Source organism: Balearica regulorum, chromosome 2 (genome assembly GCF_011004875.1).
Source record: "Balearica regulorum gibbericeps isolate bBalReg1 chromosome 2, bBalReg1.pri, whole genome shotgun sequence".
Taxonomy (NCBI): domain Eukaryota; kingdom Metazoa; phylum Chordata; class Aves; order Gruiformes; family Gruidae; genus Balearica; species Balearica regulorum.
In genome coordinates this window covers 115101835-115219945 of record NC_046185.1, presented here as the reverse complement: position 1 = coordinate 115219945, position 118111 = coordinate 115101835, and the positions used below count along the sequence as shown (strand labels likewise).

General features: G+C 41.7%; 1 protein-coding gene across 1 annotated transcript; it reads right to left on the bottom strand.

Annotated features, from left to right (window-relative positions):
- Window positions 1–26506: 26506 nt before the first annotated feature.
- Window positions 26507–86414, bottom strand: NPSR1 (neuropeptide S receptor 1). The gene is made up of 9 exons (XM_075747040.1): window positions 86268–86414; window positions 73436–73568; window positions 45932–46035; window positions 45507–45600; window positions 40230–40431; window positions 31046–31122; window positions 29010–29099; window positions 26724–26904; window positions 26507–26600 (listed from the first exon to the last, which is right to left on the bottom strand). Exons 1-9 carry the CDS (start codon window positions 86412–86414, stop codon window positions 26507–26509), a joined length of 1122 nt encoding a protein of 373 aa, XP_075603155.1.
- Window positions 86415–118111: the final 31697 nt, after the last annotated feature.

Here is a 118111-nt window from a genome sequence, read left to right as displayed (position 1 = left end):
CTGCATGAGTTCTGAAAAAAAAAAAAAAATAAATCTTAGCCTCTTCTTAAATATTGGCTTTTATAGTTTAACTATTTCTAAAAATCCAGCATTTTCTTTTTCTTAACTAAAGAAAGGTAACAAAGGCTGAAAATACCCCAGAGTAGGATGTCTCCTATTTTTTTTCCTGAATTAGCTTTATGATGGTGCTTGAATTACTGCCTTGCTTTTCTTTGATTTTGATTATGACAATATAATGCATCTGTATTTGGAGAAGTTTATCTTTCACTGCTCATAAAAATGAGCTAAAGTTAGAATCAAGCTTAGTAGCTGGGCAGAGTAGAAATTTTCATATTCCTGAAGTATTTCAAAGGCCATTCAACTCAAAACACAAGTTGCATAAAAGTGCTAGGAGTAGATGTTTTCCTTAACCTTAGTTTTCTTTGGTTTAGATCCTTGCTGGATTTAGCTGCAGTTATGCTACAGGCTGCTGCATACAGGATCTTTGATTTTATACAGTTTGGCTATTTTTGTATTATTACATAATTTAAAAGGAATAAATATTTTGAGAAGGGAGAACTAGTAACAAGATGATCAAAAGTAAGTTGTGTGCCATGATTTCTTTATTCAGTGCTTAAAATCAATCAAATGTTACTCAGCAAGTGGTGCTGCAGAATCTAATTTTTAAACTAATGAGGTCTTGGCTATTTACTTGAATAGTTGCAGGTTTGTTTCATCCAGTAGGTTTTTGCCCAAATTAAAAAGAGATTGTAAAAATGCCTTTGAATTGGAAGTCTGTGACATGTATTGCCTTCCTTTGAACCCTCCATGTGCAACTGAATTGATAATTCAATTTAGAAAGAAACCTGTCAGCACTGATGGTTTGTTTTGTAAGATTGTCCTTACACATGAGGAAGTAGTGAAACAATAAAGTCTGAATTGAAATAAATTGAAAAGTGTAAATATTTGCAATGTCAAGGTGCAGCAGAATTGCCGAAAGGAGACATGGTTTCAATAAAGTCAGAGTGTATTTGGAATGTGGTTTTCTGGGTTTTTTTCTGTGTTCTATTTCATCTTATTCTGTTTCACTTCAATGTTGAGAAAGGGGATAAAACTGAACAGAATAGAATTGAGCAAAATTGAATAGCTGTCAAACCGAGAAGGTGGTTGTGTCTTCCAAACGTGACCTGTTTTTTTCTAAACCTTGTCAAAATGCTTGGCTTATGCCAATGAACTAGGTGATGGCAGCTGTCCATGTTTCCTGGTATTCCTGTACCAGGCTAGTCTGTCGTCATTCTCCATTGCTCTGCAATTCATTTATTCATGAGTTAAAAAGTGCCTGGTCCTTTTACAAGGCTAAACCTGGAGTACGCATCATCATCGGGACCTCACAGAAAGGATAACAAGCACAGCTGGAGAACCCCCCCCCCACACACATCATTTGTGTTTGTTGATATGGTCTGAAAATAACTTTCTTGGCTGCAAGTTCCATATGTAGCAGATCTCTCAACTCATTTCTGTGACACAGGTGCTCACCACAGTAAACCACCAAGAGCAGGCTCTGCTGCGCTGTAACGATAGGAACTGACGTGGATGTGTCATGGCTATGATCAGACCATGTTGTCTTGAACTAGTTAGTGACCTAGTAGAGGCCGGGTTTAATTTTAGTGAAGACTAAGCTTGTCACTACTGAACTAATCAGTAAATCCAGAAGTGTGTTTTAGTGAAGAATTAATTCAAGCTACTATGAATCAGAATGACATCCGTGGTAATCAAGTTTCCCATACTTTGCCTGCAACTTGAGCCCTTTGGACAAATGTCATATACTGTATCATGGTGTAATCCTTCAAAAGGAGTGTAATTTGTCTAATGTATTTAGCCAAGTAGAAGAGCACAGAGGAGGCACACTAGAGATCAAGGAACTTCCTGTCATAATACTCAAAATACTCTTATTTATTACCAATTTTGTAGAAGACTATTTAGAATTGGGATGCTTCTCGAGGTTACAGGAGAAAAATGAGGGATTATCGGGATTGTTAATCACTGGGAACAAACTTAAGCACAAAAGAGATGAAGGACTGGCTTTTCAAAAGTAGTGAATGAGTTTATGTGCCTTCATTCTAGGGTGTGCAGTCCTGGCACAACTTCCAGAAAGAAATGTTGGTTGGGTCAGTCACTCCGAATTGGCTACTTAAAGCAAAACTTTAACCCCCAGATCTTGTTTAAAAGAAAGGGAGAGAAACTGATAGCCTGGAGTAAGCTACTGGTAGAATATTTGTATAACTGTAGTTCCAGTAAATTTTGGAAGTGTTTCAAGAAATAAATTCTTAGTTTTAAAAAAGATCGTCTGATCCTCAACGAGCACTTTTTCAAGCTGCTCTTCTTTGAATGTAGGACTAGAGCTTGTTAATTGTTTTTTGCTGCCACATGAAGAATGTTACACAGTCCTGCTCTGAGGCCTTTTTTTTTTTTTTTTTTTTCTTTGAAAGACTGATGTTAAAGCACATTGAGACAAGTCACTGAAGAAGAAACAGGAGGATGTTGTTCTGCTATGCTAAGTAGTTCAGTTAGAAAGCTTTCATGAAGAGCTGTGCTTAACGAACATGTTACCTATGCAGTCACCCCTTCTGGTCTCAGAGTTTTTGAAGCAGAAGATTACATGTCTGGAGTGTTTAAACCCACAAAATTTGAGTTATTTGTGGTTGGTGATGTTATTTAATGGCACTGTTATTTGCCAGTTTAACAGTTTCATTTATCTTTGTACCGGTGTGCTTTCTGAATTGTTTCAAATCATTTGGACCTTCCTAGGCAGCACATGGGTGCCATCATCTTTGTTGTCAGTGTGGTGAGGCATAGGACCTTGGTGTTCCCTATTACCTCACACTGTGTTCCCCCCCTTTTTTCATTACCTTATTACCATCGTGCTTCATCGAATGCCTTTGTGTTGTAGATATATCACTCCACTCTGTGCAACTGAAGGGATTTAAACACCATCTGTGCAGAGCGATTAACTACGACGGAAAGTTATCTGCTCTGTGCTCCCCTATTTACGTTCCACAAATAGATAACAACAGTGATGTACTTCTTGATGCTGATGCTGCTGCCACTCTGTAAATGTCTACATTTCCTTCTGGAACTTGCTCCTGCAAATACAGAAAATATACATGCAAGTTGTACTGAAAGTTTCACAAATAAAGGCAATTTCCTCTGATAAAGTGTCCAAACAGCCAAACAATGTTGTCTGACAATGCTACAGAATCACACTGATCTGGTTTTGGTGGGTCATATTGCACTTGGTAAGAACCAAGGATGAGGGAAGCACACAATTTGGAACTGCAGCTGAGGGTGAACAGTACAGACTGCCTTCATCAGTTTCTGGTCTCTTGGTACCATTTCGTATTTTTTTCCTTATGGCACAGGGTGACGGCAGGCTGCCCTCTGCTATTGCCAACTGAGCTGATAGCAGAGGATAAGTGAGCAGCGAGACCATTTTAAGATAAAAAGTGAAGGAGCCAAGCTCTCTTACTGGCTCGCACTTATTGAACTTGCTGTATCTGTTATTTCTGTGCAGTCAGTGGCAGATGTCCATTGCAGCAAATCCTTCTGAATGTTACTTGTATTCTTGGAAGTAGATGCTGTAAATGAACTTCATTGATTCCCATGTGACTACCTGACTCACAGCTGTGAGAAAAAGATGGGTGTCAAGGAACAACTAGTAAGGCCCATCCAAAAGACACACTCAAAGCTGGGAAGGTCACCTACTATGCTGTGGGCCATCACCATGGAGCACGCTGACCTGCATATCAATCAGATTTCATCTACAGCAGGTATCACTGCTGGGTAAGATGCCATACACGTGCCACTCCAGTGACTTTGGGGAGCTTACCCTTGGTTTTAGTCCACTTTTCCAGCAGGCAGGAGCCCATTTTCCTCAGGCTTTGTTTCATGGGTGGTTAGATTCAGTCTCATCACTGGATGGCACTTTGTTGTCCATATACTAGCACGTGTTTGATTTTGGAAGAATTTAGAGGAACATAAATTAAACTTTCCCTGAGGTAGAGATTTTCTACTTCCCCGGGATTACTGAAGCCTAAACCCCATAATTTGTACAAACTGAGAAAGATTGAAAGACTGAGGGGAAACACAGTGATCACATTCATTTAGAGAAAACATTCATAAATTATTCTTTTTTATAAGCTCAATGAAAAAGAAAATAAAAATAAAATTAATGGCAAACATTTGAAGGAAAAAAAATTAATTTAACTCCAAAGGAATGGCTAATGCAAAATACAGGTATGAGAATGTTAAATACAATCTTCTTCTAAAGGCTTTTCCTGCTCAATGATTTTAAAATGGTGGAAGGATTTAGTCTGGCTAAAGCTGTAATTCCACGTATGTGGCAGACCAGCATAAACTAGAGTGCCTCTGAAGAAGTCATTCTCCTCCAGACAGCTCACATGCTAGCATGAACTTTTATGCAGTCAATGCAGTAAACCAGATCAGGAATTGGTCCAGATGAAACTCGTGGCAAAATAAATTGGTTTTTATGTCACCTGAGTACATAATCTCATTCATCACACAGCTACAGGAAACCTTGGAATGACCAAGGAGAAAAAGCATCGTGCAGAAAGACACAGACAGTCAACATCAACTTTTTTCAGGGGCTGGGTCACCCTATACTGGTTGAAGGTGCCTGTGATGCTGGACCTTCAGGAGGGCCCCTCTCTGTCAGTCCCTACCAAAAAACTTTTGAGCTCCTGCTGAAGTTCAATGAAATTTGATGGGGAGGTAGAGCTCCCAGAGATAATTTTTTACAGGCTTTGGTGAAACTGGTAGACAGGAGGAGGAAGGCAAGAGAGATCAGCATTACCTCCCCACTGCAAAACCAGCAGAACCTGGCTGCCCGAGTACCCCTGCCCCAACCGCAATGCTACTACTGTCTCTTGCCTGTGCGAGTGTAGTGAGGCTATATGGAAAAGGGGGTTATCGCCATAAAGAAAAGGGGAAGGGAAGCTAAGGAGAACAGGCTTCACTGTTCATAGGGATACCAGGCTTTTCCTTTAGCAAGTGCTTGTATTTCAGAGCTTTTACCCACAGCTCTACACATAGGAAGAAGAGATAGACCTTTCATCAGAAGGTATCAAGATGCCTACAAGGTATCCATACAGCGTAATTGTTGCACTAGCCTAAATTGGAGATGATACTATACCCCTCCAGAAAAAAAGGCCTTCTCCTGCCTTATATCCACAGGCCATGCTGGAGAAATGGATGCATCCCCCTGCCCCTTCCATGGCATCCACCATGCCTCAGGGGCTCAGAGGTGATTGCTGCAGCTGCAGCCCTTGTAGAGCACACCCATCCCTTGCTGAGCAGTGCTGAGCCAGCGCAGGTGGGGTGAGCAGGAAGGTCCAGGACAGTGACAAACTTACTTGAAGAGCTGTGGAAAATTCTGGCAAATCATCATCTGGCTTGTGGGGACTGCAGTTCTCCTTTCATGGGCACAGCAGAAAACCAGAACTGACTGCAGGTAGGTCTAGCCCCAGGTCCTGCAATCGGTGGCTTTCCTCTGGGCTGGCTGAGGGTGGGGGGCAAGACTGGTCAATGGGGCAGGAGGCACTGGGAGGGAGCTGTGGGTTTTGCAGCCACGTGTCAAGCCATAAGCCTCATTCCAGGATTGAAAGGCAAGCTGTGGAGCTGAGGGATTTCTGTGGGTCTCGTGTGGTGCACAGGTTCAAGAGGACTGGGCTGGGGACAGTGAGGATGTGAGGTGTGGGGCTGTGTCTGCATTTGTGTCCCCATTTGACCTGAGGAGTTCCACAGTTCTGGGGGAGACAGCAATGTGTCCTTCTGTAACGTAGCGGGTTATCTTCTAAGATGCGGTAGAGCTGCTGATAGTTTAACTAAGTCAACCACACAAAGGGGTTAACAAGTTTTCTCCAGCCTTGACCCCCTTCGCCGATGCAAGTGGAATCTGCTTTAAAGAGTGCGAGCACTCACAGCTGCCCATCAAGCCATTAGGAGGTTTGATTTGAAAATATAAATTTAGACCAGATGATGCAAAACTCCTCTTCTGTGTCCATAGGGCTGGAAGGATTGGCTTCCCCACAAGGGTGTCACAGAGATAATTTCATGGATGCCTCTGGTGCAAGCTCATGGTGCAATGGTGGGTGTGAAATAAAAACCTAAGGCAGCACATCTGAAAAGCATGGAGTAAAGAAGGTGTGTGTGGCCACACACTGAACACTTGGGATAAGGAAAACTAATGAAATAGAATTAATCAGAATAGTCTATTCTGTGTACTATATAAAACAAATATACTTTGTGGTAGTAATTCTGTTCTATATTGTGTTATATACACATGCAGGAAGAAAAAGTAAATTAACTGTTACACACAACCTTAATTTTGACTTGTGCTAGTTTTGGAGGGATTAACTTTGACACGTTAGTGGGTTTTCTGGTGTCTAGACATGCATCCAACTGCATTCACGTGCTGTGCAGTCAGAGTCCGTGTGTGTATTTAAATAGTGGGTGACTGCCAGACGTTACACTGGCTCAGACTTTTCATCCATAGTACCCTCGTGTGCTTTGTTCTCGGAGTACGTTCTACCAGACAATTATTTTGTAAGGCTTTGACAATTTGTGCCTGCTTTCTGGGTACAAAGCCAACATCAGAAGTCCACAAGCAGCTCCACGAGCTGCTGTTGCTGCCAGAAAGCACGGTCCGCCGGCTCTCCCCTTCCACCACCTTCTCCTTTGGTTAGCTGAGATGTTCGTGCAGCCACACTGGGAAGTGGACACAGGAACTGACCGGGATTATACTTACTGTGTTGCTGAAAGTAAAGCGAACTTAAAGTGCTTGTGCAACACAAGCACAGGAGTGGACACATGCAGCCCACAGCTGAGAGCTGAGGGAAGTGTGGGTGCTGGAAACCTTTAGCAAACCCTCTGATAAGATTGCTGTACATTACAAAGTCATACCGTAAAGCCTGAAGTGTTAGACTTGTTTGTTGTGAAAAGTGAGGTCTGGTTTTGATGTCGAAGTTGAGCATCCGTGAGACTAAGCAGTGCGAGGTTCTGAAGGTCTCCTGGGTGGAGAACTGACCATGGCTGAATACCTCCCCCACCAGAACCTGAGAGGTCTCCTGTTGCAGAGAGAGAAATTCCACATTAAAGCTGCCGAATTTTTTTTCCATCATTTAAAAAATGATGAATGTTTCACGACAACTGTTCAAGCTTATATTCAGATTTTCTTGATTAAGAGGGGAAGGGGAAGTGCATGCTAAACATGATAAATATGGGTACACATGATGAATAAGGTACATGATAAGTCATCACCTGAGCTGTCACTAGCTTTGTGTGTGGATGTATGGGGGGGGAGTGTATGACATGACCTTGTTTTGTAGGGTGAAGCTGTAACTGTGTCTGAGATACCATGTGTGCTATAAAAGTTTTGTTAGTTTTATTTAATCTCCTCCCACACTCTTCCTCAGATATGAAGACAATATAACAATTGTATGATATGTTAAGGAAAACCTCAGAGTGCAGAAATGGCTCAGAAGAGTGAGAACAAAGGTATCCCATCTCGTGTGTTGCCAACAGTTAACAGTGATGCAGCTCTGAAAATCCAGGAGGAAAAAAAAAAAAGCTAAGTGGTTGAGTGGTGCCAAATACAAGAGCAGCTGAGTTAGCTCATCTTCAGCTTGAACAGCCCGAGATTTGGAGAGAGTTCAGGATAAAATTGCTAGGAACTGTAAGTCTTGATTCTAGTATCTAGTTGCATCTGACAATCAAAGCAAGCAGGCTTTGCACTGCTGTAGGTAGGTGCCACCTATATCACCCAGGAGGACAGATACTGGATCCAGACTGTCCTCCCTGGCACTGCTCAGCAATGTCTATCCTGGGACAAAACGTTTTTACCCAACAGCAGCCCATATTGAGCGGGCCAGATCCAGCACCCTCCTGTTTCGTTGGAGGGACACACAGGGACCCGAAGGAACCTTGCGCATCCGGGACGCTTGGCACCTAGATATCCTGAATTGCAGTGGTCTGGCTGAACGATCGTGTAGATGCTAACTGAGATCAATTTGCTGCCTGGCAGCACAGCGTAGTGTCTGCTAATCGATTGGGAGGGAAGCTCAGCCCAACGAGGAATTCGGAAATACTGGATTGACTGAACGCACGTTGTCAGCTTCAATCAAAAGATAGTCAGTCATGGTCCAAAATGTCTGGGGTTGGCTTTCAGTTCAATGTTTGATATGCTGTTATCTCTATAAATTGTGCATGCTGGAGCTCTAGAAAATTATGCTCAGCTTTTCTTGCCTTTTTGTATTCTCTATATGTTTTTTCCTGAGGTAGACTTCAGAAACGTAGCTCATTTAAGTGTAAAAGTTCCTGTGTCAAAATACTGTACTTTTAATGCTGTATAACTAAATGAGATGCTAATACATAACCCAGAAAAGAATTCTTACTTTAAATGGAAATGCAAAAATAATAGAATTCTATCATTCTAGAAATAGTCTGCTTTGGGTTTAGGCTTATTTTAAATCTTTTCTCTCTCTGATTTTTAAATGCTTACTATAAGGAACTACGTAACTTAAGAGCTAGCTATAAGGAATTTTTTTGTCTATAGTTCTGAGTAAGCAACTCTTCCTGTATCCATTCTATTGCACATACCATTTAACTTGGGTACCAACAGTGAGTCACAGCCTCAGCTGATGATAGACAAGCAAATAGCAAAACAGGAGTTTTCTTTAGAGAAAAAAAATTAAAACAAACACACACACACATCCCCCAATTATTTCCACAGGGTTTCAAACAGAAATTTGGTACACCTACGGGTTTTGTCCATAGTCCAGAAAGCCTCCTCTTTTCTCGAGCACTGGCTTACAGGTGGGAACAAGGGGGTGTTTCAGGGGTAAGCCTGAAACCTGCAGCACTACAGTGGCCCTTGGCACAATGTTACTGCCTATGTACGAAGGAGGATGGGGTGGTTAAAAGGTTGAGAGCATATCGACTCTGCAGTCAGGGATTTAAAGATTGTAGCTAGTGTAAAAGCAGAGGTGCAAAGGTTTTGTCTCAATATCGCAGATGACAAAAGCAAAGTAGCCGCATCAGCTCTGGCCCTGAATGTTTAGGCAGATATGCCTCCGAGTAGGGGTGGTCTTGGGATCCTGCCTGGTGAGATGAAAAGCCACCTTGCGTGCATCTGCACAGCCGTATTTGTATCCGTGATATTGCGCCGTCAGTGCGCTGGAGAGCAGACAGACGCCCAGGCACGGCTAAGCTGTGCCGTGACAACCTGCAGCCCAGAGAATGGCTGGGGACATTGTGGGATCGTGGGGCTCTCGTCTGAATTGCGAGAGGGCTGGGAAGCACAGCCCTGACTCCTACCTCCGGACAACTATATTTCAAAGAAGGTAAAGAAACAGTCTCAGAGACCTGCAGCAAACTTGGTGCAATGTGAAGTCTTGCAGCAATGCAATTAAAGAGGAATTCAAAGTGTAGTCAAAGGTTACACACTTTGCTTTCAGTAATACAGTAAAATAGAATTAACAAGAGGCATATAAATAAAAAATGTGTGCCTCGATGAATATAACGGCATTTTGAAAAGGGCAAAGGATTCTTCTGAATAATATTTAAAATTTAGTATTGCAAATTGCTTGAATGAATAAAAATGACATTTTTAAAAGGTCAGAAATTGCTGCAGAAAGGTATCTAATATTTAAAGAAGTTGAGTAAAGGAATCTGCTTCTTACAGCCACGCTTCTGCTGGTGTTGCCTGGGACTCGCTTCCAGCTGAGGTCGAGGCGGTGGGACCGACCCTCTTGCTCTGTGGGTTCAGGTGCACCAACCTGGATGATGACCCTTTTTGTATGCTTCTCATTAACGCGTATGACTGTGTGAGCTACTTTGCGAGCTAAACGAACCTCTGGGAAAATCCATCACTGCCCCAAGGAAAAGCAAGGGGGAAAATCTGAGCATCGCATGTGAATCTCAGTCTATATTTTCTGTAGACATCTGGTTGGCATCCTTTTTTCTTCAGACCTACATGGAGCCTCTTAATGAGGTGCCTGGCATTTGCCTCCCTTGCTTTTATGCTCATGGTCTCGGATTAGGGTTTTCCCTTGCTTTCTGGGGGCTGTTTTGCATGGGTGCAGGGCCATGCTGCAGCTGTGGGGCTGGCAGGGCGCAGGAGGAACAGAGGCTGCCCCAGCGGAGGCGGCTCAGCGTCCTGTGCCTGGAACTGATGGGCTGAACTGGCACCTCGGCGCTCAGCCTGTCGCCATTCAAATGCTCGCAGGTTTAAACGTGGTTTTGGTATCGATGGTGTTATAGACAGCTCGGTTAATCGCATGCCACTGCGTTAAGGTAGCTTCCCTGCATTTCTGCTCTTAAAGCTTTTCCTCCTGAAGTAAATGTCCCAGGGAATGCAGGAGGACAGGGTCTGAGAGATGGTAGCACAACCTTTTGTAGAAAGGGTAATTGGTGGGATAAAGTTGTATTTTGAAGCACCCCTCTGAATTAGAGCTCTGCTGGTGGTGGGGATTGACCTGATGTTCAGAGGGGCAGTGTCTGGCTCACTTTGAAGAATGCAACCAGCGAGAAGCAATGTTGTCCTCTTGGAAACATGCTCATGCTCTTTCCTCCTCTCCCTCCTTGCCTGGCAGCTGAGGAGAGCAGGCGAGCGGGGGATAAACCACATTGCCATCATTTGTACCAGGTCAAACAAGGTCCATGGGAGTTTTGAGCTGCCAAACTCGAACTCAGAGTTTCCTACCCGGGAGAGGAGTGGCCAGGTAGTTGTGGCACAGACCCACGTCCTCTGGGGTGCAATCTCCCCATGGCAAATTCTCCATCTTTCTTGGACCGTCTTATTAGTCTTGCACGGTAAGGGACTATGTCTTCTGGAAACTGCGTATGTTGCAATGACCCTTTACTTGGTGTTTTCTTTTTATCAATTTTCTGAAATTCCAAGGCACTGTTACAGTGAGGGCTGAATAATTATGTTGCTGCTTTAAGTGCCTATTGAGTAATTATAGTTACAGAGACAATATCAGCCTCTTTTCCTCTAAAGCTGTTACCCTGGTAAGGCTGTTTTATCGCTATCGTATTTTTGTTAATAGACTTGGTCTTCTTAGGTCAGTGCTGACACTTAAAAAAAAAAAAAGTTTTTTTCTATGCTATCACAAGAGAGGAGCAGGCATCATCTACATGCTTGTCCTTTGGTAGAGAGTCCCTGGGGAACATATATGGATGGAACAAGCTACGGTGATATGTGTGGTTAGCACTAGACCAGGGAGCTGAGCGAACAGGAAGGCTTTGCCTGAGCTCATCAGCAAATTAGATAAAATAGCCTTTGCAGGCTGGTTGAAACACTAGTTGTCACGGTGTCAATGAACCCTCGTTCGTGAGCTGATTGGAAAATTGCAGTTTTCCTTCTGGTAACTTTGAATGCCTTCCCCCCTCCTCCTGCCTCCTGCTATTGTTTCATTCCAGCATTTCAGAGCTCACTTATTGTGTCTGGTATTTCCAAATAAAACAAAGTCACGTTCTGCAACAAAAGAAATATTGTTTGGAAATTTGCTATGGGAAGAGTTGTCAGAATCGAGTTTTTCTGGCAAATATGTAAATAATTGAAACTTGGAGCTTGACTGACTCTCCTCATCTGTTTCAGGCGGGCTGACTTGGGTACGCCCTTGGATGGATCCTGACAATGTGTTGTGGAGGTGACTCCATTTTGCTCTTCTCCCCACGCCGTGCTGACTGAGTAAGAAGTCAGCCTGAGGTCACTATATAACCTGGTGTCCCATCCCACTCAGGGGGTGAGGTTAATTTTTTTAATTCTCTGTGCGGTAATCGGAAGTAATGACAATTACTTTAGAGGTTCAAACCAATCATAAATTTACTTAAAACTCAGTGGAACTACAAAAGATAGAGGCTTGGCAAAAGTCATAACAGTGCTCAAAGCTTAGCAGAGCTATGAAAGGTAAAGGTTTAGCGAAACATGTGACGATGTTAACCTAATGTGCCGAAAATTAAGTTAGAGACAAAGACAGCGACAGGGAGGAAAAGAAAGAGAGAAAGAAAAGAGAGAGAGAGAGAAAAGAGAGAGAGGAAAAAGATATCACCACCCTTGGATCCAGCGATGTTCTCTGCTCGTAGTTGTAGTCTTCAGGTGGTGGGCACGCCCCGAAAACTTATGTTTCCACTTTTTATAAACTTATGTGCCTGCCCCATAGGCGGGGGTCTGTCATCACTGAGCAGGCACAGTATGTGCTCAGGAATGTTCAGAAATGTTCTAGAAATGAGTCGGTGGGTTGTGGGGGTCCTGGGGGGTCTCACTGCACCCCCCCCCCCTTTCAGGGCTGACCAAGTGAGTGGTGATCTGTCACAGGCACATGGTGCACAGGGCACAGATGGTCTTTGTTTACGTGTTTCAGGAATAGAGGAGTGGTCTCACAAGACGTTATCCTGCCTCCGCAGGCTCCGTTCTTGTTCAACACTCCCTGGTCATCAGCAGCCCATCCCTGCCCATGTCAAGACGGGTGTTTGCGACATTCACTTGTTATCAGGGCCTTACAACTGTTTGGTTTTTTTTTTTCTCTTGTAATGGTGATAACCTGCCGTTGTTTGACTACTGAAAGGTGTAAAATGGCAAACATGGTAACAGTTGAATTGTGGGGCACAGAGGTTTCACAAACCTCTGGACCAAACCATCCTCAGTGGTGGTTCATCAGCAGTGAATTCGTTCTTCAGGATTCGCAGTGGGAAGTTCTGGTTAGGTCAAAGCAGTAAAGCCACCAGCTGATTTGATGTCTCATGCACTGGTCCGGTAACAGATGCTCTCTGTGCAAAGTGAGATGGCTCATTCTGGGGAAGTGTGAAGTGGCTTTGGGGCCCGACTCTGCCTCCGTTTTGCAAGTTAGCCAGAGGCAGATCTTACCTGGAGCACCCATGTCTCGCTTCATTTTGCATCTCTAATGGGTTGAGGCCTTGGCAGGATACCCCTGATGCGTGAGGGGGGCAGGAATTTGGGTAGCGTGAAGAGTTTGCTCCTGGTGCCTCCAGTTTTGTGTTAGGTGGAGGTGTCATCGGGCTTGCCAGGGTGCAGGCAATTTCACACATGGATTTGTGCACTTTTGTAGTGATCCTGGTGCAGATTTGATCTGTCAGGGCTGCTGCAGTTTGGACTCCCACCGTCCTCCACAGCATGTCCACGCCACATCCCCGCATGCTAACGCTAGTGGTTCTCAGAAATGATCTGGCTAGGAACAACCCTAACAAAAATAAAGTTATTTTTCTGCCAGCCTGGTGGCCGTGGCACCTCAGATTCAAATCGGCTTCAGTAGCTGTGAGAAAATCTATTGGATTTAAACCCCATGGAGTGTTGCTACCCAAAGGACCTAACAAGCCATCAGCCTAAAAGCTATGTTACAGGGTGCCCAATCCTCCTTTATCAGCATCCTTGCCTGGTAAGTGCATGGAAGTGTAGGTGGAATTGGCTGCCCTGTTGCTATCTTCTGTGGAAATAATGAAGCTGAAGAAACCAAAGAAACCCGAGGAAGTGGGATTTATTCTAGCACGACCAAGAGCTCAGCTCGTGTTTTGGGATGCTTTCCATTTGTAGAGATTATGGCCCAGAGAATTGTGAGTGAGTACATTGCTAACAGTTTGTTGTGACAGAGGATGAAAAAGAAATTAGATAAACTTTATCATTCAGAGTTTGGGTGACATTTGAGAAATGCTAAATTAACCTTCAAAATGTCTCCAAATGTCTTCTTTAGGGGGAAAAAAAAAAGAAGGAAAGTCAAAGACATTCAGTCTGGTTAACACTGACAATGAATGAGTGCATGTAAACAAATTCCCTCAAGCATTCGTGAATGCATTTCCTTAGCCGCCAGTATTTCATCAGGTAATGAATAATTTTCACATATGTCTTATTGAACAAAAAAATACCATTGTCTGAGCTTGAAGGTGAAGAGGGAGTGATATGTTTAAACTAAGCCTGGATGCAGTTGGACACAGAGAGGTTATTAAAAAAAAAACCCCAAACCAAAACCCCAGGGCACTCACAATATTACCTTCCTGTTCAAATTAGAAGAAATGAAAACAGCCTTCATTCTGTTTTTTTGTTGATAGTACAACTTTGCCATTAGTTTGTGGCATTCCAATTTCAGGCCTTAAAAAAGTCAAATGAAAATTGAATGAAAAAATGGCATAGGTTACCTGCTGTGAAGACCCTTACCAGCCTGTCTTGTGCTTGTAGGTCCTGTGCTTGCATTCCCATGGGTGAGATGCTGATGCACATATTTGTTCTTTCAAAGGCAGACTGTCTCTTGAGGATGGCTCAAGTACGTCGAAGTCCCAGCATCGCTGGTGGAGCCATGGAAGGAATGGAGTTTTCTTTGCTGCCCAGGGTCCTGCGTCCTGAGGGTCTCCCAAGGGGCAGCCTGGCCCATTGCTGCTTGGCTACGGGCATCCTGGCATTTAGACAAGGGCAGTTGTCAAGTTTCTCTGAAGCAGAACATCTCAATAGTCACAGTGGACCATGCGCCCCATGGGAATCTGCTGAATATACTGCCTTCAGGAAGGATTAGTGCCCATTAATCCTCCATGCCAAGCACCAACAAGCCAGTTTAGTCTTTTTTTTTTTTTTCCTCCCTTGCTGCTTTTTTTTTTTAATAAATCCTTCTCAAAATTAGAAAAGCAGATCCAAGCCATCACAGTGACTCAGCTGTAGAGCTATAAGCAGTCCACATTGCAGATTAAATTTGCAATTGGTAATATCATTGTGCTGCACTGTGAAAATGAAAAATTACTCTCTTCCTACTTGCTACATGCAAAGTACCACATGCAAAGATTTACATCGAGCCAGAACAGTTGCTAGAAGAGGAAAGGGGGGAACTGACATTCTCAAACAGGTTAGAGACCATCCCCCCAGTGTTCTGTTTTACCAGTAGGGTGATTTTTGGCTGTGTTGGTTTATCAGCAGAGGAAAAGGAGACGACCCAAAAGCAATATCTGAAAGGGCATTCATTCACAGCTATATGTTACAGGGAATGGAAGTTTATTTCTGTTCCAGTGATATTTTTTTATCTACAAATATAGCAATCATGATATTTTTAAGCTGAAACCCACCACAGTAACTGCAGGTGCTGCCCTTTTCAGTCAAGCATTGAAGAGTTTACAAAGATTTAAACTGATTAAGTGTTAGCATGGAGTAATGAATTCCAAATACCGATATGCTAATTATAATATTGCATTTACAGTGATTGCTTACAAGTGTGATTGCCTTCCTAATTGAATCTAGTGCTCACTCTTTTTCTTTTTGTTATGGGGCAAAATAGATAAGCATCCAGTCTGTTCTATATCTCTGTTTTGGGTACCGTATTCCTGTCCTTTTAAGGCAACTGTCCCAGCAGTCCATAAATGACATCACATTGTCCAGATTCTGACTCTTTCCCAGATAAACTAAGCAATGCTTGCATGCAATCCTGGTTTATTTTTTGAACTCAAAGGTGGAATTTCCATTGACTGCAGTAGGGCCAGGAGATCTTGTTCATAGTCCTACAAGTTCCTTCCTGCTACCCAGCTGTGGTCTTGTTCACCCCTTGCTCTGTTTCTCCTGTGTCCTGCTGGGATGAGGTTAGGAGTCTGCCAGGCTGAAAGTACATTCTGCTGGTTTCCCTGTGATGCTTCAACGTGTTCTAAAAGATACCTGGGCATTTTATTCCTTTTGATTAGATATAAACAATTCAATGTTTTGAGTTCGTTTCTATCCAAAACCAAGGACGCAAAAATCAGGTTGGAATCTGGCCAACCAATTTAACTTGGGTTATTACATTGCCCAATACGGCTAACTATTGCTAGAAGAGACGATGCAAAGCCATGCAGAAGACTTCAAAGATTTTTAAACTGTTGAATTGTGTTTATAAAATATAAACTTCTCAACTTTGATTAGAAGACAACAAAGATAAAGAATCCAGTATTACTCATGGTAATACCCTCCACTAGTTAAGCATTTTCACTGTTAAAATGTGATCCTAATGTCTGACTTGATTTGTAGTCCAGCTTTATACCTCTGATGTGTAATGTCTTGCTCCACTAAACTTAATTTTTTGGCACTGTTCTTTTTCTCCGCATGAGAGTTCTTAGGTGCTCTTATTGGTAATTTCATTCTAAGCAAAAGAGATTGATCTTTACTTTCTTACTGTAGGAGATTTTCTTCCATCCTCAGATTCGTTTATGGTTCTTTTCTGGCAGAGTACCCAAGTTTTGTGAATGCTTTTTGAAAAAGGTTTGATCTCCACGTCTGACATTCCCATTGGGTGTGGAAGGGTATCGAACAACCCCGTGTTTCTTTTCCTGGATGTCCTTTGATCCCCTGATCACACTGGGAGCTCATGCTGTGTTGTTTATTCATTATTATTCTCCAGTTTCTTTCTAGTCTTGGGCTTTCCAGCCACAGCACCGCTCTCTGTAGATAGAGGGGACATTTTTTTTTTCCCTCCTGATGGACAGCTTGGTGTTTGACTGTTCTAATACTCCTTTTGTGTAGGACTAATTACTGAATGTCCTTGTCCTGCTTTTGTGAACACTCAACCCTCATCCATGTTTATCTGTTTGCCATCTGCACAGTTTAGCAGAAGTTATTTCCTTTATGTTTCCAAATCGGTGATAAGCGTACTGACTCAGACCGATATGATATTACTCCACACTCTTTTTGGTCTGCCTAGAGGCTTCGGACTGTATAACGCTTGGTAGCAAAGTGATTGCAAGAGCCCTGGTGAAAGGACCTTCAGTGGAAGGCGATTACTCAAAGCCGTCTTTGCCTGCACCATCCTGGCAGAGGGCACCTGCTGCCAGCCCTGCCTGTCCCCCGCTAATCCCCGCATTTCCTCCCGTCCCTTGTCCGCATAGCGAGTGGAGCTGAAGGATTAGATGGAAAGGGGATCCTGCCATCAGCAGGATATTGTGCGCTCCGGGTTTCCAATACACTGCAACATGGTGATGGGAGGGTTTCTGATGCACCATAAGGGATTTAAGGGGCTGCAACAAGGTGGCAGGAGAAAGCCCTAAATGAGGGGGTTTGCTATGCCAAAATGCCATGCTGCTGTTCTGATGGTAGCTGTGGGTTGCAGTAAACAAACTTTCCTGAGAGTGACTCTCTACTAGAAAAAACTTCTTCCCTCCCACCCCCTTCAGCAATGCTTTAAAGTACTTAAAAGCAGCTTTAGAGCAGAAAGTGCCACTTCTGTCTCTGCAGGTATGCCACCTGAAATAGTATGAACCATAAATCACTTTAATAGATAGCAGCAGAAGCTTCACAACTCCTTGTGATTCAAACTTCAGAGGAGGCTGATGTAGTCATTCAGAAGAGGAGAGCTGGGGAAACTGCAGTCACGCGTGTTGTGCTGGTGACTGATTGAAAAGATCATGAACTGAATTCTGCTGATCACATAAAGATTGTCAGTCAATAGAGCAATGGTTATATGTTTAAAGGGTTTAATGATTCTATTGGTGAATGTCCTGTAGCTTGATAATCATTTGTCCTTGAGTTAATTATCTGAGTCCTATTAGCTTTGTGAAGCAGAGATGGAGTGGTGGGTGGCTTTTATACACCATAAAAATATTAAAATCAGATTGCTATATCATGAATCTTAAAAAAAGAATGTCTTTGCAGGGCAAACGCTTTTACTCTGAAGCTCACCTTTTGCTTGTGTCTCTTGGACAAACAGCAAAGCAATCAGGCATGCTGAGTCTTTTATCCAAAAGCCTTTACTTCTTTATTAAAAAGACAGCTGTCAGATTTGCTGTGACTGTGACCTAGACATAAGGGTGGCACCTATGCAGAGGCAGTGTCCAAGGATGCAGCTGGCTGCGGCAGCATACAGAGGTGTCCAGCCCTGCTCTGAATACGAAGCAGAGTGGTCTGGGTGCTGTGGCCCCTGACTTCTTGCCCGTAACCCCACACGGGCACAGGAGTGCCACGCGGAGGGCTACTCAAATGATGGGCTTGGACGTGGCTTTTGACTGCAAGGAAATTTTTCCAGGACTTTTTCCAGCCTGATGCCTTCACCCTCCAGAATGGGGTTCAGGCTGCAGCCACCAGCACGTGTTACCAGTTACCCTGCAGACACCAGGGTTTCCCCAGGGTGCAAAGAGAAGATGACAGTGACTCCCCAAACTCTTCATGAAGATGCCTGCACCTGTGAAATACTCCAGATCCGATTTTGAAAGTCTGTGAATTTTGGTCACACTCTGAGGGCAGGGTAGCAAATTTTATTGAGTATAAGATTTTTTTTTTTTTTGGTCTATCAGGACTTCTGAAATAGGTCCCATGGACTTTTGTGCTGCTTAATCCCAGTTTGGGGTGGGAAGGACTGAAATTCAGCAGAGTTCTGATCTCAAGTAGGGAGAGGCTTACATTATCCCTTAGATTACCTTTAGTTCCTGTAGATGTTACTCTAAACGTACCCAGTGATCCAGAAAATATAGTATACCGCTGCTGAGTCCATAAAAATAACAAGAACATGTTTGAGGTTCATGCAATGTTCTTGCAGAGATTTGTGCCCCAATATGTCATCAAATGCACTCTGTTTTGAGACTGTCGGTATTCTATGATTTTCCTGTCTGTGGTGTAATTTGAATCCACTAAACTTCAGCTAGGTATCAGGGCAATCTTTCAAGAAATAGGAATGACCTGTGATTCTAGGAAGCATGTGTTTGGGTGGGGTTTTTTTTATTTCCCCCACTCTATCACCATTTAAGTGATTCTTCCCATCCTATTTTTTAGGTAATTCTGTGTCAATGTGCACTGTTTTCTCTTAGCATTTTTCTTGGCTGACCTGAAAAAGTCTCTGTGACCTGTTTTTTAAATGTCAGTTTGATTTGGTGTGGCAATGAAATCAGTTCAGTCCTGCCTGAAATAGTAAATGTAAATATGTTAAAAGAGTCTTGTGTTCTTGAACAGAACCTGATCAACTTCTGAAACCAGCAAGAAAAATCTTCCTGACTTGTGATAGGGCTGAGTTGATCTACCAGTAACATTTATTTATCACCCAACAGACCTCCTCTGACAATGCAAACTGAAGTTCATGCTACTTTATCTAAGAAAAGAAATAAATTGACTAGATACTTTCAAAATATAGCAGCTTAATTGCCTTCAGGCTTTTGTAAAGTATCCAGCTGGGTAGACTGCTAATCTTTTGCAATTATTCTCATAATTATAAAATTATAATTATACCTGTTTTCTGATGATTGATCATGGTTCAGAATGGCTCACACGTATATTCCTTGATACATGGATGTAGGCCCAATCTAAAAACCACCATATCTGCTGAGATACATGAATGGATAATCTTGCTCAGAATATTAAACAGGTTCAACCATGTAATGCTGGGTTCCCAACAGGCCCCTTCTGGTATCTTACTAAGCCCCTGTATGAGCCATATCAGCAGCATGCCTCCGTACATTGTTAATTAGGTATGTCATCCACACCTTCAGGATAGCACGAAGTGTTGCAATGATTCTTGCCTACCAAGTAATGCTCTTTAAGAAAACTGAGACAGAGTAACGTTACCCTCTTGACTCTTAAACTCACTTGTGTGAAATTCCATTTTTTTTTTCCCCTTAAGAATGCAAGCAATTTTCCAGACTCAATAACAAGTCCCAAACCACATGAAAATCTTGGTGCGGGAGGGAAGATGGACTGAGAAAGAGGGGAACAACTGCAGAGGGGTGCAAAAGCAAAGGCACCCCCAGTGTACTTCTCTGTGGGGGGTCTTCCCTCTTGAATAGGGAGTCGTAAGATGAGTCTGAGGGGTTCACCACTGCAGGGTTGATGCTGGGCACCATGTGGGAGAAGTCTCCGGGAAGCCTGTCCTTACGTCTCTTGTTGGAGCTGTTCTCATCCAAATGAGTGAATATTTATTTAGTACCTGGCTGTATAGCCCTGGGATTTTCAGGGAAGCTACCTCAAGACCTTGCTTAAATGCGTTCCTTAAGCCCATGGCCATACGGAGGTGCTTCTCTCTTCTGTTTGGTCCAGAAGATGTTCTTTGCATACAAAACCCTTAAAAATCAAAGTTTTCTCAAAAATAATAATTTCCTGCAGGTGTTTGTTTGACAGTAAATATTCCCAAATGATGCTACATCCTGTCCCATGGGAGTAACCACATTAACAGCCTGTTCTCTGAGGGACGTTCAGGGAATTGCCAAATATTCCTGAATGAGTGACTGCATTTGACTTTCCTATATGAATTATCTTACATCCATGGCATCTTTTAAACAGAGTAAAGCAGGGTCACCTTTAGCTTGTTATTTTGGTGCCATATCAAAATTGAGCATGCTTCTTCCACCTACCCGATGTCTTTGCAAATCACTAATTCCCCTGTCTAGGTTTTTAAAAACTCTCTTGGAGTAATCCTTCTCTCCCAAATGAGAAGATTAAGCCATGGGTTCCAAATGGGAGTTGGTGATATTTTCCTACTTGATCGCTTTAAAGTCTTTTCTCGCTCTATGGTAGCTTCATAAAGCACCTTTTAGCTTTTAGCATGATCAAGGGAGTCTGACTTCTCTTTAATTTTCTGAGTAATGCATTTAAGGGACCCAAATACTTTAAGTCAAGGACACTTTATTAATTTATGGCTACAAGAATTTTTCCCTTTGGCATTAGTCTGTACTGCCCAGGAGGTGCAGTTTTCCGGTCACGCCATGCATAAATGTATGCCCGATTACAGGCTCTTAATCACCTCTTTGTAAAACCAGGGGCACATTTGAAAGTAGTTGAGTGGCAACCCAGCTACCAGGTGAGTAGACCCAGGTTGTCTGCAAGCTGCCAGCGTGGCTGTAGGCTGCTGCTCCAACACGAGGTTGTCGTGTGAGACCAAACAGTGCAAGCCACGGTGCCTTGGGCAAAGAGGGGACAGGATTATACTTCAAAGAGTAATGCTTGTCCTCACCAGTATTGGTCTCAACCTGAAAGCCTGAACACAGGCAAAAAGGCCAACTGTTACCTTGTACTTTTCTGAAATCTGTGATGTGAGTTGGTAGGGCAGGGATGGGGAGGGCATGCTCGTGTCTGAAAGTTCATTTGCTTTTCCAGATCAATCACCTTGGCTAAAGAAAATATTATCTCTTCAAATAAATGTCACCCACTGATATTCTTCATATCAGATCTCCTTGCTGCACCATTCCAAAGGCATGGCCATTAGTGTGATTCGAAATGAGAGGAACCGTCCCCTTGAAAAGTTTGCACAGAAAGTCTTGCCTTGCCTTGCATTTAGATCTCAATAAACAGCCATAGCACGAACTAGGTGCACACACTCTTATTCCCAAAAAGCTTGTTCCTGACCCATGCAATAAAGTCTGGGCAAGCTGATTGTTGTGTCTGCTGAATTTATTCAAATTTATTCATGGTGAGTTTATTCCAGGGGGCAGGGTTTGTTGCAGATTTATCATGTATTTTAAGTACTTCTCTCCCTCCTTTTCCCATTGGCATCCTTGTATTAACAGGCAGCAGAAATACCCCTTTTTCAGCTTTCCGTTTTACCAGCCCCAACAAGCCAAAATCTCAGGTTGTTCCTTTCCATGTGTTTTCTTCCTCTAGTTTTGCACAGCGTTCTCAACAGGGGTAACAGCGACACTATCACAGCCTTCTCTAGCATAGCTCTTCTGACAAATGCTTCACCAGATACGTGTTGGGATCACGTTAGCCCCCTGACCCCACTGGCCACGTTGTTGTCAGTAACTGGGCATCATCTGGCTGATGAACACATTCAAGGCTGTCTTCTCTTCAGATGTTTTTAGCTGATGAGCTCCCAATTTATAACAGAATTTCTCGTAATTGATGTAATTGATTATTAGCACACAGCGTGGTACATTTCACCACATCTCTGCTATTCAGGTTCTGAAGCTCATCCAGGTCTTTCTACGTGATGCCTCAGACTCTGTTCATTTTTATTGAATTTATTAAAGCTGCTGAATTTTAGCCCATGTTCATTTTTTTCGCTTGAGTCTAAATTAACAGTTAAGCTTCTAAATATGTACCACTATAACCAACTCCTCAGTCTGAGGAATCAGCAATGTCTATTTGTAAATTCATGCCTGTGTTTCTATGCCTAACCCTCTACCCCCATATTTTATGCGTACGCAGAATAAGATGCCATCAAACATGACAAAAGATTATCTGATGAACCATTCAGCTATAATGCTTATCTAAATTGAACGCTGTGTAAAATAAATTACAGTTTGCTAAAGAAAATGAAATATATTTTACCTTGCACTAGAAATTGCATTTACTCCCCAAATCAATCATGTTTCCCAAGGCTGATGAATAAACTAAAATCTCTGCTCCAGTAAGCACCAGGCTTGGTGGGTTGGAAGGTAGAGACAGATAGCTCCTGCACTAGTTTATTTTTATCTGTGGAATGATTCCTCTGTTGAAAGAAGGCGCTTGTGCCCACGGCGTTTATATACTGGTTTTGCCACGCTTTCCGCAATTTCTTTCTTTTGTAGTTGTTCAAGTATTTCTGAAGACTACGTGCAGTCCTTGTGAGGGGTGAGGTGAAGTGGCAGGTAGTGTGATGCCTTCTGGGTTCTTGTCTGAAACAAATCTGCATAAGCAGCAAGGTAGGGTTTAGTGAAGGGACGTGTAACTTGAAGCATCTTGCCAGCATGTTCCTTGTATGGAGAGTGCCAAGAGACTGTTCTTAGTTATCTCAGGTCAGTGTTACCCCAAAACGCTCGGCTCTTGAGAAATTCTCTGCCAAAGTCACTTTGCAAATGTTCTCTTTTTTTGTCGAGTCATTTATTCCTATGGTTTGAATAGGGGCCTGTGGTTTAAGAGAGGATTTTCCTGATTTCCTGCATCTAGTAGTGTCAAGAAAATATGAAATCTTAATAGACACAAAGCTTTCTGGTATTCAAATGCCAGGGCTTGAACTAAAATAAGAACTGGACTTGCTTTTACTTCTCCTGTTTATGTGTCCTTAGAGACTGCTATCAGTGGGACTCCGATGCTTGTAATAGCCAGTACTCTAAAAACACATAGTGTAAGTCCACTTCTGTAATGACATTTATGTGCCTGATTCCCACTAAAACAATTCATATTTAAATGTCTAGGTAACTTGTAGAATATGGATCTCAATTCATTCTTGCCTTGCAAGTCTTAGAGATGTGTAATAATGATTATCTTTTTGTTATGCAGAAGACAAATCATCCTGTATCATATCAAAATGTCTAATTATTTTTCCGTGAAAGACATCTTTCAAAAAACCCACCAAACCTACAAACAACCAGGCAGTGGCTAGTTTGTTTCTGTGGTTTTTTGGTTTGGGTTTTTTTTTTTTTTTTTTGACTGATAATGTCTGCACCTCTAAGTGCTTGGTCAGCAACACGCAGGAGGATGCAAAATGCTTCTAGGTAGCCTTTTACTTTGCTGTTCTTCCATAGTTGCAATGTGGAATCTTGCAGTCTGTTATTAGACTATACCTACCCAGTGATTTGGATGTTAAATTTTTCTGTCTTGCATTAATTTTTTCAAAATAAAAATAAAAAAGGAGACAGAAATTTCAAAGCCAAAACCAAGATGAAAGACAAAATACTGCTTTACACTTTTAGCAACAGATGGAAATCTGGACTAAGAGAACTGCACTTTAAATTACATCAAATATGTCCAAAAGCAAGTTAAATAGCTTTCTCATTCAGATTTTATTTGAACCTGTCACATAAAGCACACATTTTCTGTTCTCTTGAATTAATGTATTAGTTTGGAAAGTATTCCAGCCCTATGCTGTTTGATGTGACTTCTCTGAGGGACGAGTATCTGATTTATCATGCTTCCTGGGAATCTATAATCACACAGGGCTTTATCATCACACAGGATTTTATGTCCTAATAGTCATGCATACAAATATTTCTGGTTGCTGTGGGAATGTCGAAAGGATCTCACAGATGCATCTTGAAGTGTTACAGCTGATGAAAAAACACAGCTCCTCATGGGCCGCCACGGACAAACCAACTGGGTCCCCTCTTCTTCCTGTGTTCAGGCTCTCTTGCTGGGCATTTGGACCTTGACACCGACTTTTGCTACCTCCCCTCATAGCTGTGAGGTCTTTCGTAAGAGCTCTGTCACCATTAAGCAACTAAACAGTCAACAGATGTAGAGCAAGTTGCAGACATGGAGTAAGAAACCTACTGGAGTCAGATGAAATTCCCTAAATTGCTCTACCAAGAGACAAAGGAAGGCCATGCAAGGGTTTTCCAGACTAATGGAAAACAACTCAGCTTTTTCTGTTTCTTTACAACAAATGGTTTTGGAGAATATAAAAAGGTAGTAAAATGCCATCTCCTGCACAGTAAGAAAGCAGGAGAGAAAATGAGATAAATTATTTATTTCTGTGTTTAAGCACTTGGAAGGGATGCAGACAAACGTGGTATGAGGCCATTTAAACTGAAAGATCCTCATATGAGGAAGGGCATCACAATCATGTCCTAAGGAAAAAGGATATGAACAACATGTAAATGGTACATAATACAATAATAAATGGAATATAAAGAGGTAATGACTTCATTTAAGGCCAGAGTCCTATATTTACTCGTGCATATGCTTAATTTAGATGGGATAATTCCTGTGGTGAACCTAGTGAATAATATGTAAATTTTAGTGAGATCGAGTCATGTTAAATTTGCTAATCAAAGCACTGCTCAGAAATGCTATCTGATTTCCAGGTATTAAGTCTACAAACTCCATTAATTGTTCAAAAGTAGGTAGCTAGTGTATATGTATCAGATGAAAAAGTTAAAAACCAGAATCTATATCACTACGAGACTTAAACCAAGCAGTCCATTTTTGGGAAAGTTATAACAAGAAAAAAAGTTGTCTAGTTCTTATATACAGTCTATCCAAGGTAGCTGCTGTAACGGCTGGTGTAGATTCATGGTTTTAATTAAGCTGTTACCAAAATTTAGACATAACAGAACTTCATAATAATAAAAAGAGAAACCTTGTTCATTTTTTCTGAGAACATAAAGCCCCACGATTTTATGTATGATGTCCTACTTAGGAAAAAAGAATTTTGTAATATAGGTAATTATAAATAAATTTTATTAAGTTCTTGTTTTGCAGGGAACAAACTCATTGCAAAGGATCATAATAATAAAAAAACCCCTCCCTGTTTAAACTGACTCCACTTAAGTAAGAATGCAATATTTTACTGAGAGGAAAGAAACACACTTGCCATGCAGCTGGTTAGAGTGTATTATCATACAAACACTTTAAGCTTCCTTGTGGTAAAATGAACGTTGAAGTCAATATCATCCACCCACCTGCGGAACCTGCATGACAATATTTCTCCTTAAATTTGAGAGCAGTGTGGCAGGAGGATGCCCCGAAGGCTGGGGGAAGAGGACGCCCCACTGCACGGGTGCTGCGCAGCGAAGCTCTGCCTGACGGCCAGTGCTCTGTGAACCCTACAATGAGTTTACAAGACTGGACCAACAACAGATAACTTTTTCTAAATGTAATTTGAGTTTTATGGTTTCACTCAAGTCTTTTTCCAGCTCTGAGGTTGTCTAAAGATGTGTATGGTTCCCTGCATGATTTAAGTGACGTGGATGATTTACACAGGGCACAAGTCGGGGAAATGCTGCTGTGTGGGTGGCGAGATTGATCTGCGCTGATGAAGTGCCCCATACGGCAGATCCCCGTAGGGTCCCCGAAAGACTGCTCAGGGCCTTTGCCACAGAAACGCGTGAAGATCCGTGCACGTGATGCACCATGGGGTCTGGGAGGGGGTGGCAAACACTTCACTGATACAGTAGCCCAAAATAAATGACTGTCCAGATGTGTGGCGTGGGAACCCTGCAGGGACCCTGGGGTGCCACCGACATGCCAAGGTAGGACAGTGGGGAAATACCGCACGGGAAGGGGAGGACAAGGTGCAGGGCCAGTGTGGCTGGGAGGACTGGCATGAACTGAGCAGAGGGGCCAGGAGAGATGGGCAGTAACCCGGCCCTTCAGCCCCCTTCTCTCTCGGTATCACTTTGTAAGTGTTTGTGTATGAAACTCAGATATAATTATAAAGAGTGATGGTGGTGTGTTCTTGTTGGAAAAGTGCCATTGTTTTCATTTTAAGTAGGGTCCCTGCTCTGTAATTACTTGTAAATACTCTTTATCAGTTATGTGAGCCATACGGTAGACTAGATAGCTGTTAGCAACTCCTGAAAAATAGAGAGAAGACTCTGACTAGACACTATTTACATTGATTTTTGCCATTCAGAATACATATATATTACAGCTTGCTTGAAAACAGAGGGCCAAGGTGAGCCCTTACAACAGTGGCATGCAAACCCCTTGGACTGCGTTTGGCACCGGCAGCGTGTGATCAGAGCCGATCCAAAATACATGTGCTGCTCAACAGAAGCGAGGAGTGGGCTATTTCCAGTTGGCATCCATCAGCTCACGGTGCTTGGGGCTTGTGGGGGACCTCTGCTTTCCTCGGTTCAGGTCCATCCATCGCCCGCACTAGATGTATTCTGGTTTGGACAGGACCTGCATCTCCTGCCCTCCATCACTCCTGTCTCGGAAAGTTCCCCCCAGCCTTCGTGTTCTTCTTTCCCTAAAGAAAATAAGGAATGGTCAGAATTAAAACAGGTGAAAACAGGTAGTTGTTTTAGAGTCTGTGTTTATGTGTTCCCTCCCTTCTTAGGGGGTAGTCAGAGTGAGAGTAAAGGAGCGATACTCGAAAGGGGGGCAGAGGCGGTTGCTGAAGAGGCAGTAGATGAGGGGGTTGATGGCACTGTTCAAGGCTGGCAGGTTCTGAATGATCACGGATGCGTAGAAGCGCTCTTTGGTCTCAGGGAGTATGTTGAAGTTGTCCAGGATATCGAAAAGAAAGTAAGGGCTCCAACAGAGAACAAATGCTGAAAGAGAGATAGAGAGAGGAAGAGCTTGACATTAGATAGTTTGCTATTTAGGGAGGTAATCATACACGCATAGAGAGACTGTCATAACACATAAATATTTGTTCATGAAAAAAATAATGTCTCCCATTCAGGGTCTTATTTAAGAGAATAGTTATTAGTTTGTGCTTTTATTTATCTTTATTTTTATTTTAATGCCCATGAAATATATTATGTGTGCTCCTCTAAGTGTTTAGAGTGCTCCTTCTAGACATATTGAGGCACTTCTGAACACTACACAACACATAAAGGGTGAATAGGTAGCCAGTTAAAGCATCATAAGTTACAGTGAAGTGCTTTTTTAATGGCCCCCTGAGTGAGCAGCCAATCTAAATGTACACACCACTGAAGTGCTGCTCCGTGAGAGCGCTGCCTGTCACAGCCACCTGTTAAAAAAAGGGCTCTTAGACACCCAGGAGCAAGGAATGACACCCTTTTGTACCACATTATGTCAGACCAACATGTCATTTGGCATGCTGGTCGGAGATGCTGTGTATATGGAGCATGCAGGAAGACACTCTAATTTCTATACTGCAGTTTGAGAGTTGAATTTGGGGAAGGGAAGGGGAGGACTGCATTGTTGATGGCCCCTGCTTTTGTTCAGAGGTGGTAGAAATAAAAAGGCCATAGGTTTACCTTTATTTGCAGACACAGGGAATTAATCTGTCCCTCACAAGTTTCTTTCATCTCCTTTCACAAAGGCTATTGATTAAAGATTTATGTAGACACACTGGTACAGGCAGTTCACTCAACTAAGCCATAAATACCTGAGTCACAAATACATGGGTATCTGAAATCAGACCCATGATCTCTCCCTGACCCAAATGAGACACCAAAGTGACCCCATGCTTGCTTTCTTGTTGCCGAAATCAGTGCTTCTTAGTTGGCAGTTAGCTGAGGGCTCACCGAATGTGCGAGGAAGAGGTAAACTCCTTTCCTGTTTTCTGGAGTAACTGAACCGGCAGTGCCTATGCACAGATACCAGCAAAATAGCGATATGCATTGTCAGCATATAGATCATAGCGCTGACTATGTAGAACTTTAAGTGGCTTTAAAGAAGTCCATGAATGTTAGGTGCCTTAATCTACGTGTCAAGAAACGCTGGGTGCCTAATATTATCAAGGTCCTTTGAAATACTGAGCATCCAGGTGAATTCTTGACATCTGATGGCATTGTGATAGTAGTTGTTTCTGACAAAAGCTTTCTTCACACAGAGAAGTTCAGACACAGAGAAGCTGTTCTTGGACTTCTGAAAAGCATGAATCACACCAGCCTCTCTCATGTCTGCAGACACTACCGCTAAGCAGTGAGCTAAGCACCTCAGTAGTAGCTATTATCACAATATCATCCAATCTGAATTTTGTGTAGCATTGGAAAGAGGAGTGATCTCTTTTTCAGTGGTAGGGGATGGCTGTCAGCCCTTGGGAGTAAATAGCTTCGGTCGCCTTCCTGCCCGTCTCTGGCAGCTAATCACAAGCCCTGTGTGACGCTGCCTTTATTTATTGAGATAGAATGTCAGCCTCCTAATTCCATCAGAATAATGTCATCTCCCTGGGAGACGGAAGACACCTGCACTGAGTCATATGCTGCCCAGTCAGGAAAGGAGAGCTCGTTCTTCCCACCTCGCCAGGCAACATGCTTCTGACATCAAATTCAATTGCTATGCATCCCTTACCTCTCCTTCCTCTCCCCTGCACCACCCCAGCACCTAACATGCCATACATAGTCTCTAAGACTAAAAGACATCTCAGTTGCAAGTCTTTTGGCAGCCTGGATGGGAAGGAGATCACCCCTTCCTTTGTTCCTTTTAGGCAATGTTCTTCCTTTACTTTATGCACACAAGGGGCATTTCATTTGAAGTTTATGTCAGATGCCTAAAATAGGAGCTTATCAGCCAGAGGAGAGGGGAAGGACAAGGTCAGAAGGCAAGTCAGGTGGTCTAAGCACAGCTCCTTCTCTGAGCCATCTACTGCATTTTATCTGCTGATGACCAAGGGAGCTGTGGAAGACCAGCTTCCAAATGTCAGCATCCTCCCTAGCTACCAGCTGTGGGGCTTTTCACTTACCAAGGATAATTACGATGCTGTACTTAATCGCTTTCACTTTTGCCCTGGATATGAACCCACGACTGGTGTAGCCAGCAGAGGTTTTGCCACCTGGGGAAAGAACAGTTCAGCTAGTAAAAAAGAGCAGGGCTGGTGCATGGATGTGCCAGCGTGTACCTCCGCAGGCAGGACAGCGATACGTAGCTCACCCTTCCCTGGTGTCAGGCAGGGGCTCAGTAGTTCCTGAAATATGGACACTTGCAAGCCTGCTCAGGTTGGACACTCAAGACCTGAGGCACCCAAAATCAAAAGGGGAAATATAAGCAGAAGAGCTGTTCCTGAAGCATCATGGCAGCTGGGTATTCCTGATCCTCAACACTTAGTCAGGAGAACTACTGTCTGTGTGCCCAACTGCATCAGTCTAATGAAAACCATGCACCATCACAGCTACAAAAGCGCAACCAGACTGGTGTTATAGGAGACATTTTCTGAAAGGAACTGGCTGCTGTAATTAAGAAAAGAGAAGAAACAACCTGGCAAAACAGACTGCCTCTTCACTTTTAACTGCATTTCGGTCAGAGGGATTTTAAAAGTTACATACTCCGTTCTGTTAACCTCTTACTCTTTTTGATGCTTTGGATAATCAGTCATGCATTTTACTCTCCATGTTGTCTCAGTAATGAAATACGAAATGTTCTTACACTAGCTTTTCAGAAATGAAGTTTGGCTTGAATTGAGAAGCAAATTCTATTCAGTCTCACACCAAGGCTGGTTGATCTCATTTCCTCTGAAGTCACACTAATGTCTCTGGGAATCAAGTTCTGTATTTGAATAACAGTACCAGCATGATTGCAATAATATGCCCAATTTCATTATTAATGTCAATTTGCTGTTCATGTTGTTGGGTCAGAATAATTAGGTTCACCATAGTGAATACACAAGAAAGTAATTTTTATCAAAACATCTGTAAACTCTTGTAGTCCAAACTTAGGACTGGAATTTTCACTAATGTAATAGGAAATAACTCTGTGCATACAACTTCTTGCACCCCTTATAAAAACAGCATATCAAGGCTGTGTAATTTGTAAAGAAAAATAAATAGATAATGTGGGCTTGTTATCAGTGAAGCATCCCAGGTAGAAGCTTGAAATTAGTCCAGATGTAACATTACTGGAAATCACTTGGTGACTTATAGAGAAGAATATTGATGAGGAGAATGACATTTTTTTCAAGACTAGTTAATACTGATTGTGTCATGAAGGCAGGATCATTAGAAATCAGTCCTGCTCAGGCTTTTCAAAGGATGAGTAACTCTTAGATTATAGTTGACATCAGGTTATAACATAAGGATATCTGAGTATGTACAACATCACATTAGGACAGTTCCTCCTGTACCAGACATGATCCATGATCCTGCTTCAGGCAAGTACCAGCAACTTGGTCCCTGCGGTTTGATGTGTGTCCATTCACCACTGGGCTGCACTAGCTGGCTGTGTACTCTTACAGTTGTGTGGGAAAACACATTCGCGCAAATTAACATACTTGTCTTCATAACTAATAGGAAAGGCAGCTGACAAGTAAAGATCTTGAAATGATTCGTGCTTTTTGCCAAAATAGCTCAGAACAGTAAAAAAATGTTTATGGTATTGGGGTGGAAAGCTCAGCTCATTTTATGGCTTTCTGTAGCCAGGAATTTCTGAGCTTGATCAAAATCCAGACTTGCAAGGGCATGTGAAAACACAGCAAAAATGTTACCTAAGTATATGCTAGAAAAAATTATTCTCAAAATGGGCAGAGGTCTAGGAATAGGGATTTTAAGTTCTGCAATAAGGATTTTTTACTTTTTAATTCTTTTCTCGCAGATGTTTTCTATAATTTCTCTAAAGAGGATTTAGTGTCAATTGATGGAAGGTAAATAATCTAGAAGAGAGTTATTAATGAACAATTACAGATGCCCCATTCCCACCGCAGTAATGGGGGCCCAATGTGACACCGCATGTCCAAGCATTCCCAGATTTGGGAATCGAGGCTGGAGACACGTGTGTGCTGGGACTCACCAGGGCAGCTGGAAAGGATGACAGCCTGAGCTTTGCTCTTCATCCAGATGGTTCGAATCACGATTGAGTATATGACGCTACAGAAGGGAAAGAGTCATTGATATTATGAGGCACAGTAAATTTAACTGACATCCTAGTCATTTGTGCTCTGTGTGTAAGGAGCTCATAGAGATGACAGGACTGCATAGGAATAATATTAATGATGATGACAACAACAACAATAAATAAAACATGAATCTCCTGTAGTACTTTCCAGAAGCAGATCTGAAAAGTTTTCACCATGGAAATCATTATCATTATCTTGGTTTTGCAGATGTCAGATCTGAGGCTCAGAGGAATGCAATGATGTGGCAAGAACTCACTGGGGATTTTGAGTTAGTCGAGGCCAAATCTGCCTAGGTACCAGCCCCAGGTCACTAGCCCTGAAATGGGGGAGGCAAGGGGAGGACCTGGTTTTGCAGCATGTGCACTTCTGGTTTGGTGTTACTTTGTGAGTATGAAGCTGAGGAATAAAATGGTATCCTGGGGAATTCGACAGGGGCAAGATCCATGAGAAATGCAGTTAAGTACCGTGGTGCTCACTTTCAGATCTCAAGGTCCTGGGACAGAAATTGAGGAGGACAGAAGTATCAGGTAGATGGGAAGAGTTAGATGATCCAAACCCAAATCCATCGCAATTTGCATATTTAGAGGGGGATATGCATATACTTTTAATGGGAAAGATGAAAAGTGCCATGGTTCGCAATGACCTCAGATAATTATGACCCTTTCCTATGTGATAACAAATCTGGAATTTTATTTATTTCATACAGAATATGTAAAATAATTCCTTCAAGCTGAATAGCTGTTTGAACCCACATCCTGGATGAGCAGCTTACATTAAAAAAAAATGAGGCCAATGCTCTGTCTGCCTTTTCTCCTGCAAGCGTGCATAACATGCAGTTAAAATCACTAAGCAACAGCTTAGTTTTGACTGGTGTTTTCCTTTTTAGTCTGCTAAGGAAGACAAAAATAATTTAAAAATATTTTAGCTAATGCACTCAAGTTGCCATGTTTTCCTGATGTGAAAACCTAGCAGAAGTCATCATGTGCTGTTTGCAATACGCTGCAGTGCTTGGAGAGGCCTGGGGCAGCCTGACTGTTAATTGCTATAAACCTTTGTGGTGACTCTGTGAAAAAGGTGCAACTAGGGAGATTATTTCAGGGTGTTTTATAGAAAGAAAAATGTGTCTTACTATCATGTGGTTTATTTTTATTATCAGAAGAGACATTATTCTTATTAGAGCTTTCAGACTGATATACGAGCCTTTCCTACAGCACCCTCAATTCCTAGACACGCTTGCAAAGGCAGTATTTGTGTGCCTTGGAGGTTTCTTTTCTGTGGAAGTTTGAGCCATCTGGTTTGCAGACTCAATAGGTGAGAGCTGGAAATTCAACATGCAGTCCAGGCTTGCAGCAGAGCGGTGGTGTACTTGCCCATTGAGGGTTTTGCATGCATCTGCTGCAGACGCCAGCTTGCCCTCCTTAATCCCTTCAAAGGTCCAGCATGGCTCCCAGCTGACTTGAACATTTTCCTTTTATCTCCTGGCTTTTCAAGAACCTATTTATTTATCAGCTGGTACACTTGAGAGTTCCTTTGTAATTTGTACTGACAATGGTGGAAAAATTCATGTATCATTTCTCCTTTGATTGTTCCAATGAATAAGAATGTATTATAATGATAATTATTGTCATCTCCAGAAAATTTGCAGGCAGCACCTAAAAGTCCTGTTTCTATTTTCTCCCTAGCCTGCTGTCTCTAGCCTGACCTTTATATTTGCCTTTTTATTGCCGTTATTTGCCATTTATATTTGCCATTTATATTGTTTCCCCTTCGGCAATCTCCCCTTTGATGCCGACCTGTGTGCATCCCACAGGACACATTCAGAGTTGCCTAAGCATCAGGCTGAAGGACCCTAACTCCGTAGCCAAAATACTCAGACTCCCTGCTTCCAGCCAAGTGCCACAAGGTTTGAATTACGAAGTCAGGCTCCTCACTTGCTTTCCCTCCGACCACAGAAAACCTGCCCTCTTGGCTGCAGAGGCTGGTGGGAGCATCCCTTTCACCAGATGCAGTTATGGCAGCTGTCTTCTTCACTTGGCGTTTTATGTATGAGGTTATGTGCTGTTTCATTTGAATCCTTAATTTTTAGAAGTCCAGGGAAAAGTTTAATTCCCAGTTTAATCCAGTGGCTTCTAAAGTGCTGCCAACATAGTGGATTTGTGCTGGTGTTTTTGCCTCTGTTCATCTTTCTTTTCTCTATAGCTGGATCTACTGGAGCCTTCCTTATCGGGAGGGGACCAGAGGTGGTGTAAAGCTGCTCAGGGTGGGTGTCAGAGAGACGAGTCACTTGTCACGCTAGGTACACTTCCCAGCGACTGTTTTGCCAGCCACATTTATGGCTTTACGCTTTGATCTCTCTGTGACTACAGATCTTACTAGTGCTTAATCTTTTTTTTTTTTTTTTTTCCACCAGCTATGCTGGCATAGAGCTAAGAAACTAGAGTTTCCAGAAATGTGTCACCCAAAGCTTAAGATCATAAAAAGCATCTGTGTGTGTGTTTCAAAGCCACAACAATAAAAAGAGAGCACTTATGGAACAGAAGTTGTATTTTTGTTACAAGGGAAAAGTAGGGTTTTTTCAGAATGCATTTGTAGCTTCTTTCTTTCTGTAAAAGGAGGCTGGAGGAGGACATGGACATTGGTGACATCTCAAAGGGTGGGAAGAAATTCCCACTCGATGGAAAATGAAGTGGCAGATGAGCAAAGACTAGCGTGGGATGGATGACAACTGGCATTCAGATGGGCAGGAGGGTGTTTGGCAATGGTCCGTACCATTCTGACCATATTGCAATCTCCGGTTCCTTCCTCTTGACATTAAGCTACTCAGCCTTCACTGCCGAGATGTAAAAGCACACCGTACACGTTGCCACAAATCTCATTTTCCAACACACGTAACATGCCTGCATGCTGCTTGCTCCTGTCTCCACTGAGAGCACCAGGAGATGTGATGTATAGTTCTATAGGTCTAGATGTTGTCAGGTGTCTTTGTGTCTGTGAGTGCATAGTGCGCTGGTCTTCCCACCCTCACTGGGCATTCTTGGGGGCTATATAAACATGTGCTGTAGTCAGTTTAATGTACACTATGATATTAAAATACTATATGAGTCGTTGTGGCCCGTTATTTGTAAGTGAGAGACTAAAGAAAGGGAAGAAAGAGCTCAGGTGGAGTAGTCAAACCCGGATGGAAAAATAATCCAAGGCTTTTTGAGAAGAAGCTGCTCAGGCCGCTCAGACCACAGGATAGGAAGGACATGTTGTTGATCTGAAAATGCAGTGATTTTTCTAGCCCTGATAACATACATATCTGTAGAGGTGGCAGGAAAATACAAGAATATGGTTCAGACAATGGATGTAACTCAGCAAATTAAATTCATTGCATCCCCAGAAGCAATTTAGCTTGATCCAGATTCTGAAGGACTAAGATGCATGTTCATTGTAGCGTGTTATTAGTTAACGGTGGTGTTTAATTTGACCCCATTGGTAATTACAGCACTCTTTGTCCATGTAAATAACTAACTTATGGTTAGTCATACAAATACTACCGTGAATAGTCCCATTCCATCTTTATTTTTAATTCCTAGATCACTTTTGTTTTGGAAAATAAAGTGTCTTCTGGTAAAGCTATGTATTGATATTAACAATCATAAGAGTTATTAATGTGCCCACTCTTTAAACACAGATTTTTTTTTTTTTTTAATAAATGATTGAAATATGATAGCATCCCACCTGGCCTCAGTATTTACTGGTAAAATGAGCCTTTACCATGGCAAAAAGTACACCTAAGCTCTCTGCTAATTGCTTGTGTTTATCATCCAGCATTGCCTATTGTTCCTTGTACTTTATTTGTGCAAAGTGATGCAGCTGTGTTATGTTTTATGGTAGCTAATTTATCCAAAGCACTGTTTATCCATAGACAAAAGGCATATGTAAATTCATCTGAACAAACCATTGTAGGCATGTGTAATGGGTAAGTGAATAGACGGGCAGATATTAGAACACATGTGTAAGATCTAGGCTTTTTTATTTAGAAATGGAAATTGCAGGCAAAAATGATTGTGCTTGTTGAATCAAGCTCAAAAAATGACCTTTGGTATTTTTATTAATGGTATTTTTATTACCTTTATTTGATTTAATTCAGACAAATACCTTTATTTAATCTATTTTTTATTTCATTGTAATGCCTTGTTTTTAGTTCCATATTTTCCCTTTTAGCTGATTCTGGTTTTTTCCTTCTAATTATTTTTCTGCTGCTCCATAGCAAATGTTCTCTTTGGAGTTTTGATTTTAAACAGCAGATGGATATTTTTTCCTCTGTGCTTCAAGAGGAACTTTTGCAATTTTTTTTCAACCTGAATTTGAAAGTATATTAGACAAATGTCTACGTATTACATTTATCAGTTAAAATACAGAAAATATATTTGGCAATCATGAATAACAGCTGAAAAGACTCTGAATTGCTGGATACTCAAGTGCCAGAATATAATTATAGTTTGGCACAGAGTAGTGATACAGAATAGAAATCCAGTAGCTCTCCTGTCTCCCTGTCACAGGACCCAAGGGGGCCAGGTGCAAATATTTGCAGGAGAGCAGTCTGTAATCTTGACTTGACCCATATTTCACCTCTATTCAGCAATGCCCTGGAGGTATTCAGCTATCACAGATACTGTTTGAGCTTTGCTTGGCATATCTTGGCATAGGAGAAATGGCTTTCGTTATAGCTGATGACACTTGTCCCAGAATAGGAGAGAACTAATTACTGCAGGTTGCCTAATTAATTTTTCTGAATTTTCTGGGTTTTGGTAGGATGACAATATCAACTGCAGAAAAAGTGGAAATTAGTCTAAATAAGAGGGAAGAACTGGCCAAATTTTTAATCACTGTAAAGAAGAACCTGATGCGGGATCTGTGGCTCTCCCTGACCAACACTGAGACAGTGGCGAGAAGGCGAGCTTTTACATGAAAAGAACAAATAATCTTCCTTTTTTCTCAGCTCTCAAAGATAACCACGCACTTGTGTTAAAAATCTAATCACAGCTTTTCGTTCTCTTTCCATTATTCAGGTCTTGTTCGTTTGTATTATAATCAGATAAAAAACTTGCCACAAAACCACAAGCTGTTTGATAACTGATTGCTGATTCTCCAGTTGTAAACAAGTGGTGGGAACAGACCTCCCAAGTATTTAAATCTTACAGGGGTGTTGCAGTTTTGTTCATAGATTGCCTTTTTATATATACTTTTTTTTTTTTTTAAAAAAAAAAGTTGTTTTCTTCTGGTTTGTGTTTTGACCTGGAATCTATAGGGTTTGCTCACACGACGTCTGGGGGATTATCTCATCGGTGGAAGAGTTTTCCAGACTGAGCATAAGGTTACCAGCTAAATAATTCATTCCATGGGCTGTGGCGTTATGAATAACACAGCTCCTGTGAGTTAGTTGAAGGCTGTGTCAGGAACATGGGAAATCAGCTCTGCTGAGAGAGCTGAGGGATGGATGAGAGAATCTTAAAAGATGATGGTACCTGGACTGTAGCAAGTGAAAAACCGCTCAGCCAAAGTGGCATATCTAGTATGGAATTAAGTCCTGCACCTGAAAAGTAAAATTTTATCTTTTGTATGCACTTCAGATGAACTGCACCAGAAAAAGTGCTGTCATCAGTGAACTGCTTTGCTCCAGAGGTTAGGTTTTCAGCAGATTCAGGCAGCAGAACTAATTAAGAATTAACTCTGCCAGCCAGTGTCCCACATTGCGTCAGGCACCTGCCATGCAGCTAGATCAGAGTACTTTAGCAGAAAAAAATAAAGTAGCTGTGCAAACAAAATGAATTATTGCAGAAAAAGTCTTATTCTTTCCTCAGTAAGTGTGGTGTGTGCCTTGGCTTCTAGTTTATTCATTTTCCCAGCTTCTGAGATACTGATCCTTGACTTTTCAGTTGCACATTTATGGATTGTCTCTCCATCATTATGTTATGGACTTTCTTTAATAACATCTTCAGTGAAAAGCTATAAAATTAAAAACCCACAAAATGCCTTCCTTCATTTACTAAACAACACCTCTCATTTTTATAATTAATCTTTCGACAGAGTAATAAACAACTGCATGATCTCTCTCACTCACCCTTCTGAAACAGTCTCATTTGTCATCAAACCTGCTGTGCATCTGAAAGTATTCAGTGGAACAAAACTTTTGCAGAGAAATTGAGTCCCTGAAAATGTTAACAGCCATTCCTGCTATTCTTTAGCAAACTGCTTACCAGAGTATTTATATGCTGCAGCCACGTTAGGTGGATTAGCTTTAAATTCCTGGACTGCCAAGAAATTTTAAAGGAAGAGATATCATGCCTCGAGGCTATGTTGGCAGATGTCTTACAGATGCATCAGCTGGGAAGTTGCAACCTTCAGTTGTACGCCTGAAACTTGAAAAAGTATTCTAAAAAAATAACCAGTTCTTTCCAAACTGCACAGCATTTGTTCATAATGTCTCTGCTGACCTTGCCCTGATGGTAATCCACTCTTTATGTGGTTTCAGATAATCTTTTCTATTCTGAAGAAGATAGTATGACTTACAACGAGAAACAAATGGGCACAAAAAAAAATTCCTTCCCTCGCTTACCCCACTTCCTTCCACCCAGTGCCCAGTACCACTTAGGATCTGTGAAGAATTTGACTTCTGCTGGCAAGGATGTGGGAGCATTTGTGTTAGTGCACACTGAAACCAGGAACGTGTTTGGGCAGGCAATGGGCACCGCTCTGCTCTGTGGCACCAAGGCTGGTGTTTTAAGTTCCTCTCCTGCCACAAACTTCTCGTGTGAAAGTCACTTAAGGTTAAAGCCGCAAAAATTTTAGGATGCTTTATTCATGTCTCATCTGTCAGGGCAATCTCATGAAATGCCAGTTTCACTGACTTTCCCTTTTCCTCATGTCTTCATTGCCTTCTTGCTTCTGGGGATTTACTATAAAGCAAGTCACAGACCTGATCTGGTTGGAATATCTTCCCTTGGCAGGGAGGAGGGGAGCATAATGTCAGCAGCTCTGAAAAATTTGTTGCTATGTAGCTTGCTTTTTCTTGCCGAACAAGTATATATGCCATGTAAAAAGGAGTGGCTGATCTGTAACAGAAAGCGTGGAAATCTGTAAGTTTGAGTGTGAAAGAGATGTTTCACACACCTGTGGAATGACTGATAACTGGACAGGCCACGGGCCTTTTTCCTGTAACACTTAAGATGCTTACTAGAATTTCCTGATTGCTAGCCACTTGAGAAAATTCATAACAGAACTCCTCTCAGAGTAACAGCCAGCCTCAAAGCTTTCTAGTGCCATTTCTTTTGCACAGTTAAAGTACTTTTTGTCTCTTCTCTGTGTGTTTATTCTTTTTGCTGCTAGTGCTGGGCTGCAGATCCACGTTTTTATTTACATATCGCCAAGAATATTTTTTGGTTTCTTTAAAGCTTGGCTGATTTTAAGATACAGGAAAACGTACAAGGAGAAATTATCTTGTTTAGGAAGGAAGAGCAATTGGATAATCTGGGAGTAGTTTTTCTCTATCACTGTCATGTCCTTTCTCCAAGGAGAATTTCTTATGGTTTTGTTTGTATATCTGTGCAATCTGGCACAAAAATGGAAGGATTAGCAAACTGATATATTACGAGCAAAATATAAAAATTGTCCCTTCTCTCTAGGGACCAACACTGGTCAATGTCGAATTTGTATCAAAAAGTCAGCTAGACAAGTTCAAGCACCACAGTTTCCATGCTCCTGTGGTTTTGGTTCCACCAGAGATAAACTTATTTCCATCAGAAGCTGCAGAACCTTATCTCTGTGATTAAACAGTAAGAAACTTCAAGGCACAACTCAACTGGAAGGGAACAAAACCCACCACATGGTCTTTATTATTAAGCTTATGTAGCCAGTCCTATCATCATCTAGAAAAGATCAGCACCACCCCCAGCTCTCACCTGGGATGCTAATGAGGTTGAAGCTAACTAAGACTCATGGCTCATCACCATCTGATGAGCCATGATCATCTCATCATCATGAGATGATCCCATGGACATCTCCCATGGTCCATCTGCTTTTTTCATTCACTGGAAAAGCAGATGGACCATGGGAGATGTCCAAGGGATGTGCAAACATAGCTCCTTTCTCACAGCCCAGACAGCATGTTGCCAAATTATGGGGAACAGAAGGGTTCCCAGCAAGTCTTCTTTGCCACTAAGATGGGCACCAAGAAATCTGACTGTAACCGTGCTATTGAAAGAGAATAAAAGGGAAAGAAAAGAAAGGAATACAACTGGGCTCGGAGAACAAGTTACTGCCACCGGCAGCCTTTCAAAGTAGTTAAGAAGCCTCGCTCCTTTTCCACATCGGTTTTTGACTGCTCCTTTGCATTATCAGCTCCTCATGGCTAGATAATTTTTGTTTAATAGTGGCTAATGGCAGCACCCCTGAGGCAGGCAATAAAATTCACTGATCACCAAGCACAGTCTGGCATATTGATTGACCTCAGTTTAAAAGCAGATTCTCTTGCTGATCGTCTTTATGAATTTGGGCAAATCAGTCTCAAATGTTTGCAGCTCAGGTTTCCCATTACAAAATGGGAAGAATTTTATTTGTTTATATTTTAGGAGTGGTTGGCAGCTTCAAACGCTTGGAGATTTCTTTCCCATCCTGGTGAAGCAACAGTCTTCTAGTACTATGAAGCTTGAGAGCACTTTAAGTTAATTTTACCTTAATTAGCATTAAGTGTGGTTTCCTGTTCTTTTATTAAAACTATGTTTCGTCATAGTAGCTAGACATTCTTACTGGATTTATAAAGATATGTTTCAAGCCTGAAGCTGCAGAGATAAGTGGACACACTTAGAGATTCAGTCCTTTTTTTTTTCAGATAAAATGTTTCTGGCTGTGAATACCGCATGGAGAACACCCAGGGCAAGTACAGCGACCTATGCATTATGTGATAAAAACCAAAGCAGCTATAAGGCAGGTGTGGAAATGAAATCATAATGAATGAGTAGAAATTAAAGCATTAAGCTGACTGCACACTTGACAGCTTTCGCCACACACTTGCTGACTGCATTTCAGGCTTACCTGATAATGATGAGAGGAATGAAGTATACCAGGAAAGCCACCACCGTCATGTAGGGTATCCAGTAAGAATCATCAGGCCAGAGAGCCCAGCATTGCACTTCCCCATTGGACAGCTGCCGTTTCCCAAAAATAATCAGAGTCGGTATGGAAAACAGGAAAGAGAGGCTCCAGGCCACTCCAATAAGAACTTTCGCCTGTCTTTCTGTGCAACAGAGTCAAACAGACGGTGTTAATGGGGGTGCTGGTGCCATTGGCCCCTTGTAGCAGTACTGATAGAAACTGGGTGAAGAAAGGGAATTTTGGGCTGCAGCTGGCTGGTGCTGAAACGACTGCAAAGGAGAATGGGGATTTAATTTCTTTCTCGTGATAAAAAGTCATGTCTTTATGGGCTTGTAATTTACAAATGGTCTCAAGTTGTGTCAGGGGAGGTTTAGATTAGATATTAGGAAAAATTTCTTCACCAAAAGGGTGGTCAGGCATTGGAACAGGCTGCCCGGAGAGGTGGTGGAGTCACCATCCCTGGAGGTGTTCAAAAAACACGTGGCGCTTTGCGACATGGTTTAGTAGACATGGTGGTGTTGGGTTGATCGTTGGACTTGATGATCTTAGAGGTCTTTTCCAGCCTTAAGATTCTATGATTCTATGATTCTACGTTTTATTTAAAGAAGCTAACGGCTCATTGAGTCTGAAATGCTATGAGAAAGGCACCACTCAGGGTCAGCCAGTCGGAAACATGAGATTTAAATGGTTCCTCTATGCCACCAAGACGGCATCATGAATGAATGCAAAGGACCGCAGGCCTGCCCTACTGCATGCTCTTACCCTGGCACAGCAAAGTGGTGGTCGGTCGGAGGACACAGACACAGAAAAGTAGAAGGAGCCCTTGTGCTATAGATAACAGAGGAAGGCTCAGACTGGGAAGGGTTACTTAAAATGTAAACCAGGTTGGAGCATACTGGATGTACTGACAGGGGAAATGTCCTCCTTAGAAAGGAAAATAAACATTTCAATGGACCTTGAAGTGAGAAAGCTCGCAAAACATTTCCTGTCAGGAAAGAGAAAATGCCTCATTCCAGGATCAGAACAAGACTACACAACCAGCTGCCTTTAACTCCAGCTGCAACTTTACTGCCCCAAAGAACCACGGTACTGGAGAGCCCGGGCATCTCCTGCAGTTCTCTGCATTATGGTGAGGACCAAACCCAGCTCCTGTTGATGGGCATATTCCCAAGCCATGCCAAGAGTGGGCTGCTAACCATGAGACAGGGCAGATGATGGTGGGCTGGTGCTCAAGTGCTCAGCCCTGTTTCTTCTGCCACAACAGACTTCAACTGGGAAATCCTGCTGGACCTCATGGTGAAGATTAGGAGCTGAAGGACCTCAAAACACTTGGCAGGTTTGGGCTACTGCTTCCCTTTGATTTCTGGCCTCCTCCGCTGCCAAATGGGGAAAACTGGTGGGAAACCAAATGATGCCTGGTGGCACCCATGGGATTTCATAAAAATCAAATGGATTGGAGCAAACCTGAAAGCTTTTGTTTTCACAAATCTGCATCTTCTGGCTAAAATCCAGGTAGCCCCAGCTGAAAGGTGTGGGGAAAAAGGGCTGATCTGTGGAGTACCAGTGATTCTCAGCAGCAGTTATTCCTCCTGAGTCAAATTGTGAGAGGAACAGATGGGGACAGATTTTTTGATCTGGGAAGCTTTGGTGTCAAAATACTTTATTGTCCTACAAAATACCCGAGGTTGTGTGTGAAATAGAAAAATCACTTTAAATTATGCATATCAAGAAGAATGTCTTCCCTCCTTGAAGCTCAAAAAGCAATACGAAAGCGTGTGGGAGAAACATTCAAAAAGTAATTTTATGTTTTATAAAACATCAGTTGCAAATATTCACTTATCCTGCTCATTTTTAAATGCTACCCACGTTCAGCAAAATATGGTTTTGCTAATCTAGGGCTTAAGGGAACTGTGATGACATCTACATAAACGAGAGGGTTAGATTAACTCCATAAATATTGCACAGGCAAAGGAGACCTGTAAAGTTTCCCAAAGCATAACAGAATAAACTTAGCAAAAGTAATATTAAGAGTAAGTTTCACAAAATATTTCCTGACAGAAAGAGCTTTTCACTTGTGAGCTAGCTACTTAAACTGCATACATAGAAGCCCCAGTGGGGCCCATGTGTCTATTTCTAAGGGGAAAAGATCATACTTGGATAATATACTTTATTTTTCATACTGTGTAGCAACACCCTTAATTTGAAGAGAAGTGAGGAATTTGAGTTGGGCAAGAGTGGTATTTTATCTTTGTGTTTTATAAAACATTACATGCAATGTTCATTTAATCTTGTTTTTAAATGTCCCTTGTACCCAAAGGTAAAATATGGCCTTGCTAGTCTAAAGGGCTTTACAGGGCACTGATAACATCTAGGTAAGTAGATTTTTATTTCATCAGACTAATGTTAATTGGCTGCCTCACAAGCAGGGGGGGTTTATGTTGGGTTTTGGGGTTTTTTTTTGGTACATGCTCTAATATGCTCTAAATGCCAGCAAATCATATAACTAGAACTCTATAAATTATAAATGGAATCAAATAAGTATCAGCTTTTGAAATGCGATATTCTATTCAGCCAGTCTCAGTATTTTCCTTCAAAAACAATACTACTCTTTAAATGGAGAGTTTTTCATATTGGGTTGGTCAAGACTAACACCTAGGGTTGGAGCGGGAATCCCAGTCGTGAGCTCTGGCACTGACTCTCCTAAAGGATGTTTTCACGTCACCGTCCCCTTTGCTCCGCTTCCGCCGTCCGTGCGCTGCAGCAGTGGTTTTGCGCACATCTGCTTGCTCCCAGCAACATGTGGCAGGGAGGCACCTCTCGAGAGGAGTTTTCATCCGTTCTACCATGAACAGCACTGCTATGCAATCCTTCTATAAAGTGAGCGCCATTTCAAAATTAGGTTTTAAATCCAGAGAGAGAGCTTTTCCAGCATCTCATTGATCTGATCGATCTTAGCGTCGTTTGCAGCCCAACCCCATGCAAGGGACAATTTACACCTACTTGGGTTTTGTCTTTTACTTAAGCAGTTGTATTATTGCCTGCTGTTTAGTTTGTACACTGCTTGCATATATCTTTTCAATATGGTGAAATATTTATGAAATGTCTTCTGCTATAACTTCCTAGTTTTTTTTTCTTTTAGATCTTTATTTTATGATTTTTTTAATGACCCCTTTAGTTATTGAATTAGGTGCCTCATGCAGTAAAAACATTGGGATTAGAATGCATAATTCTTCCACATACTGCATTTTCTGTGGTCATTTATGTATTCACATAGTGAGTATAAGATATTTAAGTGTTGAAGTTTGTTTTCTCAGAAGCCATGCAAATGTTTTTTAACATGACTTGAGGTTAGTAACTAAACCACAATTTTTTAAAAAATAAATTGTTTGACATTTTCAAAGCAAAATGTTTGATTTTTTTTTCCAAAATAATATTTGAAAGCTACATGGAAACATAATTTTGAAAAGTGGTAAGGAGAAACAACTCTTGTCTCATGACTGAAGGATTTTGGGAGGATGAGTGTTTCATTTTGGAAAGAAAAAAACAATACTATTTGCCACAGATTGACTCAGAACTGGCTTTAAGATTTCTCTGTGTCATCACCAATGACAAAGTTTCATAAATCTCTTTGTTCCCTGCCTGCAAAATAGCTAAGAGGGCATTTCAAAAGCCCCACACGTGATACCCCTGCTAGGAATAGCTGGGTGCAAAAGTTGAGTATTTTTGTATATTCCAGGAAATTGTTACGGTAAATATACCTCTCTAGATCCTTCTTTTGGATTTACAGCTGCCTCCTTTTTCCCTCCGAACATGGTCTTTGCTTGCCCATCAGCGCATAGCCAGACCTTGCCAGAGGCAGGTGGGCTTTGCCAGCATTATCTCTGTTCGTGGCTTGTTCCCCCCCTGCCCCCCCCAGAGCTGCATCCAGCTGATGGCTCTGCTGCCCCTCCGCTGGGTGCAATGTCCACGCTTCTCCATCTTAACGAGGAGAGAAATATCTTTATGGTATAGGTATAGGAAATGGGACCGAGCTATAAAAAAGGCTTTTATAAAGATTTGAGGTGGTTTGGTGGAGGTTTTTTTTTCAACTTCAAAGTGGTTTGCAAAGATTAACCGCCAAAATCTTTACTAAGCCCAGGCAGTAATTTAACAAGTGCTGCTTCTCCTGCACCATATATATATGAAGAAGAGAAGTCAGTGGGTCTGTCTCACAGCTCGCCCTGCTCAGCTGGCAGTCGAGGCTTCAGGTGGTTTATGAGCCCTCCCCAGCCTGGCTGAACGTCGGCAGGAGCTGCAGAGCGCGCTGTGCCTCCTAAAGCCCACTGAGAAAACCTTGATATCAATTCCCCTGGTCTGAAAAAAAAGTTGGTCTGCAAGCTGGGGAATATGAGGCTAAATTTCACACAAGTATTTGAAGTTTTCAGACCTTAACATCTGCCAAAGCTGCACCGTTACCTGAGCTGTGATTGATTCATAGGTTTTTAAGGCCAGAAAGGACCATTAATCTGGTCCCCTGAATAGAGCAGGCTGTCAAAAGACATCATTAGGCCAAAACAAGAATGATATTTGCGTCTTCACAATTCTCGTAATCGTTCCCCTTCCTCCCCACCTGCTATTTCTGTTTATTCACTCAGCACAACATACTTAATGTCCCACTTTAGGCTCTGTAGGAAAGAAATCATGTTCTTTAAATTGTACTGCTAAGCAGCCAGGATATATTTGCGTGCTGTAAAAATAACAAATAGAAGAAATTATAAGAAACAATAGATATCCAAACATATGCTATAGCTTTTGAAGTTCTCTTATCAAACTATTGTATGAATTCTCAGTACTGCACTCTTTATCCAAGACAATTTTTAGTGTGAATAAATAGATAATATAGCTCTTGCTGCTCCTAGAGTCAGTATAGTTGTACATGGGATAGCTTTTGTCCACAATAACCTTCTCAAAATGCTGGAAGATAATGAAAACCTCTATACTTTTTAAAATGTCATTTCATTCTTTGCTAACACAATACTTATAAAAACTGCTGAGGGCTAAGTGCAGCTTAATAAATCTCAAAACCACAGCTCCTTTGCCATTTGGAAAACTATAATGGAGTCCAAATGTTGCTCCAGCAGGAATGAATAATTCATGGCAAAAAAGGTTAAGAATTTTGAAGCTAGAAAACTATCCAATAATATCCATAGCAATAACAAGGTACAGGAATTCTCCTACCTCCTTGCAAGAACTTCATTGGGTAAACTATGGCATGATACCGGTCTATGCTTAGTGACACAAGGACGTAAGTCGAGGCGTATAGAAGGACCACCTGGGGCAGAAGGTATATGAGGCAGCAATTGAGACACATTTATCGCAGAAAATAATGTCAGTGAGAACACTGAACTAAGAATACTTAAAAACTTTTACTGAAAAAAAAAAAACAACAAAAAAACCCCAACCTTGTATTTTTCACCCGGATCCTTTTTCTTTATCTTGTCCACAGAATTTAAGATTTAATATGCTTTAGTTAAAAGTGTTTCAACTTTAAATGAACACTTTCAGCATTTAGCACTTCTGATGCTAGAAAAATGTCTATACAGCATTTTTATTGGAGTTTATCGCTGTGGGGACACATACAGGGGAGTACAAGGTTTCTATACCTGAAAGTAGCGAACGACTCTGCAAACGATATCAGGAGCCATGAAATCTCCAGTGTAGCGCCAAATGATGTCAGTCATTATGTTTATGAGTCCCGTGAACGAATCTGCAAAGAAAATTAACTGAAGCAGCATTAAAAGAAGCAAACACAGGACTGCAGGTGAGCCACAGAGGCAGGTACAACCCTCGGGATGTACCAGTTCCCCCAGTCTTGAGGGCAGCCACGCTATCATGGTCAGCCCAGGATGCTAGAGGAGCTGAGAAAGCCTCAGAACACAAAGTTTTGTGCATTTATTTTCTCATTCTATTAATTTAACACCAATCCATTCAGACAGACAAGGCAAGATTCGTCTGGGCGTTGGAGCTGGTTTCTCATGAGCAGGACTTGCCACTGCCCTCTGGGCTGCGGTTCAGCCTGGCTGTCCTTGCACACGGAGCGGATGAGCTGCACACTCAAAGTGCCTTTTTCTCTCCTTTGCTTGCAAAGGGATGTGAGGTGACCAGCTGAGATGGCCACGTCAGCCCCAGGCTGGATGCAGGTCCTGGTCTATACCTGCACCTATACCAAAGATGCCTGAAATTAACTGAGATCAATTCCTCTTCAAATAACAACTTGCTCTTTTGTGGGTAGAGCTGCATAAAAGAAGTCACGGGTGGGTGTTAAACCCACCTACACCTAAACGTTTCAGGCTTGTCCATGAGAGAAGCGGAGAGGACTGCCTGGTGGGCCTGATCCTGCAGCGTGCCGGGCTCACTGCCACCTGCTAAGGGCCCCCAGGTTTTCCATGAGCTGTGGATGAAATATAGCATTGGAGAAGCTGTATGTTGGTGTTTGAGTGCATCAGCTTGATCCCAGCTGTGCCAAATATTGAACTATTTAATGTCCTTTTTTCTTTGTCTTTTATTTCACTGTAAAAAGAAATATGTCTCCTGCAAAAGCACCTGGGGTGATATCCAAGAGCTACTGAAGTTAGTGGAAATTTTGTCAGCTTTTTATTCGCAAACTTAATTATTTAACGACTAACCCTGCCCTGTCAGCTTAAAGTTAACCTACTTATGCCTGTACTTTTGCATTCACCAAAATAAATACATGTCAGGCCAGCTTTTTTTTTTTTTTTTTTTTTTGTGAGAACATCTAAGAAGATATTCCAGCCCTTGTTCTGCTTCTTATTGATCAAATGAGCGCTCACAGCGATGCAAGTTTTACAAAGCAGTTGCAAAAGCTGGTACTGCTGTTGTACATATGGGTGATACTAAGTTTTGTCTTTAAAACCAAGATAATAAAAAAGTTCTCTCCTGTAGGGCAGGATAAATGTTTTAAGAGCTCTCTGTGGAAGAAAATGTGCATCAAGCCAGTGTTCTGCCACTTCAAGTAACACAGCATGTTGCTTTTCTTGCACAGATTACCACAAAAGGAGAGAGCAGGTGGGGAAAACATTTTGTGCGATTTGTCAGGAGAAAAACAAGTAATACAAAGAAATAGCTTCAATGCATATTTAAGAAATTTGGAGTGGTGAGGTAAAATGTTTTATTTTGATACCATCATTTTACACCACGAAAACCATCTCTATAGTTTACTATGATAAAGGCATCCTAATCCCCGTCTCAGATGATTTTGGTTTGAAATGGAAACTTTGGAAACAACATATTTCAAGAATTTCAAAGCATAATTTTTTGAGCAGCAAATGGTTTGAACCACTATTTCCAAGCAAACAGGTATGGGTTTGGAAAATTAGTTTCTTCTAAGCCCTTTGAAATTACAGAACTTCCAGATACTTCTAGCTGGAAACTGAGATCTCAGCTTAATTCTTTAGAAGCAGCATCCTGTTTTGCTTCACTGGAAAACTAGGATTATTTTTTCTGTATCAGTAATCCTTTATCTCCTCTTTTTCTTCAATCCTTTATCTCTTCTTTTTCTTCAAGGTTCAGTTCAAAATGAAATTAGAGCAGAAATATCATTGCTGGTGTGCATAACTACATTGCCTCCCTCCTTATGACTTTATCATTCAATTAATTCTGGTTTGCTCTTTCCTCTCCTGGTGTTTCCCAAACCCATTTTCTCTCTTCTCTCTTCCCCTGCCTCTGGAGGGAGGCTGGATCAGAGATGACCTCCAGAAGGCCACTCCAACCAGCACTGCTGTGGTCTCTGCTCTCACACCCGCCCAAGGCAGCAGAAAATCATGGTCTGAAACCTGATGTTAAATGTTGCTCGTTGATTAGAGTGATGGGGCAAGGGATGATTGTTCCTCTGATGAGTATAGTGGCTTTAAGACTTTATTGAAAAGATTGTAGGTGCATATAATTAAGCTGGTCTTTGAAGAAACCACAGTGTTTCAAAAAGTGAAACAGATCCTCCAGCAGTGGTTCAAACCCATCCCTTCCCCTTTCCTTACTCCTGAATTATTGATTCATATTCTCTCTCTTTCCAGTAATGAAATATTCATTGGTTCAAAGTAATACACATCAATAGAGCTTCACCTCGGGGTATCCTCCAGCTTTTGATGGTCTGAGCATCTGCCAAGCAGCTGGTAAATGGGGGGTTCAGCTTCTCTCCGGAGGAGGAGGGTGCAGGGGCTGCCCTCCTACCCGTCTCAGTGCTCTCTAGAGAAAAGGGAGGGAGAGGGAAGGCACCTCAGCTGTCCCCTCATTTACCTCTTCTCACCACCATTTTGCCATCCCTTTCCAATGCATTAGGAGAGTGCTTTGGAGGTGCATCCTGCAGGTGAGGTGAGAGATGGGCCAGTGTCCCGGTGGTCTCCAGGACACCAGGTGCAGAGCTGCCTGCATTGCGAAAGCAATTCGGGCAGGTCCAGAAGCACACTTCCAGCACATGCCCACATCAGGTTTTTAGTTTGCACTGGGGGTGTGGTTTTTTAACCCATGGATGGTCCCGATTTCACTGGCTCATGTGATGGAGAAGCTGCCAGGGAATGAGCCTTCACTTCAGCTGATGCTTGACCCAAAGGTGCTCTCCAGGGGTGCCCCTCATGCACCCCACACCATGTGGCTGCCAGCCAGTGCTCAGGCTGAGGGACCATGGGGGTGTTTACTCGGCTGAAGCAGACCATTCCCCCCAAACACACACTGTGGATATGAGCTCCATCTCCGTCATGCTACAGGTCTGTTCCCGCTGCAGGGCATCACCTACCAATATAGCTATAGCCTTAAGTACTTCAGGAGCTTTAAAGATAGCTTGAAAGCCTTTGAGTAAAGCTTTTCAGGTGACTGTGGAGGCTTTTAAGCAAGGTTTAAACTTCACAGCTTCTTTGTGCTGGCAGCCTCAGCTCCTCTCCCCCAGAGGTACATTTTAAGACCTCTTTGTGCTGAGTTTCTGAATTGCTGTGAAGGGCTCAGCATGTGCTCCTCCGAGCGTGTGCCCCTGAGCACAACACACATGTGTGTGCCAAAGCAGATGCAGCCAGCTGTGCACGCGCGCCAAATTAGCCAGATTTCTCAATACTTTTTAATTATAGAATCATTCTCCCACACAATGTCCTCATGCCCTCTGCAGGTTTCAGAAATCTCTCGTCTTTTCAATCCTACCAGGTACCAGACCAACTTTTTTCACTCCTTTTCTCTTCTGCTGCCTGCTCCAGAGGATGTTTCTTATCCCATCTCTTCAAAGGACCAGACCCTCTCGGTCTGACCCAACTGCACACCTTTAGAGGATGTGTCATGCAGATACAGGTTACTGAGCATAGGGCCACCAAGCAAATAATGTGCCTCGTGAAGGTGATCAGATGGCATGCAGGAAAAATTCAGCAACCCTACGAATTACGATCAAGAATTTTTGCTACTGGTCCCCGCTGTATACACTCTATAATAATTACACTACATGTTTTTCACACCTTCACAACATTGCTCTAGCCCCCTTTCACATGAAACCCAAATGTGCCAGTGCTATAAATCAGATACACAGATCATGAATTACCAGCAGAGCTTTAGTCACTGGTAGATGAATCCTCCTCACCCACATATCATCTCAGATATGCCACAATCACAGTGTCTTGAAATCCTCATTTGTCATGTAATTTGTATTGCTGTGATAGAGGTTAGTGTTTAGAAGTCAGCTGATTTCAGCGATGTGATCTCAGCAGATCACACGTTCCCTGGTTGCTTTTGGCAAGCCTACACCTCGATGTGTGTCACTGGATTGCATCATTGACATCTTATGTGGTAAATGTCAGGTACAGGAAACAAACATAGCCAATACATCACTCAACCTCGGTGTCCTCATTACTGCTGGTATCCTCACTACTCCTTACTAAGCTGGTGACTTGCATATTAGATACTTGTGTTCTTTCACTGATGGATGTTCCTGGGCCAAATGGCACCAAGCTTGTTCCTGAAAACAGTGCTAATCAACCTTTACTCATAACTGTTTATTGCCACCACTTTCTTAGTAATCTTCTTTTTTTTTTTTTTTTTTTTTTTTTACCAAGAAGTGGTGTGTGTACTGTGGTTCTGTGTCTGCATTGCTAGGCAACTGTGTGGTTATAGGCTCATTTAATTCCTCAGAAAAATAGGCAGAAAATCAATTAATGACATATATTCTCTTTTGATAGAAAATAAAAATACTAGCAAGTGATAGTGACTTTTAACATAAGCCAAATGTATATTCATGAAATGATGCAGAAAAAACAATTTCTTGTTGAAGAGAAGACATGGCAGTAGTGTGATGGGGATGGTAGCAGTTTGCTCTTGAGGGGAGATGGAGTTTCTGTAAACTTAACAGAAAAATTCCATGAGACTTCAATAATAAGGAAAAGTAGGGGGAGGTAGGGAGGAATGATGACTTTGCCTGGGCTGCAGAGGGAGGGAAAACAGCCTGTTGGGATTTTCGCAACTTGGAGTTGCATGAACTGGGCAAGTCTGCAACCCTTCAGCTGCCTCCTCCCTGTTGCCACCACGGCCGCAGCCGTGCAAAGGCAGAGCTAGTATCTGCCCTTTACAACCCTGGCAGTGTTTCAAAATGCAGAATTTTTAAACAGCATTTATCAAAACCACCAAGAAAACGACTGAGAAGGAGAAGCAGCCTGTTGTTCCTAGAGGAGACTGAAACATGCTAAATATAGTGCTACAGCATCTGTGGCTAGGAAATACGGCAGGTACTGAAACAACCTGTGAAAATCCTGGGCCCTAAAGACCAATTTTACCCAAGTCTCCTTCATGCTCAACAAAATCCCTTTGGATATTTTATGGGCATGACTGAGTGCAGGCATTGCCTCTGTGTGTTGGAGCACAGGAACCACTCGGTTCAGGAGGTGATTGCAGCAACTTGGGTGGCACTGCCTTGTGTGACCGACAAGCACAAAAATGTGAAAAAGTCAACACTGCCCTTGGAGGGACAAACCTGAATGCGGGCTTGCTGTTGCTGTGAGTGAGACAAATTTTTGTGGCAAAAAACCCTCCACAGAGATGGAAGTTCATTGTAGAAAACAAATGGAGGTAATTAGCAATCTAGCATGGGAATAGAGACAGGTTACAACTGTCTCAGTTAATCTGTTCACAGAAATTCATTGACTTGATGGCATTGCCAAAGGGATGTACCTTGTGCAGGCTTCAGGATATTTCTTTCGTTACAACTAAGGAGGTTAAGACAGAAATCTGTGCTAGCAAGTCTGCAAGAAAATATCTCTATCATTTGATTATTAGTACTGACACCGCTCTTCCCTTAAGACACTTACCCTAAAGATGCTGAAAGTCTTTTCTGTCAGAAGTGGAAAGCAGATTGCTGGTAAACTGCAGTAGGTTAAAAAGCTCCACACATCATCCCAGCTGCAGTTTGATCATTTTTTCCCCTGATGAGAACAGTCCTGTTAAGCGGGATGTGGTGAGCCATGACTTTTTGGTGAAGCTGTGCTTCTTACTGAAATTTCATCCCTCTTTTCATGTTGCTTACAGAGCGATTCCATTTTAACAAGGGATGTTTTGTTCTGCTTTGTTGATGACAACAAGCTGCACAAGGCACCACAGCAGCAGCAACATTTGTAAGGCAAGACGGGGTGCGAGTTCCTCATCAGGGCTGAGCATTTCACATGACTCCTTTTTTTTTTGGACCTCACCATTCCCATCACCCACTGCTCCCCAAAGAGCACACCCTCTGGAACCATCAGAAGCAGCAGTTTACTGAGACCTGCATGCAACAGAGTGATAGACTCTTAAAAACAAAAGTGACATCACTGCCCTACTACAGCAGTAAGGTCCCGTCCATGATTTTTGAAGTGATGAGGCAGCCATCGTTGCTCTGCCATTGCTTGATGTGCTGTCAGCTAATAAGTGTCAGTGCCGTGAACTTGCCTTGCAAGTTAGTAAAACCCCTAGCTGATTTTGTTACAGAACTGAGCGTGCAATCAATTTAAAGTGTACTTAGGGCTCCTGAAATGGCAGGCTGGCTCAGAGACAGGCACAAGGGAGAGACAGCAGGAGAAGCTGCCCTGCCTCCCGCAGACACCCCTGCAGCTCATTTTGTTATGTACTTATCCCCATTCTTCCCTTTGTGCTTTCCACTGAAAACACCACACATCATGGCTTTGCAAGTATTTGCCGCACTAGAAATAATTTTGTGATTATGTTAGCTAGAAAATGTAACCAGCCCTCGGCTCTCATTCAGCAGCTGAAGGTGAAATAGGTTATGTACCAGCTCTGGGCACCTGTAGGACAAGGTACTTGCAAGATGCCTAGAAGATGCCTTTTAAAATGATTGCATTTTAGCTCTTAAAACACTGGGCCCCCAGAAGCCTGGCGCAGTGCCTCTCCATGCAGCGACGGTGGAGTGAGGGGCTGCCCGTGGGGCACGGGTGGGTGGTGAGAACTGCCCTCATGCTTTCACCCTTCGGTAGCCTGTTCATCTGCTTCGCAAGCCCTCCGGGTGTGTTCATCTGAGTTTGTGGTTGTTTGCAGCCCCTCGCTCCAGCGTTACAGTGCATCTGGACACGATGTTGGAGATGGGACCAATGGGGGGGGGGATGGCTGGCACCCCTAAGGGCTGCCGTGAACCCTCCCACCCTGAATTTAATTCTTTTAGAAGTGTTGATGTGGAGCAGATGTCGTTGTGCTTAGGCGGTGCAAGGATCCCAGCTCTCTGCCAGAGAATCCCTGGCAAACGGCGGGGAGAAGTGTCGGCCAAAATTCGGGGTGTGCTAAGCTTTCGTGGGGAATCAGCAAGCACACCCACATACATGCTGTCCTGCTGCGGTGCCTGCGCTGGAGCGCGCGTGAGGCAGCAGGTTTGCCACACGTACCAACGGTGTGTGCTACGCCGCTCTTGCGTGTTTTCTCCTTCAGGCCTGGCAGCCTGGAGCAGAACACAAAATGTAATGGATGAAACAAAACCCACTTGAAAATTTTCAAGAGGAAACCTCTTCAGTTCCCCTGCTAAAGCTGTATGGATTTTTTTCAGTGGCAGAAGTGATGCTTTTTTTTTTCTCTTTCTGGCTCATAGGAAGTAACAGGGAATTTTGTTGCACTGGGTGAGCATGTTATTTATTTATTGCATTTCTTACATTTCTGCTCTGAGGTCGCCCTCCTCCTGAGATGAGGCAGGCCTTGTTAGGCTAGATGTTTGTAAAGGGTGGATGCAGTGAGGCTCCAGACTCACTCCAGAGCTCATCCAGGTTAAAAGATGAAGGGCTGAGAAAAGTATGTACTACACAATGTTAACCTCTTAAGAAGTGCTTCCAAGAAAGCTGGAGAGCAGGTCCCTAGGAATTAAAATTCAACATGCCCTGCCACTGTGAAGGGCATTAAGGTTTTGCTTAATTTGTCTTTATTAATAAATCTCTTCCTACATTTCATTCCAACCCCACCCTTCCTGGAGGGGCACAGTGGGCTCAACTGAGCCAGCAGTGCTGCAGGAGGGAGCACAGCACCCGCCAAAACAGAGCAGGACAACTGGAACAGCAGTGGGAAGGCAAATGCAGTGGAGGGCGAGAAAGGAGGAGGACTTGTCTTATAATACCAGGCCATCCGTAACAGTGGTGGTTTCCTTCATTCAGAAAAAAACTGGTCTCTCCTGCAAAGGTGAAGAACTGATTGGAGAATTGTTTTCTTGTAAAGCCAGGATGTATCATGAACCAGTCAGGAAAGTAAAGGCAAATGTTTTCCATTCAAATGCCCCCTTCTTCAGACCTCTGCCAATACCATGGTTTGGGATTGGCAGTTCCCCTTAGGGGGAAAGTGCCGGGGCAGATGAAGTTGGTGATAGTTCTGAATGTTAGGACAAAGTTCCCATTTCCCATCTTCTGTTACTTACACGTAGGCGAGACCATGGTCTACTAGATCAAATATTATTTTGTTGCATGCCGTTGCTCAGTGGGAAGTTCTGTGTAAAGAGAGAAAATTTTTTTGAACAGACCGTATAGAATCAGCTGAATAGAGTTTCACACTGGGATTTGAAGAGTAGACAAAGAGTTTCAGCAGCTGTTTACACAACAGGTAACAGCAAATCTGTGAAAGCCATAGTCAAGGTTCCTGTTTTATTGAGTCCTGTGGCTGTAGGTTTTGAAATAGGAATCAAGCTTCTCTAGGTATACCAACATATGACTTATGCACGCCTGAATATTTAAGTCAAAGTTAAGCAAGAACAAGTGTTCGATCACTATTAGGTAACTATTGGGAAAGTATATTTCAAATGCAGCTCATTAGTTTAATCCCCCTTCTCTCCTTTGGGCAAAGCAGAACAGGTAGAATGAATAAAGGCAGTTGGGGGGGGAAAAGAACCTGCGTAGGGGAGGTTGGCCTCAGTTAGTGTAAATGCAGAAGATAAGCTCCTATGGATCAGCTTGTCTTACCTATGCACTGGAAAACAAGGACATGCCTCCTCAAAGGACATAGAAATCTCACCATTTGTAGTTCATTGCCTCTTAATTTACTTCAAGTGGTGTCTGTACTTCTAGCATTTTCCAGAAGAAATATAGCTTTAAGACACCAAGTACTAAACAAGCCTATTTAAATTCTGTCCTTCCCCAACATCTTGTACATAGTTTCTTTCCTTATTTCCTCTGAATCCTTTACTGATCCTTTCTAACTACTCTTTACCTCAAGTATTTTAAGGACTGTATGTTCATATCTTGGTCACAACAGCAGCTGTATGATTATTTTCACCTAAAAAATGTGAATCCTAGGAATAATTTCTGTTGGTGTAGTTCAGACATCGTGGTCATTATAGTCACCTGCACTTCTTACAGTCTTGGTAGACTCAGATATTGTTGATGTAGATACTTTAGTTTAAGTAGGAATAGTAAGAATAAAGCCCGCTTTCCTCCCTCACGGCAAACTGTAAATCAGATTCCCATGATGACCAAGCAGTGCTATTGCATGCTGCAGCTCAATTTTTGTCCAACCTTAGGCTTGCAATTACAGAACAGTAGAACAATGTTCATTCCCATTTTTGTACCTGCTTTGTCTACCCTGGTGTTTGCTGATAGCATGAACAAAAGCATACTGGTAGGATTCGTTGGAGAGTTGCTTTGTAAAATCATCACGTGGAAAAGGTTGCACATGCAAATGTATACTGAGCTGCTTTCCATTAAATATATTGCAATGACAGAACAGGCTGAAGATTTCATTATATATGGTCTGGATCTCAGTCCTATAATTGGGCTGAACTTGGCCAAAATGGACTTCTAAGCATTTGGTCTTATTAGAACAACTAGTCTCTGTAGCGCCATATGTGATATCATTGACCTGAATTCCATAAATCCTGTTAAACCTTTGTAGGCATTTGGTAACCAGCAATGGAGTTAAAGGAAGTGACTCTCCACAGAAAACCTGTAAAGCATGTGAATGTGAGTCATACAGATTGGCAGGTAAGGAAGTACCGCATGAAAACGCTGGCTGTTTTGTCCTGCAGCCCTTTGGAAAGATGGAAAAAAGAAAAAGTGGTTTATTGTTGGTGGCACAAAGAAAATGTAACTCAGAATAAATAGCACTGCTTTAATATGCAAGAAGGGAATAGGAAAAAATCCCCTGTCTTCTTAACGCAGTTTTTTGTTTCAGTGCTTTTTAGTGCATGCAAAGGCTATTTCCAGCATAATTTCCATTCGATTGCAATTAGAAATGCTGCAGTATGGATGATGGACTAAAAGGTGTCAACGATGTATTTGTACATCTACTGTCAAAAATATAATGTAATATCTTTTAAAGGGAGCTAATGAGATCCTAAACGATGATTCCGAGTAAATCGTAGCCAGGGCCATGCTGCTGGCAGCACCGTGCTCCTGCAGTCCCGTCTCTCAGTGTTTACCGCCAGCGTACGAAGAGGTCAGGTAGAAAACTCCGCGCACCTACCTTCATTTATCCATAGAAGACAAACTCTCATGTAGAGCAACCGTAAAATAAGAGTCCTCTCTGTCAGATGACAATCCTGCCTGTGCTTTCAGCAGGGAATCAAAACGAAATTCGTATAATTTAGAGGCAACATGTTTTCCAAGCAATTCAGGAGGAAATCTACTTCCCCCCCTTAATGCTGAAATGTTGGACCCAAAGGATTATACAGCTTGGCTGCCAAGCACCTTTTATTAAAAACAAAAACAAACGTAGCACAACTGTCATTAGGATTTGAACGTCTGAAACAGGCTGAAGGTAAGAAAACCATAATCAGTCCTTCAGGACCACAGAACAATTCTGTAGCTGTCAAAACAAGAATTAAGCCTTACTATAAACCGGCATAAATTGACACAGCAAAAGCCAGCTGCTGCCGATGTAAAAAATACGTAGTTCAGTCTGTTGGCTGCTGAGTGTATCTACAAAGCATATTCAGGGCAACCACCAGAACATGGGAAAGGTTATCAACGTATCAGCCATCCTAATGTCTGCTTTTGCTTTGGGGCCCCAAAGAAAACCCCAAGTTCACCTCTTGCCCTTCACGCTTCCGTGTGCACACTCTGTGTGCGCCGAGTGTGATAGGAATATAAAACCAACTGTCGTTCTTGCACTCTGCTGTGTCCAAAAAATGGGTTGCTTTGAAGAAAATAATTTATGGACAGATACATTAAACAGGACCAATGTTTTCCAGCCAGACTTAGAGATTCTGCTGCTCTGTTTCCCCAAAGGACGTTACTAATATGAATAAAGGGTGTGCTTATGCCACCCACAACACCTTGTCCATGGCCTGTGGCCGAGTATGGACCTGGTGCATCAAATGTTTGTTGGCGTGGCCAAGTCAGACCTCTCTGATGGCACTGGATGTGCGCACTCCTTCCCTGAGGTCTCAAAGAGACTGATATGAGGGCACACAGAGCCCCTGAGACCTGCACAGAGCTTTGCTAAAATGGAATCAAAGTTTCCCACCAGCGTCAAGAGTCTTTGGATGAAATGTGGTTTTTTGGTTCCAGGGCTAAGCCAGCCAGCAGCTGCTTCGAGGTTGCAATCCCAGCCCAAAACTGAAATCATGGCATGCTAAAATTATAAAGGAAATCAGTTTTTAAAAATGTCTGGCTTCTCTTATGGACCAAAAAGGTCTGGATGTCTTTGAGATGAATAACCAGAAATTTCTATTTTCCCTGCAGGTAATTCAGTAAGATTGATGAGTGTAAATAGTGTAAACTACAACTCTTGTTTAAAAGCTAAAATCAGTTTACGTGTGCCTTTTCCACATCCCCTCAATTAGCATCCTAGCAAAGTTCTTCTGAAATTGGAATGTCTTCCGAAATAGTGAATGAGTATAAACTTTTGTATTTATTTACAACTCACACCAAAAATGTAACTCTGTGGGAAAAGCTTCATGTAGATCAAAGTGTCTTTCTCCACTTCTGGAGCAATGAATGGTCAACCAAGAAGGGATGTGAATATTTTTAGCAATCTCTTAGGAGAAATAGATAACATAAGCCACAGACTGTATAAATCCAGGAATCTGATGAATTTATAACATCACTATCTTTTCAAGAACATAAAGCATAAAAAATGCATTGTGGAAACATTGTTTGCTGAAAACAATTCTAACCTGCCAAAGCACTTATTTGAAAATGTATTTGATATACTAATGAGTGGGTGTTTAAGGATTTGGAAATACAATTGAAAATGCATAATGCTATCTTGCAAGAGTAGGTAGTCCATTTGCTTGTGACGTTCCAGGATGATCAGTCCTGAGCAAGAGCAAAAAAATTTTTTTTGTGTGTGTGACATTATCTGCACACAAAGAGGTCCAATAAAAGAACTCGAAAACATTTCCTTTTCCAGATCCTTTCAGATTTACATTGACATTATAAACCATATAAGTGAAGCACAGAGTTATTTAAAAACATACCTGTAAGGGGTATGGTTTTGGAAGCACTGCTTTGTTTTTCTGATGGATCTTATTGAATCAATTTTTTGCAGTCTATTTGTATTAGCTGGGTAGAGCGTTCACAGAAATGCAATTGTGTATTGTAATTTCACTTTGATCACAGTCATTTTCTTTCTTGTGTTTCCCAAGCAGTTTTCTAGAAAATACAGCAGTAATGGTATGCAGCAGTAGATATTGAACTCCTTGAGAACCACTCAGGCAGCTCATAAAAACATTATTAAAAGGCAAATGCCCTTTGTGCTCATAACTTCTAAACTACACAAGCTGAAGTGTTTTAATACTTCTAATGCATTGTAATATATTGAGATGTGCTCTGTTGGAGTTAGTACCGTGGCTTTCCAGCTGACAGCTTGTGCTCTCCTGTCAATCACCGGTTTGATTTGACTCTGACTCTCCCTCCGGTTCAAGACGACGGTGTCTGAGCATTGTTTGCTGGGGAGTGCCGTGACAGGCAGGTGGCAGATATATTCTTCCTGAATACAAAAGGATCCTTTTCAGAGTGTGATGAAGCATCTCCTTGGTACCCATGAGTGGCTTCCTCCCAAACCTTGGGTGCTCTGGAGATGCCCGGTCCTGTGAAGGTTCTCTGGTTCACCTGCTAATGTGAGTCTGTCCCCAAAATTGGGGCTCTAGGAGAGCTGTGAAGGCCATGGAGGAAAAGAGGGCTTTCTGTGCACATGTGCTGTGAGCACTTCACTCAGTAAAATAATAATGGAGCTATTTTAAAGACATCATTGGTGTTCACTGAGGTAGTGGCATATAGCTTTGGTTTCTGGATGTATTAAACAGCTGTCTTCCCCTCTCCTAAAGTCATCCCTTGCTCAGGGATGAATGTAATGTTCAGACCTGTGAGCTTACTCCTCTACCTAAAGAACTGGGAGTTCATCTAAGGATGTGCTTTCTCTCAAAATCAGACCCTGTGCAGGTGGCCTGCAGCTTTCCCCAATTAGAGGAGAGTACCGATACTTGCTGTAGCATTTAGGAGCTGAATGAGTATTGCCAATCCTCATAGCACGCTGGGGACACTTTGCATCATGGCAGCTGCCCTGGGTTTGGTGTATTCTTTTCTCATTGTAGATTTTGTTTGCTGTAAAATTTGCTGTAATTCTCTTCGCCTTTTGTCTATCTTGTCTATTTCTGCTGTAAACTAGGCATTAACTATGTACTGTCTACAGACTCCAGGTTTTGTAGCCTAAGAAGTCTTTCTGTAAATCACAGTTATAAAAGATGCAGAATATGCTGGAATATCTCAGACCTTCACACAGACAACAGGCACCAATCTAGCCAGTATCAAATTGTCAACATATTATTTATTTTTTCAGTTGGCCTTCAGATCTTTATCCCAAATAACAATTTCTCTATTGGCATATGATTTCACCCAAAAGGGAAATTATTTTTCCCTTTCATGATAAGTAAACTGTACTGCCTTATTTTCCTCCTCTCCACTGCTCTCTTCCCCATCCTCCACTCCCAACTCTAATTGTTGATATTTGATAATTTGATAGCTTTGGTCTAGATAGGAGAGTGAGTGTTCCTCCCAGAAACAGCCCTTAAAAGTTATAGTCAATGGTAGAGTTTATGTTTCCAAGAAGAAGGTAGTAGGCAATGAGCTGAAGTCTAATTTTAAGCACACTAGCTGCTCCGTGCTATATGACTTTGGAGGTGGTAGGCACTTACAGTAAGCTAGCTTCAGAGTGCAATATGTGTTTTTAATGCCATCACTGACAGAAAATCCATACTTGAGGTAGCATACGCTTATATTCCCCTGCCCCAGACACAGTGCAAAACACTTTCATGCTGATTTCCATCAACCACCTGTTTTCTCCAAGGCCTCAGAAGATGGCCAACATTGAACCTCTGTCTTGTCCACTCTACAACCAGATCCCTGTTATCCGAGGTGCTACATGCCCACACAACTCAAAACTTCTGTTTGAACAAGTTTTTGCTGTAGAAGAGACAACAACTGCTTTCAAGAAACACCTGAGGGGTGCAAAGGGTGCCATATTTTGAACAAAATCAATTGGTTTACTGCCTGCATGGAAGGCAACCTGGGCATTTGGGAGGTACTTGATGAAAACCATGTTTGTGGTGTTAACTTGCCAAGATATAAGTGCTAACATACCCATGCAGGGAGACTTACAGACAGTCTTCACTCACAGCCAGGTTGCAAAAGTACAGGACTCGTTACAGATTTGTTTGTTGAGGAAGCTTCAGTGTTTAAGAGAGGTAAGATTTTGCAGCATAATATTATGAGAGGACCCTTCAGAGAAACTGGGTTGATGTACAATTGATGTGGTTGACATGTATTAATATTAGATTAGATACCTTTGCAAAGCAAAGATTTCAGGTGGGTAGTTTTATCGCAGTGTTGTCTTTTGTGCATTAAAATTTCATGAGATTTTCTGACATAGAGCAATGAGATTTGCCACTAATAACTCTTTGACACAAAGAAACTTATTTGATGCTTCATAGGGAGTTTGAGTGTCATGTTGCTGTAAAAACTCATCAGAGAAGATGATCAGAGGTTGGAAATGCATACACTGCATGAGTGGATCAGTATTGTAGTACAGTTTTCACAGGTCCCGTGCAGCCAGTACTGTGAGGCTTACTCCAAATTTTCTGTGCCATCTAACAAGCCCAGTATTTAAAACACATCAGTCTTGCTGTGTGTCTGCATCTGCTTCTGTCAGGGAAATCCAGGAACTTATATTTAAATTGATTCTGTAAATGAAAGGTGGAAGGAGTAACATGGCATCCTCCTTTCAGAGAGGCACTGAAAGACCCTCACTTTTCCTGGGTTATGTACAAAGATGGTCTCAGAAGTGGTGATACTGGATTCTGTGTTAGGGCTGACAGAAAAAGCCACTTTTGCTCTTCAGCCCTTTTAGAGGGGATCTGCTACTGACTTCCATGAGCAAAGGTCCATGGTCTTGCAGTTCTTGAGTAAAGACCTTAAATAAGAGAGAACGTCTCCTTGACTTTTAAATATTTTGCGTGTTTTGTTAAAACAAAGAAGAATGAGTAACAAATGACATTTCTTGTATTTCAGTTGACTAATCAGATATCACTGTAGAGACAATTTCCTAAGGAGCAGTATGAAATTACCACATTTAGTATACCCTAAATTGTTTTTCTGGACTTGGTAGTAACACAGCAGTAAATCCAGCAATCCCAGAACACATTAGAAAACCAATGTTTATACAATCCCTATCTCTGTAGCATGGGAAAGCCCCCATTTTCTAAGAAGGCTCATGCCCACATGTGGCATCAGTTCCTGGTTTTCTTCCTGCCTATGTGAGCTGGAAAGTGAAAATGGATAGAAATCAGTCCTTCCATTCAAGACTAGAAAATACCCATCCGTAGAACACCACCATCTATAAATGTAGAAATGTGCTACGCATCGCCACAGTTAAGATTATACTAAAAACCAGCAGACAGAAAGCTGTCCTGGCACATCCAGTGGATGGGATCTGATTTTTGCTGTTAACATTATTTCTTCAGTTGATAAATGACTTTGTAAAAATACTTACACACACACAGACACACACATAAAATACTGGGGTTTTGGGGTCTTTTTAGGAAATAGTTAAACTTCTCTTTTTGTCGTGTTTCTTCAGGTTCCTACGGCTTCAAAGCAAACCGTTTCCAAGTGCTGAAAACTCCATATTGCCCACTTCTAGTCTGCAGGCTTCTGTCATGTTTGGGTTAATATTTTGTCTATGGTTCCCTTTAGCTAGTTTACAATGAAAGTACAAATATCTTGCAAGAAAAAAATGCTTCTGTTCATTATCAGTAACCTCTCAGTCTAAGAAATTGGCATGGTCAATCAACTGCTGCCGCTTTTCAGTGCTGTTATCCCTGTTTCTTAAGAAAGTACCAAAAAGTCTGACTTGGAAGTGAAATGTTTGGGGGTTTGTCCAGGTGTAATTTCCATCCTATTTTGACTGTTCCTGTTCTTGTTAAGCAGGTCTTTGCCCTTCTCTCTTTCTTGCTACTGCCTGCCTAACTTAATAGGAGTGGAGAAATATATGACTTACCTGCAAGTTTCTTTTGGGTTTCAAAGTTTGGGCTATGGAGTTTAGCCACCTCAGTTTAACACTGACAAAGGGTTTTTTGGTTTTAGTTTTGGGGGTTTTTTTGTGTCTGTATATTAAATGCATGCAGAAACAGAATGAGCTGCTAAAATGCATCCATATCCACATTGAATCCTTCAGTAATTTCAGATTGTTCTTTCCATTAATGCAGCGGGGCACAGCAGTTATCTGCGGTGTGAAGGTTCTCCTTTAAGGTTCATCATGCAGCTGTAGTGTTATTGCACAGGTTTGATATAACATTTGTCATTTAAGCTACACTTTTTTTTCCAGATGCCACTCGAATAAATTGTCTTTTGGGCAGAACCCAGAAAAGTTTGGACAAATTCCCGATAGCCGTTTAGAAACAGAGCTGAACACAAAAGAAATAATAATGCATTTTTGATCAGGTAACATGTTGCTACACTTTGCTGTGCTTAGAAATAAATAAATAAAAAAGTACTGAGAAATACCTTCTCTGTACAACTTTGTATTTGCGGGTGGGTTTTGAGTCAGAGCCTTCTGAGGTCTGACTGAAACGGTGGAAGATTAGGCTCCTAGTTGTCAAAGACCAGTAGTAATCCTGAGATATTTGGTGACGTACGAACACCGGAGGGATTTATATAGCCAACTTTAGGGATCTAAATTAGGAATTGAATTCTTCTGTACAAGTCAGTGAAACTTAAAGGCAACTCAGAGTGTTTTCCTCTATCGGCTATAAATGGAGCACAGGGAGAGTGACATCCTATCTTACATACCTACAGTGAGGTGCCTAAAATAGATGGCACGAATAATCCCTAAAACGAATACCAGTGTGCAAGAAGGCAGTCATGAAACTTAATCCAATTATCCCTGTGACAGTTATGTCCCATTCTGCTTCCCAGGACTGATGTCGAGCCGTATGCTTTCTTTAGACTTACTTCTATACACATAGCAGGAAGCTAACAGAGCATTTTCCCCTCTACCCTCCCTGCTAATAATGATGCTGTATAAAGCAAAAGGTGTAATGCCTCAAATAACAGTAACTTCCTCAGGTGAAGAAGGTCACAGATTAAAATCCCTTTGGCTCAAAGACCTGCAAATGTAGGTTGTCTCCAAAGTACTCAAACACCCAGCTAGAAGACAAAGAAGGTGTCTGAAGATATTTGCCTAAATTGCATTTCACAGGGCTAACCAGAAAAGTTACTAAGATTAGAATTTAGTTGTCTTTTTGCTGTTTCTTTCAAATACTGCATGGTCACTCTAGTGTACAGATTCAGACCACATTGCAGTTTTGTCTTACAGCCCTCAAAAGTGCTGTAGTCAGCCAGGCAAACCTTTATAATCTCTACGCAGCCGTACTGGTATCAGCAGAGCTGTAATGGCGCAGTAATTTAGCTGCACAGTGCAGGTCTCAGCACAGGGTTAGAGAAATTACATTGAAGGTGAAAGGGGGAAAAAAGGTACTAGCAAAAACCAGCTGAAAGGAAATGCTTTCATTTTAGTCACACAGATGTCTGGTCAGGAAAAGCATTTGTATGCAAAGATCTGAAATAATGACAGCTCATTTTAAAATAATAGAAAAGGTAAATGTAGATCTCCTATGTGGAAATCTGTAGGTGGGGAAGTGGAGTTTAGGCTGTGTGTGTGCGTCTGTTGAAATGAGAAGACGGTGCATTTGTATAAAGATAGGACATCTAAGGTCCATTCATCATTTTTTAATCCTTTCAGAAATAACTTATTACCCAGGAAAAGCAAACAGAGCAACTGATTCCATTTTAGTTTAAAAATGTATGGTCCGGGGTGAATTTTGGGTGATAAGATTGTCACAACATGTTCCACTAATATTATTTCCATTGTGGGAGTGTCCAGGGGCCAAAGCCTTAGGGATGGCTTTCAAAGGCACTCCTGGGTGACTTAGGAACAGAAGTTTGATGCCTGCTTGTGATTTTAAATATACATGTACACTGCAAAGGAATAATCATTGCATACTGTATTGAATATTTATAGGCACGCTGAAGCTAGTTTTTCTCTGCTTTAGAAGCAGGGGGATTTGTGAACTAAAGCCTACTAAGTCCCTAAAGGTTATATAAGGAAAGACTCAAATTCTTTGTACAGAAATCCACACCCCTACTGAAACTATTTTATGGCTCCACAAAATTAAAGTTAAAAAAGATTTCTCTGGCTTAAGAGTGTTATAGTGACTGAGATGCAGATGAAATGAGGGCATCTTGTCTTTGTTGCTAAATTTTCAGGGTCCCAGGTAGTCCTGTGCAATGTGAAAAAACCCACATCACCATATCCTACACCAAAATTCATACTGGAGCTATTGGCAAGCTGGGAGAGTGTGTCTGCTGTTTTGCAGTTGCAGAGGGGGTACAGTTTATATCACTCGGATCTTTGAAAATCCCACTCTGAGCACCTATGAATGATGAACACACAAGCTGTCCCTTTCCAGAACAATTTAGTACAGTATTTAGATGCCATACATTGAGGAAAGAAGGTTTTTTCATGAGTTCTCCTTGCCTGCTGGGACCTCAGCTCTATACTTGAAGCTATGCTGCAGAGAGTTTTTTTGCTACCTGTAAGAGATCTGAAGACCAATGCTCAGAGACAACAGGCTGAAAAATCCTGGTTTAAGAATGTCTGCCTAGTGGGTTGTGATTGCATTAATTACAAACCATGAATCACGGACATCTTGTTCCTGCATTTGTAAGATTAAAGTAGGCTATATAAATAACAGTCATTACAGGGTTTTTAAGTAGATGACCATTCTTGCTTCCAGTAGCAAATTTGGAGAGCTCATTATCTTTATGTTTCCACTAATGGCAGGGACATTGCATTCTACTGTTACAGATACAGCACTTCAGCTTTTTTTGCCTTTGTGCCAGTGCTACTGTTTCCTACTGCAGTGAGCTACAATGGATAGAATCACAGCAAACACGAATATTGTGTCCAGCCCTGGACTTTCTAGTGAGCCCTTAAGAAGGTATCTAAAAATACAGGAGTATTAGGCAAAATACAGAGTACAGAAACTTGGGTGCAGGCTGGTTAAAAACACTTTGAATTCAGTTTGGAATTGGAAACTAAAGCATAAGAGGTAGTTGTCAGCAAACCTACAGCTCATTTCTGCACTCTTGGAACGTCCCACCTCTACAAGAGCTCCCTGGTGGGGCACTAACCAGCCTGCTTTTTGGGGTGCCATATTCTAGACTAAAATTCTCTGGCTACTGCATCAAGATCAGCTCCATCTCTGTTTCTTTGCCTTTCCTAGCATACATCCTTGACTCCAATTCTCTTACCCATGTACATAGGAGGCAAAGGCAATCCAACTGCCTTAGACCATGGGATTACTGCCAGCCCTCCAAGGTCACCTTTTTTCTTACAGCCCATCTTGTGGGAGCATAACTTTACCCTTTCAAGGAGAGTTCATTTTGCACCAGAAGTAGTTTCTTTTACATTAAACCTCACAAGGAAGTTGTGTAACTAGACCAAATGTTTGTGTGCTAGTCCCAGTTTCACTGTTGCTACACTACTAGACTGGATTGGAGCAAAGTATTTTCAGGATGCCAAGTTCTCTGTGTCAGACCTCTAGCTTTGTGATTTCACCTCTGAAACATGAAATCTACTTTGTTTTCCTTTACAATTTTCTTTTGGCTGGGCTGCATGACCAAAGACTGTCCTGATAGCCCCAAAAGAGGCTATTTCTCCTCCTTTGCATAAAACTTCCTTCTGTCGCTCAGTTTTGAGGCTGACGCTCACTCTTGGTTTTCTTGCCTAACTTCTGAGGCTATTCCACTTTCTACCCCATCTACTTCAGGCTTGGTTTTGGAGAAAATGCATTTTAAGAAGGATGTATGTGTTGGGTATTTTCCTCGGGAAAGATTGAGTCTTGTGTTGACTAACCATCTATACAGACAAGAATGATTATATATAGACATACAAAAATATTCCTGGCTGTTCGCATAAGAAACCTAAGAGTATAGTAAAACATGATTCACAATATCAAACTGGAATCATATAGTGTCAGTGTCTAAGTTACTTATTACGATCTAAGGTACTACGATTCATCTTCAGATCTGAGTTAAAGTTCAACAGAGAATTTGAGTTTCTGCTAGGTGGTATTAAATTGCCAGAAATGGCAATGGATATCAAATCTGTTTTGCCACATGCTACCGCGGGGTATTGCAGGCAGTGAGTGAACACATTTATCTTATCCTACATTATGTCTCAGTTTTGGGGGGGGGGGGGTGTACACTAATATGTACCTAACTTAAAGTAAGTCCCATGTTGTTCTCCAGTTAGTTACTGAATTAGTCTTTGTGGCAGAATCAGGATGGAAAATTATTGCTTCTTTTCCAGGCAACTAATGCAGCCATGCAATGAATTTTCTTATTCACTCCCAGTCCAGAAAATTCAACATGGTTTCATGGGATGTACTGAATAATTTATGTTAATATTGCTGTGTTTACTCCTGGATACCATTTTTGTTCTTGGTAAATTGATTCTCATTTATTCTGTGAATGCAAAATGAAAAGTTGTACTAAATGCTATAGTTTCTCTAGTCTGCAGAGGAAAGATGGATATAATCTATTTCTTTTCAAGAAATTCTCTTTCTTTCAAGCCATGTGTACACTCAGGTGATTTGCAGAGTTGTTGGACTTTCAGCTAGGTGTTTGGGAATCAGGCTGCTTCCAAAATTGGGGGATTTAGATGTCATTGGTTACTACGGCAAATTTCAGTGTCTGTGTCTGAGATAATATTAACAAATTACACTATTCCTTCCCAATTTTGACATATCATTTTCAGTAGTGACAGCAACATGTAGTGTAGATGATCCATTAGCAGACACTCTTTCCTTACTTTACTTTAATTACACTTTCAAGAGGTTTTAGGACATTATGAACATAAGAAATGCAGATACGCTTCTTTCAATTTTGTCAATGAACTATGCAGTACAATTGTAATTTCATCCAAGTCTTCTTTTCTGCAGGTAGGATAATGATGCCTCTCACCTTTCCTCAGCCTTCATTTTTTCCCCACAAATTAGCAGAAAATAGAGGTGTGGAAAGGGCAGAAAGCCACAGATTTCTGGGAACTGTTGAAATAAACTCTGTTTCAGTTCTGCATTAGGTTTCTGTGGCTTGGGTGGGCAATCATGTAAATCAGATGGCAAGTTCCAGCCAAGACCCAGCTAACAAGGTTTTCCATTACAACTGGGAACTCTATGGGCTCTTTGGCTGCCAACAGTCCACCTCCATTAAGGTGACTTGCTGAGTTAGCTGCTAATTGGCTCTACACAATTAACTTCCAATGCTCATAATCGCTGTGATGTCTAAGGTACTTGTAAAACTGATTAATTCATATTTCTCTGAAGTGCGGAAATATTACAAGTACCATTTTCCAGATGAAAAACTGGAACAGAGACAATTATCTGTTAATATTGTTCTACATGTTAATTTTGGTAATGGTGTTGTTATATGAAGCTTTTGTACAGATCAGGGAGCAACAAGTCATCTTCATTCCTTCAAGTCACGTAGACAAGGAAGAATTTTATTGAAGGACAGGCAGAGTCCATTAAAGGAGTCAATACCATAATGGTTTTGGTGTAGGGAAAAAAAAAAGAAGAAGAAAGGAAGGACAACTTCTAATGTCTTTGTACATGTTTAGCTGTTGTAGTGGTACAGTTAGACGCACCTATTTAATGCATTTAACTGGCAGATTAGTTGACAGACTATCCCCTCAGTCATCTTAACCAAAGCCATCCCAGAAATCAGTGGCCGAGCCCAGCTGGTTTTAGCCCCACAATCATACTTTCTCTGGGCAGAAGCAGCACAGAAAAGAAACACTCCTTGTTTTAGCAGGGCTTGTTTCCACCTATTCGCTCACATACCCCTCTCATAGCAAGTTTTCTGTGTATTAGCTTTTTACTAAACATTGAACAAAATGAGGGCAGTTGCTTAAGGACCAAGGCCTCCTGTGGTCCAGCTTTGTGGGAGCAACTGAGGAAGATGGCAACAATATAAACAGACATTTTTAAAAATACCTTCTTGTCTTTTTAATGTCATTCTCAAGTCATCCCTTAGGATTTGGTATTTATATTACAATATTGACTGTAGCTAAATACTTTTACAGGTTATCTTTTGGTTTTTTGTTTATATGTAAGCTACCATAGAAGTTAGCTGACGTTTTCATTTTCTCGCTTCAATTGCAACCACAGCAATGCCTAAGTGAGCATGTATTTCCAACCAAGTCTGTCAGCCTATGGCTTAAAATTGGGCGTGCAGTAAAATGCCTACATGTGTTTCTACTCCTAACAATGAAGTTCTTAAAGTTCTGATTTCTGCTAAATGTTGGAATAGAAAGAGAAACTCACAGAGCTAATGGTCATGATATTTCTAACTCCAACTTTTCGGATGTTAAGTCGGAGAAAAATACCTCAATAAACTATGCACTTTTTGATCATTAAAAGGAACTTAAATATGTTCCTCTATTGGTAGTAGTTGAAGTAAAATACTTTTCAGCAGAGTTTTTTAATGTATTGCTTGATTGGTTTTAAAATTGGTCAAATAATAACAGTCTTTATTGAATGGAGTGTTTAGCCTTGTCCAATGCTACTCAAATAATTTTGTTTTAGATATGCTCATGTCTGCTGCTTTTACATTTTGAGAGTTGAGTTAAGAAGGCCTTCCTTTGGTAGGGCTGGGTAAAGTGATCTAAATGTATATAAATATGTGGACAAACCATCTTTTCTGAAAACAACCATATTTCACTTGAAAATTTCCAGCGTGATACAGCGCCTGTGAACTCGCTGGTCTGTCAGACCCCACTCTTTGATCTTGAACCACTCGGTGAATTCAGTCAGAGACAAAGATCTTAAAGACACTAAGGCTCTGAAGTTCTGTGAAATGGCATCAGGCAGGGGGAGATGTGAGAGTTTTCCTGCCAGGAGAGGTAGCTACACCATAAGCATAACTTGTGCTAAACTCAGAAGAAATCTATTTGGGAAAAAGTATTTAGAAATACCCTCCTCACAGACTAATCTTCAGAGCTTACACTTTCTGAGAAACTAAATTGCCTTGGAGATAGAAATCTGTAGGAAACCTAGCTTTAGTTTCAGTCTTTGCAGACGAGCTTGTTTCTAAGAAAAACATTTTTAAAAAAAAAAATGCCTGAAAGCAAACTGAACACAAGGCAAACATGGCAATATTCCTCTTTGTTACATTAGCTGATGCTGAGTGATTAGTACCATTGTTCAACTCAGCTGTTAACTCTTAGCTGATTTCCTAGTGCTTAATTCCCAGATAATTTCAGAGAGATTTATGCATGAACTGAGTACGACTTAAATGCCGTACTGACATAGGCATTGTATAGTGTCCTGGTTTCAGCTGAGCTAAAGTTAATTTTCTTCATAGTAGCTGGTATGGGGCTATGTTTTGGATTTGTGCTGCAAACAGTGTTGGTAACGTAGAGATGTTTTTGTTACGGCTGAGCAGTGCTTATACAGAGCCAAGGCCTCTTCCACCAGGACACACCACCCCACCAGCAGGATGGCTGGGGGTGCACAAGAAGTTGGGAGGGGCACAGCTGGGATAGATGAACCCAACAGACCAAAGGAATATTCCATACCATATGACATCATGCTCAGCATATAAGGGGCAAGGGGAAGAGGAAGGAAGAGGGTAACACATTTGGAATGATGGTGTTTATCTTCCCAAGTCACCTTTATGAGTAATGGAGCCCTGCTGTCCTGGGGATGGCTGAACACCTGCCTGCCCATGGGAAGTGGGGAACGAATTCCTTGTTTTGTTTTGCTTGCATGCACGGCTTTTGCTTTACCTATTAAACTGTCTTTATCTCAACCCACGAGTTTTCTCACTTTTACTCTTCCGACTCTCTCCCCCATCCTGACATGAGAGAGTGAGCGTGTAGCTGTGTGGTGCTTGGCTGCCAGCTGGGGCAAACCCGCAACATATAGGCATGTATTTAATATGAAATATTCTGAATCCACCCTTCAGCAACATCTTTAAGCACACTGAAGCCAAATGGATTACTCACATTCCTACAGATCCCTGCAGCCTCGAGCACCAAGTTGAATTCTGATGTAGTAAGGGATCAGTACGAGTCATATCTCTGAATTTGCCGAGTGGGTTGAATGCGTGAATTCTGGCGGTGTTGAAAGAAGCCTCAATCAGTTAGTTACTTCTCTTCTGCATCTGGCTTGGCAACCAGTCAAGGAGAACAGTGCTCATTTCCTATTCATGTATTATGCACAATTTGCTTTGAATACCTTGTTTATTCTAACACGAAAGCTATATTTTCATTTCATTTTGGTACTACATTAGTGGGAAGACGTGAGAATTGAGGACAGTACTCAACTATCGAGCTACAGATCAATAGACAGAAAGTTTTTAAATGGCTTTGAAATGCCTGCATTGATAAAGCTATATCCATTATTCTTCTCTCTGCTACTGGGGTAGAAATAATAAATATTTTAAGAATCCCAGAATAGATGGAAGGAGTAATATTGACTAAGCAGAAACTGTTTGCCAGGAGATTAGGCTTTAGTTGGTAGGATTTAAATATGCCTGGCATGTCAAAGCAATGTGACAAGCCAGTGTTTTCATAATGTTCTGCATCTACCTCATAACTTGTTGTGAAAGGATGCTGACTGTTGCCAGCTTGCTTTGTTCTTATTAATATTTTTGAAGATAAGAAAGTGAAATGGCTCCATTTCAGGAATTAAGTCATTTCTTTGTGCCAAAATACTGACAGGAACTCTTGGTGCGGGAAGATAAATTAGAGTTCTGACTCCTGCATCACAAAAAAGAAGTCAACTTTGCTTGAAAGGAGCCTTGCTGTTCAAGCTGGTGTTACTTCTTTTAACATTGCAGATGTGAATGTCAAGTGAGTTTTGAATGTGAATTTCTGTGATGTGAAATGGAACAGACTGTTGAATTCAGGCACTTTGAAGATCTGATTTTAAAAGTCAGGGACAATTTTAAGGAAGGGGAGGTCAGAAGAATCAGCAAGTGGATCACGTGGACCTCAGTCAATACTGTAATGTCAGCTGTACAGCACTATTTGCAGCCCACGTCTAATGGGATATTTGCCTTTTTGTCTTTGATACTGATTATTCCAATTCACTCAAAACTGCGCTTGCAATGCCTTCCCTTCATGTAGATGGTATTTGAACCTCTAGTGAATAACTCTCTATCCACCTCCATTCTAATCCAAAAAGTTAGCCTTTTCTATGGATCCAAAACAGCAAAACTCCCACCCAGGTCCTTACCCAGCACAGCAACAGCAGTAGCCTCCTCCTAGTACACCTCATGTGGACCAGCCTTCTCCTGAGCTATCCTGGTCCAGACACTTCTGTCTGCTTCTTGCTTTATTCCTTTGACCCGGACACCCACATCCTTATGCTGTTTTTTTTCTCTGCTGCAGTAAATACATTTGTTTTCTTACTAGGCCAAGATCGTTCGCTGTTTAGCTGAGATCTTCTTATTAGGGCTCATCTTCTATTACCATGCTGGTGTATGTATTACCTGTACATTTGCTCTGGCAGCAAGCCCAGCCCTTGTGCCCTCTGTGCCAGATGGACACACAACATCATCTTCCACCCTCCTCTCTTCCAAAGCCCTTCTCATGATGGTTGCCCCAGTACTCTGCTCCCTGATGATGATAGGTAGAAAATGGACAGTGTCCCTCTGGGGCTTCAGTTGCTCTTCTGCTCTTTGTCCATACTACTGCTTGGTTGCCTACCTTTTACCATCTTCCATATATTCATCTGGAACTGGGAGCTCTTTGAGCACAGACTGGCTATTTTGAAACCCCTGAGAGCACTGTAATGCTTGATGTGTGATTGATGCTTCCAAACTGTGCAGTGAGGCTGTATCAACATGTCTTACTTGATGGAAAAAGCCCTGGCACACAAAGGAAGCGACATGAAAGTCATGATGGAGATAAGAAGTGAAACCGTTTATTACAGATGACTCACAGGCGAAAAGGAAAACCAGCTGTCAGCACTTCAGAAGAGGAGTCACTGCAAACCTTCACCTCCTCACTTTGCAATAATTTTTACATCACCTGTAGTTACAGGCCAATCCCTTTGCATCACTGCACACCTTGGTCTAACTGTTTCAACTGAAAGTAGTTCTTCAAATGGGACAAGCTCCTGGGCAGACATGGCTGACACCATGAGCAGGAGTTCATTTACTAGCAGAGAATGCATATTGACAATTGGAGATTCCAGTTTAAGCAGATACAACAGACATCAAAGAAGGATGCAATATTACTGGGAAACCACATATTAAATACCTCTTCAGTGGAAAAGTGCTGTAATTCCTACCATATCTTACAAAAAAAAAAAAAAAAAAAAAAGCAACAGAAAGCATGTAAATATATCCTTATATACACTAACAATACAACATAGCTGTCTTCTGAGCAGGGATTAGTGGCAGGACATTGTTATAGTAACAGTACATATTTTCCCTTGGGAAACTTAAACCCCCACAAATTCAGTCCATTCAAGGCCACAGAGAAACAATATGCTGCTTATACTCTTGTTTCCATTCCTAGTTGCTGAGATATCAACATTTTTACAAATGAGCTTTCTGTACATTTTCCATTTTGTTTAAAAATTACAAAGTTCTTGGATCAACATCCTTTTTTTCCATTCAAAAAAATTAACCAAAATCATTCCTCCCCACATTTACATTTTTAAATCTCCCTTACTTGGTTAAAGCAGACAACATGAAGTTATTTTCACTCTTCAGTGTAAGAGCATAATTGATGGAGCAATACCATTATGAAGTACTTTTAGAAAGGGTTTTAGTAGAAAAACACAAAAGAATAATCTTAAAATAGTTTAATTTACAATTCCACGGCAACAGCTGGGGACATAACTTCTGGGGAATGTGGATGCAAATTCAGAGTGGAAGATAAGATTCAGTGAAATCAATGAGTTGCAGCTGCTGCATCTGACACAGACACTACTACATCTAGCAACATCTTTTTAGATCGGAGGCAGACTGAGCCCTAAGATAAGCAGCCATCCATCTGTCTTACGGCAACTGAATTCTTCACCACTCAACTTGCATTTTTCTTATTTGTCATTTTGATACTGACTCCTGTGCAGTTCAGATGCCCTTTCCCCTCCCATACACTACCTGTGATTGCCAACTGTGTAACGAAGAAGGTCATTCGAGATTTCCGCTTCCTCCTCCAAGTAGAGAAGAGCACAATGGCATTTCCAGCAATTGTGACAACAAAGAGAATCCAAAGAGTCACCAGCTGCTCTGTCTGCATTAGAGAGAAGGAAAGAATGTGTGTTGGTAGGTGGGTGGGTAGTGACTTGGGCTAAACCAGTCACTTATCCTAGAACAAATGAGGTGAGGATGGAAAAAAAGGGGTGAAATATGAGTTTTGCCAATTGATTTCTAATTATTTAGTCTAAAAGATGATCTTTCAGAAATTACTTAACATGCATCACTGCTGGTGATGTTCATTCCAGTTTGATTTGCAGTGGCTGTGTATTACTTCTATCTTCACAAAACAACTAGCGGTGTATGTGTTCGGCACTTAACACTAAAATGAGAGGCAGCCCTCAGTTTTCTCGTGTTGCTCCAGCAAGCTGTGAAATAACCAGCTGCCTCACTTTGCAAGGAATATTGATAGATGGGCTCCTTTGGTGAAATGGGGGAAATAAATACTTCTCTCCTTCCCAGCTCCAGTGAGTCTGGGTCATCCACAAGCCCTACAAAATTCAGACATCCACTCCATGATCTAGATGTGCACCAAGATTGAAAAGAAAGCATGACCCACTGTAAGGAAAAGTAAAATTGTGTGGCGAGCAATACGTGATGACAAAACGTCCCCTAGTGGTAGTGTGTACAAAGAAAGTAAGAAAAAAATTATTCGGCTCTCAAAGCGTCAGGATCCTCTGGCTGCAAGAACAAGGGCGTCCATATCCACATTTGCTTGTTTTGTGAGTGCACACCCAATCTTCTCCCTCCTTTTGGCCTACCAAAACCCACTTGGTCCTCTCTAGATTCAGGATAGTTGTTTTTCAGTGGCCACTCTGCAGGTTTCCCCTTGCCATGTGAGAGCGTGAAGAGGGATCCCAGCTGCTGGCCCTACAGAAGTGACCCCAAGGCACTGCCCTGAGCAGGTGGGGGGAAGGAGGCTCTCAGTGAGACCCATGCCTACCTGGCTGGGCTGATGATGGAGCAGAAGGAAGGGGCAGCACTCATTAAAATCATTTGGCAGCCACTAACCCATGACTTTGTCATGGATGAGCAGAAAGCAGGGCTCCTGCTGCCCGCAAAGAGAAAATGGCTCAGCTGTGAGCGTGGGGAGGGAAGGTGAAATGGCAGGTAAGGAGCAGGGGCAAGGAGCTTCTTCCTCTGCCACGGGCTTTTGTGCCTCCTCAGCTCTTAGCCCCCTCCTCGCCAGCAGCCACGGTCCCTCCTCCACTGGGGAGCCACTTGTGGCAACCAGCCTCAGCTTTGCTCCCGGTAGGTAGCCACGCTACCCTGTGGGTTATGACGGCATGCAGGAAAGGCAAGACCTGGGGTACGAGCAATTTGAGGCTGCGCTCTCTGCCTGAACCCTGAGATTAGCTTAGGCATACAGTGAAGGCTGTGTTTAGATGGTTTCACTTTTCCCAGCATGATAACTTTTGCCAGTGTAATCTACCATCTGGGTCATCTCACCTAACTTTAAAGCTCTAAAAAGAGACAACTACTCCAAATTGTTCTAGTGTAGTCTAGATAATAGCAGTATCTCAGAGATGAGTCACCATTCATCTCACCTACCTTGGGAGGGATGACCTGTCTCCACTGATTACAGAGTGACCTAGATAAGACAACTTGTGTGGGCTGGATGCTTAGCTTTTAGACAAAAAACCCCCCACCTTCCTTGGGTATCTGCAAATCTCTTGAATTTCTTGGAAGAAAATTCCCTTCACAATGTGTGGCAGAGACATGATGGAACTACTTGTATGGGGATGGTTTGCTTTGTACAGGAATTGGAAGGAAGTGTCCTTTTGGAAGGTAGTTAAAATTAAAAAGGCAAGATTTCACATCACTTTTATCCTTGAAATCAGTGGGTTCTCCTCAGCATTTGGTTTGTCTTTTCCATTTCAGAAAAGATCTTTCACACATAAAGAAAACCGAGGGGCAAGACTTGTTCCCATTTTTTCTGGTATAAAATCAGGAGAGGATTTTCTTGAAAGAAATTCTGCATTCCTATATTATACTGATATGGGTACAAAGAGAACAAGGATCTGACACTCAAACCTTCTTATGATTCCTGCAGAAGAAATAGCTATGGAGCAACAGAGACTGTGTTAGAGGGGTGTTTCCCCACCGTAGGGGTGTAGCACGTACGGTCAGTTTAAATTCCTCCCTGCCAAGTTAAAAAGCAGTGCTCAACAGTTAAGCAATTTTAGGCTAAGCCTCTACGGAAATATACAATTAAACCAGACTACAAAGATAACCTGAAAAGTGCAAAAGCTGAGTACAGGAGAGGTAAGTTTGAAAGGCCATAGACAAAGGAATAAAGCCAAAATTTCTATTAATCTATTTGTGGTAGCTGCCATTCAGAGAGAAGAGAAAAAGATCTCTTTCTTGGGGATTAAGGAGCTGTAATAACAGGCAACTTAAATCACTGCAGCCTCTCTGTCTATTAGCTTGCAGAATGAAAACTTCTGTGGTTATTAATGGGATGCCCACCGTGATAAAGGCCTTCATGGAGGCTAGGATTAGAATTCAAAATGATCTTGATGAATTGGAAACATGCACTGGAAAAAAAACCCCAACAAGATGCTGTTCAACAAAGGAGAAGTGCAAGACTCCACAGTGCAGTGGGTGTAATCACATCGGGTTGGGTGAGCCTTCAAAACACCCACCCCCCCCAGCACGCAACACATAAAATGCCCCACAAGTAGAACATGATTTAGTAATGTCACTCTACCATGAGAGCGACAACCACTATCATGAGATCGACACTGGTCTCGTGTGCCTCTGCTCTAATCCTTCCGCTGTACTATGCCCACTCCTGGGCACCACACGTCCAAAGAGACACGGAGCAATGAGTGGACAGCAGTGTAGAGGATATTGCCAGGTGGAAAGAATGTATAAATTAAGTTAATCTAGCAAAAAGCAGACTGCACGAAAATATGAACATAGCCTTGAAGATACAAAAAGACTGATGTAAAAAAGGAAAGGAATAATCTCTTCTTCAGATCCACTGCAGACTGGCCAAAAATCTGTGAACCAAAATTACAGCACAGAATTCAGGTTGATCATTTTAAAAAATTGACTTAAAAATATACCATATATACAGAGATTGATTGAGTCAATGAAACCTCCATCTGTGAAGGTCTTAAAAATAGCTATTTAGATTAGAGAGATAGTTGATTGATCCTTGAACTTCCCTCCAGCTACATTTTCTATAATTTTGTTTTATTCATCCCTTAAGATTGCTTAGACATAGAGGTGTTTCGTTTCATTTCATGTCTTGTTTGTTCAAGCAAAAATCCATTTTTTGTAACAAACCTCAGCAAGGTGATTTACCAAAAAACGTTTAATAACATGTTGCACAGACATCAGAGGCATTCTGGATAAAAAGAAAGATAATAACAACTCCCAAACCCCTGTGTAGAAGCTTTTAGTGGTTGCTTTTGCAAGGGACGTTGCTAACTATGTTACATGAGAATGCCATGAGACTAGTGTCATACACCAGTTCTTTTAGATTAGAAAAACTAAAGATGCTGGTGACTTAATTAAGGTTACAGAACAAATCAAAGTCAAGAGGATTTCCTCAGCTTGACTACAACCATTGCATGTGCTGCTGTTCCACAAGACTGCTGTGTTTGGAGCATGGAAGTGCTTGACATCTGGAGTGCATATTCATGTTTTGCTAATTTGCTTTAAGATTAAAACCAGCTTTAGTCAATTAAGCAAGCCTCTTGATGGGTGAAATGTAAGCCAGAAAACCCCTGTGAAGATTGTGTGCACTTTCATTGCTTGTAGAAGACGCTTGTTATTTTGTGTCTCTGACTAAATTTCTGAATCCATAGGCTGTGATAAGTCTAGCAAGAGGTGTATTCTGCTTTATATTTGAGACAGAGATCATCCCTGTGAGCAACTTTAATCAAGACTGTTGTTAAATCCTTTCTGAGCCATTGGGAGACATTTTGGTGCCATGATGCCATCCCTCCTTCCAGTTCTCCCCAAACAACTTCCTTGCTCACTCATTTCTCAGGATTTGTATCCCCTCTGTTGGTGGGCACCAGCTGTGGCTGTGGAACATGAATATACCTGATATCCCATCCCCATGGAGGTGCTGTTGCTCATGCCTTGATGTGCAGAAGCCTTTGCCTCATTTCAGAGCCGTCGCCTAATAGAAGGAGAGGTTCAGCTATCAATGGACAAAGCACATTTGTACTTGAATGGGAACCCAACATGAAACAGTTCTGTTCTAGCCGCTGAAGCTGGTTGGGAAACAGCCTGGAAAAAATAGGTTGCCAGGTAAGAAATAAACAAATAAACAGCAAAGAGAGAGAGGTACTCCATTCCTGGTGTGACTGGCTGGCCTCTTAATGTGAAGAGAGGAGGCCTATAGTGGATTCATGTCCTCACTGACCTGGTGTCTTCCTGCTCCGTGTCCTTGGTCACCTGGGTGAAGAAGAGGCACTGATCCCTCATATCACAGGTCAGTAGTAGCTTAAGTCTCTGAACAACTTCTTCTTGCCAGCTGATTAAATTCTGAGAATATGCAAACGGTCTTACTGCTTGCCTTTTGTAAATTTTAAAAATTATGTTTCTAGTGTAGCCTATTGCAGCAATTGAGATTGTAAGAGAGATATGTCATCAGGGAACAAGCCAAACAATTTTGTAAGGATGTTCTTCTTAACACATAAGAAGAACACATAAATCTTCTTGCTAAATTGGGGAACTGTCATGCTCATGGACAGGTTCACCACTAGTAGATTGCATTGCACTTTCTTAAGGGAGGAGAAAAAAAGAGGAAAATCTTTTCTCACTCTCTGAAATAATCACTTTAATTGCAGGCCATACAAGAAAATTGAGAAGTCTAGATTTTGCATTTTTTTGACCCTGTTGTTTAAGATCTGGAGTCTTGAACTTTCAATAATGAAAATGTTCAGGATAGATTTGCTATTTTAACAGCCCCCATTTGGGATGGAACAAAAAAACCCACAATAAACCCAACAAAAACACAACAATCCGGGAAGATTAGTTTTCCTGAGGCAGACAGGTGCCATGCAGTTTGACTGATTCCAGTCGGGGATTTATAGTCAGTTTACCTCTAAGGCAAATTGCACTTTGGACTGCAACAATGAAAGAAATCAGAGGAAGACACTCATTGGCACAATTTAAACTGTCTTAAAGGTACTGGCACAACCTCTGACATAATTCATAATGTTTTTTAAAATAAATAAGCAAAGCAAAAATAAATAAAACCCCCTCTGCCTCATACTGCCTGATTCCTCCACAGCAGAAGCCCTAGAGGAGCCTTGTGGGGTCTAATTGCTGCCTAAAATTATCTAACAGGAAGGTACAGAGAAGATGAAGCCAGGTTCTTAGAAGTGCACAAGGAAAGGGCAAGAGTCCACAAATAAGAGTTGTAACATGGGACATTTGGATTAGATATTAGGAAAAAATGTTCATGATGGTGGTCAAACACTGGGATAAGAGCCCAGAGAGACTGCGGGATCTCCATCCCTGGAGATAGTAAAAACTTGAGTGGACACTGCCCTGAGCAATCTGGCATAGTTTGAATTTGCTTTCAAGTGGTTGGCGCAGGTAACTTCACAATACCTGAATTATTATGTACACACAAGTATGCATAAGACCTATTTTCTTAAGGAACATCCTTAAAAGTAAAAGGTACTTATATAGATGTAATCAGATGAGCACTTTGCACAAGGTGTATATTATTTATTGTATCACAGAAACATCAACAACTCAGATCTTTATGGGAATCTTTACATAAATTAAAATTCACCCTGCAAGTCAAGAGTATGGGTGTAAACGCTACTGGCATGGGAATGACACAAACATATTAGTCTTAGGAAAAAGTGCTTAAAAAGAATAAGGTGGCATTTGTCTTATGCTTACGCGGAAGCCTGAGATGAAGAATTTCTGCCAGGATGTGACCAGCTTAAACAATGAGCAGTCAGAAGTAAAGTGTGGTGCCACTGAAGGGATCATTACTATTGTTTAGTTTATCAGCTATAAAATAAAGGTTCTTTAATACATAAAAAAAGAACAAATTTGGTTCAAGTGCCGACTGGAAGCATCCATACTCCTTGTGTTGAAACTTTCAACACAAGTTGGGTTGCAAAAAACCCAACAGAAATCTGTTTGTAGATAAGCTGTAGGTGCATTTCTGACTGTCGAGAGAGAACAAAGTAAAAGGCACCACATATCTTACAAAAAGAGGGACAGCAGTGGGAGTACTTAGGCTAGAAATAAGTTTCATACAGTAAATGTTAGGCTCCTGAATGTGAAAGTTCAGGTGATTAATTCAAAGCACCTCCTAATGCTGAAGAAATATATTAAAAAAAAAAAAAAAGAAAAAAAAAGGGGATGAACATTTGGGGAGGAAGAAAAACTGCAAAAATGGCTGGATCACTCTTCATTCATTTGCAGATAGTCCTTGTCTCAGTAAGAAAGAAACACGCTAACAACTGGGAAGATCACTTGAAATCTTATGCCCTACTTGTGACAAGGAGCAGAAATTGTACTGGCCATCCCTGTAACACAAGTGTGTTTTGAAAGAATGTTTTCCATCTAGCAAGGTAAAGCCAAGAAGACATTACTATATAATGCTCACACAAGATGTGCCTGAAAATTTTGGGAAAGGAATTTGATTGACACCGAAAAGCTCTGGGAAAACTCCTGTGAAGATAAGAAAGACTGAGGAAAGAGAAAGTTCAAAGCTAAGATTTTTATTTCATCTTTGAAAGTGCTTCCATTATGACTGAATTTGAGAGAAACTCATTTGGGCAGGCAACAAACCTTCTCGGAGCTGGGGTTTTTTGGTAGCTTGGCCTGGAATGGAGCCTGATTCAAACTGTGTAAATAATTGCGCAGCCCCAGGTCATGCCTGATAGTTTTATATCTCTGTTTCATATTTCTGCACAGCAGCTGCTTTACTGTGATGATTTCTCACAGGCTGGCCATGTTATTCTCCCAGCACAGGGCTACAGGCCATTCTGGTGATCCCGGGATGTGTTGTCTTCATAACACGTCAGAGATGCTGGCAATGGTCACTTTCCCGAGCGTCCTTATGGGTGGAAGAAGGGCACAGCCAAAAGGGACCCAAGCTGATGTTTTCTATTCTGCCGAACTTGAGAAGCAGTTTTGCATGAGTTTGTGTCTATATGGTATTGCACTCATAGTCTGTGAATGTTAATGTGTTATATAGAGGAAAACACTATAATGTTTTCCCACTTTTAGACTTGGGGAAACAGACAAGATGAGGAAGCCCATTCACTAAATCAGGACATTTTCTCATGGAAAAGGTCAATTATGTTATTAAGATTCCTTTCACTTCTTTCTGAAATCTAGCAAAACTGTATCTGTCTTTTTTGTGAACCCCCATTTTTTAAAAAAATTGTTTCTTAGCTCTGACTTCACCATTACAGGTGTGGCAGGGTCCTTTCAGTGCACAACATTCAATGCATATGAACTGCTGTGATTTTCCAAGCTCAAATAACTGCTAAACAAATCACCCCCAAGCCTGCCCCTAAATCCTCCATGGGTGTGACTGGGATACAGGGGAAAATTTTCTGGTCAATAACAAATGGTAACAATTCAATTTTACTAGTAGATAGTTCACATTTGCCATTTTGCTGTGTTTTGGTACAAGATGGATAATAAATGGGGACAGTACTGTTCAGTTGTTGCAGGATTTTTTTTACTCATTGCACCCTAGGAAACTTCCACAGAAGTAGACAAACATATAGCCCTGATTTGAATGTCATCAGGAAAGTTATATTTTGCATGGTGCACCTATCTATTTTTTTCCCAGAACATTTTCAACATGAAGAGTTAATATTAGGTCACTCAATGGTCCATCCATAATTGTATGATTTTGATAGCTCTATTAAGAACTGTGAAATGCTGTTTTTTCTTAATCACGCAAAGGGGTAAAAAGATTAAGTATGCCTAATCTGTACAATTAAAACATCTCAAAAAAACTGGATAAATTAATACTTTCTAGGCATATTTATATAGGAGAGGCAGACAGATGCAGACCCTGTGGCTGTGTGGACCACGGAGTCAGAGGTATGAGGGTTGCTAGTATAAAACCACTCAAATCAGTTGGCTCAGAGCTATCCCCAGTCATGCTGTCATACAGCCAAATCACTTCTGTGTTGCATTTAAGCTACTAGATGAAGCCAGTCTGGCCAACAGCACTGCAGATTTGTTTCACAAGGAGATCAGCTATTACATTCTCAGTGCAGCATCTCAGGAATAGCAACAGTCATTACAGCATATTGCAGAGGCTGTGTTCAGGAGTTCCTGACACTGTATTTGTGTAGACTTAATTGTCCTCCTCTCCCCCCGCCAAAAGATTGCAAAGTTACTTATGAATTATTTGATATGCCTATTTTTCTAAACTGCATGATTGCACTTGCAGAGATTACTCCAGAAATTTGACAGCATCCATTATTATTTTTCTATTATGTATTCAATGATGGCATGCTCTGTGAGGTTTGCTTGAAAATCAGAATGAGCAGTAACATAGGCAAATGCTTTCCAGAAGGTAAAGAGACGCCCGAATTTGGATGAATTGATAGGGACAACAGATTCTGATGTAAACAGGCTCTGAGAACACCTGTATCCAAACCCTTGTTGCCTGATAGTCCCACAAAACAAGTCTATGCAAATCTTTTCTCCACATTGGTCTCCTCAGCTCTTTGCTGGAGATGGTAAGCCCTGACCTTTGTAAAGAGCATTAGGCTCTGTGGATAAGGAGCACATGCTCTTAGATTTGTGCTGACTCCGGCATGGCTATGCAGTCCTGTTTAATATCTGAGCTACTTGGGCTAAAATATGCAGGTACAAGCAATGCTGCAGAGGGGATGGAGGACAATCACAGGCACAGGGTCAAACAGTCCTTCCTGAAACAAATTGGGAATTTAGATTATGTGTGTGAAAGCATTTGTGGTGGAGTGGATGTACACCTTATTTCTCCTGAGAGATCTAACACTTCAGCGTCACTGCTGTGGCTATGCTGAATGGCACAGGGACCAGGGCTCATTGGGCCAGAGGGAGAGGGACATGAACGTGTGGACCAGTGGCTGGGGTTCACACCTGGCAGGGAAGAGACTGGAGTTCCCAAACAATCTTGGGTGTAAACAACAAAACCTTTGCATCCTGCTGCACAGGTGAGGGCTCAACTCTCACATCAGAAAACAAAGTAAGAAAATGTACTAGATGGTGGCAGTCAGCCCACTCTCCTGGGAGGCAGGAGATGATGGTGGGAACACAGTCCCATCAAAAAAGGAACAGCGGATGGGACTTTTCTCCTTTTGAGCACTCCAACCTTTATTGCATAAAAGTAGGGCATCCCGTTTCTCAGCAGACCTCTTATAAAAGAGATGAGTCCTACTGGATCCTCTCTGAGAACAAGCACACGCTCCTACCCTCGGGGAAGTTTTGGTGCTGTCGGGGGCCTGGCAAGGGGAGGTGCTTCCTCCAGCCTTGATGAAGACTCCCAGCCCTGTGGACAACTGGGGCAACCCTGTTCTGAGATTTCAGCTTTTCCCCAGGCTCTCCAGGCAGGTTTCTGGTTGGCACCTAGTCATGTACGCAGAATTAAGGAGATCCTAAAGCGGAGCAAGGCCACAGGTGTTCAGATAATCTCCCTTCTTTTCAGATTACTGTATTTGGCAGAGGGCAGTTGACACTCGCTTAGAGCCCTTTTACACATAGATTAAATGCATATGGGGGAGGTTGTAAAGGGATGTAATGAACTCTCCTTTGGCCTGGGAAGTTAGAACTGTAATTAATACCAATTTGCACATCTGTTTTGAATCTGGTGCTGGCACAGCCGACAGGACTTCTGATGCTTGTGGATTAAGACAGTAAACTATCTGGATGCCTCATGTAAAGGCACCCAGGAAGAAATATGGTCCAGGGATCATTTGCCATAACACAGAAGCAAGACCTGAACATAGATGGGGATGAGCCAGTGCCTTTGCTGTGGGAAGCACTAGCTCACCTTGCATGATGTGTGGTGGGTGGGTGCACCCAATCCTGCCCCAAAGGCTGCGACTCTGTGACCCAAGAGCCAGCCTAATTAGTACACATGGCCGTGGGCCCAAAGGAGACTTCACGGGCAAAGCCTTGGTGAGCAGCCAGCCAAGGAGCTACAGTAATGACTACCAGAAGGGAAATGTGCATTCCTCCAAGTGGATGAAATGCTCCATTTCCCAGCCAAAAAAAAAAAAAAAAAAAGGAAACCTAATTGAACTGGCAAACTACTTTCTAATCTGAAGCGGTGCAGGATTTAGTTGTTAAGCTCTGAAGAGGAGTAGGCATAAAATCCAATGCTTCTGAAAGGGGGAGCAGGGAAACACTCACAGCTCAGCCTGTAACAGGACTTTTTGGCACTGAAATGCTCTATTTTAATTTTGTCACATTGCCACCACAGTATAGCTTAGGCACTACCTCAGGTGGGTACAGGCTGTCCTTTTGAAGCATGGGAGGAAAAGAAGAAACCAACATATGCTCCTGTAGTTCGAGCAGCATGTGAGATACCCTATGTAGCTGTCATTGGGTAAAGTCATTAAAAAGTCGTTAACATAGGAACTGCTCCAGGTACTGGGTGAGTGTCACTCCCTTGTCTCCATTTATTGGCTTAGATCATGTTTTCCTATGACTGCTCTGGTAAGACAGGCTACACCTGCATTTCCCAAGCAGAAATTACTTGTGTGCCCTGTGCTGGACTTCTGCATCCTGGCACGCAGGCTCTGGAGTCAACTTGTGCCATGGCCGTTCATCCAGCCTGCCTTTACCATCAGCCATGGGCTACAACATGTTTGAAAACCTCAATAAAATGCCAAAACCCCATTTGTAGCTACATTTTGAGCACTGAGCTCTGGTTTTTAATCCATTCAGCCAATTCCAAGGTAAAACTTTTATTGCTTTAGCTGCTTAACCATACCCTGGTGAAGAGGAAGGAGATGCTGCCTAGCTTGCTGGAAGGGGTAAGGACACGGCCACAACATGGGCAGTGCTGGTGGAGGACAGCCAACTGAGTCAGAAGGCATCAACAGCACCTTCCACATGTGAGCTTTTACAGAGAGCTGAAATTGCTGGCAGGGAGCCCTGTCTTCCCTGCACCGTAGACATCAGAGCAGGTGCTTTATCCCTCCTTTCCTGCAGCAGCACCAGCTGTCACTTGTCTCCAGAGTCAAAATATTTCCATGCCTATCAACAGCTAGTAATTGATGTGAAATCAGTGAACCTACTTGCAAACTTCATGCTACATATGCCAGAGCTAGACACCCGACAGAGGAGTGCAAGTCTAATGAAAAGCTCTCAGCTAACAGAATCAAGTTTCCTTTAGCAGTGGACGAGCAGGCATGACTATCCATGGTTTCCTAATTATTGTAATTTACTCAATCTATCTGCCCTATTAAGGAGCATTTTTCTTCCTGGGGACTTTCTAATCATGGAATTAATTGTCACTTTTACCACTATAAAACACTGCTCCCATGACATTGTTAAGATATGCAGCCCTAACTGTGGAAAGAACAAAGGAGATAAAGAGAAAGTTGTTAAAAATATTTTGCTTATCACTTCTGATTTTTTTCAAGAGCATTTTAGGAGTCTAATATGGATGGGAAAAAAAAGAGGGAAAAAAATTTCATCTTTGAAATCCTAGATAAGAAAGTACTGTCTTATCAAGAAAAAAAAAATATCAGCAGCATGTTAAAAAAGACTCTCATTAATTAATTGTAGAACTACAGATCAACTTTTTCCTTAACAGTGGAAACCTGTTGTAATTCCACTGATTCCACTGGCATTGTGTCAGAGTGCTAACAATCTCACAGAAATCAAAATTGCCTCTAAGCATATACCCTTTTACCTAACATATTGTCAAATGATGTACCTGCCTATATTTTTCCAGTTGAAAGTGATCTCTTTGGTCCTGAGCTCCAGAAGGAATGGCAGGGTACTCCTTGTCAGACTTCTTAATAACTTGGACTTGTACAATGTGCCACAACAGTAACGTGACACAACACATGCAGCATTAAATTAAGCAATGGCAACAGGCACAGAAATCTGAAGGAAAGATGAATTTCAGTATCTCTTTCATCTTTTTCCTACATTCACATATTGCAAGGGCGATGTTTGTTTGGGGAGATGGATGAATACGCTTCCCATGTCATTTGACAGCATTCACTACTGAATGATTCATCTGATGCATTCTTAACAGCAGCCTTCAAGAGACACTGCATCCCCCACTCAAGTTAAAAACAAACAAACCAACTAATTAGAACCTGTCCCTCGTGATTAAAAAACCCCACAAAAACCAACAAAACAACAAAAAATCCTTTCATTTGTGTACAATGTTGCAGCTGGAAAATTGAAAAGAAATCCCCTTGTGTCAAGATGATGTCTATTAGAAATTACATAAAAGATGTGTTAAACTAATACAAGCTTTTGATTAAAGATGCATGCATAATTACAATACCTCTATAGAAAGCAGTACCGTCCCCTCTTGGAAGGGGATGCAATTGGCTGAGACCTGAAAGTATGAACTCCAATTCCTACAACTATTTTGGTTTTCAGTAAATACCTCACATGCTGTCTGCTATCTTTGCAGGGGAAAAAACCCACAAATAGCTGAGTAAAAAAGTTCAACAACCTTAGTTGCCTCCCCGCAAAGGTGCTGAATACGCACCAAAGACACAAGCATGTGAGAAAAGTAACACACGCCTTAAAAGAATACCTTAAAAGAATAGTAAAAGGATCCCCACTCCTCTTCTGCCACCACTTCAGTGAAAGTCACTGTTTCAGTGCAGGTGACAAGGGTAAGATCCAGCCAGCTGGTGCCTCCCTGGGAGCTGCTGCTGGCCTCTGTGGAGACGACCTCCATCGCTGGATTTTGTTCAATTTGTCTAGGTGCTTGTTTTTGCAAGGGTTAACGCTGCCAAGCTTCTCCCGTAAAAACGCAGCAACAAAACCAGCTTCTCACTGCTCCACCGCTGGCTACCGGAGGCATTGGGCTTCAGTGCAGCTGAGTGATAAAAAAAAAAAAAGGCAAAAAAAAAAAAAAAAAGCACCAAGCTGGTGTCATCCCTTTGAGCTTTCCTTCCGTACAACTCTGATGACAGCCATCCACGTGCTCTTTCCAGCCGCAGGAGCAGCAGCCAGTAAGAAAGTCAGCACACGTGGACCCAGCCATGTGCCTTGTGGATTCTGGATTGTCTTGCACCCCAAGTTGCCAGGTCTGGAGACAGGCACACCTGTAAAAGCATGGACCTCCTCCCTGCATTAAGCTCAGGAGCCTGGCTATTCCACTCAGTAGCTTTACTTACCTACCCTAGCTCAGCCCACTTGGATTTTGCTTACCTGCAGAATTACAGTATATCCGTATACAAGCACCAACACACTCTCTTGTATTAGCAAAACCCTATTAGTTTTTTAGGCTTAAGCTATCACAATTTCCCTGTCAATATCTAGCTGACTTCTGAAGTTGTCTTTACCAAGATAAAATTGCCATAAATAGGCCTTCACACTTACCTTTGCAAAGAGCTCAAACCTGCTGCACACCCAGTACAGGCAATGCTTTCTTCGCCATACGAGGAGCCGGTCTGCAAAGGTATGGCTCCTAGGGACTGCTGGTGTCACTTAGACAGAGGCTCGAGGACTCTTCAGAACAAGGCAATAAATTATCTTTCTACTCACTGATTTTCTGGGCACTGAGCTCACTTACCCTCCATTGATTTGGATGTTTTTCCCCATCTCTGGCGGCATTACCCCAGGTTTACACCAAGCTGAGAGTGTGCACACCTTCTCTGACCGTAGCACAAAATCACATGTAAATCCAGATCTTGTTCAGCTTTGTGGATATGCTCTGCCTCGATACCAATGCAATCCTAAGCAGAACATGATGTATTTTCACAGCTGTATACCCCCACACACACTCAATTTCCCACAACCTGCTCACAGTAGAACCTAGTCCTGTGCTTATGCATGTGCAAGCATGGATGGCCATGTGGGAGCTCAGGAGGCATTCAGAGGCATTCAACTCCTCGCTCAGGCCAGCACAGCAAGCCTTCTCCCCAGCTGCTGGAGCAGGGGTCTCCACTGCATGCCCACAGCATCCTCACCTGTGATCCAGGTGGGGCTGTGCCCATCCCCGCCTATGTGAGCGGGGTGGCTGCGGGGCCCTCCGGCTCCCAGGGCCAGTAATAGCAGGGGATGGGGGCACAAGCAGTGAAATTCAGGACCAGGTTTTGTCTCTGAACCCTCCCAAGTTGGGACATGTTTGGATGTGGGGCTTTGGACCAGGCTGTTCTAGGGACCAGAGAAACCTCTGAGTGCCTGAGCAATATTCAGACCTGTCCAGGAGATGGTGGAGTCATTCAGAGGAGGGAATCAGCCCAGGCCCATACAAATTATTAGTAGCAGTCACGATGAGAAAGGATCAGCACTGATCCATATGCACCAGTGATCAATATTCAACAGCAACGAATGATGTATAGTTTGGAATGTGATCAGATAAAAAGTAATGTCCCAGAATCACAATGTTTTGCTGAAAACCATTGCAAAAATGTTCATTAATATATTATCCAAAAGATAGGAGGAAATATTTTTGAAGTTTTTTCTGACTGATACTATACTCTGTTATGAAGTATTTAGGTAGCATCCAGGCTTCTTGAAAGCATCTTACCAGTTTTTTTGCTCTGCTTCCTTCTTCTTACCTTGTGTGGTGGGTTGACCTTGGCTGGACACCGAGTGCCCACCAAAGCTGCTCTGTCACTCCCCCTCCTCAAATGGACAGGGGAGAGAAAATATAATGAAAGGCTCGTGGATCAAGATAAGGACAGGGAGGGATCATTCACCAACTACTGTCATGGGCAAAACAGACTCAACGTAGGAAAAATAATCTAATTTATGACCAAACAAATCAGAGCAGAGTAATGAGAAATAAAACTAAATCTTAAAATACCTCCCTCCACCCCTCCTTTCTTCCCGGGCTTAACTTCACTCTTGATTTTTCTACCTCCTTCCCCTCAGCGGCACAGGGGGATGGGGAATGGGGGTTGCGGTCAGTTCATCACACGTTGTCTCTGCCGCTCCTTCCTCCTCAGGGGGAGGACTCCTCTCATTCTTCCCCTGCGCCAGCATGGGGTCCCTCCCGTGGGACACAGTCCTCCACCAACTTCTCCAACGTGAGTCCTTCCCACAGGCTACAGTTCTTCATGAACTGCTCCAGCGTAGGGGTCTCCCACGGGGTGCAGACCTTCAGGAGCAGACTGCTCCAGCGTGGGTCCCCCACGGGGTCACAAGTCCTGTCAGCAAACCTGCTCTGGCGTGGGCTCCTCTCTCCACGGGTCCACAGGTCCTGCCAGGAGCTTGCTCCAGCCTGGGCTTCCCACGGGGTCACAGCCTCCTTCAGGTGCCTCCACCTGTTCCGGCGTGGGGTCCTCCATGGGCTGCAGGTGGAATCGCTACACCCCCTCATCCTTCCTCCATGGGCTGCAGGGGGACAGCCTGCTTCACCATGGTCTTCACCACGGGCTGCAGGGGGATCTCTGCTCCGGCGCCTGGAGCACCTCCTGCCCCTCCTTCTGCACTGACCTTGGTGTCGGTAAAGTATTTTCTCACATCTTCTCACTCCTCTCTCTGGCTGAAAAAACTGCTCCTAGTTATTCCCCGCCCCCCCGCCTCCCTTCCTATGTTACCCCAAAGGCACTGCCACCATCGCTGATGGGCTCGGCCTTGGCCAGTGGCGTGTGTTGGAGCCGTCTGGCATTGGCTCTATCAGACACAGGGGAAGCTTCTAGCAGCTTCTCACAGAAGCCACCCCTGTAGCCCCCTCAGCTACCAAAACCTTGCCACACAAACCCAATATACCTTGCTTTCTTATATTTACAGAATTCTCTTTCTTGAGTTAAAAGTTATTACACTGAATGTTGTTTTTTTCCTGCGCTCATTCCTGCAGAGCTGTTATGCTCGAGCATATTACAGGCACTATGAGGCTTTTCAGTAGTAACATCGCACGCCAGATCGTGCACAGCTCTCAGGACTAACCAAGAGTGACTTCTCTTGTGGCTTTGCCAGCTACTTGCTCTAAGTAGTACTTATGGTGCTATAAAAGGCTATACCATGCCCCGCTCCAGCACTTTCCAGTCTACACAGGGGTAATTCAGGTCTTCCATTACTATTAGCTTTTCTGTCTTTGAGTATTTGTCAGTCACTGTCACTGCACTTGTTTATTGATGGCAGGTTTTGCTGCATTGCTGTTTTCTTTACATTTAGTCACAGAATTTGAAGCCGTGGGCTATCTTTGGTACCACATCTAGAATTAACCTAATTCTCTAGGATACAACACTTTCTTTTCAAACTTCTGCAAAGTCATGCCAGCTCTCTGAAATTTGGTGTTTGGGATTTGTTTTCCCTCACTCCACTCCCCACCCTGAGATTAAACAAACTATTTGAATACCTCTGCAATGAATGGTGAAATAAAAGACTTTAATGGTTGAATCTCAAAAGCATATAAAAGGCAAGATCAGATCCTAGCAATTCTTCTGTGGAGAAAGAATAGCTGATTGATTCCTACAACTGACTTTGTTGTTTTCCGAGCTGCAATGTTGAAAAGTCTCTGAGAACTTTCAGTGCTTGAAGAGACTTAAATAGTTTTACAGAGAGAGAAATTGAGTCTTCCCTCTGTTTTAATACAAAATGCTCTCAAATTACTATTCTAAACCAACATTTTTCTAACATATAATAAAGTGTAATACTGCTTTTTGAATGGCTTTTAAAAGTTAATTGCTTTTCTGTAAAAAAACATTCTTATACAAATCCATATATGCTGGCCTTGGAAGAGGAAGGTCAGTCTTCCCAATGCACAGCCCTTCTGTCCAGAAGCTGAACATCTGGAGCAGCACAAAGGAGCTCAGCTGCTGACTCTAGCAGTGTAGGACCAGTGGTGAGCTGCGTTCCCACATCCCCGCTGCACAGAAATTGCACGTTAGTGACATAAGCTCTTTTTCCTTTAGTTTACAAGCTGCTTAGCATTCATGTTGTTTTCTATTGACGCTGTGCCTCGAGAGGAGTGCAGACCTGTTCATGGTGGGTAGGAGGAGATGATACCCAAACAGGCTGAAGTGTTGCCCTCAGAGCTGGGACTGACCGAGGCTGCAAGCGTCCCTGCAGCCTGGGCCGTGTCTGGGAAGGGATGCCCCTGTTTCTGGGTTCTTGGAGGTCAGTGCTGTGTGTGAAGCAAGGGAGATCCATATGTACCTCAGCTGGGACGTAACTATTCCCCCTGCATTTGCGCTCACATTTTTGCACTTTTTTAGCCCCTTCAGGTGGAGACGACATCGGGTTTCTAAATCTTCAAAGGCTTGAAATAGCAGTAATATTTTATGAGCTAAATATACAGTTACCAGGTTTTCTTGACAGAAACCTCTAACTCTCATTCTCCACCTTTCCAAATGAAATGGCTGTAACTTAGGATTTGAAGATTCAGAGGACACAGCAAGATTTCAGAAGCTGGTTTCAACCTCATTCCCAAGCATTTAATTTCAGGATCTGTGATGCCTGGGAGCCTGGCAGCAGCATGCTGACACTGCCAGTCTCAGCCATGCCCAAGCTGCTCTTTGCAAGCCTGTGAATCTCAGCTACCAACTGCAGAGACTCCCAGGCTGTGACTCTGCCCCAGCTATGCCACACGGCTATGTCACCTCGGGCCATTGGGTCCACAGCCCGCTGCGTTCACCGGTTCCCCAAATTTCTGAGTTTCTGAGTTCTGAAGTTAAAGGCTGGCAGCTGGAGATGAAGAACCTTTCCCTTTTATGGAGAAATTTGTGTTTGATTTTCATCCAGAATCTGAAAAAATTCAGTTGTGAAATATTAAAGCCTTCACAGAATGAGATGACTGCTCTCTGCTGGGCTCCAGTCTGGTCTGACCTGTCAGTGTCCATCCAGCTTTGAATCACATCCCCAAACTGCCAGCAAGTGGGTTGTTCCTATTATTTAAGTTTTGAATCAGATCTTTTGAAAAAATAGATTTTACCCATAGTAAAGCACTGGAGCTGTAGAAATCACAGAACATTTTTTATAATAGCAATAATAAAATATGAGCATGTTGTTTCTCTTCCATAGATAACTTAAATTTAAAAAATGAGGAGATTTTTTCACGTCTTCATTATCATTTGTAGTCTTAATTCAGATCTGTCCATTTTACAAAAAAATATACACCGGCATTTATCTGGTTTTGCTGAGAAACTCTTGCAGAAGAATAAGCAATCCTTAAGGAATTACCTTTGAAAAGAAGCAAGTGGATGAAGAAAACACCTAGAGGAACGCCATAAAATATGAATGTCGTGTTAGTACAACTGTCAGACACCCTGAAATTTCAAATCCCTTTGCTCTGTTCCCCTCAGTCTAACCATCAAGAAAATCATATATTTCGCAAGGGCCTGATTCTCCATTCGTTCAGTCCATTGCAGAGCAGGATTTCTTCCTGTTCAGTGACTGGAATTGCAAGTAGCTTTTGTGAAAAAAGACCCAAGCCCCATGAACTGAAACAGACACCTCATAAATGTACATTTCTATAAGATATTGAGGCAGTCAACATAGTCACTTGGAGTATTCCTACTTTTAAGGAGCTGAGCAGGTAGCCAACATGTATGGCATCCATCAGGTTATGCATAGGGATGCCAGTAGGTAGGAAGAATAAATTCACAACTCGCATTGTCACTAGAAAGATTTTTCCTTCAAAATCTTCCGCTTCCAATTGCCAAGGCACCGTCTGCCCTTCTCAAAGCACTGCAGCTGGAAAGGGAAAACAGCTCAGAAATAAAGCCACACTGCCAAATGGGAAGAGTGGCTTCAGGTGAGCCCTGGCCGGCTCCCAGCACACCCGGCAAGCGCGCAGCCCGACTGCATCGCCCCACAGACTGTACGCTCATTAACAGGGCAACCGCAGAGAACAAAACACCAGCCACATGGATGTCGTGTCCTTCTCCTCCCTCTGCTTAAGGTCCCAGTTAACTACAGCACCAACGCACATTGAGAGGGGGGCCGAGAGGCTCTGCAGACACAGGTACTAGTTCCCATTCTGTCTACAGCTGGCGTCAGCAGCTTGTTGTACCTTTACACAGTCTTCTGAGCTACAAGCCAGAGCCTCAGCAGGGCCAGAGCTCTGTTTCACACAGTACAGGAAGGCCACTGGAAGAAAATTGGGTTCCAGGTTTCCACAAGCCAACTTCTTGCAGTGTTTTAAACAGCCACCGCTGACACATATTGCCTTTAACATATATAAATAGGAATTCTTTTCAATGCAGTTTTCACATTATTGCTTAAAAGCATTTTTCTTCCCTTTGCCCATGTTTGATTGAACTATAACCACTTTAACAGGCAGTTTGGACTAGGTGATCATTGTAGGTCCCTTTCAGCTGAAAATATTCTATTCTGTTCTGTTCTGACCAATTCTTAGTCTATCTTAGGCTATGGTGTATGGATATCACATATCATCTGCTTTGGGAGAGAAATACTTCTCTTCTCCCACCCTGTAGCCCCCAGTCTCCTACCCCTAGTGGTTGCACACAAGATGTCATTTCCATTATTTCCATTCAAGCCCGCACCATTTTAGGAGCTGCTCCCTCATTAAAAGTGCAGAGGGTGCCTGGAGCTGATAAACCTCTCTCTTCCTCTGCAGGGGATGAAGAATAATCCAATGGCTAAAACACAGGCTTGGAGTTCAGGGAAGATCCTTGCTCCTCTGCACATTCCCGTTCTGACCTTGGCCAAGCAATTTCCTTTCCTGTAGGGAAGCGCTTTGTAAAGTGAAGGTGTGACACAAACTCACACCCTTTTCTGGCTGATATCCACCTGGACTCTGCTGTCTGCAGAGTTATCCCCAACTCTGGGCACACAGAGCACTTGGAGTATCCAGCTGAGAGTTCAACTATAATTTTTCACAGAACCTCTATAAACAGGGACCTAATCCTCTGTTTAAAGAAGGAACCTTGCAGCACCATGGTCCTTGAGTGCTGAATATGAACCGACGAAATCAGCAGTGAGCTAAAACTGTGCTGAGCCTCCTTTGCAAAGCAGGGGTAGGCAAACCCACGCAACGAGCGAGCTGTTCGTTTCACAGCAAACAACTTTTGCTATGAATTTGTGTTGGGCAGAAGATTTAAAAACAAACCAATTTAAAGTTACAAGTTTAAAATTCAAGTTCAAAACATAGCAAAACCCAATAATTAATACATTAGAACATGTTTTAAGGCTATATCACCAGCTTCAGTCTCAGATTAAATGGTACTACAGGTGGTAGAGAGAGAAGAGTGTGATCTAGAGAAATTAGTCTAATCCATCAACACTAAAAGCTTGGGAAAACACCAGCACAAACCACAGCGTAGGTCAAAATAATGGAGGAACTCTGTGCCTGCAGAGCAGTAGGAGAATAACAGAAAATGTGGGAAGAAAGAATTTAAAATGCCTGCATCCCAGTTCTCCTTTCTATGGAAGAAGTTGTATCCGAAGTAATGAATACACTCTGTCTTTTGGCAATGAGCAGCAGAGTGGAAGCACAGATTTACAACGGAGGTGGAAAGCCGTTAGATGAATTGCAGGACTTTTTATTGCCAATTACAATTTCATGGCAGGGTTATTATTTATTAAATATAGAAGCAGCTAGTTGAATTCTAACTGCTCTTAGGCTTAATTCCACTTATAAAAAGGCTGAAGAAATTATAAAGAGCTAGACGAAAAATCCTTTGCAGTAGCAGGCGTGCTTCTGACTGACTGCACATGGACACACTCACATACAGAGGAATAAAAAAAGCCACTGTATGGAAGGGGAACAAGTTACACCCAATTTCCCTTTAATAAAGCCTAAGGTAGAGTAAAATAAGTGTACTGCACTGCTACCACTAACAGGCACCTGACGAACAGTTTGAACAGTGTAACTTCCTCTATTATTGAAGCTCAGTTTTTTAGAATCTCCAGAAAAAGATACACTTCACCCACTGCTCTGCCCTCCAAAAGCAGTGTGCAGATAAAAAAAAAACAAAACAACAACAACCCCCCCCCCCCAAAAAAAAAAAAAACAAACCCACAAACCAAAAATAAACCCTGAAAAACCTGTTAGCAGGTGAAATGTATCCCAGGTCAGAACTGATATGTGGGGAGTCAGAAGATAATATTTGCTATAATATGCAATTACGTCCCAGGTCATTTCCCGAAAGGAGGATGATATATAACTTTAGGCAGCAAAGGGATGAGTTATTCAAATCCCAGCAGCTTTGTGCCAGCACTTACTTTGAATTCACTGGATTGCAGAGCAGGGGAAAGGGAGAGAGACCAGAGAGAAGAAGAGAAATACCAAAGAAACTGTCTCAGCTTCATCAGAGAGCTCGTGTGGATAAAGTCTTTATTCCTTTGTTCATGCTGATATATGTCACTGCATATTGCCACGAGTGGTGTGTTTAATAACATGCATTGGCGAGAACAACAATGAGGATCTGGTACGCTATACAACATCTTTTTTTTTTAGTGTCAGAGAAATAATACAGAAAAACAGTCTTCTGCAAGCCAGCTCTTCCTAGACTAGAATATAGATATAAATTACTCACTTTTTGTTGTGATTCAGAACTTCATTTCCAAAATACCATAGTCTTTTGCTAATACATTTTTCAGGCATGCTTCTTTGGATATTACCTGGAATTCTGTAGACTATCAAAGGCAGTACATTAATGTTCCTGATCACATTATGAAACGTATTTTCATTAAAAAATGGGGAAATGGACTGCTATCATTTCCATTTCTGTACAAATAAAACCATTTGATTACGGTTCCGATCCAATGACGAAGAAAGAGGAGTAAAACAGGACTGCTCCACATGCTGACTTGGAAGCAGAAAGGACAGCTCAAAGAAACAATGCTTTCTAAAGAAAATAGAAAATTTAACAACCAACATAAGGTTTTGGATACACTTGATGTAAGTATTCACATCCCCTAGTGACCTAACATGCAGAAAATTGTAACTAGGCAACTCAGTAACTCAGTCCAGTGTTTTTATGCCCCACATTTTAATACACTTTTGTGGCTCTTAGACCACCGGCATTTCAATAAGACATGCACAATGATTTGGATATCTTATGCTAATGATTCTTTGCTCGCCACTGTAAGTGTGAGTATTATGATACAAATGCTCAGAGAAATGTGAAATAGTTTCTTGTTTTCAGAACGGGTATAATTACCTAATGAATCACATTACACCTAGGCAGCCTTTGCGAGCTAGCCGGGGATGAGCACTCTATTTGCAGTAAGTTACGGACAGGCGGTGCCAGACCTTCATGTAAATAAATGGGCTCAACCCTTTTCAGCTCACAGGTTGTGCCCAAGCATGTGAGGTGATGATCTGGCTTGCTGACTCCACTTGGGAGTAGGTTATTGTTTTCTTCACATTAGTGATTATATGTTTATATGTATAAGCAGAGCTGATTGTTATACGGATGAAACAACATCTCCGTTAGTTAGGAAAGAAATTTCCAGTCCTTGTCCAAACATACCTCTGAAACAGGTCATATTGTTCTTGTAATAAAGCTATACAGGATAAAATAATAGGTATCATCTAGGAAATAAGAGTGCAAAAAGTTTCCAGTGCATTACAGTGGTGTGGGCAGACTACAAAAATAGCAAATATAATACCTAATTTGTAAAAGTAATGACAAACTTGAAATCAGTGTGGGAGATATGTGTTGCTCCTGCTGCCCAGAACCAAGTCTTCAGAACTTTTAATAAGACCAAAATTGCTGAAGAGTTCCTTAGTTTTTCTCTTTGGAACAGAAAGAAAATTTGAAGAAATAAAATTAATGTTGTGCATCCACATGCATATCAAATCAGGGAGAGATTAAATGAAAGAAAAGGAAAACATCTCTACCCTTGAAGCATTCATACTTTTTTTAGCACAATTTGCTTTAGGAGAAAATAATGTTTTCTGTGGTTATGAACATGATTCTAGACTTTATATGAAACGCTGCTTGGGGATTAGATGAGGATTTAATATCTTTCTCAGAGAAAGGATTAATTAAAGTCTCTCTTCTTTGGGAAGGTGATGAGCAAAACAATTTCATATGTATATAGAGCTTTTGATTTATTTCTCTATAGAAATAAAGCGTGTATGATGATTTGTCATTTCATATCTTTTTTTTTTTTAAAAAAAGAAAATCATTGTAGAATTTTTCATAGGAGTTGCTGAAGGGATTTTAACATGCTTTCGAAATGTCAAAAGAAATTGAATCACAGGAGTGTCCTTTAAAACACTTTGAAAATCTATTGTTAAGAGCTAAGCAAATGCTGATTGAACATCACTGAGAATCTGTCCTTTTGATTCATTGTTTTCCATTCTTAAGAGTGAAATTGGTTAGGAAGTCTACTGGCTAGTTGATAGACCTAACTGTATTTCCCATTTCCATGATTGCCTTGTGAAAAGTTTTACTACTCTTTTCATGAAAGGCCTCAATTATCATCAAAAAGCTGAAGAGAACCTGCACACAATCTTTTTTTTGTTGGTAAAAATTTTCAGGTTTTGACTTTTGTGATGCAATTTTTTTTTAATGCAAGCAGGCATTTACCATGAAAAATAAGTGTTTTCAAAGAAATTCCAATGCTATATACAAAATATTTTCAGTATGTTTTTTCTTTTGTCCATCTTTACTTGCTAATTCTAGGAATCCACTGCTGCATTCTTTCAGACTCAAGTGCAATTTGGATTGTTTCATCATTAATGCACAGCTGTTATTACCAGATCAAATTATTTGCTGAATCTAATGAGAATGATGACATAAGAACAATGTGATGGTTTTGGATATGGCTGTGATTTCATTTCACCTATAATAATGTGTGGGATTAACAATGTCCTGTATTTAATAAACTCTGGAACAAGATTTGTACCTAACTTTATTTAACTCATTTATGTGCCCTGCACCTTTATGGTCTCTTCAGCAAACTGAAGACGACAGAAGCTCCTGATATTTGGACTGTAAAATTTGCCAAAAAAAAAAGAATAAACTTTTATCCAAATGCAAGTACATTATTAGTGTCTGCTTTAAAGCATGGCTCACAGGTGAATTGATATCTTCCTTGTTTGACAGTTCAAGTTTTTTGTGCTTATTTTTTAAGCGAACACCCTGGAAGGACCATCCAAAATCGGATATTCTAGATAGCTAGAGCTCATTTTCTGATGCTCAGATTTGGTCCATGCATTGATATTCAACTGCGATGACAATGTATTTACCATCAGTCAAAGCCCTGGGCAATTACAAGAATATCCACCTCTCATTTTCACAGTAGGATTTGTCTTAGCAAAGTACTGTTTACATACTCTCTCTAGCTGAATTATATCCCCATTTGCAGGTTAGCTGGAACACTACTATATGAATCGCTGTGGCTGCTCTGAATGCATAGCTGCAATGTTTCAGTTAACTGAAGGCATGTGCAAAGGATGCTTATCCTGAAATATCTACAATTTAAGGGAACGCATAAATTAGGGATAGACACTGATAGGCTGCTGAGTAGAGGTGCTTACTAATTTGCACTGATTTCTAGCTTTTGTTGACTGTTCTTGTGGCACTCATGGAAGAAAAAAACAAGAATTTATTTCTGTGTTTACTCATTGCCCCTCTGTGCAGAGTTTCAGTTGTCTACATTGCTGCTGTTTAAACAACTGAATGAATGAAAGAATGAAAGAAAATCGGTCTTTTTAGTGATAATAGGGAAATAACGTAGAAAATCTTCTTTCCTTAATCTGCATTTTCTGTTCCAAAGATCTTAATACATGGTTTTCTAAGATGTTTTTCCTGTTATCAGTCATCTTGCTATCAGCCATCTGTCACCACAGCTAGCAGCAGGCACTACAAATAGCATCTGAACTTTAGTGAAATCTGTTCAGGTAAAAAGCCTTTCACTAACTTCTGTTTAATTTAGACGAAGATGCGAATCTGAGAATCTATGCTAAGTCACAGAAGAGCATGAAATTTATATTTGCAGGCCTTAGAAGCTGGTGTTTTAGAGAACTCGGATGAAAATCCAACTAATCTGGCTCTGCCTCAGGGTCTGGAAGTCTGGAAATGGTTTTCACCACCTTGTGTCAGGAATGACACAAATTAGAGTATCTCACGGGAAACCTGCTGGTGCCTGGTCCCCTTCATTCTCTCCACAAAGCAGCAATATCGATGACAGCTGCTGTGAAAAAAAAAAAAAAAAAAGGAAAAAAAAAAGAAAAATAATTAAAAATCATCCATTATTTGTTTCATGATAAAAACACCAGCAGACAAGTCTGAATTCCCTCCAGCACTGATACAAAAGTCTAAAAGAATTAGATATTTTACTGAACAAATAACATTAAAAAAAACCCAACCTAAAAATACCTGGCTTCAACCATCAAGGCAAAAAAATCCAATTCTTCATTTCTTTGTCAAAATTATTTGACCCCAAACAAGTTAATTTTACTCAAACCAAACAAGCGTTTTTGTGAAAGCTATTTTACAAGAATAATTTTTTATTATTCTTGTAAATATTATTCTTTTTGATTACCCTTGTAAGACCTTCACTTTCATGGGGAGTTCAACACCAGCAATCCTTAAACTGTACCCATTTTTTAAATGAAATATCTGGCAAATTTTATATATAAATTTTTATTATACACACACACATATATATGTATATATAATGAGTAGATATTTAAATGGTTCAGGCCAAATTTCAGAGCTTCCTGTATATCCATTTGACACCCAAGAAATGGATATAGGAAAGCAGAGTTAGTTTGAAAAAAAAAAAAAAAAAAAAAAAAAAAAGGCTGTGCAATCGATGCATCTCCCATACCAGAAGGGTAAGAAGCGATGAATGGCAAACTGAGAGTAATATCTAAAGCAGCAATCAAGAATGAAGGCTCTAATGAAGAGCTTTACAAAATTTCCTGTACAGCTTCTCCCGGTAAAAGCCTCCGACCTCAACCGGATTTTCATGCCTTGCATCAGGTTCATCAATCCCAAAATGCAAGATGTCTAAGGCAAAGGCTTGTCAACTTCTGCTACCCTTTTTGATGATCATCTCTGTCCCTTGCTCAGGTGATCAAGATCTCTGTTCTGCAGCACAGCACAGGTAAGAACAGAAAAGCAGGCAATATTCATACTGATGAGCATACCCAATTACCAATTACCAAATATTTAGCATACCAGGGACCAACATCTCTCGGACGGAGTGGAGAGCAGTATTGTATGAACTGGTCTATCGATTTAAACACTGGTCAACTTTGAGGAGTATTTGCCTGAACTTTATAAGGCAATCTTAGCCCATAATTTTGCTATAGATCTTTTCCAAGGAGTTAAAGAAGGGATCGATGGCCTGCAATTTTACAGTCACTGGCATGGTCCTGTAAGACAAATATGGATTAACTGTCCTGGATTAAATATTTAATACAATAAAATGCTTTTTTAAAGGTATGGAAGTGTGACTTGGCCATGCATTTTAATTATGCTTTAAAAAAGTCATGTCAGCACCTAATTTGTTCTGTTCAAATCCTAACATGCTCCAAAGATAAATCTCTTCTGTTTGAAGAAGGTTAAGATAGTCAAGGGACCAGATCAAATAATTAGGAATAGGTGAATTTAAAATCAGTGTTCCAGGCTGTCAACTAGATTAGAGTTCAAAGACTGAACAGTAAATTATACATATATATAAAATATATGTACAAGTTCTCATTCCATTTTTTTGATTGGAAAAATAAAGAAGAATATATGCTTTATTAATTCATCCCAGACTCTCTAGATACTCAGTCTTGGGTCAGCAATTACATTAAATAAGATACAGTGAAATCTTTGGGGTACCTGTTCAAAATTAACGTGAGACTGTATCACATCATAGCATATCCATAGCTTAGTCTAGCTGATACTGGATACAAGTATCACCTCTTCTCCTATACTACTTTTTGGACCTAAATGATGAGGAGGGCAGGTGTGAGCTCATTAATACAGTGAAATGAAAAATGAAAATTTCATCTTTGTTGTTTCAGGTCATGCCACTGTTTTTTTAGTTTAATTAAGTGTAAGTGAAGCTATAATGTTTCAAGACTTCCAAAATTCAGAAAATGAAATATTCCACTGTATTTGGTCTGGCTGAGATGGCATTTATCGTCCCCATGGCAGCCCTCACAGCGCTGTGCTCTGTATTGGTAGCTAGCAAGGTGTTGATAACACACCAGGGTTTTGGCTACTGCTGAGCAAGGAGGTGGGCAAGATCTGGGGAGGGGACACAGCCAGGACAGCTGACCCAAACTGACCAAAGGGGTATTCCATACCGTATGATGTCTGCTCAGCAATAAAAGCTAAGAGAAAGGAGAAGGAAAGGGGGGGAGCATTTGTTATTATCACATTTGTCTTCCAGAGCAACCACTACACGTACTGAAGCCCTGCTTCCCGGGAAGTGGACGGACATTGCCTGCTGATGGAGAGTAGAGAATAAATCTTTTGGTTTTCCTTTGCTTCGGCATGCAGTCTTTTACTTTTGCTTTATTAAACTGCCTTTATCTTGACCCACAAGGGGTTACCCATCCTATTTTCCCCCCCTCCCCATCCTGCTGAGGAGGGGAGTGATAGAGCAGCTTGGTGAGCACCTGGTGTCCAGACAAGGTCAACGCACCACATCCACAGGGAAAGTGCTGAAGTTGTAATTTTTTTGACCTTTTATTTTAGCTAAAATTCTTTGCTAAGTTGAATGCTACTTGTGAAGGCAAAAAGCCATAAGGTTTTACTGCACTGGCCTCTTACTGGTTGTGCTGGTTTTGGCTGGGATAGAGTTAATTTCTTCATAGTAGCTAGTATGGGGCTAGGTTTTGGATTTGTGCTGAAAACAGTGTTGGTAATATAGAGATGTTTCTGTTATTGCTGAGCAGTGCTTACACAGAGCCAAAGCACTTTCTGCCAGGACACACCGCCCCACCAGCGGGACGGCTGGGGGTGCACAAGGACTTGGGAGGGGACACAGCTGGGACAGCTGACCCCATCTGACCAAAGGGATATTCCACACCATATGGTGTCATGCTCAGCGTATAAGGTGCTGGGGGAACAGGAAGGAGGGGGGCGACACGTTTGAAGTGATGGTGTTTATCTTCCCAAGTCACCATTATGCGTGATGGAGCCCTGCTTTCCTGGGGATGTGGTGAATGGGAAGTGGTGAACGAATTCCTTGTTTTGCTTTGCTTGTGTGCATGGCTTTTGCTTTACCTATTAAACTGTCTTTATCTCCACCCACGAGTTTTCTCACTTTCACCCTTCCAGTTCTCTCCCCTATCCTGCCAAGGGGGAGTGAGAGAGCGGCTGCGTGGGACTTGGCTGTCAGCTGGGGTTAAACCATGGCACTGGTTCTCAGTGGTTTGCCTGCTGTTGAACGTGGATCTTAGCTGCATGGCATTGTTTAGGAGTACCCCCCTTCAGCTCAGGACAGAGGCAGACTATTTTTCCTCTTCCCCTCGTTCCTGGTATCAGCTGAGCTGGCAGGTAAGAAGAGCTGGATAACAGAGAGGGGAGCATCCTCCCGCCTTCCTCACCTGGGCTCAGCTCCTTTGCTCACAGTGTAAAAGGGGCTCACCTCCAGTCCTGGGTGTCCCCCGACAGGTTCAAGTTTTCCAGATTAGGAAACACAGCTGTTTATTGTTAGAGACACAGTTTGAGTGGCAGGTAGGTTAAGGCTTTTACCACTACCTGTGGCATAAACATAGTGCCTGGGTTTTTAAATGCTTTTTTACAGCATAGACCATTAAACCATGTTGGAATGTCTCTCCTGAATGCTATAAAGTGGATAAATAATATGTTGGGCTATTCGTGGTTTCTGCACCTTTATTGCTGCCTTTCAAATGGAAGAGTTAACCTGACAATCTAACACCAACAATTAAAATGAAAGAGGTGCGCAACACTTACTTAAATTCACAGCATGGAGCACCTTGAAGGCCACCCAAAGTAATATGTGCTAGAGCAGCCAGCTTATGAAGTGACTGCACTGCCCGAGTGGCCACATCCTGATGTACTTACCTCCATAATGACACCTCACTAATGAACGCGCTCGTATTTGCTTGATACTGACAGGGTTTCAGTTGCAGCAGAGCAGACTTTCCGTGGGTCCGAGCAAACCAAATCCACTTGTGGAGGTGAATTGCCGAGCTTGCCCTGGTGTATGCCGTGTATCTGTGCAGTGGGGAAAAGGCAGCACTATGTGACTTTAAAATGAAACATCACACCCCTTGACAGCTAGCTTTCTTCTGGAGACCAAAGTGAGTGTGAATTTTTTTCCCAGGTTGCAGTGAAAGTTCAGTTTGATTCCCCAGCCTGAAGAGACAAGACTAAATTTCATTTGCACGCAATTGTTGACCCATAACTATGTTAAAAAAATCAATAGTGCAGCTGTTCTGTGGCATGCCTTTTTCATAAGGTACATCGATGCTACCAAAACCAGTGACTTTCCCAAGCACACACTGCCACAATCAGATATAAGAAACCTTGAAAATGGCAGCTTGCAAGTGGCTGATCAGATTCTAGCATTCTGCAGTATCGTGACACATTTTTCCCCCAAACAGCTTCTCAAAGGCCACTTTAACTCCATGCATTCTCTGAAAATAAAGCACACAGTACAGGGCCTAGAATTGAAAAGGCAGGAATCAGCTGCTGCCTGTTTGTAAGAAGTCATCTATGCTTGTTTCCAAACTCAGGTGGAAGTTTGAGGACAAAGGCAGCGTTCAAAACACAGCTAAACTTTTATGGTTTTCCTTAAAAATTGATAGGGGCTTGACAGAGCATCAGTGGCAGTAGGGAGGATCTTGAGGACGAGCTAGTACTCCATGACTCTTACCGCAGGAACCCGTGAAAAAGAGAAGTGAAAGCTGACTATGCTGATGTTTAAAAATCAGCAACAGCACTTGTCTAGCCAGACCCCAGCATCCCCAGCAGGAGCTCCACATGCTGCCCACTGGAACCAGCAGAAAATTCCCTACTGATGTAGGAGGCAGCAGGATGGGTTTCTCGAGGTGATTACAAGTGACTACCATACCAGTCCTGCCCACATGGCTCCAGCAAGAAGTTGGAGGAAGGACACAATGGGACAAATTACATAAAGCTCACCAGAGTATTAGTCACACTACCGCACAGTTCTCCCATATCATTGAATTTTTCACTGTCTCATATCCATGAGCGTACCTACACTATCAAGTATTCCTAGCTGCTGCACAGACACATTTCATTATCCTACCTTGAAATGGAGTAAGTTAAAAAGCAGGCTTTCTAGCTCATGGAAACTTTCTTCCCTTCACTCCCACAATCCCTATTCTTCCACTTTGCCCTTCCAAACTTTTGTATAAATTGACAAGCCAAAGGTCTGAAAGGGCTCTTCTCTGTGCAGCTGTCTGTTGAGAGCCAAAAAATTAATGAGCTTTGGTTTTCTAAAGCCAGAAACTCTGCAAGCTCTGATGTGGTTCTGCAGGAACTGCCTGGGATTCAGAAAAACCACACTGAGCCTGATGCGTGTGAGATCCAGTACTTCAAGTAAATCATTGTCTTTTGATAAGAGAGAATCCTGCCTCCTACTTTACCAGTAGCTGTTTTTTCAAGTTCTGCCTCTCAGTCAGTAATGATCCTTTTTACTGTCCATAACATGTTAATGCCATATGAGGCACTGTCTCCTAAATCAGGGGTTTACTGGTAACGTCTGCTCATCCATAAATCCTACTCAGTACAGCCATAAACCAGCTTTGTTGGTGAAATTATGAATTCACAACAGGACTTAAGCTTTGCACCTCTATTCTCCACCACCCTATATGACAGTCAGGCAGGTAGGCTCCATATATCACGTGCCAGAAGAGTTAGGTGCTTCGGGCAAAGATTCTAAAAGTTGACGAGCAGAATGAGGGAACACTTGAGCTAAGAGGAAATATAATGTTGCTTAAACCCCAGCTACATTTACAAATTCAGTATTCTCAGCTGCAAGAAACTTAAAATTTGCAGCCCCTCCTTTAGCTGTAGGTAGGCATCACAGCATTTCCACAAAGCAAGACGAGTTCTCCATGTAGAGAAGCTATGTTATAGACAGGAGCAAAGCAAGACAAGCCCATCATCTCTTCCGTAAAAAGTCCAAATTTTAAATGTCTGAAGCATTTGCAGCTATAAAGCAACTGCCCTCTTCAGTGTTTTCAAATAGCTATTGTAGCCATTCTTATTCAATAACATCTCTTTCCCTAGCAAAAGAGGAAAAAATAATGCTGGTGAGTAGAAGATCTATGATTTATAATGTGAACATCATTAAGTACCTTATTTAAGCATTAATCTTTGACCTTCACAAACGTAGTGACAACATACAATGATATTTGCTGGAGGCAACTGTTCTTTCATACTCACACAACAGCATTATTTATAGCAGCAGTGCACATCTGAACAACAAAAGAGCATGAAAGGTAGCGATGAAAGATGCATTCTAACAAGCAATAAATCAGAGAGCACTGAATTGTTGAATGCTAAAGAAAAGGAAGCCACATGAAAATAACATTGTGATTTAGCAAAAACCCTTTAAAATGTGCTTAATGCTAAGCACATATTTATTTCTTAAAGAAGTAGTGAAATTTAAGCTTTCATTCAGAATTAAGTATGTTCTTAACTGTGCTGCTGAGTCAGGATCTAAAAGATGATTTCCATCCAAGTCTACAAGATAAACAATGTTTTCAGGGAAATTCATAAAGCCATCAAACACATAGGCACATCTCAGTCGATAACAACAAATATCACTGACAGAATAAACTTTATTAGCATTCATTTCAGATTGAATTAGTGGCATTCCTGCAAGCGTTCATTTTTCACCTTCTACTAAAGTGCTTTTGCTCATGAAAAACTGCTTCAGGAGTCTTAAATACATCTAGGAGCTGTTACAGGTAAACCTTTCTCCTTTACCTATCATTTTCATGCAGCACTAGGGCAGCAACTCAAGAAATTCAGGAATGAAACAATGAATTCGTATCTTTGGTCTCTATCTTTGCAGACTGCCTATGTTTTTCACATATGTGGGATACTTTTAAATGTGTATAGATGTGTGTGTGCGTGCATATGTGTGACCTTAAATAACAATTCAAATATTTATCTAAAAAAACCTCCATATTCAGCACTTTCATTAAAAAAGTGCTGTTCATAAAGCCGTTAAGATTTGGTCTTTCCAATATTTAGAACAATTATTTTATTCCAAATAATTACCTTTTCACTGACTTAAAATAAAAACCTGTTATAGTAAAAATGATAAAAAGCTTAGGTTATGTGGCCTATGCAAGGACGCGAAAGAACTATTTAATCAGGAGAGGAAATGAGTGAAGACAGACATGGAACCAGTCTTCAAATCCACCAGTATGGGATGGAACAAGACGTGATGGACATAAATTGCAGCAAGGATGTTAAGGTGGACATTAGGAACAAAAATACTTCTCTAATTGTAAGGCAAGGGAAATCTCTGAGACAGATTGCCTGGGGATGTAATGGAAGCCCATCCCAGGGGCTTTTCTGGTTTGGTTAATGAAACATCCATCAAGAAGGATTTAGGAATGAATTTATCTTGCCACAAGGGTAGGAGACAGATCTCTTGACATGCCATTCATCCACATTTTTTCTACTTCTAGGGTAGAAGCTAAGTAGAAAGTATCAGAGAAAAGGGGAACAGAGGAGAAATCATTCTAGTTTCTCTACGCCAGTCTGAAGAGTCAGATACCACATTGTCCTTGTATGGTTGTGGCTCCCCACAGTACCTGTATGATGCACACATTTTTATCACCTCAGCAGTAGGAATCAGCTGCCTAGATACCCTAATGTCTACAAAACACCCCGTGGGGCTGACACGGATTCCCCACTGATAACTTAACAGACATTACGGCCACCAGGTAATTTCCATTTATTAAGATAAATGCAAATGCACCTGCTCTCCCTTAGTGGAATTTTGCTCTTTGCTCAAAAGAGACCATAGATTTTATTGCCATTTTCATGTGCATACATGCTTTGGCTTAGCAAATCTAGCTCCTGCTATTGGTCTTTGGTGATGTAAGGTAATATATCTGAATGAGGGAAGCAATCTTTGATACAAACAGAGAGCATCCTTGTACATTAAATTAGTTTCAGCCTGCGTCTATAATAATGTGACAGTGTCTTTGCAATGAAAGCCATTTGACTCATACTGTCTTTAAATACTGAGAATCCGAGCAGCAGCAGAGGTCAGCATCGAAGTGTGAGTCATAAAAACGAATTTCAAGCTCAGTTATGTAATGAATCTGAGCGTAGAGCCTCCTTTGCGCAGAAATAAAGCAGAACTTTCTGAAACAAATGAGAAATGGCCAGAAGGAGAAAACTGTTTTCCAGTCTTTGATGTAAGTCACTGGTCTTTTTCTGTTTGAAGACCCCATAAAAGTTTTCCAGTGAAGCTGTACATCCTCTTCAGTGAATTTAAGCCTCTGCTGATAGGTTTGCTTTGCTTTGCTTAGCACTCCCACTGATCCCTTAGAAGTTGAAAAACACAGGCATATGTGAATTCCCTGAATCCAGTGAAGTTTAAAAGGGCATAAAAATTATGCTCTTCACAAGTCTGCCTGAAAACGTTTGTAATTACCTAGCTGTTCTGCTTGCAATTAAGGAAAATGCACCCTGCTTTGTGTAAATAATTTAAAATGATCAACCTTTTCCCCTCAAAGACATGACACCAAAGGATGTAAGAACACGAGTATTTCAGAGCAGAAATAGGCTCCAAGTAAGGTTTCTGTTGATGGCTTTTCCGATGTTGTCATACTAAATCAATTTCAGAAGATTTTTAGGCTACCATTCCAATATCAACTGAAGTCAATGATATGGATATTAATGAGGAATAAAGACCAACTAGTTGCAGTTTTAGCATGTTTTCAGTTTTCTGTGAACAAATAGCTAAAACCAATAAATACTGCCCAATTTTGCACATGTGCTCTATGCTAGGTACTTCTCAAGTTAACTCATTTCAGCTACAATTAAAAATAGCCCAATTTTAAAATTATTTCATTTCAAGTTTGCTTAATGCAGTGTGGGAATCTATAGGATTTTGGCCGCTGATGCCTGTAACTTTGAAACTCTGGAAACAATCCAATGCAGCATTCATAAGGGCTTTTGCAACCAACAGAAAAGTCCACAGTTCAAGTGTCAGACATTATGTCTCCACCAGTTGGTGCTTTGATCAGTCCATTACACCGATGCTACAGAAGTGATGTAAAACACAGCCAGGACCGCATGGTAGCTATTTTTACATGCTTTGAACAGCTGCACAAAAGAACACACTGCAAAGAGAAGACAATGAGATTTGCTGTATCCTCGTCTGGAGCTTTTAACCACCCATTTATTATTTATGCCAAGCTGTAAAAATGATCTGTGCTTGGCAGTCCTAACAGGACTGAAATTATCTAGGTGAAGTGACACTGTGCTCAGCCATTGACCTTCCCGCAAGTAGGGCATACCTGATGCATCCTGATTTTAATTTAATAAATAGTGGTTTATTTTCCAGTAGGAAAAATGTTATACTAATTCTCTCCAGCTGTATCTCAGGATACATTTTATATGTGGTGTCATTTTATTTAAATGTCACAACCTATGTACCTTCTTTTCACCCAGAAGGAGCACAGAAATATCAGACATCATTATAGAAATATTTCATTTTTAGATTGAATGTTGTTGATAGCAAAAATATGATGGGCCACTAATCCTTATTTATTTAATTTCTCTGTCTTGCACTGAATGGGACATGCTTTCCTAACCCCTCTTCCCTATTTAGGGATTCACTTCAAATTTACTCAATTTAGAGCTTTTCCATTCACATATTGGATCAGAATCTAAATGGAACAAACCTCCAGGTTCATATCCAAGCCATAAATTCTACTCTTAAATCCTCAGTCTTTCAGTTAGTGTTTTATGCTACAGCACATTACCTTCATAACCACTTCCTTTCCTCCTTTTTTTTTTTTTTAAAAAAAAGCTATTTTAATCCACAGCACCATCATCTAGGTCTTTTCTGTTTAAGCAAGCTGCTCCATCCTTCTTCTGGGTCTTTTCCTGGGTAAGGTTTGGGGACTTTTTTGCTCTTCCTTTCTACATCTCATGGGACATCTATAATAAAACTGAATTATCTTCTAAAAAAAAAATAAAATAAAGGGCCTGCTGAAATCTATGGAAAATCTCCCACCAAATTCAGTAGGGTGACAATTTCATTCTCCAAGAGAACAGCATTTTTCTAGTATTGGTTCATGCCCATCAACAGTCCCAGCTTTTAGACATGCATACCCTTCTCCATGTACATATTATTTTAACTTAAAACAGTAACAGGCACTGGTCAGAGAAATGTTAATTTCCCATGCCCAAACTCCCAAAAATTCAACCATTAAAGTACTTGGAACCACTACTTAATATTAGTTACTGTATTGTGCGCAGCAACAACTATGCATGTCACACCTTCCCTCTTCTACCTCCACCTGGTACAGTTACTGCACAGTAATAATATAATGCCGTCTCTGACAATACAGGCAATCCCTTCTTTCCATACCTGGACAGCTGTAAAGGCATCCTTATTGACTGACCTGTTACCTCACTTTTTTTTTTTTTAGTAAGGGTGATCACATAGTCTGGAGCTCCTTAAAGACCTTTATATACCTCTACCGCTGCATCAGCATCCATTATCCTTAGTGTGGGCACATCCCACACCAAAAGATCTTGGCATAGACATCAGAAAGTCCTGACGTCTAATCCTTGCCCTTCCCCCTTCTTACTGGAAAAAGACAACTTCAGTAGCGTTTTATTTTCCACAGAACTCACGTCAATTTCAGCTCTTCACCAAAGACCTTTCATTTGTCATGAAAACCAGTAACAATGCTGTTACATCACCAGTATATTGTGTAATATAATTTTTAAAAATTTTAAAAGTTTGAGTATTTCTATAGCATTTCTTAAATTGTTTTTATTTTGCAATAGATTTTTGCACATTCTTGACAATTTTTCTCTGCCTATCTTAGTAGTGAGTGTATAAGTTCTCACGCTTACCTTTCCCAAAGAATAAGATGTACTGTTATTCAGGTTCCATTTTCCTTTTTTGTCCTCCTTTCTGAAAAGTCAGAGAGAGAGAGAGTAAGAAAAAGCACAATGAAAACAGTATTGACAGAAAAAAGGCATTATATTTTTTAAAAGAGAATTGCATTTCTGCCATTAATTCAAATATGACTATACCTAGTCATAATTTTAAAATTTAATCTAAATCTAACATCATGAAGCACTATCTTTTCAGTTCAGTTCCTGACCATGAGTTTCTTCAGAAGCTTAGAACTGGAAATTTTAAGGTAAACCTATACAGCAATACCCTTCTACAGTAAAGAAACAAAATATATCCACATGGATTCTGTCTAATCACATTATATTTTCAGTAATTTTTCAAACAAAGGTTTGTTCCACCAGCAGTGTTGGACTAAGAGCATAGTCAAGAAGCCTTTTTACTTTCAGGTTTTTACTGTTACATTAGTTTTGGAGGCATTTTTTTCCCCCATTCTTTTCTCTTTCTTACTGTACTCCAGGTTCACCTAGGGGGAAAAAAGCCAGATTTTTTAAAACTAGTATTTCACAACACTTGTCCTGTTCCTATTATTTTATTTACTGAGCAGCTTCATAAAGTCAAGCACCCAGAAGTTAATTATATACATTTATTCTTTGTAAAAAAAAAAAAAAAAAAAAAAAAAAAAAAGTCAGATTTCTAAGTTAAACTGACATACCCAACTTACCCCAGGGGTAAACCAAGCAAAACTCAGGAAATTCTCAGAATTCAATCCCTTAAATTGAATCATCAGATTTATGGCTTATTAAGTGATTTGCTCAGTCCTGCTTCTGATGAAAACCAATGCTTTTTAATGAACAAGCAATAGGAATGGCATTCAGAAAACTTCCACTGAGTAGCCTTGGCATCGTATCTTTGGCTCAGTGTACCTGTAGAGCTTTAGACCTTACCTGCTTAAAAGTTGGTCTTCTCATAAAATGTTTAAGGTATATGCAGAATATTCAAGTTGCACTGCATTGTCATGCAAATTTAGCTTAGTTAATTCTAAGTGAAAGAATGTTTTATTAAACTGTTACATAGTTTTCTCACGCAATATAAATGTTTTGTCATTATTCTCTCCTTTTCCATTTCCTCCACATTCATTAGGTAGTTTATTTATATGTTCATGCAATGTCATGAGAGAAGGGAACGTTAGTGCTCTGCACTCCTCGCAGAGTTTTCCTCCTCTTTTAGCTCACAACTCTACTAAATAGTTTTCAAAAGTTTTCAAACGAGGACTGGTTGAGAGGCAAGGTACCCCTTCTCTTCCTCTCATGGAAACTTTTTGGGTATTTATTCCCTCTGTCCACTGATTTTAAACTTCCAACATGGATGCCAAGGTCCTGAATTTTATCTCCTCTCCTATTTTTAACACAGCCCTAAATGCCACACTGAACCAATCTGAAGTCACAGATGTAGCTCATTTGTCCCTTCAAGCAGTGCGTTCCCACCAACGGCAGAGAGACAGGAGGACACATCGTTCCAACAGCTTTCCAAGGGCTGTTGCTAAATATGTTGCTCAGAGAGTATTCTGGCAGCATTTGCAGCCCATAGGGGACCCACCACGCTGGAGCAGTCCATTCCTGAAGAACTGGACGCTGTGGGAAGAACCCACATTGGAGCAGTTCATGAAGGACAGTCTCCCGTGGGTGGGACCCCATGCTGGATCAGTGCAAATGTGTGACGAGGAAGGAGCAGCAGAGATGACGGATTATCAACTGACCACAACCCCTATTCCCCGTCCCCATGTGCCACTCAGAGAGTGGGGGGAAGGTGGAAGAGTCAGGAGTGAAATCGACCCTGGGAAAAATGAGGTGGGGTGGGGAAGGTGGTTGTAGTTTATTTCTCACTATCCTCTGTTACTAATTGATAATAAATTAAATTACTATTCCCCAAGTCGAGTCTGTTTTACCTGTGGCAGTGATTGGTAAGTGATCTCCTTGTCCTTATCTTGACCCATGAGCTTTTTCATCATGTTTTCTCCTCCTGTTCTGCTGAGGATGGGGAATAAGCAAGCAGCTTGGTGGGCAGCTGGCAGCCAGCCACGGTCAACCCACCACATGTAGAGGAGTGGAGGTGTGGTGTAGGTATCCTGCTTTACCTGAAGAATCATCTAGAGACATGTGGGGCTCCTTGTCTCCTTTTTTGCTCTGAGTAAAGCTGCAAATGTGATGGTAGGTCTGTTAAAACTTAGCTTGCTTGCTGTTCATTTCTTTAGACAGCAAATTAAAAAAAATATAATCTGAGCAAATTGGTCTGAAGCAAAAATGGGCAAGTTCATTGAACAAACCTTTTGAACAAATTGGTAGAGATCAGCTATTCTTGGTTAGTATTCTTTATTTTTCTTTTTTGTGACTTCCTTTATACATTTATAGAAATGTCCCTTAACACCAAGAGAAACATTTGGTTCCATATGCCATGGAAAGGACAAATTCCTGGAAGGCAGCACAAGCACATCAAACCTCAGCTCCATTCTGACAGAGTTTGTGTAACACAGTGCTTTGTGCCCTGCAGAGAGGCATAATAAAACCAGATGTGCTAAGCATTTCATGGCCTTGAAAGGGAAGCAAGGGTCCTCTCTGTGTTATGACAAGTATTTTTGGAAGAAAAATATAGTTAAAATAACCTTTAATTTTGTGAGAAGCAGCTGCACTTAAATTTTACGAGGAATTTGGTAGAGGCCACAGATACAACCTCTGCCTCACACATTGGTCTGCGTGATTGAAGGGATGCAAGCTGGACCAGCCGGGAGGTGTGCTGCACTCTTATTTAATGCGTGTTACTGTTGCCAAGTAACATAAATTCAGTGCAATAGTCAAATACTGCCATAAGTCAACAGCTCCCCTCCAGCTAGTCATCAATCTTGAAATAAGTTGCTGAGATGCAAACACAACCTTTTCATTATTTCTCTATGATGGGATATTGCTTTTTTTCCTCCTATTGTCTCCCCTCCATTTCTTTCTCCTCCCATCCTACTATGGGCAAAAAAGTGTGACAAAAATGTTTGCTGATCTGTCACTGTTTCTTTAACATTAAATCAACAGCTACTACTCTCAGTCTGATGTTTTGGCATGTTGTTCCCTGATCAGCTGGAAGAACCCAGAGTCAGGCCTTCCAAGGGTTTCTTTCATTCTCCTGCCACAGTCTACCCAACCAGTTGTGCTTACATGATCCAGGGGTTATGTAAGTTTTGAGTCACTTGTCTCAGGTGTTCAAAGAGAAAATGTCTCTATGGTCCCCAATGTACAATGAAGTTGAAGGGAAGAGGACGGGATGTCCTCCTGGACTGCAGAGCGCTGCAGCTTTCCAACCTAAGGGTCATAAGCAAGCCCAGATTTAAAAAAAAACAACCAAAACAAAACCCAAACCAAACCAAACAAACACAAACCCCCCCACAAAACAAAACCAAAAACAAACAGAAAACCCCAACCCTTTCACACACAGGGGTTTTGGATATGATTGAGCAAAGACCTTACACATATGGAATCTCAAAATACACAAAGTCCCATTGGCTTCAATGAAAATGCAGAGACACGTTTTCACACCCTGATGGGGCAAGGCCTTTGTGAAAGTTACGCAAGGTTTGTTAAGTGCTCTGAGAGCTTTGTAAGGTGGCACTTCATATGTGCAGGTGGCAAGAGACATCTTACCTCTACTGAAGTCAACGACACAAACAGTTTCCATTGGAGAGCAGTAGATGTCAGGATGTTCTAAGCCAGGGTATCCAGATGATGGGCTTATAAAATATGGCTTAGCCTCTCAGAAGGGAGGAAAGCGTTCAATCATTATTTATTTAGGTTCAATTCAGGCTTTAGTTCATCCATATTTAATGAGTTCAGGTTCAGTCCCCATTCAACCCACCAACAAAGAGAGGTGGAACTTAAAATGGAAATATAAGAGGTCTATTGACTATTTTAAAATTTCACGAGTTACAATACTTTCGCAACTAAAAATGTACTTGAGAAATTCATAGATGAATTAAGTAGCCTGAAACAACATGGTTTTTTCTTTGCTTAGTTGGTTAAGACCTCAGAAAGACTGATAACATCAGACGCCACCAACATGTACTTACATCGCTGGACTAGACGGAACAATTTTTGTTGGTTGATACGTCCGAGTTACATCATTTCAGTGATGACGCTAGAGAGTCAGTGTGGTTCCTTGCTTATTGAGACAAGGTCCATGTGCAATGCATTGGTCGGATTCTTCTTCAGAGCATTCCTCCATCCAGATCTCCATAGAGTTAATGAAATCTTCAAATTACAAGAAAGAAATTCCAGTTCTTCATATGCACTTCCAAGGTCAGGTATGTTTAACATTGATTCTGTAATGTCATTATTTTTGTTTTCTAAGTAAAAGATGTCTCTCTTCATTTGTGTGTGTGTTGGACAAAACTTTATGCTACCATTGCCCAAATTTGAGAGTAGGACTACTATCTGTGACAATTATACACATCTGATAAAATGCGTATGTTCATACAGTGTTTGTTCTTCAGCTTTTTTTCAATTACATTTATAAAGCTTCATGAGAAGAAACAACACAATATCTATAGATGACTTTTTAATAAAATACCATGAGGTTCCCCACAGCGCTGTTCATATTGCAGAGTCTTTGTTGTTGTCTTAGCAGGCTTCAGCACTACCATAATTCCTTCAGTGGTATCACATACTCATTTCTGTTTCAGGATAAGTACTTCAGGTCATTTTAAGCAGTAATCAGGTGTTTTATATGGTGGCAGAAATACATGGGCTCAAAGAGTTGCTTAAACTTACTTTAATTTTAATGTCATCTGGCAGGACAAACTAAGAGGCCTTTTAGCCTGCTTTTCTGAAAAAAACCACAAAACGTATATAATCACACTGTCTATCTTTCAAATTCCCCTTAAATTTTGAGTGTGATTTGCAGTCACACATGGCACAGTGCTGAATGTGTCCAAGACATTGAGATCCTACAACTTCATGCACATCAGCTGTAGAAAGGACCCACAACAGAGAACGGGTTTTTTTCTGCTAGATTTTCCATTTTCCTGAGCAACAACAGGCCACCCAATATATACACACAGGTATGTACACACAGAAACCACAAAAATGCATGGTACGGCCACCAAAATGCATGAACAATCTATTGCACATAGTTGCTTCTGCCCAGGCAAAGATGCACAAAGACAGAAGGGAACATAGGAGACCGCTGTAGTGAATACACAAGTGAATTTCACAAGTGTTTTTTTTAAGGAGACATACATATCATGCCTTAATAATTATAGGAGAGATTGCACTAATTTTAACTTTGAAAAATAAAGGAAAAATACCTTGCTCTTATTTTAAATGCATCATTTTTAATGCCCAGAGAACATTCTGTGCTGCAACAACACATTTATAGCATCTTATTCCTTCTGGTCTTGAGGCAAAACGCTCAGTCAGTAAAATTTGTCTTCCCTTAATTTTTGTTGATGGTAATGACTGTTGTCACTATTCTTGTACATCTGAAGTCCTAGTAATTTTCAGCATTTCAAGTCCTAACAGCATAGGGTCAATTATTTTGCAGGATACTGATTTGTAAACACTTAGAGTGACTGAATTTAGGAGATGACACAGGAGGTCATTTGTTGCACTTTTTGAAGTAGTCACTATGAAGTGACAAAGGAGTGACCATGAAAAACAAACCTTGTGTTGCAGTAGCCTTATTGGGTATGGATTTAACCGAGGATGTGTTGTTGAAGGAAGAAGTCACTTAGGGTTTGAAAGAAAGGCAAGTGCAGCAGATTTCTCAGGTTAATGTACTTGAGTGAGTCTTCACACTGGCAGATAGCTGCTCTGGTTCCCTCACTTAACCACTGAATTTGTTTCTTTACTTTCGCACTGTCATATCTCAAAGAACATTCCCAGGGAACGTTTTTTTTCCATTGTCTCCCTGACTGCAGCTCAACCATTGTTGTAACATACACTGCAAGTATAATTTTATGAATTAACCAGAGGGAGGAGAGATGTCTGCTTACATTTTCCCAGAACTGAATTAAGGATAGCAATGTGTTTTTTGAAAAATAACAGTAAGAGGTCTGAGATGCTGCACAGTGGTCTTGATCTGTGCATGGTCCTTCCACTTCAAAACCCAGTGCTGTACACAAGATTTCTCTGACCCTCACATGACCAAGGAAGCGAGTTGAGTGAAAAATGCCCCCCTCCAAGTGGCAAAGGGTGGCCATGTGCGTCTCAACATCACCCCTACTCCATTTGTCACTCCTAGCATAGCTGTATAAAGCACTTGCTACTAGCTGTTATTAAAAACAAAACAAAACCCAAACAAACAAAGAAAACCAAAACCACTTTCAAGCATAAAATAGTTTTGAGTGTTTTTTCTAATACTTCTGAGAGGTTCTTCCCTAGACAGACACACACTATTTCTTTCTGGTTTTGATTTGGTAGATCTGCTGTGGTTCAGATGAAAGCATGTGTTCCCACTGATTTTCTGCTTTAACCACTTGCTGGACAGTAAGCTCAGGAGCATTGAATACGGACTCCTAATGCCATGACCCACTGAACCCTGGATAAAGGATTGGTCTTTAATTTCAGCAGCCTTACCAAGGTTATCTTAGGTGAGCAACCGCCTCCTCCCCAGGCATGTGGGAGCACTGCAGGCAGCTTGCTCAGCACCACATTAAAATGTGGCACTCCAAACTCACCCTTTACTAAGCCATGCAGCATCCTACTTGCTCTGCTGGTAGTATATATCCAGGTTTGCTAAACAGCCCTCATTTTCACCTTCCTGAAAGGACAGCCTAAACTCACTTCAACAGCCTGCTCGCAGAGAAAAGTGGGTCTACAGCACAGCAATTCCCCAAAGGGATCTCGGGTCCCATGAACACACAGGATGGAAAGAGAGGCAGCACTCCATTTTTGCCCTGCTGAGGACCCACAAACACTCACCCTCACCTGTCCCCCCGCCCTTGGCAAGCCTGAAGAGCAGGCTAAGCAGCCAGCACACCCTTTGTGGCCAGGGGAGTTTGCAGAGGCCTCCCCAGCCGATGCACTTGACAGCTCAGCTGCAACTTTCCTCCTGGCCCAGAGGCTTTTGGTACATCCTGTCCTGTTCCCCAGCTGGATTTTACTCCAGCTGCTTGCTCCCTTCTCTGGCTCCTCCAGCAGCCTTCTGGGAATACACTCCCTCAGGGTACTTTTGCCCCGCACCTCACCTTTTGTCCCCCAGATGGAAGGCCACTGCAATATAATACTAATATTGCCTGATAACACAGCTGCATTGTCCCTACTGGGACACCACCACCACATTCAAACTCGTACCTGTTGAGGTCCTGCACTATACTCATCTGAAACCAATATTGGACAAAAGCTTTGCATCTTTCTTTTTGCTTTTTACAAGCCTTGCTGCCCATTAACATTTCCACATGATCACATCACTGAGCAATTTTAATCATTTCATTAACAAGTTTGCTGAGTCTTATTAAACCAAATACATATTAAGATGTCCCTTTTAATGTATATGTCTCTTCCATAGTGTCTCTTGGTGCTTTGGAGTCCTTGGAGCCACAGAAACCGCATAAGAGAGGCTGTTCCACAAGTGCTTACCCACTAGCTACAATTAGTAGACTAATTATCTGTTTCTCTCACTGACATGGGATCCTACATCCTCAGTCTCCTTTAGCCACAGTCTTCTCTCAAGACCATCTTCATCAAGACCTTGTCTGGACAGCATCTAGCATGTTTGGTTGATCAAACAGCATGTAGGAGGGTCCAGCCATAGCTACCCAAGAGAGAAGCAGCCAGATCATAGCTGCTGTCTGCATATATTTAATCAACTCTTCAAACACTGCATCCTGTACTTTCCCATTAGTTAAAAGGCTTCGTTTCATTAAGCACGCAGTCGAGCCTCAGTCATTACCAGCAGCATGTGTTCAACTTAAACCATGTGTCTTCGATTGCTGTATTTGCCTATTGCCAGCCTTCACATCCCCAGCACACAATACTGCAGGCATCTTGCGCAGAGCTCTTGGTCTTCCAACAGGCTACAAAATCTCAGTTGTTAGTCTGTTATCTGTCCGTTCACCAGTTGCTCTCCTGACAGTCATGCTCCATTACCTTGCCCATATTGCTATAATAATTAGACTTCCTGTTTACAGGCATGCGTAGCATTGCTACAGCATGTACATATCTCAAACAAAATTACAGGCAAATACAAACAGGTGCAATATATCCAAACGTCATGCACAGGCAAGAACATAATCATCATTTGACCTCTGTATTGGATAATGCACTTCTACCAGTAAAGAATACAACACTGCCTTTAACTTCGGTGGTGTTTGACATTTCCAACATGATCCTAAGGAAGAACTCAAATTTATTACTTATTCATTTATAAAAATATCTGCTTTTACGTGAGTTGAATTTTCCCTTTATTTTCTTTAGCATGTTCCAACAGCTCTGTACCAGAACATAGAACTTC

Coding starts and splice junctions, on each gene's coding strand:
- NPSR1 (XM_075747040.1), bottom strand. CDS start 86,414: ATGGAGGTCGTCTCCACAGAGGCCAGCAGCAGCTCCCAGGGAGGCACC. Junction 45,601..45,931: donor GAGTCGTTCGCTACTTTCAG/GTATAGAAACCT, acceptor CTTCTGCCCCAG/GTGGTCCTTCTATACGCCTC. Junction 31,123..40,229: donor ATTCCTCTCATCATTATCAG/GTAAGCCTGAAA, acceptor TCCCTTCTGTAG/CGTCATATACTCAATCGTGA.